This window comes from Chelonoidis abingdonii, chromosome 3, assembly GCF_003597395.2.
Source record: "Chelonoidis abingdonii isolate Lonesome George chromosome 3, CheloAbing_2.0, whole genome shotgun sequence".
Taxonomy (NCBI): domain Eukaryota; kingdom Metazoa; phylum Chordata; order Testudines; family Testudinidae; genus Chelonoidis; species Chelonoidis abingdonii.
In genome coordinates this window covers 64,819,803-64,944,139 of record NC_133771.1, presented here as the reverse complement: position 1 = coordinate 64,944,139, position 124,337 = coordinate 64,819,803, and the positions used below count along the sequence as shown (strand labels likewise).

Sequence of the window (124,337 nt, the reverse complement as noted above, 5' to 3'; positions counted from 1 at the left end):
ATGAGATAGGGAGACCCAGGGGTCTGGGTCTTGGGGGTCTTCCCAAAGGAAGTTGGGGAGTCCACAGAGGGGGTCCCCCAAGGAGTATTTGGGGAATCCAGGCTGATAAGAGCCTAATTCTTATCTGGTGGCAGCGAGAAAAAATCCAAGCTGGTAGTGAGCTTGGGGAAAGGTCCCAGTAAACACTCAGATTTTGTACGCTAAAGTCCAGATTTGAGACAGATGTTTACCACAGTTCCACATTCCAGAGACTGCTGGTTGTGATGTCCCCATACTTACGGGATGAGGTTACTTGTTTTCCTTTAAACTTTCCCATTTTTTCCTTATTTTTTAATAAATAGGTGTTTAATAAATTGTATTTGCATTGAATTATATGTAATGATCAGTGAATCAGGGAAGCATCCAGTGTGAAGAAAGTAGCCCAAAGTGGGGACACCGTAGCCTCTGTCTTAAGCGACCATGACAAGACTGGAGTCGAGCCCCCCAGGAATCCTGGGTCCAGCCTTGTCGGGGTTATAAGGACTCTGCTGCATAGGAGGGAAGAAGAGGAGTCCTTGAAGTCAGGCAGGCCTCTGGGTAAAGGGAACTGGAGTGAGGACTCAGATCTTTCCACTAGCCAAGTCCACTGGGATAATATATAAGCCAGGAAAGTTCCCAACAATAGCAGGACCATTTCCCCGCTTACACATATAACCCCTATGTACTTGCTACCTTCGCGTTGCCATCTCTGGTCTTGTGTTCTGTCTCTCTTTATCTAGGTTCTCCAGCCTTCGTTATCCCAAGACCCAATTTTCAAAGGTGTTGAGTATCCACAACTTCAGCTGAAGTCTTTGAGAGGTGCAAGTACTCAGCACCTTTGAAAAAGAAATCAGGCTTTTAGTCTTATTTTCCTCCTACCTTCTTCCCACAAGGAGCCCTAAGCATTCAGATCCTGATCTAGACGCTCCTCAAATTCCTTTGTGCTGACTGCTACAATGTCTTCTTTCAATTATCAAGGCAGCAAATGCTACAGAATCTGAAGGCTCAAAGCTCTTCGTGGATCAGCAAAAATGATCTTTGTTCTACCTAGAAATGAAGGAGACAAAAGCAGGGAAAATCAAAAGGGTTAGTGGCTAGGATGATTGGGAATCTTGGGACATAGTTGTAAAGCTTTCTTGTATAGGGTGAGGTTAAGAGAAACTCAGATATATGTACTCTATACCCCTTCACAGCCACAACTATTAATGCAGCAAAGAGTTCTGTGGCACCTTATAGACTAACAAACATATTGGAGCATGAGCTTTCATGGGAGAATACCCACTTCGTCGGACGCATCTGATGAAGTGGGCATTCACCCACGAAAGCTCATGCTCCAATACGTTTGTTAGTCTATAAGGTGCCACAGAACTCTTTTCCGCTTTTACAGATCCAAACTAACACGGTTACCCCTCTGATATTTGACAACTTTTAATGGGGATTCACAGAATAAGATAAACAAGTTGGATAACTAAATTTAAAAATACTCATAAAAACAACAGAAGAAGCCTAGTCACTTAGTTTAGCTGCACAAAGCTACAATATGTGAAACATAGAACTGAGGATAACAAAGGCTTGTGATCCACAGAGAAAGCAGCGTTGCAATATCACAGGAAACAGCGATTCAGAATTTGGTACAGAGACGAAAGAAAACTGCTAAAATATAAGCCTTTGTACAGACAGCATTCTTACAGTAACTAGTCTGTGTAGGAGGACAAAGAATGCCAAGCAGCACACACACACAAAAGTTTCAGAGGGACATGATCAATTCAAGGAGGGTATGTCTACACCAGGGGTCGGCAACCTTTCAGAAGTGGTGTGCCGAGTCTTCATTTATTCACTCTAATTTAAGGTTTTGCATACCAGTGATACATTTTAACGTTTTTAGTAGGTCTCTTTCTATAAGTCTAACATGTAACTAAACTATTGTTGTATGTAAAGTAAATAAGGTTTTTAAAATGTTTAAGAAGCTTCATTTAAAATTAAATTAAAATCAGAGCCCCCTGGACCAGTGGCCAGAACCCGGGCAGTGTAAGTGCCACTGAAAATCAACTCGCGGGCCACCTTCGGCACACGTGCCATAGGTTGCCTACCCCTGGTCTACACTGTCAGAGTTACAGTGCCGACAGGTACAGTGCCGCTCAGAGAGTGCTGAAGGGAAACCACTGTTGTGTGTTCACACTGTCATCTGCCTGCACAATAGCATGTTCACACTTGTGGCACTTGCAGTGGTACTGGAGCAGTACACTCTGAGCAGCTATCCCAGAGAGCATCTCTTCTGCTGCTAAGAGTTGTGGGAAGGAGGAGAGGGTCCTCGGGCATCCTGGGTCCTGTCCCAATGACCCATGATGCACTGCTTCACATCCCAGCAATCCCTGTGCTTCGGTCCGCATTTGGGACCATCTTTCAATGGTTTGCGTACTGCGTGCTCTGCAGGACTGGATCCCGCACTGTTGACCAATATGCTGTTCGCTCTCATTAATACATCATGAGTGGCAGTGGAGTTATTAAACTACAAAGGCAAGAGAAGTTTGACATTGATCTTGCCATGCATAGTAGCTATGACATGAGATTGCTTGCGGCATTCATGGAGGTGCTGACCACAGTGGAACACCGCTTTTGGGCTCGGGAAACAAGCACTGAGTGGAAAGATCATATCATCATGCACATCTAGGGTGACGAACAGTGGCTGCAGAACTTTTGCACAAGGAAAGCCACGTTCATGGAACTGTGTGATGAGCTCGCCTCAGCCCTGCGGCGCGAGGACACAAGACTGTGAGTCACCCTGCCGTTGAAGAAGCGTTTGATGATTACACTGTGGAAGCTGGCTACTCCAGACCACTAACCAGTTCAGAGTGGGAAAGTCAACTGTTGGACTTGTGTTGACGGAAGTGTGCAGGGCCAATAATCGCATCCTGCTCCAAAAGACCGTGGCTCTGGGCAATGTGGGTGACACTGTGGATGGCTTTACACAAATGGGCTTCCCTAACTGTGGAGGGGAGATAGATGGGACGCATATTCCAATTCTGGCACCAGACCACCTAGCCACCGAGTACGTTCATCAGAAAGGGTATTTCTCTATGGCTCTCCAGGCACTTGTTGATCACCATGGATGTTTCACGGACATTAACACAGGCTGGTCCGGAAAGGTGCATGACGCATGCATCTTTCGGAACACTAGCCTGTTTAGGAAGCTGCAAGCAGGGACTTTCTTCCCAGACCAGAAGAGCATCATAGAGGAAGTCAAAATGCCCACTGTGATCCTGGGAGACCCTGACGACCCCTTAATGCCATGGCTTATGAAGCCATACATGGGGCACCTTGACAGCATCAAGGAGTGGTTCAACAACAGGTTGAGGAAGTGCAGAATGACTGTTGATGATGCTTTTAGCCATTTAAAGGCCCGCTGGGGATGCCTATATGGGAGGCTAGACCTGGCTGATGACAATATTCCTGTACTTATAGTCGTGTGCTGTACATTCCATATTTGTGAAGAAAAAGAGAAAGCTTCACTCAGAGCTGGACCGCTAAGGCTCAGCGTCTGGAGGCTGAATTTGAACAGCCAGAGACCACGGCTATTAGAGGGGCGCAGCACAGGGCCATAAGGGTCAAGGATGCCTTGAGGCTGCAATTTGAAGTTGAAAGCTACTAATATTTGTTGTTCTGCTCGGTAGTGCAGTGCTTGTAATGCTAAGAGGTGATTGGTGCAGACCAGTGGTTCCCAATGTGGTGCCCATGGGCGCCATGGCGCCCGCCGGGCCATTTATGTGTGCCCGCCTAGTGCCCAGCAAGGGAGAGAAGCTGTAGCCCCACACCTGCCAGGGACAGAGAACTCCAGGGCTGCAGGCTGCGGACACCAGTGTTCTTGGTCCCTGGCAGGCATGGGACTGTGGCTTCTTTCTGGCTTCTCCAGGGCTGCAGACTGCGGCAGCTGGTGTTCTCTGTCCCTGGCAGGCTTGGGGCCGCCACTTAAGCTGGAGATAAGCCACAGCCCTGTGCCTGCTGGGGACAGAGAACTCTGGGGCTGCAGACTGTGGGCACCAGTTTTCTCTGTCCTCCCAGCTTCTCTCTGCACTGCCCAGAACTGGCACCAAAAAACAAAAAAACAAAAGAAAAACCCACTCTGACTCTGCAGAATGGACGGAATGCCACCCTGTAGCATGTGCTGCCCCAGGCATGTCCGTGTTCTACTGGTGCCTGGAGCCGGTCCTATATGTGAGTAATTGTTGGCTCCCACCAGACTCTTCTGAAAACATGAATGTGCTACTGGCCACAAAAAGGCTGGGGACCACTGGTGCAGACAATGCACTACAAAGGTTTAAGAAAATTGCCTGTTGCTTTGCAGGGCTCTGTTGGCTTTCAATTAATAAAATAAAGATTGCTTTCAAACCAAAATAATTCTTTTATTAAAAAACAACAACCGGAGGAGAGAGAGGGAAACAAAAAACATCAGCACTGTGGAGGATGGGGGAAGGGAAGGTCCCAGGAGGAGGTGGATTCCTGGTATGGTTAAAGATTTGTGTATGTCTAGGTATCATATCCAACCTTCTCCTTTGCAGTACAGTGCAGCGGGTACTGTACTTCAGCAGGGCAGAAGGGTTGCAGAAAGCAGGCTTGTGTCTGTATGTTGCACGTAGTATACACGCCTAGACTGAGCAGTGGAACAGGTTGTTGATTGACTCCCTCACTTCATGGGATTCTGCCTCAGAGCTCTCCAAGAAACTCTCGGAGATACTGGGCAATCCGCTGCTGCAGGTTCCTGAGTAGGCTAGTGTTCTGAAAGATGCGTGCATCAGATGGGTGCTGAGTGCAGTGAGTACTAGGAGACTGCAATGCTGGACTGTGACGGGGAAGTAGAATGCAGCAGGTACAGACTGGTGCCAGGAGGTTGTTAAGAGTGTGTTGGTGGTGTCTGGGGGTTGCATGGGAAAGAGTTTTGCAACAGCAGCTGCAGGGCAAGGCAGGTGTGAAGCTGCTTAGTTTGCAGTGCTAGTAGCGCCTGGAGCATGTCCACTTGGCGCTCCATAACGTTTCAGAGCCGCTCTGTGGCTTCATTCTGGTGTGCCACGTTCTCCTTTCAGTCCCTCTTCTCACTGTCCCGCCATTCCTTCAATTCTTGTTTTTCAGCCGTGCAATGCATCATGACATCACGCAGAGTCCACTTTAGTTCTTTGTGGCCAAATTCCGCACAGTCATTCAGCTGATGAGAACAAAGAGGGAGGCTGGGCTCCGAAGGTCATATCTGTGAAGCCAAAATGCAACATTTTACAGCAGTATTGTTTGCAAAACACAGACCACTGATTCAGTGACCTAAAACACATGCACTATTCACATACCTGTCACTAACTGGCTGACCCTAAGCAAGCACACGTGAGCCACAAGACCCCCAAAACAGTGAATAACCGCAGGGTCAGAGAAATGAGTGTTCCAAGACCGTACTGTACACTGGGCACGTGGCTCTTGGGAAGAGCCAGCACTGTGGGGCGGGGGGCCTTATAATCATTCCTGTCCCCACATTTTCCACTGGCTGTGTTCATTATGGAAGATTCTCGCTGCTGAGGATGCAGGGAATCAATGGAGAGTCTTCTCCAAGACTGCAGCTTCCGTCCTGGCCCTTATGCAGCTCGCCTGTGAGCAACAATGGTCCTCCCACCTCGCAACCCCCTGTGATGGCAGAGTGGTGCAGGAAAGTTATCCTTAATGGAGTAAGAAACAAAGCAGCTCAGCCAAAGAACCTGCAGCAGCAGATTGCCCAGTATCTCCATGAGAGTTACCCGGAGAGCTCTGAGGCAGAGTCCCATGAAGTGACGGAGTCAATCAACAACTTGTTCCTCTGCTCAGACTAGGCATGTGATACTACATGCATCATACAGACACAAGCCTGCTTTCTGCAAGCCTCCTGCCCCCAACAACTTGCTTCACAGATTCCCAAAATCAAAGTCACTTACCAGGGGCCTCCTCTCCTGTTTGCGCTTCACTAAGCTCCGACAGCTGTGACTGGCTAGCCTCCTTCGGTGTAGAGAAGAGCTCCTGGCTGCATGCATCTCTGACCTCCAAATCATCTCTGCCTCTGGGTCTCCCTCCCCCTCCTCATCCAAGATTTCCTCCGTCTGGCTCGGTCCACTCTCGACTGGCACATGAGCCAATGAAGTATCCACAGTGGCCTTCACAGTGGAGGTGGGGTCGCCACAGAGTATCACGTCCTATTCTTTGTAGAACCAGCAGCTCGTGGGCGCAGCACCAGAGCAGCGGTTTGCCTCCTGCACCTTGCGGTAGGCGTCCCGCAGCTCCTTCACTTTGACCGTGCACTGCAGTGTGTCCTGGTCATGGCCCCTTTCTGTCATGCATTCTGAAATCTATTCATAGGTATCATAACTCCCACAGCCGGGACTGGACAGCCTCCTCTCCCCAAATGCTGATGAGGACCAGCAACTCAGTATTGCTCCAAGTAGGGGATCGCCTGGTACATGGAGCAGGCAGGGTCACCTGGAAAGATGCATTGAGACCACTGCACGCCTTACCAAGCAAACAGGAAGGGGACTTTCAAAATTCCAAGTAATTTAAGTGGTGGGGCTCACGGTTGGTCACCTGAAGGCAGGAGAGTAGAGTTCAAACCGATGACCAGATAGGTGAGCACAGGCATTGTGAGACACCTCCCAGAGGCCAACTGCAGTGCGGTAATCGATCAGAGTGTCTACACTGGCACCGCGGCACTGTAACCCTGGTGCACAAAGCTGTACGCCTCTTGTCAGGATGTTTTTTTAACAACCCTGCAATTGTGCAGTTTCTGCGCACCAAGTGGCTTGGCAGTGTGTACACCTTGGGAGTTACAATGCAGAACGCTGCTTTACTGTGCAGAAACTTGCCAGTGTACACAAACCCGGAGTCATGTTTCCATCAGAAGGCACTGGACTTACAATGGTTAAAAGTAACCCCTTAAAATACTATACCACGGGGGGGGACCCACTTATTTTCCAGTTTTGTTTACTTTGAGTATTGCTTACTTTGACAGTTTAATTTTAAAAGGACCAAGTTTCTCCTAAACCTGTTTTCCCATACTGTTCAGTTTAGTTACCTTGATGGAACAAAGTTACAATATTTTCTAGAACTAGGGGCAGGGTCCTAATGATTGGCCACAGATTTTGCCTTGTGGCATAGAGACCAGGCCATGTTAAAAATATCACTGCCTCCAACATTGTCATAAGATGGGGCAATGTTGTAGCCACTAGCCCTCTTCCTTCTCAGAGAAGTTGCCGCTTGATAAACCATGAAGAAAATGCTGGCAAACATTCCAATATCAAGACAGATAATTAGAACCTTTCACCCCAGATAACCCTCCCACCAAGATCAGAACCCAAATGCTTCTTTGCACCACCATCATCTATCTATGTTGGCTTCTTCTACTCATATCCTTGAAAAATGAAATCACACAAAGCTGCGAAAGTTCTGTGGAAAGGGTCTCCAGTTTCCACAATCCACCACGCTGAATTAGCTGACAAAATGAATAGCCTATAAAAGGCTTTTACTGAAATTTAACGGGTCATGAGTTATTCAGTTTACCGTTTACTAAACAAACAAAAAAACCCACACAACTTGTTTGAGAGTTCTTGTGAATTTGACACCACTATTTTCAGTTTGATACAGAATTCAGACACAGAATGTCTCAAAATATACAGGACCCTATTCAAGTAAAAATATATATCCTCAAGTGGTTTTAACTAGTTAAGAAATCATGTCTTTCAAAAACCAAAATCATTTTTAGAATTGCAATTCAGTCTGTATTATGGTACAGTAACTCCTCATTAAACTTTGTCCCAATTAACACTGTTTTGTTGCTGATCTATTAGGGAACAAGTGCATTTAAAGTTGTGCAATGCTCCCTTATATCGTTTGGCAGCTGCCTGCTTTGTCCACTGCTTGCACGATTTTCTGAAAGAGCAGCCCACCTTGTCGGGATTAAAGCTGGGGGGGGGGCTACAGCCCCCAGTCCCCCATCAGCTCTCCTAAACTCCCTGTAAAGTATGTGGTTCTGCAGCTGTCCAGCAGCAGTTCAGGTGGCCCTCCCCCGCTGCCCCTGCTCTGCCTTGGAGCTTCTCCCAGGAGCTTCCTGCTTGCTGGGGGAGATGGGTGCTGATATCAGGATGTCCCCCTGCTCCTGCCCCCCCCCCCACACCCACTCTCCACAAAATGGAGGAGGGGACAGGGCTCAGGGACAGAAAAGAGGGAGCTTGCTGGAAGCTGTTGCTTCCTGTCTGAACTGGCTGATCTGTTTAAAAGGGCAATGTGCTTGAAGTGGGGCAGCGTACTTAAAGGGGCAATGCACGGCGCTCTCTCACTCATGCACGCACCCCCCAGCACTCTGGAAGGTCAGCATCTGTGCAGTCATGCATGCACTGTCAGGAGAAGGGAGTGGTGTGCTCCAGCTGGATAGCATGGGCTCATCATCATGTTCAGTTTTTGCAGGGAAGTGTTTGCAGCTACTGCCCTGCATCTATTGTGTTTCCTCCCTCAGTCCATGCTGCCTTGTAGCATGAGGCTACATTAACAGCAGCATATTAATCCCTGAGGGCTCAGCCGAGTGCTAGTTCATCATTTAGCAGCAAGGCAGTCCCTGGGAAATATTCCACTCTCTTACTCCACCCCTCAACCAAGCTTCACAATCATTCATTGTTGTGTACAATATTAAACTGTATGTTTAAAATTTATACTGTATATGTACATAATGTCTTTTGTCAGGCAAAAAAATTTTCCCTGGAACATAAACCCCACTATTTTTAATTCTTATGGAGAAATTGGATTTGCTTAACATCATTTCACATAAAGTTGCATTTTTCAGGAACATAACTACAATGTTAAGTGAGGAGTTACTGTACACACACTCTTTCATTCACCTCCCATCTCCTTTATATGGCCACTGCTACATCTTGTGTCAAATTACATTTGAGTGTTTCAGGACAAGGGCTGTTCTACTGTGCTCTTGTACAGTAATTAGCATAATGGCACCCTGATCCTGACTGACTGTCACAAGTACTACTGTAAAACAAAATAATAAAACAGCAACAACTGCACACTAAATAGAAAGTAAGGCAAGAGGAAGAAAGGAGAACTTTCGAAGGTCATGAGCAACATGCACACTGTCAACTTAAGAACATGAAGTAACAAGAACGGTGGGCACCCGTTTGTTAAATATTTGTTTTGTTTAAGATGTACCTATCCCAAGTTCTACATATAGTTAATTACTAATCAAGATTAAAAGATAAATTTTCACACAGTAACTTGCCAATTCAAATCAGCCCAACTCCCAAAATATAAAACACAAGGAAAACCTCCCACATCTGACTACTCAATAGCAACTCACCTTCATCCCAGATGGATGGGAAAATAAGGGTACGTCCAGATAACCCACCGGATCAGCGGGTAGCGATCAATCTATCAGGGATCGATATATCACGTCTCGTCTAGGCCTAAGTGGACCTTTCAAAATCTCAAAGGGATAAAATCCAGGCTTAACCAGGTGGTGAGAGTGGAAAGCAAGTTCCAGAGTTGAAAATCCTTCATAGAGAATACCCTGCCACCAGCCTCCATCCACTTAAATCCAAAGGGCTGTTAGTTGCAATTGGGAGGGGCCATCTTGCTGTGGCATTAGCAAAGTTAGACATCGTCTCAAAGAAAGAGCCGTTATGCCAAGGTTAAGCTCCCAACACCTGTAAAAGGCCAGCATCTATGATAACCTCTTACAGGCAAACTCCTCATAACTTGTCTTCAAGTGGCAGAGATATTTTCACAAACAGTGGGAGATGGATGTGAACAGTGAGTATCTGGCAGTGTTCTCTCTTATTTTTCCCACCCATGTGCAGAATGAATTTTGTTATGTGCCCCAATATGGAGGTGATGTGTGACACACTGCCTTCATATTTGTGCACATTACAAAATTCATGTGGTGGGGCCAAGGGGTTTGGAGTGTGGGAGGGGGCTCAGGGCCGGGGCAGAGGGTTGGGGCGCAGGGGTGTGGACTCCGGGATGTGGCTCAGGATGAGGGACTCAGGGCTGGGGTGCGGGCTCTGGGGTGGGGCCAGGAATGAGGGGCTAAGGTTTGGGGCAGAAGGCTGAGGTGCAGGTCCTGGGGTAGGTCAGGGATGAAGGGTTTGGGGTGCAAGAGGGTGCTCTGGGACTTTCCTCTTCCCAGCCCTGGTTAGTGAGCAGCCCAGCTCTAATGAGCCCCAGGAGCTTCTCGCTGTTGGGCAGGTGACTGCACCTCCCCCCCTAGCTCTCCTCCCCCAAAAGCCAGCAGCTTAATGGGTAACTCCCTGGTTGCACTGAATCACTTTCCCCTTTGCATGCCTGGCCAAGAAGGTATGTTAAAGCAAAGCAGGCAGCAGTCCACTCTACAGCCCGGCCAGCTCACAGCTGCCCTCGTGGCCACCCCAATGTGTGTTTCAACTCACAAGAAGCAATTAGCTCCCCCACCCAAATGCGCCCAACAGAGGCCAGGGAAGGCATGGGAACCCGCTGCCTTCTGCTCACTGGGACCAAGTACACCCAGAAAGACTAAGCTGCTTTCACCGGCTCTGCTGCCCACCAGCACAAGGGCGCATAATACCTCCAATCTCTGAGACCACCACTAGCCCCAGTCCCCTCCTGCAGCCTCTGGGCACAAGACCATCAGCCCCCTCCTGCAGCCCACAGGCAGATCAACAGTCCCAGACCTCTCCTGCAGCCTACGCGCACAAAAACACTGGCCCCACCCCCAGGCATGAGATCACCAGTCCCTGGGACGAGATCACCGGCCCCAGCCCCCTCCTGCAGCTTCTGGGCTGAGAGGACAGGCGCCTCTCCATGCCACAGCAGCCCCAGGGCTCAGACCACAGAATAGGCACTCCTCCCCCTTGGCAGGTCCAGACTTCTGCTGGGTTTGGGCCAGGGTAGGAGTGCCCCAGCTGTGTCAGGTCCGGACTGGGGTTCGGGCTAGGTGGGGACAGGGGAGGGGAGCACAACCCCCAGCCGTGGCAGGTCCCCAGGCAAGTTCCCTGAGCACCTGCGCAGTGCTAAATAGGCTGCTGCGTGGCCCTGAAGCCACGCAGCTTACAGGGAACTTGGGTATCTGGTACCTTTAAAATAACTAAACAGCTTAGGGCACGTGAAGTTCTTTAGCCCAGGAAGGCATCCTACCTTGGAGAAGGTGGGAAGAAAATGGGCATATTCTTCACAGTGATATTATAAGATGATGATATAATCATAATATATTTTATGCAAGATAAGTCATGTGAGATGTCATTGGAAAGGTTATGATTTGCTGAATACGATTATCCTATTTGTATGCATGTATAATTTTTGTACCTGAAGTTATGAATATTGACTATGTAGCTGTATTTCAAATGTAGTTACACCTGGGTAACGCCCGCTAGACAAGATGCTTTCAGTCTAGATAGCTGGTGGGGAAGGGCCATTAGGGAAAACAATAGGTCTTAGGAGAAGCTTATCTCCCTCCTGGGAAGGTTACAGACAACCTGTAAAAAATGACTGCTATGACTCTACAAAGACATGTGATGTGACCACATGTCTCTAGACTCCATTTTGGGATGTCAGTGTTTTTCCACAGATCCAGTTGGGAACCAAGCTTTGAAACAAAGGGTTCCCACTATACGCAAAAGCTATATAAGGCAGGGAGTGACATCATCTGGTGTTCTTTGCTTCCTGCCCAAGAAGGCTCCTGGAAACACTTGAGAAACAAAGACTGAACTGGGGAAGTGCTGGACCCAAGCTAAAGGGAATATTAGCCTGCGAGTGGAACATCTGGGGATTCCAAACTGTAAGCAAGTGCAGCTTACCCCTTAAGAATCTGCAGCCTGCTTGTATCATCTCTTTGGATACAAATAGCAGATTCTCACCATATCTATTTAGTATATTAAGTTTAGTTTGCATTTTTTGTTTATTTGCTAGGTAATCTGCTTTGATCTGTTTGCTATCCCTTATAATCAGTTAAAATCTAATTTTTGTAGTTAATAAACTTGTTTTTGCTTTATCTAAACCAGTCTGAGGGAATCAAAACACAGGGGTAAAAGGCTGTTGCATATTCCTTTCCACCTGGAGGGAGCAGGTGAATGTTATGAACTTATGCTGTAGAGTTCCCTGTGCAGGGCAAGATGGTATAATTTTGGGTTTATTCTCCAGAGGCAGTGCATGCCGGAGGAGCTAGTAGTTGCCCTAGCTGTAGCCTTCTCATGCAGGGGCTGGTCAGAGCACCTGCACAGAACTGCAGCTGGATGTGTATGTATGCTGGTGAAAGTGCAGGCTGGAGCCTGGAGGGCTTTGCAACTTGTCACAGTAGTACAGTGTATGAGGGAGCCCAGGCTGGTGGGTTAGGAGGGCTCAGTGGGACCTCAATTCCCATGACATCCCGGGGAAAACCCATCACAGCATGTAACTTAGTCTAACTGGGTAAAGGTCCTCTCATTGCGGTGTAAATCAGGGACATCAACTGATACCAATAAAACCTATAGTGTGAAAGACTTGTTTTGGTTTTTTGGTGGTGAATTATGAAAGGGCAATAGTAGATACCAGTTATAAGGAAGAGTGACACTGGCCTGTATTGCTTTTCCTTCAGGGACTACAGTGGGAGAATGTTTCAGCCCTATGATGCTAGATCACCTGCCTCAAGCCTAGCAGCCCCAAGCCAATAGGATTTCTGGTTGCCAGCATCTGAACTATCCTCTAGATCAGTGGTTCTGGGCCCAGGGGGGCATGAGCAGGTTTCAGGGCATCCATCAGGCAGGGCCAGCAGTAGACTCGCTGGGGCCCAGGGTAGAAAGCCAAAGCCTCACATCAGGCTGAAGCCCGGGGCCTTCAGCACTTCCACCTGCGGCAGAAGCTGAAGTCTCAGCAATGTAGCATTGCGGGGGGGCCCTGTGGCATGGGAAATTGCCCTGCTTGGTACCAATGCCAGACCTGGCTTTTATATGCACAAAAACAATTGTTGTGACACAAGTGAGCCCTGGAGTTTTTATAGCATGTTGCGGGGGAGGCTCAGAAAGAAAAAGGTTGAGAACCCCTGCTCTAGAGCAGCATTTCCCAACCTATTTACCATTCATTATAGGCCACATATGCAGCTCTCTATTAGGAATGCAAAATAGTCAACAGTTAACCAGTAAGCATTAGTCTTACCAGTTAACCAGCCTAACCATTAACCCCAGCCATGCTGGCCAGGGCAATGCCAGTCCCAGGCCAGCCAGCCAGCGAGGCCCTAGCCCCAGCGATTAACCAATATAATTTTAATAGTTAAAGAGGTGAATGGTTTAAAACATTATTTACATCCCTACTCTCTATGGGTTATGTGTGCCACATCCACACTATATATGCTACCTGTAAGGCTCTGAAGACATCACATGGGCTGCAGCTGTGGGCTGATTGTGGGCCACTTGTAATCCAAGTTGAGAACCACTGCTCTAGAGTCAGGGCAGGTCTATGCTACAAACTCGCATCAGCATAGCTGCCCTGATACAGCTGCTCTACTGTAGAGCTTTTGATGAAGACCTTCTAAGCCAACAGGAGAGAGCTCTCCTGTCAGCTTAACAACTCTACCTCTGTGAGAGACCATAGTTATGTCAGAGGGAGAAGCTCTCCTGTTAACATAGCGCTGTTTACACGGGGAGTTGGTGGGGGATGAGATGACAGTTGGTATAACTATATTGCTCATGGGTGTGGATTTTTCCACACCCCTGTGAGAGGTAGTGATACCAAAGTAAGTGTGAAGTATAGATCTGGCCTCAGGGGGACTAGCAGCCAGAGTGGAGAGTCAAATGAAAAGGAGTGAGCTACAAAGCTAAAGAAGGCCCATATTATCAAAACTGCAACACTAAATGCATCCAGTTTGACTGGTAAAGATCTCCCTATTCCATGACAACAGGAAACACGATGGAAGGAGAACACAGCAAAGGGCTTAGATTACAAACTCTTCTACACATGTGCTGAAGATGGCATATCAGAGTCAGGGTGGTAGTGAGAAAAGAGCTGAGGAGGAAGGTCTTCAAAATTATTAAAGTGACTCCAAGTGTCTGTCATGTTTGCAATATCACTATGTGCACCTCAACAAGGCTCTGATTAAAAGTTCCCATCAAGACTTGCAGGCACCAGCAGATAGAGCAAAATGAAGCATATTATACCACATTTATGTCAAAAACTGTATTTCTAGGCACAATATAACAGCATTACCCAGAACAGGACAGATACAGCCCTAAACAGTTTGGGCTCAGGATAGCCATAGGACTGTTTCATTTGTCATGAACTGCTGCTACAGTTGAGGTCCTTTTGTTCTACATTTGTACAGCATATAGCACAACGGTCTGTCCCTAGGAGTCCTATGCGCTACACAAGACAAATAATAAAGAGCAGGACTCCGATTTGTACAGTGGGATGGGAGGCCTGGATACAGGCCGGAGAGACTCAAGGACTAGCCCTACATCACAGACATCTTGTTGAATCAGAGACGCGGCCAGCTGCAGTCCTGATAAAACGGTTGTAGGTTACAAGTCACCTAGTCCGGGCTCTGCAGGAAGCGTCCGGTCTCTGTCCCCCAGGGGTGCTCATGCAGAGCCCAAGGAGAGGCCACTACCTCTCAAGCTGGTGACAGCGGGCAAGCTGAAGAGCAGCGCTACGGGTCTGGGGCGTTAAAGGTGCCGCTCGCCACGTTGGTTGACAAGGTGCTGCGCGGGTGGCTCGCAGCCAGCCCCCGCCAACGGGCAGGAAAGCCACGGCGGGGAACGGGCCTTACTCCGGATACCGGACCCCACAGACACTCGCGTCCCTCGGCAGTTACTGCCACCCCCCAGCCCGCCGGACCCCGCCCCCGCGGGCAGCAAGAGCCGTTGGGGGAGCTGCACTCACCGCCAGGCGGGCTGCTGCAAGGCCGCGGCGCCGAGGCAGGCGGTTATGAGCGGGGACCCTGAGGCCAAGGAAACTGCGCAGGCCGCCCTCTGTGTTTGAATATCGTCACCGCCCAGCAAGTCGGCCCCGGGTTGGCGGGTTCGGCTGCAGCGTGCAGCTAGAATGTAGTTCCGATTGGCCGAGAGGCTCTTTGAGCCGCTCCTTCGTCCCACCCCCTACTAGGGAGAAGAAGCCCCGGCGGAAAAGTTGGACCCGTTACCAATCAACCAGCCGGAGAGAACCACTATCCTTCCGCCAAGCCACACAGCGTCCCTCCGCTGTCTCGTCTCACTCCGCTTCAGCCAGGCTTGTGGCGCAGGCGCTGTCGCCTGCCCGCCTCAGGGCGGCCGCGCACCGATTCTGCCTAGTGAAGTGCTGCTTTCAGTCCGGCTAGCGCCTCCCTGCCCGCGGCGGGCTAAAGCACTTCGACGCTTGCGGGTAGGCAGCCTGATTCAGAGAAACAGCCACGTGACTCCTCCCCCCTCACCACCTGAAAGGTGAATTAACCAGATAGAATCATAGGCTGTCAGGGTTGGAAGGGCGCTTATGAGGTTATCTAGTCCAACCCCCTGCTCAAAGCAAGACCAATCCCCAGACAGATTTTTGCCCCAGATCCCTAAGTGGCCCCTTCAAGGATTGCACTCACAACCCTGGGTTTAGCAGGCCGACACTCAAACCACTAAAAGGGATATGCTGCAAGGTGGGTTACTTACCAGAAATAGCTCATCATGCCACTGTAAATGCCCTTGAGGCAATAACCATAATCATAGAATATCACCACGAGGTCGTCTAGTCCAACCCCCTGCTCAAAGCAGAACTAATTCCCAACTAAATTAGCCCAGCCAGGGCTTTGTCAAGCCTGACCTTAAAAACCTCTAAGGATGGAGATTCCCCCTCTCCCAGGTAAGACATTCTAGTGCTTTACCACCCTCCTAGTGAAAAAGGTTTTCCTAATATGCAACCTAAACCTCCCCCACTGCAACTTGAGACCATTACTCCTTTTTCTGTCATCAGGTACCACTGAGAACAGTCTAGATCAGGGGTCAGCAACCTTTTAGAAGTGGTGTGCCACGTCTTCATTTATTCACTCTAATTTAAGGTTCTACATGCCAGTCAGACATTTGAATGTTTTTAGAAGGTCTCTTTCTATAAGTCTATAATACATAACTAAACTATTGTTGTATGTAAAGTAAATAAGGTTTTTAAAATATTTAAGAAGCTTCATTTAAAATTAAATTAAAATGCAGAGCCCCCTGGACCAGTGGCCAGGACCCGGGTAGTGTGAGTGCCACTGCACAGCAGACGATGTGCCGCCACACGGCCATGGATTGGCCTACCCTGGTCAGATCCATCCTCTCTTGGAACCCCTTTCAGGTTGTTGAAAGCAAATGGAATATCCCCTCATTCTTCTCTTCTGCAGACTAACAAGCCAGTTCCCTCAGCTCTCCTCACTAAGTCATGTGCTACGGGCCAATCATTTTTGTTGCCTCCGCTGGATCTTTCCAATTTTTCTACATCCTTCTTGTAGAGCCCAAAACTGGACCAGTACTCCAGATGAGCGTCACAATGTCGAATAGAGGGGAGTGATCACATCCCTTGATCTGCTGGAGTGCCCCTACTTATACAGCCCAAATTAATTTAGCCTTTCTTGAAAAGTGTTGACTCATATCAGCTTCTCATCACTGTAACCTAGATCCTTTTCTGCAGAACTGCTTCTAGCCATTCGGTCCCTAGTTGTAAGTGAATGGGATTCTTCATCCTAAGTGCAGGACTCTGCACTTGTCCTTGTTGACCTCATCAGGTTTTTTGGCCAATCTTCTAATGTCTAGGTCTCTCTGTACTATCCCTACCCCCAGCCTATTTACCACCCTCCCAGTTAGTTCATCTACAGACTTGCTGAGAGTGCAGTCATGCCATCTTTCAGATCATTAGTGAAGATTTTGAACAAAACCGGCCCTCAGACCAACCCTTGGGGCACTCCGCTTAAACCGGTTACCAACTAGACATGGAGCCATTGATCACTACCCATTGAGACCAACGATCTTGCAGCTTTCTATCCACTTATAGTCCATTCGTCCAGCCCATATCTTTTAATTTGCTGGCAAGAATCTTGTGGAGACTGTATCAAAAGCTTTGCTAAAGTCCAGAGATAATCCACTGCTTTCCTCATCACAGACCCAGTTATCCCTCATAGAAGTCAATTATGTTATCAGGCATGACTTGCCCTTTGTGATCTCATGCTGACTGTTCCTGATCACTTTCTTCTCTAAGTGCTTCAGAATTGTAAAACAGCAGAGAATCCTGTGGCACCTTATGACTAACAGACATTTTGGAGATGAGCTTTCGTGGGTGAATACACTTCGTCACATGCATGTAGTGGAAATTCCAGGGCAGGTATATATATGCTAGCAAGCAAGCTAGAGATAACGAGGTTAGTTCAGTCAGGGAGGATGAGCCTGTTCTAGCAGTTGAGGTGTGAAAAGAGCGAGAAACTGTTCTGTAGCTGGCAAGCCATTCACAGTCTTTGTTCAATCCTGAGGGATGTGTGTCCAAATTTGCCAGATGAACTGGAAGCTTAGAGTTTCTTTTGAAGTCTGGTCCTGAAGTTTTTTTGCTGCAGGATGGCACCTTAAGGTCTGCCTATAGTGTGCCAGGGAAGTTGAAGTGCTCTCCTATAGGTTTTTGTATATTGCCACTCCTAATATCTGATTGTGTCCATTATCCTTTTCCGTAGAGACTGTCAGGTTGGCGATTACATAGCAGAAGGCATTGCTGTCATATGATGCGTATATAACCCACCCTGGAAATTTCCACTACATGCCGACGTGTACGAAGGAAGTTGTCATGCTCCAAAACGTCTGTTAGTCTATAAGGTGCCACAGGATTCTCTGCTGCTTTACAGATCCAGACTAACATGCTACCCCTCTGATACTTGCTTCAGAATGATTCCTAAGGACCTGCTCCATGATTTTCCAGGGACTGAGTAGAGTTGATTGGTCTGTAGTTCCCCTGATCCTCTCCTCCCTTTTTTAAAGATGGCACTACATTAGTCTTTTCCAGTAATCCAGAACCTCCGGGATTGCCATGAGTTTTCAAGATAATGGCCAATGGCTCTGCAATCACATCTGCTAACTTCTTTTAGCACCCTCGATGCCAGTGCATCCAGCCTCATGGACTTGTGCTTATCCAGCTTTCTAAATAGTCCCGAACACTTCTTTCTCCACAGAGGCTGTCCCTCCTCCCCATGCTGTGCTGCCAGGCAGCAGTCTGGAGCTGACCTTTTCATGAAGCAAAAAAAGCATTGAGTACATTAGCTTTTTCCACATCCTCTTCACCAGGTTGCCTCCCTCACTTAGTAAGGGCACACTCCTTGACTCTCTTCTTATGCTTAACAATACTAAGAACCCTATTGTTTACTTAACATCTCTTGCTAGCTGCAACTCCAAGTGTGATTGGCCTTCCTGATTTCACTCCTGTGCCTGGGTAATATTTTACAATCTTCCTGGTCATTTGTTCAATCTTCCATTCCTTGTAAGCTCTTTTTTGCATTTAAGATCAGCAAGGATTTCACTGTTAAGCCAAGCTGGTCATCTGCCATATTTACTATTCTTTCTACACATTGAGATGTTTTTTCCTGCAACCTCAATAAGATTCTTCAAAATACACCCAGCTCTCCTGGACTCCTTTGCTCTCATGTTATTCTCCCAGGCATCCTGCCCATCAGTTCCCTGAGGAGTCAAGTCTCTTTCTGAAGTCCAGGGTCTGTATTCTGCTGCTCTCCTTTCTTCCTTGTGTCAGGATCCTGAACTCGACCATCTCATGGTCACTGCCTCCCAGGTTCCCATCCACTTTTGCTTCCCCTACTAATCCTTCTCAGTTTGTGAGCAGCAGGTCTAGAAGAGCTCTGCCCCTAGTTGGTTCCTCCTGCACTTGCACCAGGAAATTGTCCCCTACAGTTTCCAAAAACTTCCTGGATTGTCTGTGCACCGCTGTATTGCTCTCCCAGCAGATATCAGAGTGATTAAAGTCTCTTGTGAGAACCAGGGCCTGCAATCTAGTAACTTCTGCTAGTTGCCAGAAGAAAGCCTCATCCACCTCATCCTCTGGTCTGGTGATCTATAGCAGACTCCCACCACAACATCACCCTTGTTGCTCACACTTCTAAACTTAATCCAGAGACTCTCAAGTTTTTCTGCAGTGTCAGACCAGAGCTCTGAGCCATCATACTGCTCTCTTACATACAATGCAACTCTCCCATCTTTTCTGTCCTGCCTGTCCTTCCTGAACAGTTTATATCCATCCATGACAGTACTCCAGTCATGTGAGTTATCCCACCAAGTCTCTGTTATTCCAGTCACATCATAGTTGCTTGACTGTGCCAGGACTTCCAGTTCTCCATGCTTGTTTCCCAGGCTTCTTGCATTTGTGTATAGGCACTTAAGATAACTTGCTGATTGTCCCACTTTCTCAGTCTGACACAGGAGTCCTCCCCTCTTGCACTCTTCTGCTCGTGCTTCCTCCCGGTATCCCATTTCCCCACTTACCTCAGGGCTTTGGTCTCCTTCCCCCAGTGAACCTAGTTTAAAGCCCTCCTCACTAGGTTAGCCAGCCTGCTTGCAAAGATGCTCTTCCGGCTCTTCATTAGGTGGAGCCCATCTCTGCCTAGCACTCCTCCTTCTTGGAACACCATCCCATGGTCGAAGAATCCAAAGCCTTCTCTCCAACACCACCTGCATAGCCATTCATTGACTTCCACAATTCAATGGTCTCTACCCAGGCCTTTTCCCTGCACAGGGAGGATGGACAAGAACACCACTTCCGCCTCAAACTCCTTTATCCTTCTTCCTGGAGTCACGTAGTCTGTAGTGATCTGCTCAAGTTCATTCTTGCAGTATCACTGGTGCCCACGTGGAGAAGCAGGAAGGGGTAGCGATCCAAGGGCTTTATGAGCCTCAGCAGTCTCTCCGTCACATCGTGAATCCTAGGTCCTGGAAAGCAGCAGACTTCTCAGTTTTCTCGGTCAGGGCGGCAGATAGATGACTCATTCTCCCTAAGGAGGGAATCCCCGACCACCACCATCCTAGCCAGGGCTTTGTCAATCCGAGCCTTAAAAACCTCTAAGGATGGAGATTCCACCACCTCCCTAGGTAATTCATTCCAATGTTTCACCACCCTACAAATGAAATAGTGTTTCCTAATATCCAACCTAGACCTCTCCCACTGCAACTTGGGACCATTGCTCCTTGTTCTGTCATCTGTCACCACTGAGAACAGCCTAGCTCCATCTTCTTTGGAACCCCCCTTCAGGTAGTTGAAGGCTGCTGTCAAAACCCCCCTCGCTCTTCTCTTCTGCAGATTACATAACCCCAGTTCCCTCGGCCTCTCCTAGTAAGTCATGTGCCCCAGCCCTCTAATCATTTTCGTTGTTTATTTTTAGTTGAGGGACGTGCAGTAGAGCTGATGTAATCAGACTTCATTAAAGCATTTGACCAAGTACCACATGGGAAAGTATTACAATAGTTAGAGAAGATGGGGATCAGTACGAGCATCACAAGGTAGAGAAGGAACTAGAAGAAGAGAAGGCAAATGGGTTGTGCTGAATGGTGAACTGTTGAACTGGAGGGTGGTTACTAGTGGAGTTCCTCAAAGATTGGTCTTAAAACCAATCTTACTCAATATTTATGTTAATGATCTTGGCACAAGAAGAAAGAGTGTGCTAATGAAAATTGCTGATGATACAAAGTTGAGAGGCATCATCAGTACAGAGGAGGATTGGATTATTAAATAGGAAGAGCTGAGTGAAGAAAGGAATCATGAAAATGGGATGAAATTCAATTGTATAAAATGCAAGGTCATGCACTTAGGGGCTAATAATAAGAATTTCTGCTATAATCTGGGAGGTTCATCTGTTCACTTGGATGTAACAGAGAAGGAAAGAGACCTGGGTGTGTGGGCTGACAGACTGACAGAGCACACCAGAATGCGTGGAGACAGATGATGTCAGAGTGCAGGAAAGCACAACAGGAACACGAGGAGAGGTGGATGGCCAAAGAGGATAGGTGGCATCAGCTTGCTGATAGAAGGCAAGAGTCGATGCTCTGACTGCTGGAGCATCAAACTGATATGTCCAGCGTATGGTTGAGCTGCAGGAAAGGCAGGAGCACAGACCGCCACTACAGCCCCTGTGAAACCAACGGCCCTCCTCCCCAAGTTCCATAGCCTCCTCACCCAGATGCCCAAGAACGCAGTGGGGGGGCCTCCGGCCACCCAGCCACTCCACCCCAGAGGATTGCCAAAGCAACAGAAGGCTGGACTTCAATAAGTTTTAAAGTTTTTAAGTTTAAGTTTTAAAGTGCGATGTGGCTTTGTCCTTCTCTCCTCCCCCACCCCACCCTGCACTACTACCCTTGATATCAGCAGATCTTTTATTGCATGGGCTACTTGGATCACAGCAGCCCTCACAGTAGATTTGCCAACTCCAAATTGATGCCCAACTGACCGGTAGCTGTCTGGCATTGCAAGCTTCCACAGGGCTATCACCACTCGCTTCTCAACTGTGAGGGCTGCTCTCATCTTGGCAGTCTAGCACTTCAAGGCAGGGGAAAGCAAGTCACAAAGTTCCATGAAAGTGCCCTTACGCATGCAAAAGTTTCGCAGCCACTGGGAATCGTCCCAGACCTGTAACAATATGCAGTCCCATCAATCTGTGCTTGTTTCCCAGGCCCAGAATCGGTGTTCCACAGCATGAACCTGCCCCATTAACACCATGATGTGCACATTGCCGGGGCCTGTACTTTGCGAGAAGTCTATGTCCATGTCTACGTCCTCATCAGTCTCACCAGCGCGCTGCCGACACCTCCTCGCCTGGTTTTGCTTTGGCAGGTTCTGGTTCTGGTTCTGCATATACTCCAGGATACTGCGTGTGGTGTTTACAGTGCTCATAATTGCTACGGTGATCTCAGTGGGCTCCATGATCCCAGTGCTATGGCGTCTGAGCTGAAAAAAGGCGCAAAACGATTGTCTGCTCTGACGGAGGGAGGGGCGACTGACGACATGGCTTACATGGAATTACAGTCCACAAAGGAGGTGGCTTTGCATCAAAGAGAAACAAAAACAACTATCACACACAGAATGGCCCCCTCAAAGATCGAACTCAAAACCCTGGGTTTAGCAGGCCATTGATTTCATGGAGGGCAGGAGGAAGCAAATGAATACAAAACAAATGAGGTCTATTTCTTGTTTTGATCCACTCCATCTATCTTTTATATCTTTAGGGTGGCAGCAGATGGTGCAGTTTGACTGCTACCCATTGTCAGCTCCTGAGTGTTTGGCAGAAGATGCTGCATTATGACTGCTAGCCATTGTCATCTCCTGGGTGCTCAGCAGGAGGAGTCTGCCCAGGCGCCCGTGATTGACCTCACCAAAGTTGGTTAAAAGAGCACCCAGGAATACGACGACGATGGCTACCAATCGTAACGCACCTTCTGCTGCCAAAAGGCAATGAGCTGCTGCTGTGTAGCAATGCAGTCCATGTCTGCAAGCACCCAGGAGACTTTCGGTGATGGTCAGCTGTGTGGGTTCCACGCTTGCCGTAGTATGGCATCTGCACAGGTAATCCAGGAAAAAAGGTGCGAAATGATTGTCTGCCGTCGCTTTCATGGAAGGAAGGAGGGAGGGGAGGGAGAGGGGGGCCTGACGACATTTGCCCAGAACCACCCACGACACTGTTTTTGCCCCACCAGGCATTGGGATCTCAACCCAGAATCCCAATGGGCAGCGGAGCCTGCAGGAACTGTGGGATAGCTACTCACAGCTACCCACAGTGCAACACTCCGGAAGTCGACGTTAGCTTCAGTACTGTGGATGCAGTCCGCCAACTTAATGCACTTAGAGCATTTTGCGTGGGGACATACACAATCGACTGTATAAAAACGATTTCTAAAGAACCAACTTCTATAAATTCGACCCAATTTCGTAGTTTAGATGTACCCTAAGTATTGGTAGCTGTGGCAACAGAATTGCCTGTAAAGTCCCCATAACAATATGCATGCTTTTATTAAGCTCTACATCAACTGGCCATGTGTGAGGTGAGTGACATCAGACAGGAGCACAATATTCTGCTGTTGAATAGCAGATGGCAAGGGCTGATGTTCTAAGTGTCCGGGTGCTTGCACCCAGGTTGAATAAGCCAATTTTCTGATCCAGTTGTTCCGAGTTCTGACTTTGGCTGCCATCTTCCTCAAGTGGTTGCAGTATATTAATGACCTATCCAATGTCACACCGAGGTGAACTGGGTTTGTCTTATGCTACGTGTTGGCCATTGAGAAAAACTTTTAACTCATGGCTACAATAGTCTGCCATCAGCTTCCTATCATCATTCAAGACCTTGTCAATTTCTGAGACGGACTGAGCATGGTAGCTGCAGTAGATGTCATCAGCATAGATAAACTTGTGTGAGAGTGTAGCTGGCAGGTCATTGATGTACACATTGAACAGTATCAGTGAAAGAACGGAGCCTTGAAGAAGGCCGTTGATCTGACACTTCCAAGAGCTGCATCAGTTGCCCATGTGTACTCTAAACCACCCGTTGTGGAGAAAGAGCTCTACTCCTTCGACCACCTAACGCGGAACAACTTGACAGAGTTTAAACAAAAGGTATTTGTGACAAACTGTGTTGTAAGTGGCGGTCAAATCCAAGAAGTCAGATCCCATCTTTAGATTTTGTTGGAAGGCCAGAACTTGATCATATATGGTGCATCCTCTCCTGAACCCTGCCTGCTCAACCTGCAAGACATCGTCCAAATCCAGAGCAATTCATTGGAGAATCAAATGCTCAAACACCTTGAAACACACCCACAGCTGAAGACGCTGGGCAGATGGTCCAGGACTCTGAGGGGAACCAAGCATTCTCTTCCTCTTCTATGTGCTTAATTGGCTGGTTCTTGCTCACATGTTCAAGATCTAACGCATCCCCATAAGTAGGGGTTGGGAAGGAATTTCCTCTCAGGTCAAATAGACAGTGACTTTGGAATTTTTTTATTTTTTTTTATTTTTTTGGCCTTCCTCTGCAGCATGAGGTAGAGGTCACATGACAAGATTATCTGGGCATATCTCATTTAATCAATTCTTTGCCATTGCAGGAGAGTCAGGCATTGGTGCACGTCAGTCCTTCCTATTCTCTGCCTGTGGTACATAATAGTTTAATTACCTGTGGGTTGCAATACTTTGATCTAATTTTGTTTGTTGGGTTTAGCTTGTGAGTGGTGGTGGCCTGTGATTTACAAGGAGGTCAAACTAGATGATCTGGTTGTATCTTCTGGTCTTAAACTCTCATGGGATGGGGACTGACCAGTCCTGTGGTTGGAAAGGGAAATTGTGCTTCACCAGGCTGCTAGAGTTATCTGAGCTCAGCAACAAACAAGCATCACCAACTCTCCAGATTATAGGGCGTCTCACAAAATTTGGTGTCTTTCTTAAAGCCTCAACTCCCAGACTTATGGAATTGGTGAGAATCTCATTTTACATTTAAAAAAATTATTTGAGTGCTGCATATTCACACTCATGGAATGTTCAGGCACAGCCAAGAGGGGGTGTGTGAATATGCAGAGGCCACACAAAGAACTCTGGTTGCAGTTGAATAACCGTCATCTTCTAACCAGGCTGAAAGTTAGCTCCTTATTCCCAGCTCCTTATTCACGGTTCCCAGTTTTTTATTTAAGCACCGTTTATAAAATGGTACATAAGTGGGTGTGACATATATCAGCATACTGCTCAGAAATAACACTTTGGGTTGGATGGTGACCTATCCCAGCTTCTTCAGAATAGCCTAATGGTTGCAGGGTTATGTCATCGGGGGTGACCCAATTAGTATTTTGTCAAGTGAAATTCCAGTTCCCAAGTTAATTAATTATTAAATAAGCAATATTTAATTACTAATATAACGTGTTCAAAAATTCAATCACTTAATAGGGTGAAATTACTGAAAATGTAATCTTTGGTGATTTTTAAAAAAATTTTGGTCTTTTGAATAAGGAACTCAGTGCAACAAATAAGGAAATGGGAATAAGGAACCAACTTCAGCCTTGTCATTTATTACTTTCAGGGATGCAGAGGAAAACAAACCCTTTAGGGTAAAAATTAATTATTTTGTTATGTTTTATGTATGTTGTATGAAAGTCTCACAAAATCAGGCTGCTGATCTTTAAAAACTGCACTTAAAGTCCTGAGTATGTTAGATAGCTTTCATGTCAGACATGAGGCTGACAGTGGAAACTGACCTCCTGCCTTTGATGGGATCTACACTAAAGACTTTTGGTGGCATAGATGTATGGGTCAGGGACGTGAAAGTGTATGATCCAAGACCGATGTACCTATACTAGCAGAAGCTCCTAGTGTAGATGCAGCTGTTCTGACAAAGCTGTGGTTTTACTAGTACAGCTTTTCATTTGTCAGGAATGGTTTTACTATGCTGGTATAAAGTCCAGCTTTGCCAGTATGATATACGGGTATACTTGTATAGTACTTCTACAGTAGACATGGCACCAGTTTGCTTGTAAGTGTAATTTAATAGGAGTTAAACTGCACACTAAATATTTCGGGTAATGCGTGTAGCTAATTAGTCATGGGCATTCTTCCATTTGCAGCTGGGAAGCAATTGGTTAGGTTGAGACAAAGGAAAACATTAAGCAAAGTAACAGGCTGCATGGACAAATCACCCATTTCTTCTGTCATTCAGCCATGTTTACAAAGAAACAGTTCAGCAGCTAGTTTACGTTTTCACACTTAGATCACATTTTCCAGTCAGTTACTGTGTTAGAAGATAGACATAGAATGATATATTTCCCTGTCTACTGCATGTCATTTCAGAAATTTGTTGATTGGGATGGCCTCCCCATTGAAGCCCCAAAACAAGAGTCAAAATAGAAAATTAGTCTGTCATACATAAAGAAAAAAGTCATTAGAATGGACTGGTTACCTGTCAACTCCATGTTTTTTAGGCTGCTTTATGACAGTAACTGACTACTTGGCACAGGAGGCAGTAGGAGGGGAATAGGAGTGGACTGCATGGTGGGAAGAAAGAGAGAAATAGGGCAATAGCAAGTGCTGGAATCTAAGTGAACAGTAATTGGAAGGGAGAGGATCAGCCATGGGAAGGCTGGAGCTGCTGTTCTATTTTGCTGCTCCCTCCAGTAAGTCACCCTCTATCAAATGATCATCCCTGTGCCAAACTATCCTTTGGAGGAGGAGACTCCAGCTGAGTGGAGAGACACCCAGGCAGGGCAGGTCTGCTGCCAACCAGGTTTGCCTGGTCCAGACGTACTGCTGGGCAGTGATTACACAGCAGGGAGGGAGCTACCAGGGACAGGACTCAGATGGGCTATGACCCCAGGCCCAGTCACTGAGGTGGAGCAGGTCCCACTCCTTTCCCCAGCAGCTGAATTCCAGGCTGAGCTGCAGAAGGATCCCTCCTTGGAGAAACTCAGGGACCTTGCTGGCCACAGCACTGCAACCCCCTTGGGGAAGGCTGCAGGGACAGAGTCCTGCGGGAGAAGGGATTCCTGTACCGGGAATGGGCTTCCCAAGGGGAAGTCTAACTGTGGGGAATTGAGAGGCAGCTGGTAGTGCTCCAGGAATACACAGGGTTCTTTCCATTTGAGCTGCTGTATAGGAGGAGAGTGAGGGGACCCCTGGACCTGGAAAGGGAGGATTGGGAGGAGAAGGGGGAAGAGCCCCTGATGGATCTCTTCTCTGCGTGGGAGCCAATCTCCCCATCAGGTGTTCCCCGTTCAGAGTCACTGGGAAAGCAGCCCAGAACCTCAAGAGAGAGGTCAAGGACATGCTGGGTTTAGATGTAATCCAGCCGTTCAACAGCCCATGGGCCTCACCCGTGGGGCTGGTCCCCAAGGGAGACAGGATGATCTGGATCTGTAGGGACTATCGGAAGCTTAAAGCCATCACCGCGTCCGATGCCTACCCCATGCCTAGGCCTGGGGAGATTCTAGACAAGCTGGGGGGAATGGAGAACATGGCCCTGGCGTACAATGACATGTGTGTCTTTAACCAGACCTGGGAGGAACACATCCCAGGTGAAGAGGGTGCTGGGCTGCCTCAAGGAGGCAGGACTGATGGTAAAAGCAGAGAAGTGCAAGGTGGAGATGATCAGAGGTTGGCCTATTCCCCAGACCAAGAAACAAGTCCAGGCCTTTATCAGGAAGGTGGAGGGCTACCAGAGGTTTGCACCCCACGTTAGCCCGCTAGCTACCGCCATCCCTGAGCTAGGTAGGAGGAGTAAGCCAGACGAGGTGGTCTGGACCGAGCAGTGCCAGAAGGCTCTCTGTGTACTTAAGAGGGCTCTAATCCAGAGCCCGGTAAATCTGGTAAACACAGACTTTGCCAAGCCTTTTGCCGTGTTCACCGACACCTCAGATGCAGGGCTGGGCACAGTGCTGACGCAAGCCGATGTGGAAAGGGGGAGACACCCCATCAGGTACCTGAGCAAGAAACTGCTGCCCCGGGAGCAGAACTATGCGGCCTTAGAGAAGAAATGCCTGACCATGGTGCAGGCCCTTAGAAAGCTGCAGCTGTATCATTCTGGGCGGCGTCACATGCAAGGGGCTAATGCTGAGCTGCTGGGGACAAAGACACCTGTTCAGAGGGTGGCCAAGGTCCAGATGGGAGCTCTTAACCAAGAGAGCCTGAATTGCAGCCCTTCAAACTGGAGAGCTGGGAAAAGATCCAATCTCTGTTTAAACCCCAGGGGTATTGGGGTGGAAAAAGGGTATGGGACGCATAAACCTTCCCACATGCAGCCTGCAAGCGCCATCAAGCACAACAGGCCCACAGGAGGGTGTGAAACTTGAAGGGCCTGGTGTAACTCCCACCAAGGAATGGGAGAGATGCTGGGGCATCCATGGGAACGTTGGTGGGTTCAAACTTCCCCAGGTCACTGGCTAAAGTGACCTTGCTCAGTTCGGTCTTGAACGGGGGAGAGATGTGACGAAGTGGGACTGGTTTTAATGTTTCCTTTGAATACTGTGTGGGTGCCTCAGTTATGGCCAACACTCTGTCTCCATGGCAACTAATAGCCCAGGCCCTTCCCCCCTGCAAGGGAATGCTAAAGGTGTGGGAGAACAAAGATCAGGTGATCTCCTGGCCTGGGAAAGAGATAAAGCCCAGAGAGGAGGGGATGGAGGGGGTTTTCAGTTTGGGAGCTGGCTGGGGATGAGAGGTGAGGGCAGACGTGGGGGTCTGCCTCACTGGGCCCCAGAATGGACTCAGCCGAGGGGTCTGGTTCTCTGTACCTACAAGCTCTGTTTTAGACCGTGTTCCTGTCATTGAATAAACCTCTGTTTTACTGGCTGGCTGAGAGTCACGTCTGACTGCAAAGTGGGGGTGCAGGACTCTGTGGCTTTCCCAGGACCCCGCTGTGGCGGGCTCGCTGTGGGCAGCGCACGGAGGGGCAGAAGATGCTGAATGCTCCAAGGAGAGACCCAGGAGGTGAAGACGTGTGAGCTTCTTGCCCTGAAGATAGTCTGCTCCAAGGAAGAGGAGGCTCCCCAAAGTCCTGACTGGTTTTGTGGGGAGCAGTTCCAGACCATCTGGGTCTATCACATATCCCTCCCCCTTGCTCAACACCAAGGAGCTGGACAGCTTGGGACGCCAGACAGTGTACACGTGATAAGCCATCGGCATTGCCATGGTGACTCCCTGCTCTGTGCTGCATGCGGAACTGGAAAGGTTGGAGGGATAAGAAACACCTGGTTACCCTTGTGTTCTTTTCCTCGTTCTGTTGCATCCGTTGAAGAGGGACATGGTTGGTCATGAGGACAGATCTGGGTCTCAGCAGGTAGTAATGCAGTGTTTCCATTGCCCATTTTATGGTGAGGCACTCTCTCTACCACTGTGTATTTTTGTTCCCTCAGAAGGAGTTTCCTGCTGAAGTAGAGAATTGGGTGTTCCTCTTCCCCAGTCATCTGCGACAGGACAGCTCCTAACCCCACCTCAGATGCATCTGTCTGAAGGATGAATTCCTTGGTGAAATCCGGGGCTATCAATATGGAGTTACTGCAGAGATCAGTCCGTAGGTCTGCGAATGCCCTCTCTGCTGTGTCGGACCATCTGACTGGATCCGGACCACAGGCCTTCACTAAATCCATTAGGGGACTTGCCTTTGTGGCAAAATGGGGGATGAAACGCCGATAATACCCTACCACCCCTAGGAATGCTCAGATTTGCTTCTTACTACTTGGTCGTGGCCAATTTTGGATGACCTCTAACTTATTCAGTTGAGGTTTTACCAGACTTTTTCCTACCATGTAGCCAAGATACTTGGCCTCCGTGAACCCCACAGCACACTTAACAGGGTTTTCCATAAGGCCAGCTCGCCTGAAGGTATCAAGGACTGCCCCCACCTTCTTCAAGTGGGTTTCCTAGTCTGGGGTATGAATCATCACGTCATCCAGATAGGCTGCAGCATAGCTGGCATGGGGGCGTAGTAACTTGTCCATGAGGTGCTGAAAGGTAGCTGGAGCCCCACGTAGTCCAAAAAGAAGGACCGTAAACTGGAAAAGACCCTCTGGTGTAGAGAATGCTGTCATCTCCTTTGCATCTTTGGCGAGAGGAATCTGCCAGTATCCCTTTGTCAAGTCTAGGGTCATTTAAATTAATGGAGATATCCTATCTCCTAGAACTGGAAGGGACCTTGAAAGGTCATCGAGTCCAGCCCCCTGCCTTCGCCACCAGGACCAAGTACTGATTTTTGCTCCAGATCCCTAAGTGACCCCCTCAAGCATTGAACTCACAAGAACTGGGCATTCCCCAGACGGTCCACTAATTCATCTATGTGGGGTATAGGGTAGCATCAAACTGGGATATCTCATGTTGTTGACAGAAGTCATTGCAGAACCTCGTGGTGCCATGAGGTTTGGGAAACAACACTACTGGGCTGGACCACTGACTGTGAGATTCTTCAATGATCCCCATCTCCAGCATTTTCCTGACTTCCACTTTTATTTCCTCCCTTTTGACTGCTGCACCCAGTAGGGCCTCATTGTTACTCTGGCCTCAGGGTTCGTGACGATGTGGTGATATGTCCCAGTTGTGTGATCTGACTTTGTTGAGAATATGTCTTGATATTGGGCGATCATTATTTTCTTCTCAGCTGTCGTTAGATCGGGAGACACCCTCACTTGTTCAGGGTTTTTGTTCCCTGGGTGCAGATCTTCCCAAATCACTGTGCACGTCTCTCGCAGGGCCGGCTTTAGGCCTATTCCACCAATTCCCCCGAATCGGGCCCCACGCCTAAGAGGGCCCTGCGCCCAGTGAGAATCCCTTCCCTGGCTAGAGGTGCCTTTTTAATTTTTACCTACCTGACAGCGCTTCAGGTCTTCAGTGGCATTTTGGCGGCGGGTCCTTTGCTTGCTCTGGGTCTTCAGTGGCACTTCAGCAGTGGGTCCTTCAATGCTGCCAAAGACCTGGAGCAAGTGAAGGACCCGTCGCCAAAGTGCCACCAAAGACTCAGAGCACCACCCGGTGAGTACAAGCCCCATGTGTTTTTAAGTCATCCCTACTGGGGCCCCGTCGAAACTGTTCGAATTGGGCCCCGCACTTCCTAAAGCTGTCCCTAGTCTCTCGGGTATGCCAGGGTTTCAGAAGGTTAACATGGTATCTGCTCTAGTTTTTGACATCCTGGTTGTCGCACCTTGTAATTTACTTCCCCTACAGATTCAACTGTTTCATAGGGCCCTTGCCACCGGGCCAACAGCTTACTTTTGGCTGTGAGTACCAGTACCATTACTCGGTCACCAGGCTGAAACTGACAAATCTTGGCTTGACGGTTGTAGTAGGTTTCCTGGGCCTCTTGGGCCTTCTCTAGGTGCTCCCTCACTATAGGAGTGACCCGGGCTATCTGGCCCCTTATCTGTAGCACATGCTTTATTATGTTCTTCCCCTCACTGCATTCTTCCTCCCAAATTTCCTTGGCTATGTCCAGGATGCCTCAGGAGTTGCACCCATATAACAGCTCAAAGGGGGAGAATCCAGTTGAGACCTGAGGTACCTCCCAGATAGCAAACATAAGGTAAGGTAGGAGGCTGTCCCAGTCCTTCCCATCCCAACTTACCACCTTCCTTATCATAGCCTTGAGGGTTCAGTTAACCTTTCTACCAATCCATCAGTCTGCAGATGATAGACTGACGTTCTCAGGGTATGTATATGGAACAGCGTACAGAGGTCTTTCATTAGCTTCGACATAAATGGGGCTCCTTGGTCTGTTAATATCTCCTTTGGTAGCCCCACTTGGGCAAAGATCTCCACCAGCTCTTTGGCTATTGTTTTGGAGGCCGTGTTCCGCAGGGGGACAGCTTCCTGGTAGTGAGTAGCATAGTCCAAAACAACAAGTATATATTGGTGGCCCTGAGCTGTCTTCTCCAGAGGCCCCACTAGGTCCATGGCTATTCGCTCGAAGGGGACCTCTATGATGGGAAGGGGTATTAAAGATGCCCTCAAGTGGAGATGGGGACTGTGCAGCTGACACTCTGGGCAAGATGCACAGTACCTCCGCACTTCTTCATGTACTCCGGGCCAGAAGAACCATCACAGGACCTGTGCCAGGGTATTCTCTACCCTCAAATACCCCCAAAAAGATGACTATGGGCAAGACTTAATACAGTGTTCTGGTGTTTTTGAGGTACTAAGATCTGCTGTACCTTCTGCCCCTGTACTGGTACAACCCGGTATAAGAGATTCTTCTTCATTATGAAGTAGGGTCCTGGCCCCTGGGTTCTCTCTTCCATGGGGACCCCATCTATTTTGGTCACCTCCTTCCTGATATTGTCATACCTTGGGTCTTCAGCCTGGTCCCGTCCAAAATTTCCTTTCCCGGAGCTAATCTGCCCAAGATCTAGGGACCCAGTTTCTGTTGCCTCTACTGGTTCAGAGGCATTAGGGTGGGGGTCAGACTCGTGTGCTTCTCCCTCCTGGGTGGCTCCCTTTTCAGCTGCTCGGGTCTGCCTACTTACTGTAATAAGAGGAGGCCCTGAGATATAAACCTTGGTATCAGAGGCCCCGTATGAGGCCTAAGGCCTGAACTAAAGTAATGGTCAAGACTTTGCTAACATAAAGCAAAGTTAAGCTGTGAGCTAGAGACAGGCCCTGCTCACAGAAGCTGGCAAGGAAAGGGCTGATGCTGCAGAAAAAGACATACCTAAAAGGTACCGGACACCAGATATCAAAACATTCGCATGCTTGTACACTCCACACAGATAACAAGGGACAATGACAGGGCCAAAAGGGTAATATGATGGATAGAGTTGTTTTGTTCGAACCAACATGTACAAGGTGAGAGGCAGCAACTTACTACATAGAGGGGTTGTACCTTGCTAAGTAGAAGGGATGCACCTCAATAAGTCAGGAGTGATGTGTAACTTGTTTGTACCAGTGTATAAGAATGAATCCCTGGGGCAGTGTCTTTGTCCAGCCTAGGGGGCAGTGGAAAGTCCCACCACTGACTGAGCTGAGTCCATTGCCAGGGAGCACATAAATACTGGCTAGCTGCACCTTAGCAGCACCTTGGACTTCGTTTGCCAGGGAGCAGGAGACTGTTTTTCTCTTTGATAATAAACCTGGCCAACGTGCCTTTGTACCTTACTAGAGTCTGTGGTCATTGGGGGTTCTCTTCGGGTCTGCTGTGTCAGCTATCTTCAAAGAGCTGGGACAGCACATAAAGGGAACACACGCACGCAGCCGAGTGATATTAACATTGAACAGAGCAGAGCACCACACCGGTAGCATCTGTCAACACCTATGAAAGCGACCCTCTGGCTTTGGGTCAGTATTTGGGTTCCCAAGGCCTTAGCTGCCCTTCTTTCCCTTTTCATCTTTCTACCCTGTCTGTGAGTGAAGAACAAATCTGGAGATATTTCAGAGAAGATTGGGGGTTGACAGTCTGCTGTGGATGCCTCACTAATTTCAGGGTTCCCCTCTTTCTCAAATGCCCCTACTGGGAGTAAGTCTCCAAACCCTGGGAAGTCTCTCCCTATTAGGATCGGGTATGGGAGTTTAGGGACTACACCTGCTGTTATCTCAGTAGTGTTCCCTTGGATCTTGATTTTTACTGGGATGGAGGGGTAGTAACTAACTGTCCCATGGACGCATGTTATCCCCGTACATTTAGCCTGCAGCAGCTGACTACACTTCACGAGCTTCCCTAAGATAAGCGTGATAGCACTTCCCGAATCAACCAGTGCTGTGGTCTCTGCCCCCTTTAGTTTCACTGGTCTGGTGTACATATGTGGGGTTAGCGAGACCCTCACAAGGTGGATTAGGGAGCATGGGTCTGCCCAGTTCCCTAGGTTACACTGCGTAGGCTCCTCAGCATTGGGACACTATGGAGCTATGCATCCCCACTCCCTGCAGGCATAAACATCTATATGGAACCCTAGGCATTTCCCGGTCTCTTGGTTTGGGCAGTCTAACATCACGATCCTCTTCTCCCTCAGTGCTACGACTCTTTGTGGCCTCTGGTGGGCCTTCATCCCTTCTCTTTTTCCACCTGGGCCCTCCTGGTGGCCCAGTCACCCGAGCTTTAGGGCTTAGTGCTACTAGTTTAACCCGGGGTGCCTCTTCCTTAACTGGTTGGGTCAGCTCCCTCGCTGTCCTTTGCTCCTCTACCAGGGCAACAACCTTATCATTGGTGGAGGGTTCGTTCTGGCTTACCCAGGTGCGACGGTCTGGAGGTAGTCCCCTCATGTATTGGTTGATGACCAGAACCTCTAGCATCTCTTCCAGATTCTGGGACTCCGTTCACAACCACTTTTGTGCGAGATGGATGAGGTCATATAATTGGGACCGCAGGGTTTCGTGTTCCTGGTACCTCCACTTTGATACCACTGGGCCCACAGTGCAGTAGTGACCCCAGATCTGGCCAGGATCTCTGCTTTCAGCCGGGGGTAGTCTGCTGCAGCCTCTTTGGATCATGGTAGGCATTCTGGGCCTCCCCACACAGGAATGGGGCAAGGATGTCAGACCACTGATCTTGAGGCCAGGCCTCCCGTAAGGCTGTCCTCTCAAAGGCCAGACGGGTATACCTCAACATCCTCCTCCTATGTCATTTTCTGCAGCCAATGGCTGGCCCGTATGGTCTGCATCCCATCATGGCCACGGTTCAGCTCTGTAAGGGTCTTTACCTGGTTTACCAGTTCCCGCAACATAGCTCGGTCTTGAGCAGCCTGGTCTATCAGCAGACGATTAGTCTATTGCTGCAGCCGTGCTGCCTCTTGTTTGGTGGCTGCCTGGACAAGGGTAGCCTCCTGCTGGGCCGCCATAGCTTGTATCAATACCTGTACTACGTCATCCATTGTGGTGGAAAAAAAAACCCTCTCCCCCTTTTTATTTTTTTAAATCACCCTCCTTCCGCCATGCTGTGCACATGAAATCCTACTCCTGACACCACCTGTGACAAAGTTCCTTCTCTACCTTGGTGGGTCCTGCGCTTATTGGTGGATTTGCTCACCTCACAGATTCACTCTATGGGTTGGGAAACAGCCCAGAGACCTTCCCCTCTGGTAGAAGCCACAATCCAGGTCAATTCCTCCTGTGTTTGATCAAGAGTTGGGAGGAACCCAGGCCCGCCCTCTACTCCAGGTTCCAGCCCAGGGCCCTGTGGACTGCAGTTGTCTAGAGTGCCTCCTGGAACAGCTGCACATCAGCTACAACGGCCTGGGCTACTTCCCCATGGCCTCCGCCCAACACCAGCTTTGTCCTCACCACTGGACCTTCCTTCTGATATCTGATAACACTGGTACTTCTCAGTCCTCCAGCACTATGCCTACTCACTCTCAGCTTCTTGCACGCCTCTTGCTCCCAGTTCCTTGCTCGCTCACACACACTTCCTCCCCTCTGGCTCCCTCTGGCCCGACTGAAGTGAGTTCTTTTATAGCATCAGAGGGGCCTTCATTAGAGTCAGGTGCTTAACAGCCTCACCTGACTCTTAGCAGGTTAATTGGATTCAGATGTTCTCATCAGCCTGGAGCAGCCCCTGCTCCGGTCACTCAGGGAACAGAAAACTGTTTATCCAGTGGCCAGTATATCTCCCTTCTACTACTCTGCTGTTCCCAGCTGGCCTGGGTCTATCACAGAGGCCATTAAGGAAATCATTTAGGAAGTGTGTGGACTGTGGTACCTTCAGGAGGAGGATACTCCTCCATTCAATCAGAGACGTAAATCAGTTTGGTGTAGATTAGCAGTTCAGTTCATGTCTTTCCAAACTGGGATGTGGCTGAGAGCTAGCTGGCTAAAATAATGCTTGTGGGCTGGAAGGAGCTAGAAACAAACAGTGGAAGTGTTATTGCCTCCTGGAGATTCCTCAATCATGTCAACAATTTATTATTTGGGTTCTCAGCTGTGGGTCATGTTGGATCCTCAGCTGCTGTTGGATGTCTAGGTAGCAACAAAACCAACATGGAATCTGCTAGCACCTTAAGACTAACAGATTTATTTGGGAATAAGCTTTCATGGGTAAAAAACCCACTTCTTCAGATGCATGGAGTGAAAATTACAGATGCAGGCATTATTATACTGACACAAAGAGAAGGGAGTTACCTCACAAGTGGAGAACCACTGTTGACAGGGCCAGTTCAATCAGGGTGGATGTAGTCCACTCCCAATAATTGGTGAGGAAGTGTCAATTCCAGGGGAGGCAAAAGCAACTCCCTGGCTGTTTTCTTCACTACTGTTGATAAGAGCACGTGCAGGACACACTGCAGTATCTCCTTCAGCATCTACTGAAGTACAGCTAGCATCAATATTTTTAGAGAGGCTTGTTAAATATTTTGCCACTATATTTACCTCCCCCACTACAATCAATTATTGTTTATTGTCCCATTACTATTTAGAGGCCTGGTCTATAGATTCTGGAGATAATTAGCAAGTTTATTCTGGGATATACCCAAATTTTAACTGATTCAGTTTAGATGAAAAGTATTCACTAGTAAAGATTTTTAAGTGCCTATAGAAGGGGTGGGCAAACTTTTTGGCCTGAGGGCCACACTGGGGTTGCAAAACTATACAGAAGGCAGTGTAGGGAAGGCTGAGCCTTCCCAGACAGCCTGCCCCCTCCCACTTCTTGCCCCCTGACTGCCCCCCTCAGAATCCCCGACTCATCCAATCCCCTCTGCTCCTTGTCCCTGGACTGCCCCCTCCCGGGACCCCACCTCAACGGCCCCCCCGGGATCCCACCCCCTATCCAACCCCCCCTGCTCCCTGTCCCCTGACTGCCCTGGCCCCTATCCACACCCCTGCCTCTGGCAGGCCTCCCAGGACTCCACACCTATCTAATCCCCCCTGTTCCTTGTCCCCTGACCCCTGCCAGAACCTCCGCCCATCCAACCTCCCCCTGCTGCCTGTCCCCTGACTGCCTCAACCCCTATCCACACTCCTGCCCCTAACTTCCCCCACGACCCCAACCCCTATCCAACTGTCCCCACCCCTCGGACCCTCTGCCCTTATCCATTCCCCCCTGCTCCCTTACCACACTGCCAAGAGCAGCAGGAGCTCACAGCCCAGTTGGAGCCAGCCTATCTAAAATTATTAATGCTAGCTGTACTTATTAAAATTTGAACTTTTCTGAGGCTAGAGTTAGCTAGCTGCTACACTCATACAACTTCACCCACTATTGTTGTGGGTCATGGCAGCTGCTACAAAAGGAGCTCCCTTGCTGTTGTTTTCTTCACTACTGTTGGTAAGAGTGCATGCAGGACACACTGCAATATCTCCTTCAGTATCTACTGGCTGCTGCAGCAGTACAAAAGGAGAGAAGGTGAGGCCAGTCTGCTGATGCTCTTGCCCAAAGTCTGAAGGACTGATATTAGTGCTCGAACTGTGGCCCTGCCTCCTGCGCCACCCCTTCCTCCCAGGCCAAACCCCCATGCTGCCCCTTCCCCCTGAGGCCCCGTTCCTGTGACACCCATTCCCCCTCCCCCAGGGCCCTGGCCCCACACTGCCTCTTCCCCCAATGCCCCATTCTCGCACCATCTCTTCCCCCAACCTACCCCATGATGCTGCCTGCTTCTCTCTTCCCCATCATTTGCCCTTATGGCTAATAAAAAGTGATGGGGTCATGGCCCTCTGACCCCCCTGCTTTGGCATCTCTACTATATACAAAACATGCATTCCCAGGGATTTTTTCTACAGAAGAGTTTGTTCTTTGTCTCCAGAGAAAACCTGAACAATTTTAAGATATCCCAAAAAAGTTTTCAGAGCCATTTCAAACTGTAATGGGAGGAACTGGAAAATCTGAGAAATGTGAAAATAAAAAACAAAGAAGTATGGTTTCTCAGAATCCTGTCCTCTGAAAGTGTCCAGGAAATCTAGATTTAGATAATCGAATTACGAGAAAAAAGTTAGAAGAACAGACTATGACATTACCCAGGGAACAATCTGGACTGGTAAACAGCTGTATCCCCTCACTTCTCCAGCGTCGGGAGCCTTTTACCCTGCTTCGCTGTGAGAGCAACCACTCCTGGTCTGCCCACACACAGCCTCCAGCATGTAAATTACTGCCAGCTATACTGTCTGAGTGCTATGGCCTGCTACTCTTGTATTACATTGCAGTGCAACACCAGCACGTTCCCAGTCCCAGATTTTCCCCCAGAAATGTGCATCTTGTACTGCCCAGCCCTCTCCTGGACAATACAAGCTCATATAAAGTTTGTCATTTTATTAATAGAAAATGACATGCAAAAATCCTGTTATCCCAAATGAAATTTCTCAAGCACTTCAATCCAAACACAGGTCTAAATAAAACAAGTTCATTAACTACAGAAAGATATATTTTAAGAGATTACAAGTAAGGAGGCATAAACATCAGAATTGGCTGCAATAAAAGTAAAATGTAACTAATAGCTAACTTAAGAAGTTAAAGCAAACTCAAAGCAAAGGATCTCTCTCACCACAAGTTATAGTCTTACTGACAGAACTCCTTTCAGACAGGAGCCCGCCTTTAATCCAAAGCTATTTCTTTGTTCCTCAGGTGTTGGGCTGCTGTGGGTAGAAATAAAAGGAGAGATATCTTGGGGCATCTGCTCCCCATTCTTATACCTTTTCCTCTTCTTTGAGGAATCATCTCCAGTTGGGGTTCTGTGGGGACCAGAACCTCCAGCTGTTTCTTTGCTAAGCTATACATTTCTTGCTTTCACCCTTTTTCCTGTCAAAGAATGGCCACTTAACCACTTGATAGGCCACTTGATTTAATTGACACATATTTTACTGGGACAATAATGATCAGCAAATCATGAGTTTTCAAATGATATCTTTCAAAACATATTTCGTACAAAATTTATCATAGTCTTGAAAATGGAGTGGACATAGGGATGCAGATTGTCACACTGATATTTAAATATTTTAGTGCCAGGATTTATTTCTTAACACACTTATTTCATATGCAACACTCCTCATCCTCAGCATGGTGCTTGGCACCAGGAAAAAAACAAACAAACAAAAAAACAGTAGATGAGCCAGATTTCCCAGTAGCCCTTTAAAAAGGGCCCAAAGCAGTAATCTAATAGGAAAAACAGTCTTGGCAGGTCTGTGTGAAGGTCTATGAGGATGAGGATAAGGTCTAAGAGTCACAACAAAGGATTGGTAGTCAGGAGCCCTGAGTTTTCTTCATGATTCCATAACTGATTTATGTGAATTAAGTCTCTGTCCTTCAGTTTCCCTAGACATAAAATGGGATAATAGCTACCTTTGTAATGATTTCAGCTCCTCCTATGGAATGCACTATAAGTACAAAGTATGATTATTACATATTTGTGATGGGGTGAAATGACTCCACATAGACTTTAGCAGAGATAAGATTAAATACTTCAAGAAGCCAACTACCAGTAAATACTTCATCTATCAGATAAACAGCACTCCCAAACAATGTATCAAGTAGGGTACCACAGGGACTGCTGTTAGGACCAGTCTTATATCATACCTTATTTAATGATCTGAAAGAGAAAGTAAACAATGCATTAATGAAGTTGATAAATGATGCTAAATTGGGAGGAATTTGCACACCAGTGAGGACAGAGAAATAAAAAGGACTTTGAAAGAAAAGAAAACAGAGCGGAAAACAAAATGATATTCTACACAGAAAAGTACAATTTAGAACATCTAGAAGTAAAATAATCTGATATACCAACATCCAATAAGAAGGAGAAATCAGTAATACTGCAGAATAGATCATTGTGATAGTGGAAAGTAAGTTAGACGTGTTTTATTGGCAATGAAAAAGGCCAGTGTAATTTTGGGCTGCAGTTAATAGAGAAGGGAGTAATATTCCTTCTCTATACAGCTTTGGACAGACTTCATCAGAATTTATTTGGTCCAATAAAAGATATTACCCCCTTGCCTGGTCTCTCCAATATATTCTGAAACCAACATGGCTACAAAAAAAGCTGCTCATACTATCAGGAATATCAGTCACTTCCTTTGGATAGCATATTATCAGAAATGTATTTACAAAATTGAGAGAATCCAGAGAAACCTTTACGAAAAATCAGGAAGTTGGAAAGACCAACTTATGAAAAAAATTAAATCAGTTAAATATGTGTAACTTGGCTGGGTGATAACAAAGTAGGCTGTTTTCACAACTTTAAAAGATTCAAAGGGTAACTATTATCAAGAAGGGAGAGGAAGTATTAAGATTGTAAAACAGAAGAAGCAGATTCTCAGATGTAGCATGTGAATCCAGAGTTCTTCTATTGAGTCATCCTGATGTTTGATGCTTGAACATGTGTGTGTGTTCATTCCCTTCCTGCTTATTGCTCCCTACTCCTGGCTCTTTCCTGGTTCCTGCTCCATGAACTCAGTGTTCCTATCTCTATGTGTACATAGAGTTGGGTGTGTGGAATTAGTCAGGACCTGCTGCTACATACCTGCTGTTTGGACTATTATTGTGTATCGTTCAGACTGTTACTGACTCAACTGGTTCCTAGAATCATCAAAGTGCAGGATTGGAAGGGACCTCAGTAGGTCATCTAGTCCAGTCCCTTGTAGTCAAAGCAGGACTACATAGTAACTAGATCATTACTGACAGGTGTTTGTCTAACATGTTCTTAAAAACCTCCAATGACAGAGATTCCACAACCTCCCTAGGCAATTAGTTCCAGAATTAACTACTGACAGGAAGTTTTTCCTAATGTCCAACCTAAACCTCCCTTGCTGCAATTTAAGCCCATGGCTTCTTGTCCTATCCTCAGAGATTGAGAACAATTTTTCACTCTCCTCCTTGTAACAACTTTTTATGTACTTGAAAACTGTTGTCCCCTCTGTCTTCTCTTTTCCAGACTAAGCAAATCCTATTTTTTTCAATCTTTCCTAATAGGTCATGTTTTCTAGACCTTTAATCATTTTTGTTGCTCTCCTCTGGACTTTCTCCAATTTGTGCACATCTTTCCTGAAGTAAGGCACTCTGAATATGAGGCCTTATCAACGTGGAGCAGAGTGGAAGAATTACTTCTCATGTCTTTCTTAGAACACTCCTGCTAATACATCCCAGAATGCTGTTCACTTTTGTGTGTGTGTGTGCGTGCGCAACACTTACACTGTTGACTTATATTCAGCTTGTGATCATATAACCCCCCCCCAGATCTCTTGCTGCTGTACTCCTTCTTAGGCAGTCATTTCCCATTTTGTATGTGTGCAACTGATTGTTCCTTCCTAAGTGGAGTACTTTATATTTGTCCCTATTGAATTTTATCCTATTTACTTCAGGCCATTTCTCCAGATCATTCTGAATTTTAATGCTATCCTCCAAGCACTTGAAACTCCTCCCATCTTGGTATTGTCCACAAACTTTGTAAGTATACTCTGTCATTATCTAAAACATTTATGAAGATACTGAACAGAACTGAACCCGAACTGATCCCTGTGGGACCCCACTTGGTAGTAATCTCCCTCCACCTTGAGAGTCCTTTTAGCACAACCCATTGTCTCCTCCTCCCCTTTAGCAGGTTCATACGCACCTTACAATTCTCGTACTAATCCCCATCATCTCCAAGTTATCTAGTTTCTCACATAGCGCCATATCAAATGCCTTTCTGAAGTCCAGATAGATCTACTGCATTTCCTCTTTCTTTCTTTCTCAAGACATCAAATTAGTCTAGCATGATCTGTCTTGGGATGAAATGCAATATGGATTTATCCATGTTACATATACTTCCATTTAAATAAGAAGATTGAAAGGTGACTTGATAAGAGTGTTTAGGTACCTTCAGAAGGAGAGATTATTGATTAGTAAAGGGCTCTTTACGTACCAGAGAAAGCATAACAAGAACCAATGGCTGGAAGCTGAAGCCAGAAAATTCAAGTCAGAAATAATAAAATAAAATAATAATAAATAATAATAATAATATATGATTCACCTTTGGAACAAACTATCAAGGGACGTAGTTTATCCTCCTTTTCTTGAGCCTTCAAATCAAAACTAGATGCCTTTCTGGAAGATAAGCTTTAGTCAAACATCACAGTAACCCACCTTATAATCCCGAGGCAAGTCCAATGCATCTTGGTTTGATAATAATGGACAAGAATTGGTTACATTTGCTGGGAGTCCCACATGCTTTCTTTAACTGATTCCAGAGAGCCAGGGCTTGCCAGCAAGTCATGTGTTCTCTGAGACCATTTCCTCCTTTTTAAAACAAAGATAATAATACCTACCTATCTCCTGAGGCTCTTGTATGTAAATTAATGTTTATGAAGTATATAATGCAATGGCAGATAACATTTCTCATCATAGACATGCTTGTGGCAAGTGGATGCTCCCTCTGAAGAACTTAAATCTTGAGACTAGCATGCAGATAAAGTGTTGAATGTATTCAGGGTCAGTCAGGTTCAGAACCTTAATTCATGGTTGATAAATAAAGGGTGTATAGATGTGCGGACTCACCTCTGTGACTCGGTGACTTCTGGGAATTAGCTCATTCCAGCTCTAGAGCACCCTCTGTAGGCTAGCGATCCACCTGTCCTCTGGCCCCGTGTCCCTCCCTGGAGCCAGTGCCCTGTTATCTGTGGCCAGTCATTGTCTAGCCCCCATGATCTGGGGCAGACTGCAGTATCAGCCTACTCATCACTGGAAAGATTGGGTTTGGACCTGCTGCCTTTGCCTATCCCTGGGCTGCCCTCTGCAACTCCCAGTACCCATTGGCCTTATGCTAGGCCGCACCCTGGGGCTTTCCAGGCTGGAGCTCCCCAACTCCTTTGCCTTTCCCCAGCTCTGCTCCACTCAGGTACCCTTTCTCTAGCTCCCTGCAACCAGGCCCATCTCTCTCTGTAAACAGAGAGAGACTAAGACTGCTTCAGCCCAGCAGTCCTTTTATAGGGCCAGCTGAGTCCATTTGGGGTGTGGCCACAGCTGCGACTGTTTCCCCACTCAGCCTGGGCTGTTCTTCCAGCCTGCTAGCCCTATCCCAGGACTGGTTCCAACCCTGTCAGGGCTGGAGCGGGTCACCACCCCACTACAGGGTGTAACTCTTCTGCCACAACTTTTCTCCCCCAATACGTCACAGGGTATGCCTAGCAATGACATTTACACCCATATTCAGGTAGTTACAGAAGCAGCCAGAGCAGGGGTGCTGGAATAATTTTTAAAGTGGGGGTGCTGAGAGCCATTGAACTGAACTGTAAACCCAGTATATAACGAAACTACTTTGAGCCAAAGATAGTATACACCTTGCACAATCAATACATCTTCACCTAACTACCTTGCCACAAGTGGCATCTGTTGGGAAATATTCCCTACATTGCAGCCAAATACTAGAATAGAAGCCAAGATACAATTCATCCTTAAACAGTTACACACTTACTAAGGTGGATGTACTACAGCTGTGGGGTAAGAGCCAGGAAAATTTTGCATTTGTTAGTTAGCAAGGTGCTATAGATGTGACCACACAGGTTTCTCTAGTTTCAACATAATGCTCTCAGTACACCAGGTAATTCACCATACATTTATGCAAATGCATCTTTCATTGCAAAAATGCGCTTACCACACCTGGGGGAAAAAGGTGGATGCTGTGGCAGATATTATAGCCAATACTTGGCTCTGTAAAGGTAAGAGAAATTTACATTGTGTTTGGGACTTGGGAGGAAGAGCTAGTAAGAGAATGCACACTTTTCTGAGGTTACCACAGTTCTTATGTCTGTAACACCAGTTGTCAAAAGAAGCTGCACTGAAACACAAATAAGGCTATGAACATGCACTTGCACCTATGAACACACATAAATACACTGTGGATAACACATTAAATAAAAAGCTCCTTCTTAGGATAAAACCTCCAGCAATTAGTTATGAATCAATATCAGGATGAGACTAGGGAGCACTCTGAAATGGAGGGTTCATCTTTTGGATCAACTCAGAACAAAGATCCTTATCACTTTTGATTGTTGAAAGGATACTATCTATCAGGTCAAATTTGGCACAAGAATTCCAGTTTGTTTTTTTTAAGCCACTACAAAAATCTAAGTCCCATAGCAATGTTTACCTGATATTTAAATTACAATAGATACATTTTAAAACAAACATTTATACACTCCACTGTGGTGACTGCACCCAAAGATTTCAGCACTCTTCTTGAATGAAGATAAGCAACTAGCTAGAAACAAAAGTTTACAAGTTTGTTTTCGTTGTCCATAATGACAGAAATGCAAAAGGTAAACCAACATGACAACGTGAAAAGACTTATTAAACTTTTAATAATTTGAGCTTTTATTTGTAAGCTTAGATTTTAAAAAGTGTTTACTAAAACAATATGTTCTTAAGATAGCATTCCTTTAAAAATTTCACAGTATTTTCCTTAAAAATAGAGATGTCTGCCTTCTGTCCTGGCCAAATTCCAACATAGATAATTACATTCTTCCTACTTTCTACGGCCTCAGCAGTTGCAGTTGAACCCAGTTTGGGATAGTGACCCCCTAGTGCTTAATTTGTGCCAGGGCTTGCCAGTGCACTTCTAGGCTTGGCAGGTGATAGCCCTGACACCTCTGGTCTTGCCACATCACTAATGAAAGTAAAATATTTTTTTGAGCCCAGGCACCTCTTTCTTTACAAATTAAGCACTGGTGACTCCATTGAGCTAGGCCCTATATAAATAGATGAAAAGTTTTAGCTATGAGAATTTACAATCTATGGAAAATTGTAGTTGCAATGGGCACGGAATCAAATCTGCGTCAACTGCTTAGAAGAAAGCTGTGCTCCCCAGCATATTACCAACTGTATTATTTCATGTTCAGTGCTAAACTGTTCGGGTACGTTTGCTGTGCACTAGAGAGAGACAGATTTCAATTTCTGCTCTTTAAATTCTGTTGGTCTTAGCCTTTACTCAAACAAAAGATGTATTTACTTCATTGGGAGTTAAGTCTGTGGGGTTTGAACTTTGAAAATGTAAACAAAAATATTACTGGATATAATGTAACTATCATATTGGATAAAGCCATAGCAAAAATGGTAGAAGTTTGAAACTTGAAGTAGCACTGAATTTGTTTCTGTATCTATGCTGGCCTACACCAGTGTAGTTTTCACTGAAATCAGTGTGAGCTGTAATCTGTTACACCAGGGCTGAATTTTTCCCATATTCCTCATTGAGAACTAGTATAATTTCTGATACAGCACCCAATTTGTTTGATTCAGGAAACTTTTCTGTTGTTTTACAGAAACATATGAAAGGAAAGATGTGGTCTAATGAACTGACTATAGGGTAGATTATAGACAGAAGATCTATTCCTGACTCTGCTAAAGATTCACTGTGTGATCCTGCAAAAGCTATTCAATCTCTTTGTGCATCAGTTACTCCATCTATACGATAGGGTTGTCAACTTTCTAATTGCACAAAATTGAACACCCTTGCCCCGTCCCTGCCATGCCCCCTCTCTGAGGCCCCACACCCTGTTGATTCCATTCCCCTCCCTCTGTTGCTCACTCTCTCCCTCCCTTCCTCCCTCATTTTTACTGGGTTGGGTCAGGGCTGGGATGTAGGAGGGGGAGAAGCATAGGTGCCAGCTTTCCCCGGTGCTGGTGCGTGCTCGCACTCTGCCCCGACTCCACTCTTTCCCAGCCCCTACTCCACCTCCATTCCAACCCCCTCCCGAAAGTCCCTGTCCCAACTCTGCCCCCTCCCTGCCCCTATTGGACCCCTTCCACAATCCCCACCCCGGCCCTGCTTTTTTCCCGAGTGCGCCGCATTCTCCCTCCTCCCTGCTTCCTCCCAGAAGCTGGGAGGGGAAAAAACTGGGCAAGCAGTGTGCTCAGGGGAGGAGGCAGAGGCAGAGTGGAGGTGGAGGTGAGATGGGGTGAGGGGTGGGGCGGGGAGCTGCCGGTGGGTGCTAAGCATCCACCTATTTTTCCCCATGGGTGCTCCAGGGCTGGAGCACCCATGGAGTCAGCGCCTATGGGGAGAAGGCTCTGGCTGGGTGAAGCCAGAAATGAGGGGCTTAGGGTGTGGGAGGAGGCTCCAGGCTGGAGGGGGGGCTGGGAGCCGAGGGGTTCGGAGTGTGAGAGGGGTTCCAGGCTGAGGCAGGGGGTTGGGGTGTAGGAGGGGGTATGGGCTCTGGGTTAGGGGTGCAGGTTCTGGGGTGGGCCAGAAACAAGGGGTTCTGGATGCAGGAGGGGCTCCAGGCCAGGGCAGAGGTGCAGGGGGTGCAGGCTCTGGGAGAGAGTTTGGGTGTGGGAAGGAGCTCAGGGCTGGGGTGCGGGAGAGGAGGCAGGGTGCAGGCTCCAGGAGGGAGTTTGGGTGTGGGAGGGGGCTCAGGGCTAGGGCAGAGGCATGGGAGGAGGTGTGGGCTCCGGGAGGGACCTCTAGGCTGGGGCAGGGGTTGGGCTGTGGGAGAGGGTGTGGACTCTGGACAGCGCTTTCTTCCGGGGGCTCCCTGGAAGCGGTGACATATTCCTCGGCTCCTAGGGTTAGGCATGACCAGGCGGCTTTGCATGGTGCACGCTGCCTCTGTGCACAGGCACTGCCCTTGTAACTCCCAGGCACCTGGCAACCCTAACAATGGAGCAAACCATGCTGTGCATAGTAAAGCACTTGACATATATAGACAAAACATTGTAATTAGTAATATTATTTTAACTGTTATAACTATTTGAATATTGCATGCTGAGCTCATACAGCAGAAAGTTCCCTTAAGCCAACTGAAGTTTATTTAAGAATAGAACAGATGCATTATTGCAGCTCCTATGCAGACCAGTTTGCACTTGTTTATTCAATGAGCATACAATCTCTGATGACATCACCAGTATAGTTAGTGAGATATACAAGTTAATAGTTGCAATACAAGTAGCTTACAAACTCTAGTGGTTAAGTCAGAAGACCTCAAACTGTGAAAATTGATTCCTTAAAAAGAAAAAAAAGAAAACATGGAAGTAATGTTTAAAAATTAAGTGCAAAAAACTAATGGTAATACAACATTCAAAGCACTGAAAAGTCACTAAATTTCAAAGGTTAAGGTCACTGTGGCAACATTAACTTGGCCTACTTTCACATACATATGTAGGATTTTCTATTCCTTTTGTTCCCCTCTGAAATACGAGCTTATTACTTGTTATTCATATACACTTAGAAATTTTACAAGATCCCCCCCAGATCCATTAATTTATATCTTTTTTACTCTTTCCTTACTTTCAAAGGTCTTGAACTGTAGAATCTCTCTGTAGCAGAGGAAGGCTCCAGTGTACTCTGTATCAGTCATTGAGCAGCTGGAGTAGTCAATAGCAAAGAAAACCTCAGGGCCCAGGATGCTTCCTTACAAGATCTTCTGTAGATTTTGTAAAGAGTTACTTAAATTACTTCCTTATGACTTTACTCAAGTCTCTCATCGCTACTACCAATAGAAAGCCAATGAAAAGTTTTCATCTTTCCATACAAACAAGATGTCAAATTCTGCAGAAATCTATGCTGTTAAATTTTTGTTATTTTTCTAATCACACACTACTGGTGGTCTGCAAATTATAAGATTTTTCATCCTACAGAGAGTTATCATATCAAACCAAAAGCAAGCTGAAGAATTTCTGGACTGAGACATCTTAGAATGGGGTGGGCAAACTTTTTGGGCCAAGGGCCATATCTGGGTGGGGAAATTGTATGCAGAGCCAGGGCGGGGGATTGGGGTGTGGGAGGAAGTGCAGGATGTGGGAGGGGTGCTGTGTGCAGGAAGGGGCTCAGGACAAGGTATTGGGCAGAGGAAGGGTGCGGGGTATATGAAGAGGTTCAGGGAAGTGGGTTGGGGTGCAGGAGGCTCAGGGCAGGAAGTTGGGGGCAGGGTGCAGGAGGGCTTCAGGCTCCAGGGTGGCAGCGGTGTGCACCAGAGCCAGAGCAGGCTCCCTGCCTACCTGCCCTGTCCCCAGCCCTGCACTGCTCTAGGAAGCACTGAGGCCCCTGGGACAGGGGAGCAGGTAGAGGGCTCCCTGTGTGCTGCCCTTGCTGCACATCCAGCTACCTTCCTCGAAGCTCCCATTGGCCTGTTCCCTGTTCCCGGCCAATGGGAGCTGCAGAGGCTATGCCTGGAGGCAAGAGCAACACATGGAGCCCTCTGCCCCTCCTGCCCGGGGACTGCGGGGGTGTGCTGCCGGCAGCTTCTAGAGAGTGGTGCGGGGCCTGCAGGGCCACAGGGGGGCAGTCCCATGGGCTGGATCCAAAGCCACAAGGGGCCAGATCCGGCCCACGGGCCGTAGTTTGCCCACTCTTGTCTTAAAAGGTCAGTAACAACTTTTTGTTTTGTTTTGTTTTGTTTTAAAGGGTTGAAAGGGATACTGTAAAGGGGTGGGCCTTTTATGGCCAGCAGTGGCACTGCAGGTACACCTTACTTAAATTTTCCTCTCAATGCAGCATTAATCAATTGTCTTGCAGAGCTCAACTCAATGAGAAACCAAAACTAACTAATCAGAATAAGTATATTTCCTTTTAACATAGCCCAGGGAAGGAGCATATGGAATAATAGTTCAAAGGCCCTTATCTCAGAACCCTGGTTCACAGCTCCCAAACTTAAAGTCCAAAATAAAGCCTCAAGCTAGTCTAGAACCTGAGGAAACACACAAACTACCCTGCACGACTTTTATTCTCCACCTTGTTGCCTCTTCCTCTTTATATAGCCCAATCCCAGGGCAGGGCCTCCTTGATTACACTCCAGGCTATCATTTTTTAAAGGATTAGTACACTATATCACAGAGATAAGTACATATGATTCAGGAAATATGCAAATGTGTGAAAGGAGTGGAGAGGAAACTTTTATTTTGCAAGGATTTCTTGCATCTTCCTCTGAAGCACCTTGGATCACCCAGTCACTGACTGAGCCCTGTAACTACCTAAACTTGCCCAGCAACTAAATTTTTTCAGTAGAAGTTCCTCTGTGCCTATCCTTCTGCGCACATGTACTGTAGCCCCATGCCTAAACCCCAGAGTAATGCATGAACCAGGGACATAAATGCGTGTTACTCCACCTAACTCACCTGTAGGGGCCAATCCACTACTGGCAGTAAGAGCTCACCTACCAGTTTGGGCCCTTGTGGCTGACCCAGGGGGCAAGGAAAGGGGTGGCCCTCCTTTATAACTTTTAGTTCAGTGGTTAGGGTACTCACCTGGGATGTGGCAGAACCTCAGTTTAACTCTTCCCCCACCTGAATGGGAGAAGGGATTTGAACTGGCTCTGTCACCTCCCAGTGGTCCATCTAGTTCAATATCCTTCCACTAAATGTTTCATTGTGATCGAAAGTTTGAGAAGTTTATCTCTGAGAATTTGTGGTGGATGCATGAGATCCCAGAGGACTGGAGAAGGGCAAATATAGTACCTATCAAGGTAAAGGGGAATAAGACAACCCAGGAAATTATAGACCAGTCAGCTTAACTTTGGTACTGGGAAAGATAATGGAGCATATATTCAAACAATCAATTTGCAAGCACCTAGAAGAACATAAAGTGATAAGTAAGAGTATCATGGGTTTGTCAAAAATCAATCTTGTTAAACCAACTTAATATCCTTCTCTGATAGGATGACAAGTCTTTTGGATTGGAGGGGGGGGAAGGAGTAGATGTGATCTTTCTCTACTTTAGTAAGGCTTTTGATACAGTCTCACATGGCCTTCTCATAAACATCTAGAAATATAGCCTAAATGAACATACTGTAAGGTGAGTGCACAACTGGATGGAAAAGTGTACTCAGAGAGTAGTTATCGATGGTTCACAGCAAGCTGCAAGGACATATCAAATTAGGTACTGCAAGGCTCAGTCCTGGGTCTAGTTCTATTCATTATTCTCATAAATGATTTGAATAATGGCATAGAGAGCATATTTATAAAATATGCAGACTATACCAAGCTGGGTGGGGTTAGAAGTGCTTTGGAGGACAGGATGATCTTGATAGACTGAAGAAATGGTCTGAAATAAATAGGATGAAATTCAGTAAGGACAAATGCAAAATACTTCACTTAGGAAGGCATAATCAATTGAACATACATAAAATGGGAAATTGCCTAGGAAAGAGTACTGTGGAAAAGGATCTGAGGGGTTATTTAGTTTATGATCCATTATAAGAGTCATCAGTGTAACACTGTTGCAAAAAAAGTGATCATCACTGAGGCATGTATTAGCAGGAGTGTTGTAAGTAAGACGTGGGAAGTAATTCTTCCACTGTACTCAGCACTCATACAGACTCCGCTGGTGTTCAGTGTCCGGTTCTGGGCACCTCGCTTTGGGAAGGCTGTGGACAAATAAGAGACAGTCTAGAGGAGAACAACAAAAACGTGAAAGGTCTTGAAAACATGACCTATGAGGAAGGACTGAACAATGAAAGGGGGTTGTTTGGTCTGGACGGGAGAGGGCTGGGAACAGTCAGCAGGTACATAAAGGTAGCTAAAAGGAGGCGAGGGATGGACAGCCACCCAGGGCAGGACAGCGGGCTGTCCGGAGGTGTTCAAGCACAAGTTAGACAAACACCTGCCAGACCCCGCGGGGCCAGGTGACCTAGGGGTCCCCAGCCAAGCGGGAGGAGGGACCGTGAGGTGGGGGAGGAGCTGGCAACTGCCGCGTTCGCCCTAACCGGACCCAACCCCGGCAACCGGCCCCCGCATCTACCATTGCCGGGCTAGCTCCGGTCGCAGCCAGAGGCTGAGCGCCCGGCCGTCTGCGCCTGCGCGGCCGGTGATGGAGCCGTGTCTGTGGGGTGCTGCCGCGAGACAGGGGGGAGGCTAGATCACGTCATTCGAGCCGAGCGCTGCGAACCTGCCTCCGCCGCCGGACTCGGAGCCCGGCGCCTGCTCCGCTGCGCCCGCCCGCGCGCCCTGCCCGCGGGTACAGGCAGGTCAGCGCGAGGCGGAGTCTGCGGCGAGAGACCCAGCAGCGGCACACACTTAAATTACGTGCCTGCGCCAGCAGCAGCAGCAGCTCCGGCACTGAGGCACCGCAGCGCACCCGCCGCAGACACCTCTGCTGCTGCTCGCTATGGGATCCGCCGCTGAGCAGCCGGGCAGGGCCACAGCCCTCGTGTCCAGCCTGCTGAACGACACCTTCGAGTTCTACCGCTGGAGCTGGAGCATCCGAGGTACCCGGCGCCGCTTGCACGCACCTGCCGTGCCCCAGCCGCCACTGCGCCGCAGCCAGTGCCGTGCCCCGACTCTGCTTCTCCGCAGCTGTGGCTTCAGCGTCCAGCCAGTGCCGTGCCCCAGCCACTGCTTCCCGCTACTCCGCCGGTCCCCAGCCTGTGCTGCCTCCTAGCCCCCGCCGGGCCCGAGCCACTGCTTCCCATCTAGCCTCCGTTTCCCACCCCATTCTCTGCCTTGCCCCAGCTCTCCGCTCATTGTTAGCTCTCCAGCCCCCATTACTGTACATCCCCCTGTGGATCTCTTTCCCTGCCCTGATGGAACCTGCCTATATCGAGCGCCTTCTGCTGTACAGTATTGTGTTCCCCTCCCCGTTCTCCTCATCTCCCCCAGCATTCCTGTCCGATTATCCCTCGCTCTCCACTTTGTCTTCCTTTGCCAACCCCTGCTGACCCCCTCATCCCCTGTTCCCACTATCTATGCTTTCTTCTTGGCCCCTGCCACTCTCCACCTGCCCCTGCCATGCCTACTATCTCCAGCCTTTCCACCGCTCTTTTCTTCCTCCAGTCCACTCTGGAGAGAGGCTGTCCCTCGCCGTCTTCCCCCTTTACTCACTGTCACTGTCATACAGCGGTCAAAATGGCTCCATTCCTCTAGGCACCTTCTCTCTGTGCAGAGCAGACAGGGACTCTCAGTCCATTAATAGTGCATTGAACAGTTCTGGTTTTAGCCAGTCAGTGGGGATGAGGGAAAGAGCAAGGTGCCCTCCATCCTTGCAGGTGAATTATGAAATATTAGTCTCTTCTACCTCAGCTTTCTCTTTTAGGGTCCCTGTTCGGTTATAAATACTGAGAGCTTATTGGTGCATGAGCTTTTGTTCACCCTCTAACCCTATATTTCCTAGGTGTTACTGAATTATATGTTATGGTTCAAGATAGTGGGAGTTTCTTATTGGAACATGAGACTTTCCACCCCTTAGTTCATCTTCATGACTATATTCAATGTTGTGCTATAGCCTGTATTCAGTAACAATCATATTATTGGTACTCTGGGATTTTATTGCTAAGTGAACTTTTACTTCACTTCCCACTCTCTCTAATTTGCTTTATTGGTAATATGTTGATATAGCCTAGAATTTGATAGTAGTGATAAACAAGGCCTATATATACCATGACATGATATACCTAAATTCACCAGTTAGCATGTGATTTCTCTGGCAGACTGGAAATTATGCCACAGCAGCAGCATTTAAATTTTACAAATCAGGGTTGGGTTTTTTTGTGTTTTTTTTTTGCGAAATAGGGAACCAATTCGTATAATTAATACACAAGCTTTTCTATTTATTTTTAAACTAAAATCACTGCCTTCCATTGTATAGCGTTCCCACATCTTCCTGGTGCTGCTTTTGTGTGTGTGTGTGTATGATAACTCATAGCTATGATGTAGAACTTGTGAAGGGGAAAGCTGGAGGTTTTGGAACTCGGGCAAGGTAGGAAGCAGTTTGCTGTTTTGGGATAGGCCTGTTAAGTGGATGTTTCTGCTAAAATGATAAGCCGTGGAATAGTTAACAGTAATTGATGTTCAAGTGGTCATCTTTAGGTTGCAGAGTTATCCCAATGATATGACATAGGATAGGTTCACACTTGTCAGAGTTGCTTTTCCAGGCAGGCTTCAGGCTCAGGATGACAATAATGCATCTGTTTATTCTTAGTTTGTGGTGGGTTTTTTTGATTGTCTATAACAGGCAACGGATTCCACAGCTGTGCAATGACAATGTATGGAGCCTTGGTTACAGATCCTGGGAATTCACTACTTCATGAGCTGCCTTTCCCCCTCCTGCTCTGCAGCCCCCCACCTACAGCCATCTGTAAGATAATAAATTAAGCTTATGTTGTAGATACAGAGAGCATATTTCATGATCTGCCTTTCTACCCTAGTTTCTGGTTTTACCTTGACATATTTTAAATATTAAATTAATCCAATGCACTCATCTCTGCTATGGATCAAATGGAAAAGCTGCAGCAGAAATGCATTGCAATGAGCCAGTGTGTGCTACACTGAATCTATTTGCATATACCCATGTAAACATGAAAGATACTCTCTTCTCCCTGATCAGTGTTGTAATCAGACTGAAAGAAAATAGTGGTAAGGATCTCCTTACAGCCTTTTAGGGAGAAGAATTTTTGTAGTTTTCCTGCCTACTGAATGTGTGTTTTTACTGGCTACTGTGGTACAGTACGATAACTGTAGTGATCAAAAGACAGAGATAGAAGAAAGAAAATCTGAGAAAAGGGTGATTACAAAAAACAGCAGCAAAAGAGATGGCTGTCTTCTATTAAAACTGCATATTAGAGAAAACTTTCTGACACTGTGCAGTTTCTTTGTGCCATAGGCACTAATAGATGCCCTTTTGATATTTCTAAAAGTATGCTGAGCTTTTTTCTAATTATATCTTCAATAATTTTTCATTATTCAGTTAATTGCTGGTACTGAAATAGTATTCTAATGTAGGATTTGAAAAAATTTAAATGTCAGTTACATTGGAGAGGGGGAGGCTGTGTTTCTTGGAGGCTCCCTGCGAGGACAGTCATGGAAGGGACCTAAGCCATACCATAGCTATTGTATGGTTTCTTATTTATATAGTGGTAATATGTGTTTCTGCACAATCAAATGCAGTAATATAAAAAAATTGCCTCATGTTATTACATAGTCTGTGTGTGATGTTTCAGTTCATGACAACTGTAGTGTCATCACATAGAAATGCTATGTCATCAGATAAGACATGACAATGCCCCAAATTCAGTTTATGGATGTGTGGCAGTCTTGCTAAGTTCACTGCTATTCTGTATATGCTTTTACTTGGGGAAGAAGGACATGGAGCATCTGGATGCCCCTCTTGCTAAACTAATCCATTTTAAAATTATGAATTTACCACCATCATGTCCTGAAGAACCATAGCAGCGATATTGTTCAACAACCAACACAGAAGAAATTATGTCATGCAATCACATTTCACAGCACAGAGTATGGGCAAACATCACTACGTGGTATAATTTCATCAACTAGTGATATCTTGGATTACTATTACTGAATAAAACCATATTTAAACTTCACTACAGGAACATTATAGACTCATAGACTTTAAGGTCGGAAGGGACCATTATGATCATCTAGTCTGACCTCCTGCACAGTGCAGGCCACAGAATCTCACCCACCCACTCCTGTAACAAACCCTAACCTATGTCTGAGTTATTGAAGTCCTCAAATTGTGGTTTGAAGAAGACCTCAAGCTGCAGAGAATCCTCCAGCAAGTGACCTGTGCCCCATGCTGCAGAGGAAAGCAAAAAACCTCCAGAGCGTCTGCCAATCTGTCCTGGAAGAAAATTCCTTCCCGACTCCAAATATGGTGATCAGTTAAACCCTAAGAATGTGGGAAAGACTCACCAGCCAGCACCCAGGAAAGAATTCTCTGTAGTAACTCGGATCCCATCCCATCTAACATCCCGTCACAGACCACTGGGCATACTTACTAAAAAAAAAATTTATAATTATAAATGATTATTATAATTATAATATGAATATATACTTATAAATAATTATTATAATTGATTCCCATTACAACCTGTTTATTCCAGCCTTCCCACATTACCTTTTGTTTTCCCCATCATTTGTAATCATGCATCCCACCCTCTTACCTCTCCTCATATAATAGAACCTCAGAGTTACAAATTTACCAGTCAACCACATACCCCATTTGGAACTGGATGTATGCAATCAGGCAGCAGACACAAAAATAAATAGTATAGTACTGTGTTAACTACTTAAAAAAGCAGCATTTTTCTTCTGCATAGTGAAGTTTCAAAGCTGTATTAAGTCAATGTGCATTTGTAAACTTTTGAAAAGCCATAATGTTTTGCTCAACTTCAGAGTTACAGGCATTTCAGGGTTATAAACAACCTCCATTCCCGAAGTGTTCGTAACTGAGGTTCTGCTGTAATGCACAACCAGACCTTCCTGCCACTTTGCAATGTGGCCAGCCTTCTTTCTTTTTGCTGCCCCAAAAATCCAGGAATATCTTGGCTCACTTCTCAACTTTGGCATAGACTTCCTGTGCTACCGTAGCTCCTCCCTGTCATAAGATCACCAGGAAGAGAAAAATATTGTTTTTTTGTTTTTTTTTTAAATCAGTTTAATCTGTCCTGGGATTATTGTGATAATCTCCGTTGTACTTTTGTCATGGTGTCACTATAGGGCAAGGTTGTTGTTTGTTTGTCCTTCATATTCAAAAATGACCAGGACATTACTGATTGGTTTGGTTTCTGTGAACAAGTGAGTGGCTGATCAGGCCAGTTTGAGCTTTGAACTTTCTGTGACACACTGAACGAGAGATGCCACTATGAGTTACTTGATTAAGAGCAGACATGCTGCTGTTGTGATATTTATACTGCTGGCACTTCTGCTATGCCTCAGTAGTTCTCCTCTGCTCATAGACAGTAGCTCTGGTATGGATGAGACTTCGCCAAGTAGAACGATCACATGTGAGATCTTCCCAAAACTCTGGGTCATTGTTGAAATGCTGGAAGGATAACTTGAAGGAGTCTTTGAACCATTTCTTCTGGCCTCCCTGAGAGCGTGTTCCCTCCTTTACCTCCACCATAAAAGATCTTTGGCAGTCACTCATCTAACATTTTGGTGACATGGCCTGCGCATTTCACCTGTGATTTCATCACAGTATGGATGGTTGGAATACTTGCCTATATGACAACCTCAGTATCTGGAAATTTGTCTTGCCATCTTATCCTTATCAGTTTCCTCAGACAGCCCAAATGAAAGTGATTCAGTTTCATAACATGGCATCTGTATACTGTCCATTTTTGCATGCATACATCAAAGTGCATACAAACACAATGGCTTTGTAGACCTTCAGAATTGTTTGACTAATGCCTCTGCACTCCCACACATTTGCTTGTAAGCTGCCAAAGGCCATACTTGCTTTGACAAATCTGGCATTGGTTTCATCATCAATGAGAACTGCATGTGAGTTTACTGCCAAAATAGGTGAACTTATCCAGTGCCTGGAGCGCTTGGCCATTCACTGTGATAATAGGCTCTATGCAAGGCTTCCCTGGTGCAGACTGGTATATCACTTGTATCTTCTTGATGTTGATTGTGAAGCCAAAATTGTCACAAGATGAAGAGAAATATCCACACTCCACCCCATGTCAGACTAAGATTTGTCATTCAGGGAACAGTCTCATCAGCAAACAGAAAATCGTGAATAGTCACTTCCTGTATCTTCGTCTTTGCCTGTAGTCTCCTCAGATTGAAAAATTTGCCATCAGTCTGGTATCTGATGCCAATCCCAATATCACAGTCATGAAAGGCATCTGAAGCATGGCAGAAGAGGCTTGGGCCAACACACAGCCCTGCTTTACTGCATTGGGAATGGTTCAGATGACTCGCCGTCATACATAACACGAGCGAGTATGCAATCATGGAATTGTTTAACCATTACAATGAATTTCTCCAGGCAGCGTTAAGGTCATGGATGCACTAAATGTACATTCCATTCTTTAATGTGTTTGGATTTCTTGTAAGTTTAACCTTAACGCTGAATTTCTGTATTTAAAAGGCTTGGTTTTGAGATAAAGTTACAGGGATAGTGCAACTTTAATACCCTGTAATGTAGCTTTTTGGTCTTGGAATACTTTTTTACTCTTTCTTGTCTCTTTAGGCCCCAGTCCTGCAGATATTTAAGCACGTGTAACTACTCACGTGAGTAGTCTTATTGGAGTATATGGGAGTATTTCCATGAGAAGCACATGTATAACTTTAAACTCTGATCTTAAACATTAAACTAGATGGATTGATTTAAATCAGGAAGCCTTGATTTAAATCAACTTTAGTTTGTATTTTGCATTTGTATTTCTTACTTTCTCTTAAAAAAATTGATTCTCATTAGTTTGTATAATTTGGTACTACTTTTTGTAGGGAAGACACTCTACATTTATAGCTTAATTATTCAGAGATTCTTAAATTTACCTCTAACATAAAAATGTAAGTGACAATTATTTACTAGATATTTTTACTCATTGTGACGCTCACCAAGGGTACCCAGAGTTTGGAGACACCTAAGCCCTACCTGCCCTCAGCATAAGGAAGTCTCTTCTGCGCCTGCTGTGGATCATCTCCCTGAAACTCACTAGTCTCTGCAAACACAAGCACCATCTTGCAGGCCTGCCTTTCTGTACAAGTAGTGATAGGCACATACCAACCTCAAGTCCATGCAGCATTCCTTGTAGAATCCACCCCCTTATCCATTAGACACTAACAGAATTACCAGACCTGTTGTTCCCAAAGGAACAGTATATACCAGATTGTAAGAGTCAACTCAGGATCACCACTTTGCTTAATACCACAGCACTTAGAATGTTTATCGTGATAATACTATTACTTGAATCTTCTTTAAAATGTAAGAATATTGGAAACAAATTCTTTCTAGAGACAAATTTAACTAACAAGTTAAGCTTCTTTAAACAGGAGGATACCTCACCGAAAGTTCTCTCCAGCATTTTCAACCAAGCCTGGCTTAGACCCCTCTTTTATGAAGCAAACTTGCTGTCCATTTACTTTCTAGGTGAAGGATGACTAGTTGTCTTCTTTGTCCCCCCAAAATATAGTAGACTAAACCTCTGATGTGCAACTCAAGATATGGTCAGTTCTCCCTGCCTTGCTGTTTGCTTCTTCCTGTTACTTTTCTGTCTTTGAAGAAGTTTTTTTTTTTTAATATAACTCTTTAGAGATGGGGAGACCTGCTGTGAACTATAATACTTAATTTACATGTGAACTGCACAACAGGTAAACTGTTTGTGTCTGACACATCTGTTTTTCACCTTTGCTGGTGACCAGTCCCTAAGAACATAGGAACTGGCCATACTGGGCCAGACCACTGGTCCATCTAGCACACTATCCAGTCTTCTGGCAGTGGTCAGTGCCAGATGCTTGAAAGAAAATGAACAGACCAGGGAAATTACAAATGATTCATCCTGTCATCCAGACCCAGCTTTTCACAGTTGGAGGTTTAGAGACACCCAAGCATGGGGTTGCATCCCTGATCATCTTAGCTAATAGCCATTAGTAGACCTATCCTTCATGAATTTATTTAATTTTTTTAAAATCCAGTTACACTTTTGGCCTTCACAACATGCCTTGGCAACAAGTGCCACAGGTTGACTGTGCAGTGTGTGAAGTAATTCTTTGTTTTCATTTTAAACCTACTGGGTGGCCTCTGGTTCTTGTGTTATGTGAAGAGGTAAATAACACTTCTGTATTCACTTTCTCCCCAAAATTCATGATTTTGTAGCTCTCTATCATATCCTCCCCATTAGCCATCTCTTTTCCAAGCTGAAAAGTCCCAGTCTTTTTAATCTCTCCTCCTATGGAAGCTGTTTCATAGCCCCAGTCATTTTTGTTGCCCTTCTCTGTACCTCTTCCATTTCTAATATATTTATTGAGATGAGGCAACCAGATCTGCATACAGTATTCAAGGTGTGGGCGTTCCATCGATTTATATAATGGCATTATATTGTCTGTGTTTATCTAGTCCTTTCCTAACAGTTACTAACATTGTTAGCTCTTTTGGCTGCCACTGCACATTGAACAGATGTTTTCAGAGAACTATCCACTATGAGCCTCTAGATCTTTCTTGAGTGGTAATTGTATGTATAGTTGGGATTTTGTTTTCTGGTACGTGTTACTTTGCACTTAACATTGGATTTGCTCTGCCATTTTGTTGTCCACTCACCCAGGTTTGTCTATTTTTTGCCATTTTGTTTGCCCAGTCACCCTAGACACAGACATAGAACGTAATTTTTAGTGTATATACATAATTCCTTACACAGTATCTGTATGTGCATTTTGCAATAATACTGATGATCAGCATAGACACCAGCTTTGATCTGGGACCTCACATGATGTCCTTTGAACTAGAATATACATACCAGACCCAGGCAAACCTTATAATCCCTGCATGCCTCCTTGCCAGTTGGCATTAATTGGTTCTTGGGTCACACTTATAATGCGGGTCTAACAGCATGTGGATGAAAGTAGGAATTAAAGAAACGCAAAACCAGCATTTTAAAATTGTGTTATTAGTTAAATCTACTTTAAATATGCTGGATACATAAGGCAATAGATGTAAAAAGTTTTAAATTGAACAAAACACTGTTTTATTGAAAAAATGTTCTCTGTAGTTAGTGAATTGAACTGATTGTTTGTCACCACATCCTTCAAGATTTTTAGAATTAGCATCTCTCATCCTCACACCTCATTTTGATTCACAGAGTAGAAGAGGAAAACAAGCTTTCCTACTTTTCAACTCCCAATTAGGTTCTCAGTTTTGAATGAGTTAGTCACTGAACTGAATCAGTTGAATAAACAGAAAAGAAGAAAATAGTCTGACTGCACCCACAGCAGAGGCCACTGTTGTCAAAAGCTGGTTTAGCACTTCCAGCTCTGGTTCCAGATGGTAAGCCAGCGATTTCCACCAGCTCATTTTAAAGAATGTCAAGCAAACTCATACTTAAGGCCAGAAGGGACCATTGTGATAGTATGGTCTGACCTCCTGCACATTGTCAGTCACAGAACTGTATTCACCCACTCCTGTAATAGACTCATAACCTCTATCGAGTTACTGAAGTCCTCAAGCCGTGATTTAAAGACTTCAAGTTACAGAGAATCCACTATTACTCTAGTTTAAACCTGCAAGTGACCTGTGCTGCTTGAATATTGATTTGATCTGAACTATTATATTGTACTAAGTTTATACCTTAAAATAAGTGGTCATAATTTCAAATTTAGCTTTATATGATCTTGTTAAAAAAATTAAACCTGTTGAATTCATATTTAAAAAATCCAGTTTAAATGAAAAAAAATCAGAATTTAAAAAAAAATTTGTTTCTTCCTCCCCCACCTCTTGCCTTCCCCGTTTTAAACTCTCCAGGGCAGGGACTACATCTTGCATGCGCGCGCACACACACACACACACACACACACACACACACACACACACACACACACACACACACACACACACACACACACGAGACCCTATCCCTCCTATTTATAATCTTAGTTGTCTTTTTTTTTCCCATTCTGTCTATAGCTTATTCTCCCCTTACTATTTTAATTATCTATTCTCCTCTCCCACACGATCTCTTTCCTCAACCCTATATCTCTGTGTACGGGACATTTGGGGCTTTTGGGAGCTCAAGAGGTGACAGAGGCAGTTTGGACAATCAGGCTATGTAATTGTACCCGTTACAACAGTAGCTAGATGATTGTACTGAAATGATCATCATCAGCAACATAATCAGTCTGATCAAGAATTGTTTTAGAATATCTGCAACCACACAGGAAGACAACATTGCATCATACTTTGTTTTAAAAGGAAATTAACATGAAAAGCTGTTACCATAAAGCTAATGCAGTTTAAAATCCCAGGAAGTTAAACTGGCAAAATTAAGTTCCAACAGCAATATTAACTTAAGTTGAATTGTGCATATGAAAGTATTGTCTATTCCTGTAAATTTTTTGTTGAGTGTCTGGTTTAGTACACTCATATCATTAAAATATACAACAAAATAGGTTCACAAACATTTTCATAGCATGGGCCTTGTCTTTTGTGGATCACTTCCCTCCCCACTTCTGCTTACATATGTCAGTGCGAAAAAGCAATTCCTTGCATGCAAAACTAGTAGCAGAAAAGAATTAATGTATTAACTTTTTTTTTTTTTTTGAAGCAACAAAACACAAGCATCACCACGTGACCCATGAGTGCTACATGGAGCACTGGTGGTACATGAACCAGTTTGAAAACTGACAAAATATACAGCAAGTGTAATGTGCCTTGTTTGTTAATGCTGCTGGATCTTTAACTTGCGTGTTGACTTCTTGTGATTGTTCGATCATAATGTTGTATTAATATAGCTTTCTGCATTTAACTTGCTTGTTTTTAAAGAAAAAATTCTTTGTTTAATAAGCATTTAAATGGCCCCAAATAGGTTTTAAAGTTCAAGTCTCTGAAGTGAATGGGATGTAAACCTTTACTATTGCTGTATGATTAGAGAGTATTTTTAGTGGGACTAGGTTAGAAGAACAACAGTGTCCCTGTTGATATGGCTGCATCTTTGCAAATGTGAGAGGTAAAAAATGGACTTTCAGAATGTTGTAGGATGTAATAAGTAAGCTGAGACCATGAAATTCTAAGGTCCACATTTTTCTTTCATGCCCGTACTACTGTCACTGATGTTAAAACCATACGAGTTCTATTTTAAACATTTTTCAATATGTTCTTCACCGAGGGCATTTCTACATGTACACATACTGCATGGCACTCTGGGGTGTAAATCTGCAGTGGTCCAGTATGCTAAGTGTCTGTGCAGAATCTACTACTGCATGCTGAAAGTATCCTAGTGTGCTTTGGCATACAGCTGATTCAAACTAGTATGTCGAAGTGCACTAAGGAGCTTTTAGTGTGCATAAGCAGAGCCCACATGGACAGTTACTGAATGGCATGCGGAAGCACTTTAGATTTGCACCCCAGCATACCACATGGTAAGAGTATATGGTATACCTGCCTTGAACCATTTGCATTGTCCCAACAGCATCTTTCCCATATTTAGCAAAGTGAGTAGGAATAAATGTGTGATGGTGTCAAAGAAAAAACAGCCTAATTTTAAATGTAAGGTTTTCACTGATGCTCACTGTATGCACCCAGAAATGATTTGGTTTGGGATTTTTTTTTTAAGTTAGAAGTAATTGTTTAATCAATGTTCACCCCACCCCATTGATGAGCAAAGTCACTAGTTCTCAGCAAGGACACTGCTGACTTTAAAACATTGGCAGTTCTGTAGCATTAAAAAAAAAAACACAAAAGCCTGTGGTTAGTGGGTTTTGGTTTTTTTGTTTTATGGTGGAAATGCCATTTCTCCACTGAGCTGTTTCCTTTCTCCATTGTGACCTTAAGTAGAGCTGTTGGCTCAGCAGAGGAACTAATGGTAGATGTCATACATGGCTGCAGGCCCTCACAACAGTGTTGACTATCTGTGGCACCTACAAACTGTAACTACCTCCAGCCCCCAAATCCTTCTGTGCCCATAACATCATTGTAACAATTTTTTTGAAAAGTCTCTGCTAGGATTACCATGTGATTAATCTAGCCTAATGTCACTTCATTGTGCTAGTGCATGTCAAGGAAGCATTTCAGCACTATACCTACAGTCTTCTGGTGCTTGTAAGTATGTGAAAAATATTCATTTAGATGGATGAGAACAGAGTTACATTAATAAGGATTATAAAAGTTTAAAAGATGTAAACCCCCCTGCTTCTGGGTATAAGTTGGTCTTTAGCCAAGGGGGCTAGGAAGACCTGCCCATGAGGAAGTATCTTTTAATAGCTTCCCATTTCAGGATTTCCAAATATAAACTAAACTAGATGACCTTGTGGTCTGATCTGGTACTGCAGTTTATTCCATAAGTGTGGAATGCATGCATTTATGCTGGTGCCAACTAATGCTCATATAACTCACTGTCATTCTACTCAGATTTGGTTTGCTAATCTCAACCAAGGAATGAGTTAAAGTGATACTGCAAATTAAAGATGGTGATATTTCCATTCTAAAAGTTCTCATTTTAGTTGCTTACACTTCTCAAAAAAAATTGTTTTGTTTGTCTGAAGCTTCTCATTCCTGGTTTCAGGAAAGTTTCCCACTAGCCTTTCCTTCCACAATGTTTCACAAAAATAGACTGTATGGTTTTAGAATTATGTTGGCACTGGGTTAGTCGCAGGTATTTTGAATCAGTTAAGAAACCTTTAGGATGAGTGTTTTGATTTGTGTATGCCTGCTCATAGCTAATAAACTAAACTTTGTTTTAAAGCTTCAGATGTGGCATGTAGGAATGCCAATCTTAGTAAACTTTGCCCTGTTTAAAGAAATTTGGTTTGGCAATAACAAAGTTGGCAATAACAAAGTTGAGAATGTATGAAAGCCATGTACTGCGTAGGCTTGATATGTTTCCTGCACTGAAGAATGCACTATTTGCATGTGAACGTGCAGTCACTCACCAATGATTATAGTCAATGTTATGGGGACTGGGGGAAACGGGGAAGGATGCAAGTCAGGAGGTGGTTTGAACAAGGTGATCTTTTAGACTTAATCTTCTTGACCTCACAGCAAGTTTATGTATCCTGTGAGCTTGGCTCCTTTATTCAGTGTGCAATGGTTTCACCCTTTTCTTGAAGCAACTGCTCTCTTTAATTGTAACCTATACCCTTTGTAAGATGATGTGATGCAGCAATATAAGGTATTCTTGGGATAAGTATAAAATGGGAGTCACAAGCTGAAGTATTTCTAGGATATTTTAACAGGTTACAAATATTGCTATGATATTACATCAGGGATGGGCTTCTTTAGTATTTTAATGGGGATCTGTGTAATACACATACATGTAATTTTTTAATAGATGCATGGGGTTTCTTTTATAGTCATGTGATTTATATAGTCCTATTTTAAGTTTACATGTTGCTTTATTATTGGTATAGAGTGTGAAATTAATAGCAAGGCTTTATTCCAAAAGTCTTACATTCAAAAGACAAACTCCTTTTAATATGTTTAGGAACTGTACAGTAAAGACCTCTCCCAGCCTCTCACCCCATTTGTTCTCTAACTCAAGATTGCTACTGAGAAACAGCAAGGTCATATTTAGTTTTCTAGGTAGCTCTACTGGTTTTGAGTCCAAAGTTGCTCCATCCCATTTCTTACTGGAAAGGAGTCCTTAGACGTATCTGTGCAGTCTTCTAGAAAGAACAAGTTTAAAATGTATACATTTACTAGTTATATTTCAAGTATGATTGAAATTGCGGGTTTTATTCTACAAACCTTTCTTGGTGGCTTATACCTTTTTTAAGACAAACAATCTTTGGCTTCAGGTATCACAGGGGTAGCCATGTTAGTCTGGATCTGTAAAAGCAGCCAAGAGTCCTGTGGCACCTTATAGACTAACAGACGTATTGGAGCATCAGCTTTCGTGAGTGAATACCCACTTCGTCAGATGCATGGCGTCATGCATCTGACGAAGTGGGTATTCACTCACGAAAGCTGATGCTCCAATACATCTGTTAGTCTATAAGGTGCCACAGGACTCTTGGCTGCTTTTAATTTTTGGCTTGACATTTTTAATACTGCTTGTATCCAGCTCGAAGAAGGAGGTTTTTTTTTATTCGAATTATGGAGAGGGGGGAAAATTAAACTAAATCTGTCTGCCTGTTTTTAAAAATGGGAAGTAATTGACAAAGGTCAGTTGCTTGGCTCCCATACTCACTTTTGGGCTACTGTCCACATAATTCAGCAGAGCACCTACCATGACTGTCACAACAACGGTTTATGTAGAATCCTCTTACTATAGGCCTATGCTGTTTTCCCTATTAGCATAGTTGAAATGCTGCTGAGTGAAGATAAGGCCCAATCAAACAGCCAGAAAGGCTGGTTAAGGTTGGAGTTGGTTCGGGGAAAGGCCATGAGATTGATTAAAGGACTGAAAAACATGCCTTATAGCAAAAGACACAAGGAGTTCAATCTGTTTATTTTATCAAAGAAGATTGAGTGACTTGATCACAATCTGTAAGTACCTACATAGGGAACAGAAATTTGATAAGAGGTCTCTTCAGTCTAACAGACAAGATATAACAAGATCCAGTGCTGGAATTTGAAGCTAGACAAATTAATAAGATTCACATTTGTAACAGTAACCACCGTTGGAACACTTGATGAAGAGTTGTGGTGGATTGCCATCACTGGACATTGTTAGATCAAGACTGGGTGTTTTTCTAAAAAACATGCTCCGTTTCAGGCATTAATAGTCCTGTTGTCTGTTATGTACCTCCAGCTCAGTGATAAATCTATGCCTTAATTCTCCATCTGTAAGAGTCATGGAATGCTAATAAATTAATTAATGCTTCTGAGTCACACATAGTACAGTGGTAGCAGAAGAGGAGCATCAATTCCTAAGAAGACAGTCATGTTAAAATCCTTTAAAAAAAAAAAATTGTGCATGTTACCAATATCTCATGTTATTAGAAGTGAAATAATTTTATTTACTTTTTGCATTTTTCTTGGCTTGAATTAGTCAGTTTTACTTCTGTTTATAGAAATTTGCTAGTCTGGTTCAGTAGCATCTTTTCATACAACAGCAAAATACTGCAATGTTTGGATTGCAAATGCCATAGGGAAAAGTTTATTTTTGAAAATTGTTTCTGCTGAAATTTTGGAAGCCTGACATTTCTATTGGTCTTGGCTTTTGCAAAAAGTTAGTTTTTTGTCAGATTCAAGCTTTGGAACAAACTAGACGCAATAGCATCACTTGAAGTGCTGTCTGTGGCACAACTGGCTGAAGTGTCAGAAGAGAAATTTAGCAGAGACCTGGGTAGGAGAAGGATTGCTTTTTTCTCCTGTTTGGTGGTGTTTAAGGAAACTGAGCTAGGAGTTCAGTTCTCACCTTTAAACTCAAATTGGACAGACTGGTTAGTCATTTGCCAAAGGGTTTAAGGGCATATTTGCAGCTCCTCTGGAAAACATTTCTCTTGTCCGTTCTGAGGTTTCCCTTATCTTGAACTACTGAGCAACAGGATTCACTCACCTCTAGAGCACTTCTTCCTGGCTGCTCAAGACCTGGTATCCCCTTCCATTCTTTGCTCTCAGTGTTCCCTCTCATTGGGACTCAGCACGCTCCCTCTTCATGACTTGATCTGTCAGCTGGGTCACTGTGTGTTTTCCCTTCTGGGGCAGGATGGCTGCATATCAAAGTCTCTCCAGATGAACTGTCTGGCTTCCTTTCCAAGCCATCCTCTAATTCAAGACTAGGGCACTTCCCCTGCCCACCACTGAGGAAACCCAAGCCCAGCCAGTAATCCAGGTTCCAGTACAGGGACCCTCTGTTAAGCAACCACAGTCTGCTTACTCCCTGTGCTCATTCCTTATTTTGTCCATCTAGCACTGGTCCTCCAGGATACTACTGGAGCACCCTGTGGCTGCTTCACTCCTCTCAAGTGCTTGCCAGGGTATAGATTCCAAACATACTTCCCTGCTCGCAGGGAATGATTGCAGACTACTTCCCCTGTAGTCCCCTTCTATTCTGAGCCGTCTGGCTTTGTACGAGCCCCCGGGGTGGCTCCAGGCCCCAGCACGCCAAGCGCATGCTTGGGGCGGCAAGCCGCAGGGGGGGGGGCACTCTGCCGGCACCGCGAGGATGGCAGGCAGGCTGCCCTTGGCAGCTTGCCTGCAGAGGGGCCGCTGGTCCCGCGGCTTCGGCGGACCTCCCACAGGCTTGCCTGCGGAGGGGCCGCTGGTCCCGCGGACCTTCCGCAGGCAAGCCGCAAAGGGCAGCCTGCCTGCTGTGCTTGGGGCGGCAGAATGCCTGGAGCTGTCCCTGACGAGGCCATCCTACACCTGCTCAGCTGAGCTTCATCTTCTATTAGGGCTTGCCTAGCCGGCCTAATTCTCCCCTAGGTGCAGCCTGCTAAGTTAATTGGCCCCTTCATAGCTACCATAACCCCTCCAGGTAAGGATTCTTTTGACATCCTGGCAGACTCTTGACAAGCTAAAAAAATGTGATAGAATGTATTTTCAATAAATGTATTTGACATGTTTATTATGTGTGCGAATTCTTCACTTTACAAGCTTAGGACCCAGTGTTCCAGGCACTTATTAGAGAGTGTCATGCTTTGTACCATGAGTGATTCCCTTCAGGTCAAGTAGATTATGTGCAGTAGTAAATACTGTACTTGTTAGTAAATGTTTGCAGGACTGTTATTTAGTAAACATTTGGGCTGTTATTTCTGAAGCATAGTGTTTCTTTTAGCAGTTTTAATTCTTAAAAACTCCATCAGAAGGAAGCTAATTTAAAGCCTTTATAAACATTTTGTTGTAGTTTAATATGTGTGAGCTCATTAATCCTGACTTGCTTTCTTACATTGGTACTCTTTTGTTTTGTAAAGTCCTTGCTTAATGATAGCAATAAGAGGGCTGACTGAAGGTATCTGAAAAGTCAAATAAAATAATACAGTTCCTCAGGAAGTGAACAACTGGTTAGTAAAATCTGGGATACTATCATTTTCAATGGAATTATTAAAATATCAGTTTAAATTTTGTCAAAATACCCCGAATGAGCTAAAAAACCTTGCTCATGAAGCATGCGTTTAGAAATGTAATTGTTTAAAGACATCTGCAGAAGTGATGGTAGTTGGACAGATGGATATTCTGGATTGGCACGGTAAGTGTCTTTGCGCTGAGAATAGTAGCCATAGCTATTAATACTTTGAAAGGCTCCCCAGATAAATTAGTGAGTAGCAACCTTCTAGCTAAGGAATGAATATGCTCTTAATCTAAAAACCTAGACTATTGTGTGTTGATATTACATGAAATATAAATGCAAGGATATTTTAAACTTGCATTCTATATTTTTAAATGTATGGTGCTTTCCAAAGCTAATATAGAAATTGGATGGAAAAGACACCTTAGACCATGCAGTCATCTTCCTGCCAATGCAGGATTTTCCCCTACAATATATATTGAAAGGTACAGTGTTCTTCTGCCTCTTTCCAGAGTTTATACTTACTGGTTAAAATAATTTTGGAAAGATTAATGTTTGAGTCTGTATAATAACTTCCAGATAATTATAAAGAAAATAGCCCTTAGATTTGACAGAAGCATATTTCACACTAAAAAAATTGAACAATGTATACTATGATTTGGTTGAGCTTCTTTCTGTTTTAGCTTTCGCTCACCACATTATTGATTCCTCCCTCCCCCCATTAAAAACTTTGGAAGACAGGTTAATTTTGTGTCCTTAGCATCCGTGAGTTCTTTGTTTTCTTAGCATGTAGGTGTTTTATTTAAGTCCCTTTATTGAGATTCTTCCCTCAGTGCATGTGTGTAACTTCCACTAATGCTAAAGCGACATGTGTCTCATAAGGAGAATTAAATACCACAAAGATAGGTACTTTAAAAATAAAGATTAAAATATATATTCTTTATCTCTTGCTTCAGATTTATAATGTGGGATTATAAGAACTTTCATCCCTGTCCACCCACCGACAATTACTATAAAACTTACTCCATATGAAGGTCTGAATTTTGTATATTTCTCATGTGGTAAAAACATTAACATTTATGACTGCTAGACTCCCTGGTTTGTTTGTTTTTATTTTCTGAGTTCATTCTTTTGGCTAAGTGCAAATTAAAACTTTTACCTTTTTGGAATATACATTTTATTTTTCTTACGAAAAGAGATGTAGTTGTGTTGTTGGCTATGCTGTAACAAGTCATTTTACTTGTGATCAAATTAGAATCTGCGTTTTAGGATTTGGAAGATAAATGCATTAATCCACTGAAACATTCAGTCACTCTCTGTCAATTCTAATCAGATAAAGGCATTGGTCATTTTGAAATGAAGCATTTGGAGGGGTCCGCTTTCTTGCTTTTATATTTAATTTTCATGGGAAGATTCATTTCTCAACTTTTTGCATGTGAATTTGCTGGATTTAATAAGTCAGTAAGTCACTTTAAAACCATAGTTTTTTGTGCCCAGCAGATGTCATTTATGGTCATCACACTGTCTAATGAATAAGGTGCATAATAGTACTGATTTTGCTGATGTAAGGATGTTTCTGACTTTTTTTTGCCTTTTAACAAATATGTTCGAATTCATTATAAGTATGATATATTATCTGACTGTGTGTGAATTAATTTTTTTTAAAAGAAACTCAGGGAAACATCAGAGTGACAGCAGACTATGTTCTTTTGTATACCTCAGTCAAGCAACCTTAAATCAGTAAACTGTAGTGAAGTTGTTTTATTGAAGGTACTTATTATGTATTGCCTGATTTGACCATAATTGTGTGAGTTAATTTAAGCTATTATAAATGGGTTTTGCATGGACATGCAAAGTAACTTATAAAAGAAATGTTGAGACATGATACACACCTCCAAAGGACTACTATATTTCTTGATATATTGGATACTTTCTAGGAGTTCTACTGTAAATATATCTATGCATTTAGTATTGAGTCTCATAAATAAATATAAGAAAGCATGGTGTAGTAGGTGTGATAGAAGTTACCAACAACTAACTCATCAGTGGTAGTATGTCAACAGTAGAAATGATTATTCAAAGCATATCTCAAATTGCTTTCAGTGTAGGGGAAATGAGTAGGATCTTGTCACCCCTCGTGCAGGCACATTACACCTAAAACACAGTAGAACTGATAAGTTCTGGAACTACAGTTGCTGGGGTTGCTGCTGTGCCCTCTGACTTGAAGTGTTTCCATTTTATATATAGGATTTACGGTTTGGCTAAATGGCTTCTAGCACCCTCACTATAAAAATTGTTCCAGCACCCCTGTTAGAACAGTCCCAGGAGGGTGGGGGGGAGAGAAGCCACAGAAAGGCCACCCAGGCAGACTTGGAACCTCAGTGCACAATGAAGAGTGATACTACATTGTGCTCTCTTTGAAAATCTTTTGGATGGACGGGGGAACAGCTATTAACTGTGTATCTGAACTATGCAGATCCATTGTTCAAGCTGCAAGCATGGTTACAGTTCAGGATTTGTAACAGCAACTGTGTAGCTGCTGTGTGATTTGCTCTGTACATTGTGGGGAGGGTTGTTACCCCACTGAGATGTTTCCTCAGGTATTGTGTAAGTGGTGAAGATTTTACCATAAGTAGAACATATCCATCTCTCTCTCTCTCTCTCTCTTTTTTTTTCTTTTTTTTTTTGGTACGAGATGTTGTATAACTTGTAGCATTATACTTTGTGATTTGATGGCCTATTAAAGGCATAGCTTTGCACCTTTACACAAAAGAGAACGTAATTACACTAAGAAACCTATTTTTCTTGTCACTTGGAGACTTCAGCTTTACTAGCCTTTTTTGCATTTTATCAAGTTTTAATCCTATTTTTGAATTTCAGAGTCCTGTGTAAAATCTTCAGCCATAATCCTGAAACAGATCTGCATGGGGAGGCACCAGTAGCAGTGTGCAGCCCTAATAAAGTCATGAGGGCTCATCACTGGGTAGCGGTGTCTGTCCATCAAGATCCAGTTGCCAGATCCAGGTCTTCTTTGGCTTTGTCTATTCCAGGGGAGGGGGAACTTCAAAACCCTTCTAGAAACTATCTAATTCTTTTAAGTGTAATGGAGTTGAGTGCAGTTAGTATTTGTGGAAGGAGGGTGGTGGTGATATGTCACCCATATTTTTTCTTATGGAAGGAAATGAAAATATAGGAGATGATTTTATATCTGGCTATTTTTGTCACGGGTAGAGCACCTAGTTCAATAAACTATTGGACTAGTAACTAAAAATTTACCTGTCTCTCTTTACTTTTGTCGTCTTTCTTAAAGTTTGTTTAGGATTATGATTTCTGATAATAAGGGGCACATTCTCTGCTCCAAGGAGTTCACAATCTAATAGGATCCTCTTTTTATTCCATTCTATTCATGCATGACAAAGCATTTCTGGATTACAGTGAGATAGCTTGCTCCAGAGAAGGAAGAGAAATTATGCTATGGAATTCCACTTGTACAGAAGATCTTGAATCATTTTAATATATTCTGTTCAAAGGAAATAATAGAAAGAACCCAAACCCTAATCCACCAGACATACCCTAAACACAGGCTACATAAAAAGCCCCCAGAATGGTTTAAAAAAAAATTTCAGGTAGAAGACCAGCAGCAGGGGAAGAGGGAGGCTACCTAGTTTATTGCACTGAGTGCAACATGTATGATTACCTGCCTCATGGGCACGTGCCATATGTGTGCGTATGGTGCTAGCAACTCACAGCCCTCGGAGATAGAGTATGAGCTCTCAAGGCCAGAGTGGATGAACTGGAGGTACACAGAGGAGACTTCTGGGGACATAGCATTGTTAAGGAGGATGAAAGTGTCAAGGCAGGAGAGCATCAACCTGAAGCAGAGGGAAATGGTCCCATAGTTGGGACCCACCTTCCAGATGATGTTATGATATTCTCTCACACTGAGGATGCCCTTCCATGGGTGGAGGCCCAGTTTCTAGGAAGAGATCGGTAATAGTAGTGGGGGATTCTTTTATTAGAAATAAAGTTACCTGAGGGGTTTTGATGACCGGGAGAACCTCATGGCAAAGGCTGCGGATCTCATGAGACATCTAGATAGCCTTCTACTAGGACTGGGGAGGAGCCAGTGGTCGTGGTACCTGTTGGTATGACCACTGACAAAGGGAAAGGTGACAAAGTAAAGGCTGCTAGGTAAGAGATTATGGTCCAGGACCTCCCTAGTAGCATTCTCTGAAATGCTTTAGATTCCACTCACAGGGCCAGTAAGGTGGGCAGAACTGCATGGTGTAAATGCATGGATGAGACAATGATGTAAGGTAGAGGAACTTAGGTTTATTAGTAACTGGGGAACCTTCTGGGGAAGGAATAGCTTATACTGGAGGGATGGGCTCCACCTTAACCAGAATGGAACCAGACTACTAGTACATAAAAGTTTAAAAAGTTGTGGAGGATTTCTTTAAACTAAGGGATGGGGGAAAGCTAACAGGTATGGAGGAACACATGGTTGGATCAGAGACATCCCTAGGGAGGATTTATTAAAAGAGATACTTTATATCCTAGTGTAGAAGATAGGAAAGAAATTGGTAAAGTGCGGGTAGGATGTAGTGAGGAACAGTCAAACATAAGAGTCTCATTTAAACGTAAAACATGAAGGGAAGCAACTAAATACCAACAAAATGTACAAATGCAAATACTAGAAGTCTAAATGCTAAAATGGGTGAAATAGAATACTTGGCATTAAATGAGGCTATTGACATAATAGGCATCACAGAACCTTGGTGGAATGAGCAAAATCAATGGGACATGGTTATGCCAAGATACAAAATATATAGGAATGACAGTGTGTGTTGTGCTGCTGGGGGAGTGGCACTATATGTTTAAAAAAAAAAAAAGCAAAAAGCATAGTCAAATAATGTGAAAATCTTAAATGAATGAAACTGCACCATGGAATCTCTATAGATAGAAATTACATGCTTGAATAATAAGAGAATAGCAGTAGGAATATACTACTGATCACCTGACCGGGATGATGTTGGTGATTATGAAATGCTATGAGAGGTTAGGCTACAAACCAGAAAAAGCAATAATAGTGGGTGATTTCAACTATCCTTTTGTAGATTAGGTAAATGTTATCTCAGAGTGTGATGCACAGGTAAAATTTCTAGACTCCATAAATGACTGCTTCTTGGAACAGCTAGTCCTGGAATCCATAAAGGAAGAGGCAGTTTTTGATTTAATCCTAAATGAAACAGGATTTGGTCCAAGAGGTGATATAGCTGAACTGCTCTGTAATAGTGACCATAATGTATTTAAATTTAACATCCTTGTAGAGGGAAAATAAATTAAAAAAAAACCCATAATAATATTTAACTTTGAAAAGCGGAAGTACACAAGAATGAGGATGCTAGTTAGGCAGAAATTAAAAAGAGCAGTCAAGGGTAAAGAAGCATGGAGACTACTTAAAAATAATAGAACCTCCATAATAAAGGTTCAGACTAAACTTATACACCAATCAGAAGAGAATAGGTGGACCAAAAGAATGCCACCATGGCTAAACAACAGGATAGTGGAGGCCATTAGAGGCAAAAAGGCATCCTTTAAAATTTTGAAGTCAAATCCTAATAGGATGGAGCACAAACTCTGGCAAATAAAATGTACAACTATAAGGCAGGCCAACAAAGAATTTGAGAAGCAACATGATAAATACACATAAGCTAAGAATAATTTTTTTAAGTACATTAGAAGCAGGAAGGCTGCCTACCAAGCAGTGGAGCCACTAGATGACACAGGTGTTAAAGAAGCACTCAAGGAAGACAAGGCCACTGCAAAGAAGCTAAATTAATTATTTGCACTGGTCTTGACTTCAGAGGATGTGGTGAAGATACCCACATCAGAGCTATTCTTTTTGGGTGACACATCTGAAGTACTGTCACAAATTAATGTGTCAATAAAAGAGGTTTGAGAACAAATTTATAATTTAAACAGTAAGAAGTCATCAGGTATTTGGTTCTGAAGGAACTCTGATATGAAATGGTAGAACAACTAACTGTAGTATGTAACCTATTGTTGAAACAAGGTGACTGGAAGGTAGCTAATGTAATGCCAATTTTTAAAAAAGTGCTCCAGAGGCAATTGGTCTGGAGCAGCAAACCGCAGCGAGTGGGAGCCGCGATCAGCCGAAGCTGCGGAAGCGGCAGGTAAACAAACCGACCCGGCCTGCCAGGGTGCTTACCCTGGCGGGCCACGTGTCAAAGGTTGCAGATCTCTGAATTAAACCAATAGATATATAGGGATAGCCTGAATTCTACCCCACAAGAAGCTGAACACTGCCGAGTACTGCCAAAGAGGAAGAACCTGACCTGTCCCAGATGGTAACAATATAATGCCCAATTTACAACTGGGAGAATTAGCTCATCAAAGCAGATTGATTTGTTTTACTTCTTCCCTGCCTGGAAAGAGGATGATAATGGGAACTCTTACCAGAGTCTGGTCACCTTTTAGAGTTAGAGTTGTGGGTTATGCCCTTCCTAGCGCCTGCATTGTCCATCTCCACTCTGGTTTCTTTGCACATATGGTATTTGATTCAGAGGTTTTCTGTGCCAGACATTTTCTCCTGTCATTTCCATTGGGTTGTAGTTCCCATTGATGTAGAAGAAGGAGTTGCTTAATATGTTGGCAGTTGCTGGGACTCAAATGGTCTCCCTCTGCTCCTATTTCAATACTGGCGTATTAGATATTAAGTGTCTTTTGAACCACTGGCTGGAGATGAAAGGCAGATTCACTGATGCAATCTTGGCCCTTTGTGCTGCTCAGGCAGAGCAAAGAAGCTGCAAAGCAACTGGATCTCTTTTGGTTTCTGTGTTTGGCAGCCCTCCGTGTATGAGATGAGAAGGTGATGTGGCCAGAGCATGCTACTTCTTGGCTACTCCCAGCTCTCAGATGGCTCATAACTGACTCCAGAATCTAGAAGCCATAATTGGTTTCATTGCAGACGCCCTCTTATCTTTGCTTGCAGAAGCTGAGCACAGACTCTGCGCCAATTATTTCATTCTGTTGGGAAGCTGAGGTTCTGTTCTTTCTGGTAGGATAAGTGTTGCACTTGTTTATCTCAGTTTGCTAGAGAGAAAGCAGTTGCTAAATTGAATGGTAATAGAAGTGTGGGTGGGATGGTAAAATGGTAATCATCACAATGTGATTTCTGGGAAAATATTTGGCATCTTGCTAGGGCTGGAAACAAATGCTGCAGTGCTGAGTATCCCAGACTTTGAGTACTGTAAAGTCATGGTTCTCAGTCATGGTCACAGGTTGGATCATATTTTAATAGAGATACTGTCCAAAGAACTATGTTAACTACAGTCTTGCCCTTCATGTTTTCTCCCATTCTCACCTGGTCTGTTCCACTATATCTCTCTGGCTCAGTTGCCAACTTTCTTGTGGTAAATAAACACTCCAACTTTCACAATAAGCCAAAAATCAAGCTAATCCTATTTAAAACAAGGCCAAAACAAGCTAATCCCTGAGAACCCCAACACTCTATGTGACTAGATTCCCACGGCTTTCAGTCTGGGACTGTGTTGGGCCCGCTGTGCGCCGCTGACTCTCTCCCCCCTCCCTTGCCCCTGTTTGCCCCCGCTTGCCCCCGCTTGCCGGGAGCCACTCAAAAAAAAAAAAAGCTACAAGCCAAACACTAGCCAACAAGCCAGTTAAGCCAAAAACAAGCCCAATTTCTGCTCCCACCCCGCTTCCCTCAGGTTGGCATGTCTGCTCTCTGGTTCACAGTAAATATTTCTCTGCCACCTGGTCCACTTCTCTTTTGCCTATACATGCTTCCCTGATGCTTGGGTCTTCTCTCTCCTGCACAAGTTGCCTAGCTACCTGGTTCCCTTATCCCACTGGCTCCTCTTATTCTAACAGCACCATTCCTGCTAGTGCAGAGATGGTAAAACTAAGGCCTGCATGCAACATCCGGCCCATGGGACCATCCTGCCCGGCCCTTGAGCTCCCAGCTGGGGAGGCTAGCCCCCATCCCCTCCCCTGCTGTCACCCTTCCCCTGCAGCCTCAGCTTACCGTGCTGCCAACGCTCTGGGTTGCGGGGCTGCGAGCTCTTACCGGGCAGCGTAGGGGTGGGGTGGGGCTGCCAGACATGCTGCTCTGAGCGGCATGGTAAGGGGGTGGGGAGTGGGGGTGTTGGATAAGGGCAGGGGGTTCCAGGGAGCAGTCTAGGGGACAGGGAACAGGGGGTGGTTGGATGGAGCCGAGGCTCGGGGGTGGGCTGTCAGGGGATGGGAAACATGAGGGGTTGGATAGGTGGAGTCATGGGGGGGGGCTGTAAGGGGATTGAGGTGTCGATAAGGGGCGGGGCAGTCAGGGAACAGAGAGTAGGAGGGGTTGGATAGGAGGTGGGGTTCCAGGAGGGTGGTTAGGGGTGGGGGGTCCCGGGAGGGGGCAGTCAGGAGACAAGGAGCGGGGGGGGTTGAATGGTGGGGGGTTCTGAGGGGGGCAGTCAGGGGATGGGAAGTGGGAGGGGGTGGACAGGGGGAGGGAGAGGGGGACAAGGCTGTTTTGGGATGCACAGCATTCCCTACCCAGCCCTCCATACAGTTTTGGAACCCCGATGTGGCCAAAAAGTTTGCCCACCCCTGTGCTAGTGACTCCAGTTTTTGAGGCTGTCTCTTCCCTTTTCTCTTCCTATTAAATAGCAACAGCCCTCTATTGGATGTAGTTAGCCTGGTTTCTCTTCTTTAATCCTATCTAGCCTCCAAGCTCTTCATTGCAAAGAAGAGCTTGGACATTTGTAAAAGTGGCTGGAAGCAGGAAGGAAGTGCCAACACCAGCACCATGTGATTTGTTCTTTCTGCAGGCTACAGTCATGGAAATTCTGCTATATAGAACTTGTTAGAAGTCCAGATGGGTTTGATATATCTGACCCTAAAATGTGGTTCTAATTTGTAAAAATGGAAACGTTGTGTTTTATATTTTTCTCATTGATTCTGTATCAGAATTGCACAATTTACAAATAAAAAGATGGGGTTTCTGTCAGCCCTGCAGCTTAATCTGGGATCATGTATTAGTTCAAGGTTATGTAACATGACCAGTAATAAAGATTCTGCATGCCAAATTTTACCCTTAGTTACATATATGTACAACCATATTTCTTTCAGTGAGGTTGCACAAGTGTATCCAAGGGCAAAATTTTAAAACAATGATATTCCACAAGTGGCCCTGTAATTGAAATTCAGTTAACAATACCACTGATAGTTCATGAGCCAGAAAATAATCCTGTTCACTCTCCTACAGCTATGCTTATGGTAATGAAAAAGTTACTCTTTGTATGTAAAGTAACTAGATACAATTCTAAGTACAGATAAAAAGCAGATCTCCTGGTTAAACAGGTGCCATTTTTTACAGGGTTATTTTTCAAAGTGGAGCCATGCTTTAATTACTGTATCTCAAAGATGTCACGAGGTCCTCAGACTAGCAATGCTTTTTTGACACCAAACCAGGACTTAGTATAGCAAATTCTGGGCCTTTAAGTATAACTTCAGGTCTCTGGAGTGGTGCTGGAGTGACTCACTGAGTCTATAAATAAAGGTACTTTCACTAAGCCAGCCCTTTAAACTGTTTTATTTAGCAGTTTTCCAATCTCTTATCATTACCTCTTGATCTGAGACCTGTCATTTAAATCAGCTTCTATACCAGATGACTGGACAATAGCTAATGTGACTCCAATTTTTAAAAAGGGCTCCAGAGGTAATCCCAGCAATTACAGGCCAGTAAGCCTGACTTCAGTACTGGGCAAACTGGTAGAAAGTATAGTAAAGAACAAAATTGTCAGACACATAGATGAACATAATTTGTTGGGGAAGAGTCAACATGGTTTTTGTAAAGGGAAATCATGCCTCAGCAATCTACTGGAATTCTTTGAGTGGGTCAACAAGCATATGGACAAGGGGAAATCTAGTGGATATAATATACTTAGATTTACAGAAAGCCTTTGACACACTCCCTCGCCAAAGTTCCTTAAGCAAAGTAAGCTATCATGAGATAAGAGGGAACGTCCTCTCATGGATCGGTAACTGATTAAAAGATAGGAAACAAAAAGTAGGAATAAATGGTCAGATTTCAGAATGGAAAGAGGTAAATAGGAGTGTCCTCCTGGGGTCTGTACTGGGACCAGTCCTATTTAACAGATTCATAAATGATCTGGAAATGAGGTAAATAGTGAGGTGGCAAAATTTGCAGATAATACAAAACTACTCAAGATAGTTAAGTCCCAGGCACACTGCGAAGAGCTACAAAAGGATCTCACAAAACTGGGTGACTGGGCAAGAAAATGGCAGATGAAATTCAATGTTGATAAATGCAAAGTAATGCACGCTGGAAAACATCATCTCAATTATACATACAAAATGATGGGGTCTAAATTAACTGTTACCACTCAAGAAAGAGCTCTTGGAGTCATTGTGGATAGTTCTCTGAAAACATCCACTCAGTGTGCAGTGGCAGTCAAAAAAGCTAACAGAATGTTGGGAGTCATTAAGAAAGGGATAGATAATAAGACAGAAAATATCATATTGCCTATATATAAATCCATGGCATGCCAACATCTTTAATACTGCATGCAGATTTGGTCGCCCTATCCCAAAAAAGATATTTTGGAATTGGAAAAGGTTCAGAAAAGGGCAACAAAAAAGGTATGGAACAGCTTCCATATGGAAAAATTAATAAGACTGACACTTTTCTGAGGAAAGATTAATAAGACTGAGACTTTTCAGCTGTGGGGGGGCATGTGATAGAGGTCTATAAAATCATGACTGGAATGGAGAAAGTAAATAAGGAAGTGTTATTTACTCCTCATAACCCGAGAACTAGGGGGTCACCAAATAAAATTAATAGATAGTGGGTTTGAAACAAACAAAAGGAAGTATTTTTTCACACAACACACAGTCAACCCGTGGAACTCCTTGCCAGAGGATGTTGTGAAGGCCAAGACTATAACAAGGTTCAAAAAAAGAACTAGATAAGTTCATGAAGAACAGGTCCATCAATTGCTATTAGCCTGTTTGGGCAGGGATGGTGTCCCTAGCGTCTGTTTGCCAGAAGCTGGGAATGGGTGATATGATGAATCTCTTGATGATTTCCTGTTCTGTTCATTCCCTCTTGGGCACCTGACATTGGCCGTTGATCCAATATGGCTGTTCTTATGTTCTTAACTTTAAGAAATGTGATGCCTAAACTTACAATGAATATATTTTATTTAAACTTAATGAAAAAACATGTAGTTTGTTATTTCAGTTAATTTGTTATGTTTTATTTCCCTCAGACAAACGTGTTGATGACTGGTTCTTGATGCAATCTCCATTTCCAACACTGACTATAAGCACTCTTTACCTCCTCGCTGTCTGGCTGGGTCCCAAGTGGATGAGGAGAAGAGAACCCTTTCAATTGCGCTTCTTGCTGATTAGCTACAACTTTGGAATGGTTCTACTTAACTTCTATATTTTCAAAGAGGTTGGTCTTGTATTTTTATGCTTTTGAATTGTGGTAGAATTCAGAACTTTGACAGTGTTAGATAAATTGTATAATTTTTATATTCTCTGGATAATTTTACTGCCTGTTTTGGAAGCTGAATACATTGATGATTGGATTTTTAGAGCTCTCCTGGTAATGGTGTTGTTGAAATTGGTACTGTATGTATCATGAGTTTGTGAATCAGCGTACTGTAAAAGCATATATGTAGGAGTCATGTAGAATAGCTTGACTTATTAATACTTTGTTTAACACTGATGGTAAAAATCCTTTTTGAGTGGAAGGTATGTCTGTCCCTGCATCAATTTCTTCGCACAATTACCCAGTTCTGGAACATATCAACGGAAGTCAGTGGAGTTATTCTAGACTTATACCAGTATCACTAAAATCAGAATTTGGCACCCTGTCTTTATTTTTTTCTGCAAGGTCTCAGACAAGCTCTTATGTTAGAAACTGAAGGATAGCTACATTATATTAGCTTGTATTTTCAGTGTATGTCTGCAAAATATTAATGAGGTAATGGAAATTCATACTTTTCTTAATCTTTAGAATGAGAACAAAAGAGGTAAATCATATTTTCTTTTAGTTAAGGGCAGCAAGACAAAATCTTACAATAGTATTCCTACTCAGTTCATGGAGTCGTCTATTGAAAAACACGAGATTTCACGAACATAGATTTATGATAGCCAAGTTACTTGGTCTTGCTGCCTGCTACACTTCGCCTTTCTTAGGCCTTGTCTACCTGGGTAAATTGACCAGCATGGCTAAAACAGTATGTTATTCCTCAATAGCTATTCTGGAATAGCTCCCATGTGGGCACTTTATTCCAGAATAGAGTATTCCTAAGGGGAGTTATTAAGGAATAGCTATCACAGAATATTTTATTCCGCTACAGTTATGATTCTGAATTTCCTTGTGTGGGCAAGGCCTTAATGGGATCATGTTCCTGAGCTTGAATTATCTTGCATACAACTTTATAAGGTGAGAAAAGTTCACCTGAATGCTCTGATAACTAGAACATCCCTTACTGCTTTTTAGTGCAATTCACATCAGTTCAGCAAACCTTTTGCTTATTTAAAATGTGTGACTATCTTCATTCACTTGCTGAAAATCTTTCTTCAGATTAACTCCTTGATAGAAGAATTTAGATTTTGCTAGCACAAGATCTGTTGCCAGGAGCCTGGAATTAAACAAGCGAACTGTGCAGTTGAAACTAACAGCTTTTAGGAACAGGACTCTTAAAAATCTATTTTTATGTGTTCGCCATTGAATCTGTTCTCAAATTGTTCCTGACAGTTCTTTATTTCCTATAGACCTAGGGCTTCTTTTACAGCATTGTTGGGCTATGTGGAAGCTGTTTGTGTCAAGATATATTTCAGTAGATTGAATTTTAACCATGACTCCTCAGTGAAATTCCTCTCCCTATTAAGTTATTCAGAACATACTGGAATACATTCCTCTCCTGTTTACACCACCCACTAAAGGCAATAGAATTACAGAGAGTATATGTTATAGCAGAATTTGACTCAGTGTGTGTCTCATCTAATTGCAAAGAGTAAGCAGTGCAGTGTCAGCACTACATTTGATTTCTTCAGCTAAAAGTGGGAAAGGTGAAGGCAACTACAAGGTCCTCTCTGAAGACTTGGACTATAGATAGTGTATGCTGGAGAGGGGGAAAGAGAGATGATTGATCTAAAAATCATACATTCTGTAGTTGATGTCACCCTACATTACTTTTTCAGGTAGATGGCCATCTTCAGCACAAAGTTTAGAAATGTTAGTGCTAATTAAAAACTTAGTGTCAGTTTATTCATGGTCACAAGCACTGCTTATCTTGTGAACTTTGCATTGAAGAACACTGGTGCAGAAGCTGCAAATCAAAATCCTCAAGACTCTTCTCCATTCTTTTAATGAATAGCGAGACCAATTTCAGGATATTTTCAATGTGTTACTCTGCTCCTGTGGTAGAATCTTTAAAGTTACCAGAGTGCTATTGGAGATCCCCCACTGCATCAAGTTCAGCTTCAAAAACAAAACAAAACAAAAAAAAAATGGTTCCACTACCTACTGCTATCATTGAAACATCTCTGGTGTGTTTATCTAATGTTAAGCTATCACTCCTAACTAGTACAAGCTCAGAAAGCAATAAAGTAACACTAGAGGATGAAGTAAAATGTAGCAGTTTAACCTCGGTTTTAATTGTTGGTATAATGAAGAGTCTGATAGCCTTGAAAGATGAAAAAATGAGCTATATTTCTCCATGTTTGCAACACTTTTTTGTTAAAAGTTTGTGTCTGAGCCTTTACATTTTGTTTTCTTATTGCCTGACATGGGTAAGCAGAGTGACATTCTGCTCAAATAAGTTTCTGGGGATCTCATACTAGTTCATACTGATCTGTTAGTTTTAAAACCAGGTCACTCCTAGCATGGCAGATGCAGTTGCACAGCAATAGGTATACTCAGGTGACTACTCAAGATTTGTCTACTACTGGGAATTTCAAATAGTCCCAGAAAGACTGGATTCACATAGGAAATGAATCAGATTTGTGTATTCTCAACATATCAAATTCTGATATATATTAGCTGTTGATACTCTGAGTTCTTTTATTTTGCAAGAAATAAATTGGGATACTGTGTGTAGTAAGCTTTTAACTTTGTTACTCTCGTTTAAGATCATTATCCCAAGTATTCAGTATGTGCTAAGCAGGAGTAAATGAAAGGTTTGTGGTATCAAAATGCGTGTTTTATTGATCTTATAGACTGATCAGAGAAGAGCATTTGAAATAAACATTTGCACCTTGAGTTTTCAGAGCTGCATGGTTTATAGCCATGCAAGTTAGATTTACTGATTCAAGGACATTTTAACCTACATTAGTAACATGATGCAAGATTCCCACCGTTGGGAATTATCACAAAGTTCACAGGTAAGCATTTCATAGCAAATGACAGAATTTGGCCTGAAATGCCCTTTAGAGTTGAAACAAATCAAATTACCTAGTAAACTCAAGAGACATTAGGTACCATTTAAACTTCAAAATGTTGTCCAGGTATCCTTCCTTATGGCTAAATCCGTCAACAGCCTTAGATACCTTTTGACTATGACACTTACAGATTGTTAAGGCCAGAAAGGACCATTTAGATCATCTTGTCTCACTTGTATAACACAAGCTATGGAATTTTACCCATTTACCCCTATTTTGACAATATGTGAATTCATAGGTGGAATCAGGCCAGTAAGTGGGCTGGCCTTATAATGAGTTGTAAGAGGACTCAGGGGACTGTGCTGATTTAATTGTTCTCTCTCCCTTTTAACTCTTTTGTGAAAGGTCGTTTTTGTCATCTCTCTCTTTCAGCATGTATATACTGCAACTAGTGAAGCTGGATGCCTTGGGCTGCAGATTTATCAGTATCTGAATGACATGCAACTTTACATCATCTCTTTATTAGCTACTCTGTTCTTTTCCTCCTCTTCCAGTATCTGACAGAGATGGGGACACAGAGCAGTAAATTCATTGAAGATTGATCTGAATAAGATAGAAGTGACTGCTCTGTAGAGGGTGGAATAGGGGCTTCATTCTCTTCTGGAGGTCATCTATATAACCACTCTTTACCATTATGGCTGACAGTCTAGAAGTCGGACCTGATTCATTGCTGTCTTTGGATTTGGACATGGCAGGGGAAGGCAGCATGACACACCTTTAAAGTTGACCAAGAGGCTGTGGCCTCTCCCTTCTGATGAGAACTCGTCACAGTGATTGAAACCTTTATCTCCTTCAGGCTAAATTACTGCAAAGTGCGTTATTTGGGATGACCCTTCCAGAGCACTTGGAAGCTTCTGCTGGTACAGAATGCAGCAGTTAGCCTCAAAGTGGGGTGTATATGAACACATAATACTGCTGCTTTTTACTGGTTTTGTATTTGCTTCTATGTACAGTTCCAAGTGTTGGTTACAGTATTATTGCCCTGAATGATGTAGGTTCCAGCTATCTGAGAGATCATTTTCTCTCTCTATATCCCATCATAAAGTTACTCTTCTTGTTGGTTTCATTAAGGGATTCTGTGTCTCAAAAACTTGCTCACTCTGGTGGCAGGATCCGTGTATGAATGGCTATAGGTCACAGTGGAAGTTGTCATAATTTAGTCTGTTCTCTAAATATCTTGCAGACTATTCAGTTTATTTTTTTCTGAGTATTTTATGTTTAATTTAGGGGACCACTTGTTTTGACATCACGAGATATGAAAAAGTACACTGTTAAAACTATATATTGACCACTTTTAAAAATAGCATCTTTGTATTGTAAATAAAAATTATTTAAAATACTGCTTTTGGAGTAAATTTATAACAACACTAAAATCACTAATAAATAATAAAATTATCATTGTATGGACTCTTTCCCCTCATATATAATTTTAATATTTTCAGCTATTTTTGGCATCCAGAGCTCGAGGATACAGCTATATCTGCCAGACTGTGGATTATTCAGATAATATTTATGAAGTCAGGGTGAGTACCCTTTTTATGTACTGTTATTCTGCACAGACAAGGGTGTTATTTTAAGCTTTAATTCAGCAAGTCTGAAAACCACATGTTTAGAATCAAAAGGTATTGATCAATCTTCCCTCTCTCCATCCCATGTCTTCAGCAGTACTCTATCTCCTACCATGGTTAGCTTCATGTCATCTTTTGCTCACTTCTGAAAGACAGACTAATACCATATAATAACATATATTGCATAAATTTATATGAATATGCAGTTTCAAGATATACATTCTAAATAAAGTCAGGAAATGCAAATATTAAAATTCTCATACCATTGTGGATTTGCTCACATACTTCTACTTTTGTATGGCTTAAAAATAGCAGTGTTAGATGTGCAAGTAATCCAACTGATTGTTTCAGGTGCCAGAGTAGACTTCAGAGATACCACTGGGATATGATTGGTACATTGATTGACAAGAAGTTCCATAGTTTGAAGTCTATTTTCACAGTCACAGATAGGCTTGTGTCTCAGTGCCCATTTATAGAGAAAGTACACCTCTACCCCGATATAACATGACCCTGATATAACACGAATTCGGATATAATGCGGTAAAGCAGCGCTCTGGTGGATCAAAGCAAGTTCGATATAATGCGGTGTCACCTATAACGCGGTAAGATTTTTTGGCTCTGGATGACAGCGTTATATCGGGGTAGAGGTATAGGTGCATCTGCCATCTGATGTGTGGATATGATTCAGAGTGAATCATATTTTCTGTGGGAGTGAAAAGCCACAGGGTTCTTTGAGTCCTTGCTGAGGCATTTATTCGTTGACATCTTTCCACCTTGCTTACCCGTAGTCTTTGGAGGAAAACCCAAATCTTTTAGCTCTTGAGCTGTAACCCACAAAAAGGTTTTCTGGATTTGAGTTGGAATGTCAATATATTATTTAGGTCAGGGGTCGGCAACCTTTCAGAAGTGGTGTGCCAAGTCTTCATTTATTCACTCTAATTTAAGGTTTTGCGTGCCGGTAATACATTTTAACATTTTAGAAGGTCTCTTTCTGTAAGTCTATATTATATAACTAAGCTATTGTATGTAAAGTAAACAAGGTTTTCAAAATGTTTAAGTGTCATTTAAAATTAAATCAAAATGCTGATCTTATGCTGCCAGCCTGCTCAGCTCGCTGCCAGCCTGGGGTTGTGTTCACTTAAGCCGGCAGCGGGCTGAGCAGAGCCTGCGGCCGGGACCCTGGGACCCCAGACCTGGGGAGGGGGTTGTTCAGGGCAGAGGGCGGGGTTCAAGGGTCAGGGCAGAGGGCTGGGTGTGTGAGGGGTGCAGGGCAGAAGACTGGGTGTGGGGGTTTCAAGGGTCAGGGCAGAGGGCTGGGGGTGTGTGGGGAAGCAGGGCAGAGGGCTGGGTGTGTTGGGGGGTTCAGGGAAGAGGGATGGAACTGTGGGGATGCAGGGCAGAAGGCTGGATGTGTGTTGAGGTGGGGGGGTTCAAGGCAAAGGGATGGGAGGTGCAGGGCAGAAGGCTGGGTGAGTGGGGTGGGTTCAAGGGTCAGGCAGAGGCCTGTGGGGTATGGGAGGTGAAGGGCAGAATGCTGAGTGTGTGTAGGGGTCAGGGCAGAAGGCTGGTGTAGGGGGGTGCAGGGCAGAATGCTGAGTGTGTAGGGGGGTTAAGGGCAGAGGGCTGAGAGGCATGGGGGGTGCAGGGTAGAAGGCTGGGTGTGTGTGGGGTCACGGCAGAGGGCTGGGGTGCTCTGCTCATAGGGGTGCTCCCAGCCCCCTGCCCTGAGCGGCTCATGGCAGGGGGCTGGAAGGGATATGCCCTGTTCCATCCCCTTCCCCTAGGCTTTGTCCCTACCTCTCTCTGCGTCCTGTATGGAGCTGTGTACATGCTGCCGCTCTTCTCCCCCTCCCTCTCGCAGGGGCTATCAACTGATTGGCTCAGGGACGGAGAGGGGGCAGGGCAGGAAAGCACCACGCTGCGGGAAGAAGTTGGGGCGAGGGAAGTTTGGCTGCCACAGAACCAAGCTTCTGCCTCCTGCCTCCACAGGGGAGAGCGGTGGGCGGTGGGGCTGAGTTAGGCTGGGGGCTGGGACAGCAGCAGGCAGCTGTGTGCTGCTCAAAATCGATGCCATGTTTGGTCTTCATTTAGGTCTTCATTGTATTGGAAGATTCTTGTTTCCTTAAATAAGATTGTACTCCTGAAGAATTCTCATGTTTCAATGACTTTGATGTGGGTAGATATGCACTACTACAGGACGCCATGGTTGTGTCATTGACTTCACTGTGCCTGTAATAATCTACACGATGGTGTTAAATTGAGAATGGACAAGTGATATGTAGGAGTGGTGCATCCAGATTGGTTAGCAGTATCCTCTGTAGAGGAGACAAGGAGCGGTGAAGAGGAGCATAAAGTTTTTGCATCAGCACTCCAGGTCATTCCTGCTAGTTTCTGGATGAGATTTGCACACATTTTTATTTTGTCATGAATATTTTTCAGATACTGTTGGCATGTGAAGCTTCAGTCTAATGTCACACCAAGATACTTCAGGGTGAGAATGTTTCCTATCTGCTGGCTGCAGAAATCTGCATGGAGTTCCAGCTTATCTTTTGATTGTTTGGAAAAATGCTGACACAATAGTCTTAGACGGGTTTGGTTTTAGCCTCCAGTATAAAAAATGTTCTTCCATGATTTTAAGGTGACACACTGAACATCCCATATTTTCAAAAGTACTTAAATGATTCAGTGGGACTTAAGTGCTTCTGAAGGGTTTGGCCACTGAACATGAAAACTTACTTTGAACAGTCTAATCCAAAATATTGTTTATATAGTGCTGTAAATGTATATAATGTTTAATTAGTAGAATATACTAATAGAATCAGTAGAATATACCAGGAACCAAATCCCTGCCCTGAACTGTTGTCTAGCTATGGGTGAAACTCAAAAAGTCCACAACCTGTTTAAACATCCATAACAACACGGAAGTGCCAGCAGATCGAGGGACATGATCGTTCCCCTCTATTCAACATCTGGAGGACTGTGTCCAGTTTTGGGCCCCACACTACAAGAAGGATGTGGAAAAATTGGAAAAAGTCCAGCGAAGGGCAACAAAAATTATTAGGGCTCCAGAGCATATGACTTACGAGGAGAGGCTGAGGGAACTGGGATTGTTTACGTCTTCAGAAGAGAAGAATGAGGGGGGATTTGATAGCTGCTTTCAACTAGTTGAAAGGGGGTTCCAAAGATGATGTATCTAGACTGTTCTCAGTGGTACCTGATGACAGAACAAGGAGTAATGGTCTCAAGTTGCAGTGGGGGAGGTTTAAGTTGGATAGTAGGAAAAACTTTTTCACTAGGAGGGTGGTGAAACACTGGAATGGGTTACCTAGGGAGGTGGTGGAATCTCCTTCCTTAGAGGTTTTTAAGGTCAGGATTGACAAAGCCCTGGCTGGGATGATTTAGTTGGGAATTGGTCCTGCTTTGAGCAGGGGGTTGGACTAGATGACCTCCTGAGGTCCCTTCCAACCCTGATATTCTATGAAGAAAAGAATCACAATTGTTGTCATCATCACCCCCACCTTTTATCAGTTGAATGGCCAATATTGCAAAGCGTGAGCAGGAATAGTGACTCTGTGTACAGGATTTATAGTCCATGTCGTCAGAAATCCTTCAGCTTCACCTTCATCATTACTATGTTCTTTGCCTCATGCAGAGCACTGCTGCAGAGCTCAGTTCTGTGAAGGACTGGATGTCCTATTACTTTTGCATGACCTCTCAATGGCTCACCTCTTGCACAATGTAATCAAAATAATTCTGTTGCATTTTGGGCCTTCTGAAACCCCTCTGAGGAAGAGAGGTCACCTGCCATAATACATCAAAAACACAATACAGCTAATTAAAAAAAGTGGCATATGCCACAGACATTACTTATGCCCAGTGTGAGCAAGATAACTTTGCTAAGGAACCTTAACTTTTTCAAATTTCGTAAGTTCTTGATAAACTTTCAGAAAAGAAGCTTAAATGAATTCAAAGATTCTAAACCATAATGCCTAGGTTTCCTGTTGATGTAGCTGAAATATGGTGGGAAAAATACAAATTGAATTATAGCTATTATTTTACTAAAATAGCAGTAATTGGTTGGTAATACCAAACCAATCTTTTATAGACTTTGTCCAATATCAAAAGTTGATTTTCATAATAAAATATCTGATCATTCTGCTAAGTATATTCCAAATTTATGACGACTTAATGATATGCTACTTACATTTAGATATAATTATTTTTTTAAAACTTTGTGTCCGATAAAGACATAACACCATTAAATCTGCACAGTTTCATAGGTACATTTCCTCCTCCTATAATACAAGACATTCCAAGTGTTACCTAAATAGAGAGCTCAAATTTAATTTCCAGACAGAATTTCCGTAGATCCTACATCTGTAGTAAGGACTTAATCTCATGAATCCTTTCTTTGACCAGATAGAAATCTTTAATTTAAAACAAAATATTTCCTGATACTCACTTTTCTTTAATTAAATTAGTAAAAATAACTGTAGGGGTAACCAAATCAGTTCTGGTTGCTCTTTCACTTGAAAGTTTACCATGTGTAAACTTTTTATCATATCTTAAATTGGTGGCATATGTTCTAATAGATATAGATAAAAAAACACTAATTTTAGATTTGAATCAAGACTGCTAATTTAATAGCCCAAAGATCTCTCTGAAGAAGAGTGTCTGTATTGGAATATATATTCTCAGTGGTGATAGAATAACCAGTTGATAAAGTTGTCAGGCGTATAGGAAAATTAATGGCTTGATCCTTCACTATTCAAATCAATGGGAGTTCTTCCATTGATTGGAATGGCAGCAGGATCAAACCCTAAATGCAGTTGTGGAGCTTGTACTAGTAACCAGCAACTTCAACCCTCTAGGTGGTGCAGAGGTTCAGCAGCTACAACTCCAGCCTATCAGGTGGCATAGTAGACTAGACAGAAATCTCAGCATAAATCCTCTAGAAGTTAACCACTTTTTCTAACCAAATTTGAATCTGTTGATTTTGAAAGGGACTGCTACCAAGTTGAATTTTGATGTTTAGACCCTCAAACCTGCAGATATATATGGCCATCAAAATTCACCAGACATGTTTGATATACCAATGATTTGTGCATAATCTTATCATTGCTTCTATTAAGAAGAGAAAGGAGAAGACATAAATCATGGTTTCAACACCTATTGCACCCTAATATTCGACTTTTTATAGCTTTAAGCCATCTGTATGTCATAATATTAGAAATAAGTTAATCAAACACAGAAGTTATTTTCCCATAAAAAGTGAAATCATTTTCTCAATTTCTTCCATGCTTAGTATTTGTTGTATAGTATGTAATGCTTTGTAGCTTGACCAGAATTCAGACAGCCGTTCTAGCAATGGTATTTTTTTTACAAACAGAGCAACAGTAGTTAGCCGAGGTGGTGGTTTATGACACTCTTATTGGTTACAGCTGAAGATATAAACTGGTAGTAATGGAACTGGTAGTAAGTCTCAACAGATCAAACCCAGTTTCCTACAGTCTTTTCTTGATTCTTGACAAATAACACAGAGAAGATTGGCATGAAGTCAGTGAACAAGGATTGCATAGAATAAGGGAGGCAACAGCCATTCGAAAGAAACTACACAGTGTCATATACGGTCAGGCCATTGGCAGAACTGAGTTCATCATTCATTGAGAACAGGCAGCCTCAGTTGTGCGGCACAGAAATTGCTATGCCCAATACACTGACAAAGGCAAAATCCAGAGGTTACAGAACACAAGAGTATCTGCAACTGATTTATCACATGGCAAGCTGTAGTTTTCCCAATAAAAACAGTCAGTGTCCATAATACAAGACAGTCCAGTTTTGTGAAACCTATGAACTGGAGATGCTGCATGTTTTGACAAGACATGCACCATAAACAGAAACTCATCTCTTTAACTACATTCAAGATGAGTAAACAGATAATGAGGCAGGTGTATTTCACCCACAAAATGAGTGTTCATTTAGCTGGAGTAAATGACCTCATAGCTGCTGAATCTAACTTGTTACATCCTGTTAATGAGGTTGATGATGAAGAAGAATGAGGGCACCAAAATTACTGTTGCAGCAATGCATTGGCTTGAAAGTGAGCTTCAGCATGCAGCCATCTGAGGTACAGCATTATTACTGCAATCTTGTTAAGAGAACTGGCACTGCAATTCCACACTGCTACATAAGTCATAGATCATCATTTTAAGGACAAACTCCAAGCTCATATTGGAGACTTATTTCAGTTTCCTTCATTGTCTGATTGGTCTCCTGCTGAGAAACAAACACTCTTAATTCCAACCAAGTATAAATACATATTCAGCTCATTAATGATTCTTGCCAAGATGATAAGAAAGCTCTCCTCATTTGCAATCCCCCAGGAGACATATTTCTGTCACTGGGTATATGTTGCATTTGAAATTCTAGGATATACTTTGTCACTTCCTGGCCACAAAAGTTTCACGGTCAGTGAGGATGATGTCTGCTTGCATTCCAGATAGCCTGCACATGTTACTCCAGTGCTCTGAGAAACAAGAATCAGTGAAATGCAAGGTGCTTAGTGTAGCTCAATATTTTGTGTATGGTGTGAGTATTGGCAGGAAATGGACACTAAAGCATATTGGTCTTGGGTGAACCCTCGATCAGGCAACAAGGTCAAAACAACTTGTTCAGCTTTTCCATAAGACAAGCCACTGCAAAGGTGGGTACAGCTCTAGCAGAGAAAATCCTACAAAGTATGGAAGCTGAGAATGATTATGATATTCCTTCCAGCTTGTTCTCAGGATGTTTTTTTCTCTATGCAGCCACCAATACTGACATAAATTTTGCGTTTTCTGGATGTCAGAAACAAAATCCATGCAGCCCAAGTTACTGCTTGGCAAAGAGGACTTGCCCCATATCTGATGCTGAATCATTTAAAGCCATCAAATAACAGCACACTTTAATGTTGCTGATGCCATTGTAAGAAATGGTAAAGCTAAACCAGTATTCATGGACCGTGTTTGCAAAGAATGATACTCTGAATCTGAAGAAAACTGCAAAGCTGCGATGCAGGCAAGAGCTTCTGATTTGGCTTTTATTGTTAAACATCAAAATGAGACCCCAAGATGTGGATTTCAGCCAGTTGCACATGACAACTAGCACTGAACACTGGCCAATCATTCACGTGCCTGCCCAAGAGCTAGACATCCTCAGTGCTGTTGTACAGAGATGCAAATGTGTGTCAGTGCTTGGCCAGTAGTATGTGGTTCAGAACATTGATGAAGCTCTGTACCATCAACTGATGGAACTAAAAAGGACACACCAGGCTGCAGAGAATGGCTTATTCTATGATTAGGTGGCCTCCATATCTCACTTAACTTTCAAAGACGTATAGGCCAGCACATACAGGCTTGAGGGCTAGCAGATGACTGTATTGAAAGTGGAGTTCTTGGACCAAATCATCAGAACAAGCTGTGATGTCAAATAACACGCCAGGATGACGCGGGACTACAAGCAATGTTTCAAGCATTGTGTTGCCTACTTCTTCCACAACTCTTGGACTTTATAGTAGCACATGATCAAGAGCTTAAAGAGGATATTGTCAAAGCTGATCAGTCACATTCTTATGGTGAGTTCATGTCACTTCATCTTTGTAATTCACAAAAATTTTGAAATCCCAACTCCATATTGGTGACCAGTTGAGGTGAAGGTAGTAGGAACTTCAGGTTTTGGTGGTGATACGTGGAAATGGTGGCCCTACTGCTCATGCTTAACCATGCCCAGAGAGAAGGAAATTGGGAGCTGCATCTCTTCACCTTCAAATGTGTAATGTCATTCTTCATGAGAGATGACCACACAATCTATGCAAGTTGGGGTACCATCTGCACTGTAGAAATACATCCACTACCACCTGAAGTGCTCAAGGAGTTCCAGCAAGGGAACTTTATTGTCTAGAAATCATGTCAGAAGTTCAACCGAATGGACGTTGATCAGACCCATAAGTGGCTTAATGGCATAAGAAAGAAAGGAGGTGGAATTATAGGGATCACCAAGATTTGGTCAGCCCCCAGCAGATGAGCCTGTCTTACAAGCTGAGAGCCCATATTGCAACAGACACCAAAGCCAAGTTCTACATTGGCTTGGATGACCAGTTTAGTGCAATGAGTCAAGAAAGGCAAGAAAGCAACATGACAATGAAGATGAGGATGCACTCTGACTAATACTTCAAAGGCTCAAAGTTTTCTCTTGAGAGGAACCACCCGCTTCATTGCAAAATGTTTCAACAAGAAATCTGGCTACTGAAGCCATGCAAAGCACACTGTTGAATGCAAAGATCCTAAGACAAGTACATTAGGACAGCTTTGTGGAGAAAGTTTATAACATAAGAGGGGATGCCTGGACATGTACAAATTCATGTGTCACTGACAAAAAATAATGCTCCAACTTTTTTCTGCACTATATGAGGTGAGAAAAGAAGTAAAAGGAAAGGCTTTAACCATGAAGGCAGACAGACGTATTTTTCAGTGACCAAACACAGGCTGTGAAGCCAGCAGGACTGTGAATTTGCAATAAAATTTGAAACATGAGTTAATGCCTGTCCTTTTGATATTGGCAGTCTAAGAACAGGCACAAAAGCACTACTGGGCAATGTAATGACAGCTAATGTCCACTGTCCATCAACAGTTACTCTGAGCCCATTGATGGGTTTACAATCAAGAGGTTTACTGTTCTTTAGGAGCAGCTCCTGTTTCAGATCTGACAAACTCGCTACACCAAATAAACCACTTTCATGGTATTAATCCATGTCGGGTAAGGTCTCTAATGAAAGCTTGTAGCTTATGAATATTCATAAACACTGTGAGATGTGTGTATGGGTAATAGCTAAGGAATAATGCAATAATATTGAAAATTAGGTCTTATGGTTTTGGAGTAAAATTGAGTCACATGGGAACAGTATGTCTCAGTGCCAGCCGTGGCTATCTGATTATGCAGTATATTGCTTAATTGTCCACCTTTTCCCCAAGCAGCAAAAGTTATTGGAAAATTATCAAAGGTTTCCCTCAAAACCACTTGCAAGGAAAATATGACTCACTGTGAATAAAAGTAAGACTAATTCAGTAGATCATAGGGTGGAGAAACACACTCTGGAACCATTCATTGAGGAGGTACCTGGATGCATGGGCATATTTCATGAAAAATTGGATCCTAACTCATTGGGGTTGCAAGCCCTGCAAAAGACTCAACTGTGTGGTGAGAATCTACTGTATAAGATAGGAAAAGTAACTGTTAATAAGTGTAGGCCCTATTTTGCATTTTATGATATTGTTTTGTATGTCACCATTTGTTTCCATCACTCACACTTGTTTCTGTTTGAATCTCTGTTCTTTCTGAAATAAAATTCTTTTTGTTTCATTATAATTGAACTCAAGGGTTGTGTGTGTTACAGGAGCAGTGGTCTTAGGTAAAACTGGTGAACTGGGGTACACTGTTTCTTTGGGAAAAAGGATGTGGGATTTGATCAGGATCAGGATCTGGATTTGAAGGATTGGGGGCTGGGATATATCTATTGTCAACCTGCAGGAAGCAGAGTTGGTATAGTCCAGAGGAGGGTGCTTGAGTGGCTAATGGGCTGGTTGTGTTAGCCATAGAAAAGCCATCTAGCGCCAAAACATTGGAGACTTTGCAGACACATTTGTAAAAACAGTAATTAAGAGTGGAGAAGACTTCCACAGTATAGACGTTGGTTTGGCAAGTACTACCAGGATTCTGTTAAGGGTGGTACACAATAAAAATGCTCAAGAGGTACAAGACCCATGCAAGGAGTAGCGGAAGGCATATATGTGCCTCTTCCAAGTAACCAGAGGAATTTCACTGTGTTTTCAGAAAATATTTTTATCTGAGCAGCTAATGACACAAGAATCACCTGATAAAATTATGGCTGGTGGCTTTCAGGATAAGGCTGAAGCAGAGGGCTCAACAGCAACAGTTCACACCAATTGACTGGTGCTCATGAGGAAGAATGAGACACAAGAAAGATTTTACACCATGTCCACAGTGATGCTGATGCCAACAATGTGGTGATTGCAGTCAGGGACACTGATGTGCTTATTCTTTTGCTGGCATACTATAACAAAATGGCAGATAAACAATTTGGATGAAAGCTGGCACATCAAAGGAACCAAAATATTTTCCTGTTCATGCCATTTGTGAGAAACTACAGAATGGACCCACTGTTCTGGAAACTCTGCTCCCATTTCATGTACTGACTAATTATGATGTTACCTCTTTTTTTTTATCTCTGGACACAATAAGATGACTGCATGGAAAGTGTTTCAGCAACACCGTCAGCTTCTAACACACCTTGGACAGGGTGTCGTGCACTCATAGAAAGTCAAAAGTGCAAAAGAGTTGATTTATCAGAGGAAAGACTGGTCAGTGGTCCACAGTACTGATAAAACACGTGCCATTTTGTTCACACATTTGCACTTATCGGAAGCTATACCCCAACAAATGGTGCTCTTTTCTTCCACATACAGAGAGCTTATTACCAGGCACTAGTTTGGCACTAGACAGGCCCACTACCAAAATCTAATTCTTCCTCTTCCAAATACAGTAGGTTGAAAACAGGAGAATAGAGGTCTGGTGCCACGGCTCAGGACATTGCCATCAGTACCAGCGACTGCCTGGAGGCAATATTCTGTGGCTTCACCAAAGGGTGCAGAAGTCAACGTTGCAAGAACAGGACAGCACAACTTGTTTGCACAGAAGCATGCCAACGTAGAAAACTGGAATAAGGTTGTATCAATGTACCTGACCGTGTTTACGGACAGTATTATGAAATAAGTAAATGTCATAAGTGACCCAATAAGATGTTGATTCAATCTGCCACTGAATACCAAAGTTTATGGAAATAGTACATTGATACGTGTGCTTAACTTGTATGTATTAAAATGTTTACTTAATATTTAGTCAAGAAAATATATTCAGTTGTTTTAAAAACAGGTGTTTTCGGAGTACGTGATGTATTTCTGATAACTGAATCAACTTGCACACTTTTGTGTCAAAATGCAAATGCTCAGGTTAAGAACCATGTAAAAATTCTCTTTCGTGGTTTTATAACATACTAAAATATTTCTAGTACCTCTTGCAAATAAGAAACTGAAATTCAGTAGCTTTATAAAAAGATTGTGCATATTTGATTACTTTTCTTACATCCTACAGCTCATTATGATTGAACTGAAGGATGTTAATCCCAAACAAAAAAGAAATAAAGACTTTTCAGCGATTTCTGTTTTTTGTTTCTTTGTTATCTTTGTAGAGGCCTTTATACACAACATACAGCTTGGTAACAACCATATTTGGATTCAGCACACCCTAATTATCTTTAAAAGACTTGTTACCAACTTTTAACAAAACCTACTTCTTACAGTTAACTTTTTTGAAAATCCCACTAATCTAGAGTATGCAGAGAACCAGTGCTGGGATTTGAGAATTTTACCCAGAGAGAACATTTTCAGCAGCCTTATGGGACCTCTTCAAAATCCTGCACATTCCTCCAAGATATGTATATGAACTTCTATGCCCTCACTGCCTTTCCTGAAAATCTGAAAAAATCTTTTCTATTTTGTGTTACGCTACGGATTTGAGAAACATTCAGCTAACACCTTACATTGGAACTTTTTTCAAAGAAGGGAAACTACACGTGAGCAGTGTTCCCCTGTTGATGCCTGTCCTGGTAGTGTCTTCTATTTCAATATGCATTTTCTGCTCACATTTTCTCTTGTTGTCTTGTAAATATATTACTAAACTTGTCTAAATCTGAAACATTTTGTTCTTTCTGTTGCTTTTGCCTTTCCAACTAGTATTTTTACTAGTTTTGAAAACAAGGTGAAATGATTAAGTATATGCACAATTTAATGCAAATGTTTGATGTAGCAGGATTTACAGTAAAAAATAAAAATAAAATATGAAGCAGAAGGATCAGGGGATAGGTGGTCATGTAGAAGGGGAAAAATAAGTACAAAACCAAATGTGAACATTATGAACATTTTAAGGAAGAGTTGACCACGTCTTTGTGAATCTGTACTGCTTGAGTCTTGTACAGTATACAACAACTTTACATTGCCTTCAGCTGAGAGCAGTTTTCTCTCACGAAGAATAGTCTTTGAGTAATTCAGAGGGGTTTTTGGATCTGGCTAAGATATATGGGTTGGCAAATAATAAATAATGTTTTAACCTTTTTTTCTGAAAGTGATAGCAACAAAAAGTGCAATTAGGAAGCATGGTACAATAGCTGGGCTATAGTGTTTGGCACTGTTAGAAAATTTAAGTACATGAGACTCCGCAGGATAATTATCCCCTCTCCCCAACACAATGGAGGTTTTTTTGTAACCTCTTGTAAGTATGAAGTGAATTTAATTTAGACTGCAAAACTATTCATCTTTCATACAGAGGCAAAAAGAGATGAAAGAAGAATCAACTTTTTGCCACATCAGGAGTGTGTCCTGCTTTGCAATTAAATTTAAAGATAAAGACCTGAAATTTTGAAAGGTGCTTCAGAGAGAGAGCGATAACTACAGAAATCCCATTAAAGTTCAACTCCCTTAGGCTCTTTACAGCATTGTCTTTTCAAAAGTTATGCATTTCCTCTTTAATTCTCATCAGCTGAACAAATTCCTCAAATAAATTAAAATTAAGCATCTGTTTTGCTGGATTCCAACCTCCAATTCTCATTTGATCAACAGAGACTGGTTTTGTTCTTTCTTTGGGCACATAGTCAGGCTCCTCTAGTCTATTGGGGTTTACAGGGAGCTATGGGTTGAGGAATTTGGGGTCATTGGTTGTGGGGGTAATAAATAGTTTGCAATTTTGAAATGTGCTACTTTTGATGCTAGGTGGCCTATAGTGTGAAGTGATCTAGGATAGTTATCTTTTGAATAAAAGGTATTTCTCTTTTTTGGCATTTCTAATAAGTATACAAGTGCCTAGAACTTGAATAGGTATTTTTAATATAAAAAAATAAAATAATGTAAGTAACTGCAGATTACAAATAAATTTTGGATTACAAGATTCTAAACTCTTATAAAACTCCATAAGAAGGAAATATGAGTTAAAAAAACCAACAACCTCTCCTTCACAGTATATACAGTATATTTATGATCTCATAAAAGATACTCCTGCAAGTCCTCTGTAATCAGTAATTAGAGTTCTTCTGAAGGGAAAGCAGGGAAAAGCGGGATTCCGCTTTAGAACCCTGTGGTGTATTGGGGGTTTTTTGTTTGTTTTTTAATTTCTGCCCTCATACTAAATAAATATCCTTTCAAATGGACTGATAAACATAGTATGTGATACAAAACTATTCAGGCATGAAAGATGTGTGCGTGCGCTTGTTTGGCAGCAAGTATATTAAAATTAGAATGAAATAGGACAAAATTAGCATGGTAGCTATGCAAGGATGACATGCAAATTCATGAAGCATTGCATACTTTCAGATTAAACTAGATGATCTAATGGTCTTTTCTGGCCTTTAAACTCTATGAAAATAGTTAGGCCCTGTCTATGCTGGGCATTTTCACTTGCATAGCTACTCTGGTATAGCTATGCAAATCTCAGTATAGCTGTACTACACCAGTGTAAAACACGCCTTGTACTAGTGCAGTTTACCCTGGTTTGGATCTGGTGAAAAAACCTACTACTGACAAGGCCTTAGGTTCAAATTGTTCATGTGAACATGAAGTCATCTTTAGAAAAGCTTGCAGTGTGCAGAGGTCATGGAGTTGGATCTGTTGCTGACCCCTTAATCTTAGGCAGTAGTGTAATCTTTCTGGGCCATCTGGTGTCCTAACAGGCTTAGATTTGATTCATATGAAAGCTCCCAGGAAAGAAATTTTATAATAAGAATAACATTTTTGGTTTAAAGAATATTTAGTACTGTATAATGTACATTTTTAACTAATTATTTTTATTAATTGAATTATTTCATTGTTACTCTTTCTGTTGAACTTGATATTAAGAAGCAACTTTATCAAAAATACAACTATCAGTTAGGTCCTATATTTTTGGTGCTTTACAAAGCAAGTTTAATGGTGCCTGTCTGTTCTTGATATATTACTTAATTGAACAGAGCATGGACATGCACGCTTTCCTAGCCCCATCTCCAAATGGCTGCTTAACCTTGGACAAGCAACTTAACATTTCTTTGTTTCATTTTTTCATCTATAAAAATAGTCCTTGGGAGTATTGGGATAATTAAAGAATTTACAGCACTTGAAACCTGTCAACTTCTTTGTAAGTGATAAGTAGTAGCAAACCTGAATTATTTATAGCTGTTGAGCAGAGCATGCAACTGATACTTTCTACTTATGTAGCACCCTTTAGGTGGGGATTTTGAGTTTCTGTTTAAAAAAAGAAAACTGGATAGGCATAGTCCCACTGAGAAATGGGGAACTGGAGGCAAACACCACCCTGGATCTTTCAAATTCTTCATGCCTTACAGGAAGGGAATGTCTTTTAAATAGATTCAGTTTTGTTCAATTGAATTCACCTAACAGGATGTGAATAATCTGCAGGACAGGTAGAATTCTAAGGCTCCTGGACTATAAATATTGAGTGACCTGTCAAGGTCTTATGGCAAGCCTACAGTGTGCTGGGCATAGGAACCAGGTTGTCTGACTACCAGACTTCACTTTTACTTCCACACTATGCGATCCACATTAATCTTCAAACACTGTTTCTTTAAGAGCAGTTACTGTACTACAGTGTCATCAATGGGTATGAGGCCAAGCCTTGCTGTGGGAGTTAAATATATGACTGCCTGGCCCAGAGGCAGAAGTGCTACTTATTGAGCATTATGTATCTTAAAATTTTTTTTGACTTGTCCATATATTTGGGAACTCCCAGCTCTGGTGGTCTTCTTTGTTTACTTCTTTCTTCTACTCTCCCTCTCCCTCTCATGACAGAAATTACCCAGTTTTGTCTCTGTTCATATAACTAATGAGTCTGCCTCACCTTCCTAGCGTCTGCATTAGTTTCAAAATATATGCGGAGATGATGAAGCAGGCATTCAGCAGTTAATATACAAAGCGTGCAGATTGGCAACAATAAACTGAGTTGTTACCCTTCTGGGAGCTCACTGATTCTGCAGTGCAGAACTGTAGTTTCTGCTCCTCTGATGCTTTCTCTTCCAACCTTTACCTAACCTGATATGCTTACCTCACTATCCAGGATGTGACTTGATGGATCCAGAGGCAATTGAGACATCCCCTTGCTCCTGCTCAGGTTGGGGAGGGAGACATCACCAAGCAGAAACAGCTAGGGCAGTGCTACATATCCTCCTTCTTCCTCCTTCTCCTTTCTACTCCGTTTATGTATTTGAGGGTGAGTGTGCAGCTCCTCTCTCTCTTTACTTCCACCCCCATGCGGGGGGCTGTCCTACATGGCTTCCATGTAATGGAGCCAAATACACCTACCACCACTGGACAGTGGAGCCATCCTGCCAGGGAGGTGGAGGAAAGGGTCGCTTCTGCTTGCTTTTTACTGCAGGGAGCTCTTGCTTTCTGCTGGCCTACTGCCATTTTAACTCTGTTCCAGGCCTGCCAGGGCCATTTTAATGGACAGGGTCCCCAAAAGACATGGGAGACCTTTAATTATGTGCTTACGTATTTCGTCTTCCATTTTTTATTTATGTGGCCCTAACACACATATGTATCCTGTGTTCATTACTGTAAGAGCAGGAATTTCTGTTCACGATTTTACATATTTATTTAATAGCACTGGCAGACCCGTCCCTTGAAAATGGTTTGAGCATTTTTGATATGTGGCCTGACAGGTATTCATCTAAAAGCAATGTACTTCAACTACAATTTTAATATGTCAATTAATGAAGGTACCACTATGTAGGGTGACCAGATGTCCCATTTTTAAGAACATAAGAATGGCCATAGTGGGTCAGACCAAAGGTCCATCCGGCCCAGTATCTTGTTTACCGACAATGGCCAATGTCAGGTGCCCCAGAGGGAGTGAACCTAACAGATAATGATCAAGTGATCGCTCTCCTGCCATCCATCACCACCCTCTGACAAACAGAGGCTAGGGACACCATTCCTTACTCATCTTGGCTAATAGCCATTAATGGACTTAACCTCCATGAATTTATCCAGTTCTCTTTTCAACGCTGTTATAGTCCGAGCCTTCACAACCTCCTCAGGCAAGGAATTCTACTAGTTGACTGTGTACTGTGATCTGGCACACCAATTTAATTCAGAAGGGCAATATCGAAGAGATGTTCTTCAGCATGTGGTGACAGTTAACAAGTTTTTAAGTGCTCGTGGGTTTGGCTTCCATGTCCAGGATGATGTATTAGAATCCGAAAGCATTAGAAATTATTTTGGGATTTTGGAACTAATATCACAATTTGAGTCATTTCTGTCTGACCACCTAGCTATATTTGGACAGAAGGGGAAAATTAAGCCCTCCTATATGTCGTCAGCTGTCTCTGACATTCATTGAATTGATGGGAATGATAATTAAAAATACTATAGCAGCAGAATTACAGCAAGCCAAATATTTTTCTGTAATTGTTGATACAACTCCTGATGTAGTGCATGTAGACCAGCTCACATTCATCTTCTGATTTCTCAATTCAGAGGGGCATATAACTGAAATTCATTGAGTTTCAGCTACCTGAGAACCACACGTGCAAATGGCCAAAGCTGTGGTGGCTATGATAAAAAAATAAGTTTTAGATGTGTCTGTCTGCTGTATGATAATACTACGTTCAGTCGGAGTCAACAGTGTTAACAATTGCTCAGATGCAGTCATTTGGGGGGGGAGGGGTGACTCTATTCTTTCTGCTCTGCCTCAACATATTGATGGAAATCCATTTCCACAACATAAATACTGATACTAACTAGAGATTGTTGACTCAAAAGTCTTTCAGATACTCAGTGGTGAAATTGTGCTGATTCTACCAAGCCATTGTATCAAAACTATAGCAGTATTCAACAAGCCTTGGAAGGTCTTTCAAAAAATATAAATCAATCTCCTGACACTTTATGCAACTTATCTTCAGATGAAAATGGAACAATTGGAGACAGCTGTCATGGCACTCTTTTGGACACTGTGCTTCAGCAGTTCAAACTGACCAGCACTCAGCTACAGAAGATGGACATAGATCTAAGCTGTTAATGTACTGTCCTCCCTGGAAACATCTGTTGAGATATTATGTGACCAGTTTGAGGATTTTGAATTCAGTGCAAAGAAAATGCATATGCTACTTCTGAATACAGTATATTCTACTTATTAGCAATCCCTTGGTTGCCAGAAAAAAATTGCCATTATCTGGCAGTCGCTAATAAGCGAAAGGCAGGTTTGCAAGGCTGCAGCTAGGGAAGGAATTGCTGGGATGTGCCTTCCCTGGCTTCAGCCCTGCAAACCTTCCTGTGGCAGATGCTCCACATGTCCCAGTGCTTCCTTCCTTGGCTGCAACCTCATAAACCTGCCAGCAGGTGTAGCGTTTCTTCCAAAAACAATATTGTTAATAAGTGGCATGCCATTACCAATATCCAGATCCTATTAATATTAAATTCATTGGGTTGGGATTGGTTCCTGGCAAAATTTTGCTATTAACTGGAAGTTGTTAATATCCGGATCACTAGTAAGTGGAATCTGTTGTACTATCAACATGAGTTTATTGTCCCTGTAAAAGAGAACCAATTGAGGGTGAGTCTGAAGAGGCAGTAGAGCCAGTACTTGAATGAAGCCATCAGTTTTGCACTGAAACATTTTTTGTTAGAACTGACAAACTTGCAGCTTGTCTATGTCACGGACTGGATGCTTTCAATGTGCTATATGAGTACTTTGAAGTCCTGTTTAAACTGGGTTCAGTGTACGTCAATGAAGTTCTCAGATATACAGCAGTTTATCCTCAAGACTTGTACCAAAACTTTCTTGACAAACTCTTTCAGTGTCAGTTCTCTGCACAAAATGAAACAAGTTACCATATGCACTGCATCAGCTGCTACTGCACAGTTGTCTGATGTCTATATTTTCTAATGTTGACACTGGCCTATGAATTTTTCTCAACCTATCCATGACTAAATGTGAAGGAGAGCAGTCATTTTCAAAGATGGATAGTATAAAAAAAGAACCAAGATCCACAGTGCAGCAAAATAGTTTGAATACTTTTGAGTGAACAGTGTTGGTCCAAGAAATGAACTTTGCCAACCTAATCACTGATTTTAGTTTGCTTAAATCTCAGAAAAAAAAACAGCTGCAAACAAAGGTATGAATTGTTTTGTATAGCTTTTACATTGAGAGAAATGCCTATAGCAATGGTATTTCTTTTTTTCACCTATCAGACACACCATTCACTATGTTACGTTATTAATTATAGTGTGTTTGTTACTGTATTTCAGTTATTTGTGTTTACAATGCATTGCTTTACCTCTGTGGCTATTTTTTTGCTGTTATGTCTTTATCAAAACAAAAATTACTATCTTAGAAATTAGTCTTCAAAGCTTGAAAAATAAGCCTGATTATAATTTGGGTTGTTTATTGAACACAGTGTCAGTATGAAATACTACATTTTTATGAAATATCAGAGAATTAGAATAGTGTGTATCAGGTCTCTAGAGATAGTTGTTTTGATATCAATGCCTATTTTTGCTTTTTTGTAAATTGTTTTGGAAAAGAATTGGTAAGACAAAATCTGTGCAAAGTTGGGTAGTAATTCTACATGATCTTGCTCTAGTGAATATTGTTAGATCTGAATTCCACTATATTTGGCTGCAGCAGTAGTCTGTACATGAAACCAAATTGCTCTATTTCTGCTTCCTCTGTAGTGAACTAGTTATCTGTTTTCTCTGTCAGTCCTTGCATGGAATTGCTAAAGTGTTTAGTATTTAAACTGACATGCGATACTGAGCAGGCAGTACTTCTGAGGAAACCTATTCACTGTAAATATTATTGCTACCTAAACCTAATTCTTAATATCGGCTATGGTGCATGTTTTATTCTCTTATTCTGTTAATTCCTTAAATAACAACATGTTTTTCATCATATCAGGAAAGTTCAAAGTTTTGGGGATTTTTTGATTGTTTTTTCAGGGGGTAACTTAGAATATGTGCCCAAGGCCATGAGAGTTCTTAATCCAGCCCTGAGCCCTGATCTTACTCACCTTTATCTAATGAGCTAGATCTTCTACGATGCCAGAGCTAGAGCAGGGATTGGCAACATTTGGCACACAGCCCATCGGGAAATCCACTAGCAGGCTGGGATGGTTTATTTACCTGCAGCGTCCACAAGTTTGGCCAATTGCAGCTCCCAGCACATCCCTCGGCCTGTGCCGCTTCCCGGAGCCCCCATTGGCCTGGAACGGCGAACCGTGGCCAGTGGAAGCTGCGATCAGCTGAACCTGCAGACGCTGCAGGTAAACAAACCGTCCCAGCCCGCCAACGGATTCCCTGATGGGCCATGTGCCAAAGGTTGCCAATCCCTGGGCTAGGGTAATTGTCAAACTTTGTTGGGTGACTGGAAAGAATTTTTCCCATATGGCAAAATTAGCAAACTGCTATGCAGGGTTTTTCACCTTCCATTCAGCATATCTGAGGTCTGGATTTGGACGAGGTAAATTACATCATCACAACTTTAGCGGGCTCCATTGTCCATTGTGGTTGGTGGGTTAAAAAATCGTCAAATGTGAATCCCCTTTAACCCAGTGGGCTGCATGGGCATGAGCTCAGAGCAATTTGTTGCATGATGATGGGGTGTGTCTTGTTCAGTGTATTGCTCCCCTTTTCTCCGTTCTTCTATCTTCTTCACAGAGGAAGGGAGCAGGATAGACTCTGACTTCCAGAGCAGGCCTGAGCATGTAAAGAGGGTATTGCCCTCACTTGTGCCTGTCGAGTTTGTACAACCAGGCACCATTGGTACTCAGTTGAAATCCACACTGGAACAGCCCAGTTAAGTAGTACTGGGGAATGGTGTCCATTGGTGTAAAGTTGTGGCCTCTGCATTTAACCATATCGTGGTGTATGTGCCTCCTTGTTTCTGTGTCCATGTCAAATTGTGGTCTGTTTGCATACAGGACTCTCAGTAGCAATCTCTATAGAAGAGTCTAAGGTAAAAAAGAAGTACATGAGAGATAGTAAACTGCTTTCTCTTTAGAGATGGCTGAATTGTACAATATGGTAGCCTTTATAAAATAGTATATTGAACCTATGTTCAGAAGTTACAAAAAACTACATCCTTGGTTGGAGTAAAATCCAAAGAAGTCTAATGCCCTGATGTTGCCAGATGTTTAATAGTTAAATCATAACTGACTTCTCCTAACCTATGATTCCACTCCTGCTGTACGTAACCCAGAATTCAGGGCATTTTTGCAGAAATGGAATAGAAACTGCCAAAATTCTAGTCATATCTTCCATTTCTTCCTCACAGCACATTGATGTAGTTAACTTTAATTTCATTCAATTATTTCTTTAAGAATCATTAGGATCTTTGTTCCTATATTGCAGATAGCTGGTGCTTTATGGTGGTACTTTGTCTCAAAAGGAATTGAGTACTTGGACACAATATTTTTCATCCTGAGGAAGAAATTTAATCAAATCAGTTTCCTTCATGTCTATCACCATTTCACTATGTTCACCTTGTGGTGGATTGGTATCAAGTGGGTTCCAGGAGGACAAGGTGAGTGAACTGTCTTTTTTTCTCTTCAGGCAATATAGACATAAGAATGAGAATCAGCCTATTTGGAATTAATAAAGAAACCTGTATTTCATGGAGTTAACTGAATACTATATAATAAGTCTATTCAAACAGCATCGGATCATAGCAGTTACATAGTGTAACTTCCTTCTGTGTGAAATAAGGGGGAGGAAGAGAGAACCAAGCTGCAGTTTTATGAATTGCAAAACACTTTACTCACAAGTATCAAATGCAAGACTGAGATTCCATTTTTACAAATTCCCTCTTTAAAAAAATTGTCACCTTGCTATGTGGAGCAGGCAGATAAATTTGTCTCTCTCACCAGAAGTTGGTCCAATAAAAGATAAAACCTCACCCACCTTGTCTCTCTAATATCCTGGGACCGACACAGCTACAACAACCCTACCTAATCTAACATTTTGCAGCTCCAGAGAACTAGGAATCAGAACTATGGGCCAGTTTCTTTGCTGTTACTCCAGTCTAAATCCATTGAAGTTAATGGAGCTATTCTGAATTTTTACTAGAGTAGAAGTTGGCCCTATATCTGAGTTTGGAGTTTGTTTTGTTTTATAACAAATCAAGTATCAAATTCTGAGTTATTCATTTGAAGGTTAGCAATAAACCCTTGTCAACCAGTTGTCGAAGCTTTATAATTATGCAAATCTATAATTAACGTTCTTTTCATTTCTGTTCCTATAAATTTCACATCAAGGAAATCTTACTTCCATTGTTTTCCCCACACCCTTCTTTTCCTGCATTGTTCCCCTGTGTCATGGCTTGCTTTGCCTTGTCTCTCTCAAATTCTACTGAGGCAGAAGTTGGAAGAAAATGTCCCATTCTGTTTGTAAAGGGCTGTAAAAATAACTAATAAAAATAATTTGCAATTATAATCCATGTAATCCAGACTAAAATTAATCCTTTGTTAAAATATTCATATACTGTATTAAAATGTATATTGTGGATTTTTTTACACACTCATGCACTATATTTACATTTGAATATAAAATGTGAGGTTATATAAATATTTCGGCCCATGAGGTTAAATCCCCAGTCCAGCCTTAGGGTGAGAGGAATCCTGGGTTCACTGCATTTTCAGTCATTGCTGTTCACTGTACTCATTACATGAGGTTTGTAGCCATTGAATATGTGCAGTTTGTAGTCCCAACTACCATTTTCCAGTGAACTCCTTACCTTTTAGCCCCTTATAGTTTGATCTTGTAAGTTGCTGAGTGCCCTCAACTCCCATAAACCTAGAGGCCATTTCAAAGCTCAGCTCAACTCTGTGGTCCAGTTTTTCAGTCTATACAATTCCTGGTTCCAAGAGAAGAAATGCAGCAGGTCTGTGTTGTGGCCCTTCTGCAGCAACAGAGGCTTGGCATGGGGTCAGGATTTCACCCAATATAAACTAGGATACGTGTCAAGTTGTTACAGATTTTTTTGTGTATATCTGTTCCACTGTGTTCTAGCAGAAGACATATTGCCTACATACCAGCGGGTCTAAATTTTCTATCAGAGTGCCAATTCACAATAATTCATAACGACAACGAATAGTCATGGAAAGAGTGAGAATGATTCTATAGCCTGGTGGTTAGGCCACTCCCCTATGATGTAGGAGACCCAAGTGCAAGTCCCTGCTCCCGCTAACTGTTCATTTCTCCAAAGTAGTACACCTTTAACAGGAGAGATTGAGTAAGACTCATGCCATTATATCAGGACACTCTCTTGAGAGATGGGAGAACTAAGTTCTAATTCTTTCTGCTTATTAGCCAGACAGGAATTGAAGTAGGATCTCCTACATTCTGAGGGAGCAGCCTAACCACTAGGCTACAAGGGAGGTTAACTGCTTTGTCTCCACCCCACTTGCTCTTCCTCAAGACCTGCAAGAGGTCATTCACCAGTACCAGCAACTGCAAAGGTGACACTGAAGAAGTGGCAGGCATGGATATGCACAGCAAACAGGGAGCGGGCTCAAGCATGTTATTTAATGTTGCTTTGGGACCCACCCAAAAGACTTTTCCAAGCATCAGCAGGGGGGCAGTAAAAATGTTATAAGTGTGTGAGAAAGTGTTTCAAAAGTAAAAACTCTTTTACATGCTATATTTTGAATGAATCAATTTTTGAAAATTCAAGTTGACAAGTGTCTCTTTAAGGTTGAGGATTTTCAAATGAAACTACAGGGAAATCCTACAGTCCATGTTGCCAAAAAAAAAGTATTACTCTCTTGTAAGGGGTATCCTACCCTGCAGAGGAAATTACCATGAGTTCTGGCAAGAAAAGACACCCTCTCCTGCATGACAGTAATCCTTTAGGCAATGTTAGCTGTGTAGCAATGTGTGATTTGCTGTTTGGAATCCTAGGCCATCACTACTTTTGCAAATGTATAGTATCTATTAAAACATGCATGTATTTATTAATGTAGTGCAAGCATTAATTTTTTTAAAAGATTGAAGTATATTTACTATCTAAATAATACTTTTCATAGAATCACAGAACTGGAAGAGACCTTGAGAGGTCATCTAGGCTAGTCCCCTGTAATCAACGCAGGACTAAGTATTATCTAGACCATCCCTGACAGATGTTTGTCCAACTTGCTCTTAAAAATCCCCAATGGTGGAGATTCACAACCTCCCTAGGCAATTTATTCCAATGCTTAATGACTCTGACAGTTAGGAAGTTTTTCCTAATGTCCAACCTAAACTGCCCTTGCTGCAATTTAAGCCCATTACTTCTTGTCCTATCCTCAGAGGTTATGAACAATTTTTCTCCCTCCTCCTTGTAACAATCTTTTATGTACTTGAAAACTGTTATCATGTCCCCTCTCAGTCTTCTCTTCTCCAGACTAAATAAACCCAATTTTTTCAGTCTTCCCTCATAGGTCATGTTTTCTAGACCTTTAATCGTTTTTGTTGGCTCTTCTCTGGACTTTCTCCAATTTGTCCACATCTTTCCTGAAATGTGGCACCCAAAACTGGACACAATACTCCAGTTGAGGCCTAATCAGCATGGAGTAGAGCAGAAGAATTACTTCTCGTGTCTTATTTACAATAGTCCTGCTAATACATCCCAGAATGATGTTTGCTTTTTTTGCAACAGCGTTACACTGTTAACTCATATTTAGCTTGTGATCCACTGTGACACCCAGATCCCTTTCCGCAGTACTCCTTCCTAGGCAGTCATTTCCCATTTTGTATGTGTGCAACTGATTGTTCTTTCCTAAGTGGAGTACTTTGTATTTGTCCTTTATTGAATTTCATCCTGTTTAGTTCAGACCATTTCTCCAGTTTGTCCAGATCATTTTGAATTTTAATCCTATCCTCCAAAGCACTTGCAACCCCTCTCAGCTTGGTATCGTCTGCAAACTTTGTAAGTGTACTCTCTATGCCAGTATTTAAATCATTGATGAAGATACTGAACAGAATCAGACCCAGAACTGATCCCTGCAGAACCCCACTCATTATGCCCTTCCAGCATGACTGTGAACCACTGACAACTACTCTCTGGGAACAGTTTTCCAACTAGTTTTGCCACTACCTTATAGTAGCTCCATCTAGGTTGTATTTGTTTATGAGAAGGTCATGCGAGACAGTATCAAAAGCCTGACTAAAGTCAAGATATTCCACATCTACCGCTCCCCCCCATCCACAAGGCTTGTTACCCTGTCAAAGAAAGCTATTAGGTCGGTTTGACACGACTTATTCTTGACAAATCCATGTTGACTGTTATTTATCACCTTATTATCATCTAAATTTTTGCAAATTGATTGCTTAATTATTTGCTCTGTTATCTTTCTGGGTACAGAAGTTAAGTTGACTGGTCTGTAATTCCCCGGGTTGTCCTTATTTCTCTCTTTATAGATGGGGACTATATTTGCCCCTTTCCAGTCTTCTGGAATCTCTCCAGTCTTCCATGACTTTTCAAAGATAATTGCTAATGGCTCAGATGTCTCCTCAGTCAGCTCCTTGAGTATTCTAGGATGCATTTTATCAGGCCCTGGTGATTTGAAGACATCTAACTCGTCTAAGTAATGTTTGACTTGCTCTCTCGCTATTTTAGACTCTGATCCTACCTCATTTTCACTGGCATTCATTATGTTAGATGTCCAATCGCCACCAACCTTCTTGGTGAAAACCGAAACGAAGTTATTAAGCACTCTGCCATTTCCACATTTTCTGTTGTTGTCTTTCCTCCCTCATTGAGTAACGAGCCTGCTCTGTTCTTGGTCTTCCTCTTGCTTCTAATATATTTGTAGAATGTTTTCTTTTCTTTTTCTTTTATGTCCCTAGTTAGTTTGATCTCGTTTTGTGCTTTGGCTTTTCAAATTTTGTCCCTACATACTCATTATTTGTTTATATTCATTCTTTGTAATTTGACTGAGTTTCCACTTTTTGTAAAACTCTTTTTTGAGTTTTAGATCTTCTAGTTAAGCCAGGGTGGTTTCTTGCCATACTTCTGATCTTTCCTATGGAGTAGGATAGTTTGCTCTTGTGCCCTTAATAGTGTCTTCAATTGTTTTTCCCCTTAGATTTGCTTCCCATGGGATTTTACCTGTCAACTCCCTGAGTTTGCTAAAGTCTGCCTTCTTGAAATCCATTGTCTTTATTGTGCCGTTCTCCCTTCTACCATTCCTTAGAATCATGAACTCTACCATTTCATGATCACTTTCAAATTCTCAACTAGTTCCTCCCTATTTGTCAAAATCAAATTGAGAACAGCCTCTCCTGCTGTTGCATCCTATCAAACAGTGCTTTCTACTGAAAAGTTTTCAGGCCAAGATTTTCAAGAGCGAGTGTCTAAAGTTTGACATTCAAGTTCATATTTTAAGGGCTTGTCTACACATGTTCCTAATGAACTCCATATTTGCGGTGCTACTTCTGGTTAGGTTAACCCACAAGAACAAAGCACTCTTATTCTGAAATAAGAGTGTCCACACATGGAGTTACTTGGGAAAAACACCATCGATACTTAACTCCTTAGACACCTGTGTAAGTGGTTCTGGTTTTCAGGAGACTATAATTCATTGATGTTAATGGATGTTGCTGGGTGCTCAGTTGTTTTGAAAATCATTCTATGTATTTGGGTGCCTAATTTTAGGCATCCATAGATGGCAGTATTAGCCTAAATGTAAAAAATTATTAAATGTTAAGGGCAATCCTGAAATATCAGTACTATTATTTTAACATTCTTTTTTTTTTTAACAATAGATTGTTAAAAGTGGTGTATTGCATGTTGCAAACACCCATATAACTTTGCTCATGTGAGTAATCCTATTGAAGTCAGTGGGACTACTCACATGACCAAATTACTTAATTTTGATACATGTTTATAGGCTCAAGCCTACATAGTCAAACCTGTCTAACGGACAAAAGATGTGGATTTCATCTTAAGTTCTGTTTTTATGCATCTTACTATTTAGTGCTGACAATACATACAAGATTGTAAGTACAAAATGTGCCAATTTTATTTTTACTGTGCAATACAAAAAAAAATAAAGAACTTTTTGGTTTTCATGTTTAAAAATAACACTATATGGATTTTTTTTATATCTGGACAGCTTTTTTTGGAGCCCAAATGAATTCTTTTATTCATGTTGTTATGTACATGTACTATGGATTAGCTGCCTGTGGCCCTAAATTGCAGAAATATCTGTGGTGGAAACGATACTTAACCATATTACAATTGGTAAGTAAAATCTCTCTCTAAATTTGGTGTGTGTGTGTGTGTGTGTGTGTGTGTGTGTGTGTGTGTGTGTGTGTGTGTGTGTGTGTGTGTGTGTGTGTGTGTGTGTGTGTGTGTGTCAAATGAAACATGTACCAGCCAAGCACAAGGCTGGATGGCTGTCATTTATTCACAGATCAAGTCAGAAGCTGATGTATTTTTAGAAGTGCAATGGACTTTTGAAATAATTACACATAAAATTGCTCTTTGATTATTCTTTAAAACAGTCAAAATATGCAATTAGCCAATAATAGTACTTAAATTGTTGTTTTGCTTTTGCAAAATAATCGAATCTATATCAGTTTGGTTATAGCAGCATGACAGAAATAATGAACACCTGATTACCAAAAGGCAGTTATACTGTGAAACTATTCTACACCCTTAACATAATCATTTATTTCAAAGGAAAAGACAATCACTGTAAAGTTTGATATTTAATATTATTATTTACACAGCAGCACCTGCTAGTGCAGATGGTAGTTAAGGGTCTGATGATCTTTCCATTAGTTCTTTTTACATTTTTAAATGAATGTTAATGTTAGTGAAACAGGATTGGAGATTGAAGCATGTGTTTCAAACCTCAGAGCAGGTGCAACACACAAAGTGATGACCATTTCCTAATGGTGCCCTATTGAGCTATTTCAGCTCTGAATTACCAGGGATCTCCTCTAAGGGGAGAAAGCCTCCGGGTCTATTCATTTCCTAGGTTCTCAGACTGTCAGCAAGAATGTCCTTTGGTTCCAGCTGTGAATTATGGGTTTTGTGTTGTGTGAACAAAAATCCATAATGTGCTAGACTGAGTCCGCTTACTCTTTCCACATAAACTACCAAACAGCAGCCAAGAGGTAATTACTTGCAATCACTGTTGGACTGTGGCATATAATGCGGTAAGAGATAAGCAGTCACTCCCGTTTTCATTTTTTAATGTCACAGATCAAAGATTTTTCTTAGATAATTTCTTCTTTGCCCAAACTTTGTCTTTTCCCTTGTACGTGATGATAGCACGTATTGTATTAAATTATGATCTACATGCTGTGTTTTATATAATAAATCTTTAAAAATATATAGACTGAAAGTTATATATTGTACTCTACTTTTTACAGTAAGTACCCGTGCACCAATCCATGTTCATATTTATTTTAATCATGGGGCCTCAGAACAGAATGGTAATTCTGTATTCCTTATCAGCTTCAAAATGTAGGTTTGAGTTAACTGGCAGATGTAAAATTTTAAAGGCTTTTTCCTGTTGATTTTATAGGCCTTATCTATGCACAAACTTGCACCAAAATAAGTGAATCAGTTTTAATACACACCTTTTGTTAATTCAGTGCAAGTCTATGTGTGGACACTCTTAATTCCGTCAGAATAGGATATTTGTGTTCTGAAAGATGTGTCCGCAAGCAGACTTGCTTTGAATTAACAGACAATGTAAATTAAGACTCATTTAATTAGTTATTTTGGAGTGAGGTTTAGAGCAGCCCTTAGCCAGGCCTTTACAATAGTTGTCTCTGTCTGGTAAATTAAAATAGTGGTTGGAGCTGAGGGAAAGGAAGAGCTTTTTAAAATAATTGTATTAAATTTAAAAAGAATTATTTGTAAGCATTGAAGGCTTGACCTTCCTCAGCAGTAGAGGGAGAGAATAACGGGGAGTGGAGCCATCTTTGGCAACAGGGTTTGGAGGGTATCAGAAGTTGAGGTGCCCATGTTTATAATCAGCATATGCATACATTGTTTTGTGACCAGAGTACTGGTTCCTAGAGTACTGAGACTTGTATAGCTGCTGTGCAGCTTTCCATGATCTCTGACAGATACTGTAAAAGAACAGCTGTCTAATCTCTAGGAATTCCTTATAAAACTTAAAATGCCGTGAATGTAAATGTTTTACTACGGTTTGTATTTGTTAGTGTAGAGAAATATTGCACTTATATATTAATTATGTAAACCAGGAATTGTGTTTCACAACAGACAGTTTTTTCTTTATAATTAATATGTTATTATACTTTCAATAAAAGTTGGTATAGTCAAACCGAACGTGGCATCAAATGGTTTATTATGCAATATTTTCTATTTTTCAGATTCAGTTCCATGTGACTCTTGGCCACACAGCCATGTCTATTTATATCGACTGTCCCTTCCCTAAATGGATGCACTGGGGTTTAATGATCTATGCTGTCACCTTTATTTTCTTGTTTGGTAACTTCTACTATCGGACATATAAAATACCCAAGGAACCCATTAAGAATGGCAAAATAGTGAATGGTGCTGTTGCAAACGGTGTAAGCAAACTAGAAAACAATCTAGTGGTGGAAAATGGAACAAAGCAGAAAAAGAGAAAAGCAAAAGGAGAGTAACTTATCCAAGCCTTAACCATTGCTGGCAGTGGGGAACCTCCAGTTTGGTTTAAAAAGAAAAAGATAAAAAAAAGAAACGTAATGTACCAATTAACCCTTAGGTTACTGAAGAGCTAGAACACAGATATTTTCATTGTTTATGAAGATTGTTTTAACAAAAATATTTCAAGTTAAATTTCCATTATAATTATGTAATTATCAAGCATTTGATGATCTGTGTGTAAACTTTTAGACCGCGGGTGCTGATGAATGTGAGAAAGAATTGCAGTAAATAACATGTTTTAGCAGTCCAAAGGTTAATATTACCAGTGATCCAGTGGTTTGTTGAAGCCCACATTTCTGTGTGGAAAAAGGCAGCTTTTGAATATTTCTGTTTCTGCCAGAAATTTATTAAATTCCAAATTATGATGATGTATGCTTTTATCTGAAAATACAAGCTCTCATTATTAATTAGAGAGATCTCAAGACACAGTTATGTTCACAGTTATGAACAGAGTTTGTTGACCTATCAGATTCTCTTTGTTTTGATTTAGTGTCTGCTACAATTTTTCTTCTATTGTGGAAATATACCTACTTCTTAATCTGCTGAAAAGAACATTTAACATTAAATAACTTTAATTTCTGAAATATGGAGTCTTCTAATATAAATGTCAGTTAATGCTAATTGGAGAAAGAAATTGCTTTCCTGAAAAAATACATTTTCACCTGTTTTGTAGAATTATCATCTGTCTCTTTCAGTGCAAGCTTGGAATGGTATTTTGAATGTGGTTAAATGGGGAGAAAACTTTAAAAAATATATTTATATGAAACAAAGTACATCTCATAGCCTAAAATAATCCATCTGATGTAAGGTTATTCTGCCTTGTCCCCCACCTGCATTAAACCCATGGTGCTAACTCTTATAACACTCAAAATGATCGTATGGTGTTATGGTGAGGGGGAACATACTGTAGAACTTAATCCTTCTTTTGCAAATGCTACGTGCATTCGATGCCAGTCATGTTTAAATAGAAAACAGGCACACTTCATCAGGAGAGAGAATCTGCAGTTAAAGTATGTCTTTACAGCAAATACATTGTGAGTATATTCTGGAAATATCTACCCATATGTTGGTCTTGCATCTTAGTATTTTGATGATTGTAGACTACATATCTGGTATTGTTTGCAGGCCACCGCCTAATGCAAATGATAGAGGTAGATTGGCTGGCATTCCAAGTTCTGGGGTTGCTCTGCCTATCATTCCTTAGTCAAAACAGTTATAAGAAGACAGTCTTTTTATATAGCACTTCACAAAGATTAATCTTTCCTTCTGTGAGGAAAGCATGGCAGTATTTCTTATTCCTTTTCTGTTTAGATGGATACTGAGGCATGGAGAATTGTCACTTGTTCCAGCTCACAATGAATATGATGCTGAACTGGGACTAGAACGTAGGTCTCTTAACTCCTAGTTCTCTGTTTAGACTCCAAGAGCTGTCCTGCTGGTTCCCAGATACATTTCTGACATTTGTGGTTAAAAACAGGTGTATCGCTAGTCAGCTCTCTTACACTGGGGAAATGGTACAGTTTTTAAAGTAAAGAATTTATAAAAAGTTCTATCTGTAGAAGTTAAAATATCCAACACAATTTAAAATTTTCAACTGTTATCCATCCACCATATAATAAAGAATAGGCAAACAAAACCAACAGCTTTTCTGTTACTATGTTTCTATCCTTCCCCATTGTAGGGGACCGCAGAAGACTGTGTTACGGCCTAGCTAGGGTGTTTACGCTTTCTCGGCGAGAGGTTATTGTAAGACACAGCCGCCACTATAAAGGTTATTGTAGGTTACAGCATGCTAGCATAACCTGCTAGTAAGAACCGCTTTGTACGGCCTAAGGCCAGGAGTCTGTGGAAAGTCTCTGGCCTTAAGCCAAGGGGCGGGCAGACCCGTAGAAAGCCCCTATTTGCTTATGTATGAACTGTTTTTGCCCCCTATATATATAGCTGCATGGCTTCGATCCCGCCTTTGGACTCCATACCAGGCCAAACTTCGGTGCACTGGGTTCCCCGCCTCCGTGACAGCAACACCCGGAGTCCCCGTTGCGGGTGTGTCACTTTACCTTCATTAAAGCCAAATAACTCACAGTGTGTGTGGGCCTCGTCCTTGCAGAGCACTCTGGGTAGGCCTGTAGCCTCCCAAGAACCTAACACCCATTTTACCGAAACCTCTCTCTGTATCCAAATACCAAGATAGAAATGCAAGGAAGAGAACTTGAGGACATAGCCTGTAGTACTGGAAATGGGTTAAATTGGAAGTCAATTCTTCAGTAGTAAGCCCTCTTCCTGCCCCCAAGCAGAATACATGACAGGGTACTGGATGGCTAGAGCATAGAAGCTTTATTGCACTGGAACTGCATTAATTATCCTATTAGCTTAGTCTTGATGCTTTCCAAAAAAACTCTGGATTTGTACAAATGTATATTTCTGTGTAACAATAGTCATAAAGCATGTGGGAGAGGAAAAGGGTCAAAGTCTTTCTCAAACAAATCTGCATGTATTCTCCCTACTTCTAGTAAACTAGCATTTTGGCTTGGATGTTTTTATTTCCTTTCTTTTTAAGCCAAATTAAATAAAGTGATGCAACATGTAACATCTTCTGGCTCCTAAAGAGCCTCTTGAGAAATGTTCTGGTACTGGTTCTGCCACATCTTTGAAATAAAAATTTCATCTTGCATGTTGACCAGTATTTGGGAGCCAAATTCCCATTTACTGTATGCATCAAAAATGCACTTAGGAAAACAGCTGAAGCCTATGGCAGGAAGTTAGGCAAATCTTGCATTGGAATTTTGGGTCTAGGACATTGGAATTCTGGGTCAGCTGATGCTTGTAAAAGGAGAGCTTGCTAGAGGTAAAACTACATTCTGGGTGAATCCAGGTGCAGGCACAGCTCTCGTGTCACTTGGGCTCACAGGCAAAGCCAGTTATAGAGATGTTTCCTGGCACACTCCTATATAGAGAGTTTACCAACACTGTCACTGAGGTAGCATTGAGCTCGCAGCATCCATCCTCTGCTACAAGGTTTTCCTTGATCCAGTTCTTGTCTATTGATGTCCGTATAATTCAGTCCGGCTTTGAGCCTGAGTATGATGTCTCTTACTGGTGAAGTGTTCTGAAGTTTGATGAATGGCATAGCACATCTGTGAGTGGAATACTTGTACTTTCTTTCTATTCCTTCCTGTGTCTGAGAAGCCAGAGCTGCAGAACACAGCTAAAGTTGACAGCTTGCAGTTCATCCTCTTTCCTCAGGTTTGAGGCAGTTATGCACATGTATGCACTGCTAAAAACTCACTGTCTTGCCCATTCTGTGCCTTGCCTGATTGTCCATGGCACCTCAGAATTTGGCTCCAGATGTAGACAAAGTAGAGTGCATGTGAAAATACGTGTACATATACACAAAATTAAAACTACAGTGCTAAAAATGTGTATAATGAATTATTTTTTTTGCTATGCACTTTTTATATAATCATGACTCTATTTAACCATTTGGCACCTAGGACTTTTCCATTGAAAGGGATGTCTTTCCTAAGAAATTTTGAAACCTTTGGACCAATCAGCTGTCACACCACTTGTACTTGATCACTCACATATCTCCTCAACCCAATTTCCCACAGGGAAAATTCATCTCTTGATAACTTAATTTTTTTTAAAGCAAACTAGGATTTATATATGTTCTTAACAGGTACTCCCAATTTGAGAAGTAACTGATGAGTTTTAAATAGGACATTTGGATGCTTCTAGGGATTAACCACCAAAACCAAGCTGCTTTCATTGATTATAGCTGTGATGCCAGGCATTTAAAACATGAATGGCATTTGTTGATCATTTTAGGCATAGGCTGCTGGGAACCTCACAGTGCCACTTGTTCAAATGTAAAACGGCAGATCGAGGGATGTGCTCATTCCCCTCTATTTGACATTCATGAGGCCTCATCTGGAATACTGTGTCCAGTTTTGGGCCCCACGCTACAAGAAGGATGTGGAAAAATTGGAAAGAGTCCACGGAGGGCAACAAAAATGTATTAGGGGGCTGGAACACATGACTTATGGAGAGGCTGAGGGAACTGGGATTGTTTAGTCTGCAAAAGAGAAGAATGAAGGGGAATTGATAGCTGCTTTCAACTACCTGAGAAGGGGGTTCCAAAAGAGGATGGATTTGACTGTTTCTCAGTTCTGTGTACCAGATGACAGCACAGAAGTTGGTTTCAAGTTGCAGTGGGGAGGTTTAGTTGGATATTAAGAAAACTTTTTCACTAGAAGCGGTGATGAAGCACTGAAATGGGTTACCTAAGGAGGTGGTGGAATCTCCTTCCTTAGAGGTTTTTAAGGTCAGGCTTGACAAAGCCCTGGCTGGGATGATTTAGTTAGGAATTGGTCCTGCTTTGAGCAGGGGGTTGAACTAGATGACCTCCGGAGGTCCCTTCCAACCCTGATATTCTATGAAAATAAATATTGATTTCTCAAATGCACAGTAATTGGGGGATCATTGTCATCCGTACCAACAGACATCACATGTCATGAATGCTCTGATAGCTGACCAATGACTCCATTCAATGGTAGAGAGCATTTTAAGAAAACTACACAGTTAATGGGATAAGGGAAAAGTGTCTTCCTCAGAATATGCTTCTAGTACATCTGGCAGCCATGTGCTCAAAGTTGGGAATAGATATGGGTTTACAGGTCCCTATTCTGTAAAGATTTATGAACATGCTTAGCTTTATGCACCTTTACCAACTGCAGTGGGATTGCTCATGGTGTGTAAAGTTAAACCAGGCATTGCTTTGGTGCAATATCGAGGCCATAACTTGTAAATAAAAGCTTGTAATTTGCCATGTTGCAATTTGAATGGAAGGGAGATTTATTACTGGGTGTCTTGAATCAGTTGCAAGCACAGGCAATGAAAGTGTAGAAGGGGTGAAAAGTAGCAAGTCATCTGTGCTTCTAGTCACCCAGCAATGTGGTGCCAGAATTAATCAAATTTTCTGCTAGTATAAGCTCTTGAAACTCCACTAAAGTCAATGGAGTTGTGCCCATTTACATCAGCAGAGAATTTGGTCCAATTACTTCTATTTCCAAAGAATGAAAAAATACTTGTTTTCTGTGTGTTTATTTGCCAATAATGCATGTAAATAGAGATAATGGGTGGTTAGGGAGGCTTCTTGTGCATAGGATGCTTTGCTTTTGTAAACATTAAAATAAAATTTATTTTTCATGCTGTTCAGGAATTCACTGGTTATGATTTTCATATAGATAGGTTTTTTTCCTCTCAGTGTCCCACTGGCTTTGTGAAACTTGTCAACTCTAATTGCATCATTTGTTCTAATGTAACTTGTCACACAGCACAGTACTTCACAGGGAACATTTTTCAGGCACATTCTTCCACTTTATGATTTGGGGGATTTTCTAAACTAAGCTTGGGGCTGAGCAGATTAATCTGGAGGCTTTGGAGTTCTAGTCAGGGAACTGAAAACTTAGTGAAGAATTTGGCTTCAGCTTAGATTCTGTGCACTCCATAGATGTCTTAGAGGTTGTACAGTGTGCCATATGTGGTCTTAAATGTCAGCTTAGGCCAGCAGAAGCTTGAACTGTCTGCTAGGCAGGGTTAGCATTTGATGCTTTTCCAGCTTGTTGTAACAGCAATAGTATTGTGCCTTGGTTACATGAGCAGAAGAGAGTGAGTAATTCAAATAAGTAAAGGAAGCCAGTGAAATGACTGAGTATAATGATCATGTTGATGGAAGCCCTCTGAATCCAGCCTCTCCTCTCCTATTGTACGCTGGAGAAAGTGTTGAGTAGAGAAACCTTGCACCATATGAGGGCCGTAGACACTCCTTTCTTTGCAGTATTAATACTAAGAAAAAAGAAATTAAAAAGTAAAGCTAAGTGATTTAATAATTACATCATAATGCTTTGTAAATACACAGCACCTTTCATCTGAGACTCTCAAAGTGCTTTACAGACATTGGGCCTGGTTTCCCATGGCCTTGTCCTTTGCATAGTCATTTACATCTTTACAATCCCATCATTGGTAGGAATGGAAAACCGTGACTTAATAGTGCTTTATACCTACTTTGCTCCGTCATTGCTCAGGTGCAAATGACTACACACAAGATGTAAAGCAGGCTTAATAGGGGTATGTCTACACTGCATCCGGGAGCGAGCCACCCAGCTTAGGTCCATAGACTTGTGTTAGCACAGACTCGTGCTAGTGCTCACAGTGCATTAAAAATAGGTGGACAGATGTTGCTTTGATATAGCAACTCAGGCTGGCACATGTGCTCTCAAGCAACCTCTGTCTACCTATTTTTAGTGCACTATTGTGAGCCCCATCAGCACAAGTTTGTGGACGCAGGCCAGGAGGCTTGCTCCCAAATGCAATGTAGGCATACCTCAAGGGTATGTCTGTGTTGCTTAGTAAACCTGGGCTTAAACTGAGGTTTAAGCCCAACCCTCTCACCAGCCACACAGTCTTCTGACTCATGCCAGAAACCTCTCATGGCTCAGGTTTGAGGATTACCTAGGATTATGGGTCCAAACCCATTCAGTTTGCAGTGTGGAGGTAGCTGAAGCGTAGGTCACCAGGCTTCTGTCCAGAGTCTGCCAATGCTATCCCCCAAACCCTTAGGCCTGTGTATCCCGGTCCTTCCATCCCCAATTTCTCACTTGATTCCCAGGAACCAGAAGCACCTGCCTGATTCCAATGCAGCTGCTCAGCTTTTAATCCTTCATTGCCACCCAGAATACTTAACTGGAAACACACTTAACCCTATGGTATTTCAGCTATGGCCTGCACTAACAAGAAGTCCTACATCAAACACACTGCTAGTTGGAGGAACACAGCCAAATTCTGGTGAAAATGTGGTGTGAAGAGAGAAGAGCTTCAACTTCTGCAAAAGCACCAAAAACAACCATGTATACAAAAGTATCTAGGCAAGGCTGGCAGCATTGGGGATCCTCTGGACTGCCTATCAATGCCAGGAGTGAGTAAAGCAGCTGAAGACCGAGTACTGAGAAGCCAGAGATGACCATTGCACCTGAGGAAACTCCCTGTCTACCTGCCTCTTCTGTGAGGAATTTGGTGGTTGGAACTGCAGCAAGCACAGAGCCAGCAGTGTTGCATGACAATCCACTGAGGAGCGGTGACACACTTATAACCCCTCAGTCTCAGGCAGATCAAAGGGGAGCCTGCAGCCTTAGGATCCAGCAGCTGAAGTAACCCTGGACATGCTTGTCAAGGGTCAGGCTATGCTGCCAGAGCATCTACAGCACATCCTGGGTCCATATTCAGAAGACCTGTTTGCAGGTGGCCTGGGGGAAAGCAGCCTGCAGCTGAAGCAGCAGCAGCAGCAGCAAGAAGAAGTGGCACTGAAGCCGGAGCCTGGTATATATTGTCTGCCATATATTTTGTGATAAATAATGGGAGGGATTTCTGGGTTTTGTGAAATTGAAATATTAGTACAAGCTCTGGGTTGGAGTGTGCTTCCATTGAGGGCAGAAGCCACACAATTTCCCTGGTGACCCTGGCCGCCTCCCAGATACCACATGGGATTCAAAATGGATACTGGGAAATGGGAGGGTGGGTTAAGCAGTTAGCATGAAATTTTACTAGTTGCACACTTATTGTTAGAAACATGGGTTTGAGTTATTAGACTTATGCATCTTACTTTCCCTTTCTTGCAAGTACAACACAGCTTAGAATTTGGCCATGCTGGACCATTCTAGCATAGCTGAAGTGTCCCAGATTGCCTGTATTCCCAGCCCACATGGCATCAGAGTAAGTATTTAGTATTATGGGTATGAATAGTATTTAGTCCACAGTGCCTGTATTATGAGTCCTCATGGCAGTTGAGGATATATTTAGTCCGAGGCTGCTAGTTGAGTCTGTACAAGTAATTCAGGGTACTTTTAAGAAGATGTCCCCATCCAAAATCAGCATCTTATTTTGCCACTACTTTCCCCCCATTTCTGGGCAGTCATGCATGCAGACTTCTCATAGAATGCGAACTCCAGATGGTTACATTCTGGGCTAGGGAATACTTTTAGGGCTGCCTCTGTAGTTTATGAGCCCTATTCAGTCGTAGATCGGTTACCTGATGCCAAAACATCTCCAACATTTCATAGGTTGATGGCTCTCCACTGCTGGCCTGGAATTAAAGTTCTTGCTTCCATTGAGGCACTGTCAAGACCACGATGTCCTCCAGAGCTTGTCCTGCCTGGAAGGATTATGAAACCGTAGCTAGTAACAGAGTCCTTCATAGGATTCCACGTCACCCCTGCCCACCAAAAAAGTGGGATTTATAAATGCTTTTAATTAAGTTTTGGTATGTGCATCTTACCAAGATGTGTGTGTTGGCTTGAACCATGACATTCAGGAACTTCTATGCTGGGCAATGAATTTTATGTGAATAAAGTAAAACCAAAAGATAAAACATATAATCTTTTGACCTTAAAGTGACGTAGCCCCAGGAAAACTGTAGAAACCTCGTTTATTTTCATAGACAATAATGCACTCTTTCATTTTTCTTGGCAAGCCCTTCCACCTCTGCTGGGCCAAGGGAAGGAACTAGCAGTCTGAGGGAGCAGACTGACACCAGCATAGAAGGAGAGAGAGTCACAGATTAAATGAGGCTGGACATTTTGGGCAAAGCCGATGAGCAACTTTCTTATCCAAGAATGAAGGAAGAAAGAAGGCAAGAAAGCCAGTGAGACTGCCCAGCCAAAGGAGAGATTGGCAGCCCAGTTCATGGAGTGAGATTGGAGGTTGAGGGAAGAAGACAGTGCAGCAACAGGAGCTGTTTGAGAAGTTGCTTATTCCCATGGCAACCAGGCTGCAGTCTTCGGCACCGGCTTCATGCTCTGAGTCTCCTCCATGCTACCATGTCCTGCAGGCTATGCAGCCTTTTGACAGCCTTTTAGGATTGGCTGGTCCATGACAAAGGCAATGAACATAACATTGAACAGTCATATGTATCCTGTATATTCCTCCATTTCTATTCAACCAGAGCCCATGCATGTGAAACATGCTAGAAGGGCCACACAGAAACACTGAAACTAATATAGTGGCAATGTATATGGTTTGGCTGATTCCCCCCTTTTTCATTTGATTTCTTACTATGCTCTGTTTTTTATTTATTGTCTTTTACATCTTGATGGCAACTAACCTGGCTCAAAGATTTTTAAAATGTAACTTATTTACATGCATGTTTAAAATAAACATTTGTAATCAAGGATACGAGTCATTTTTATTAAAATTGATACAAAGAAACCTCGTCATAGTAATCCATAAGCTTCAATTGAGATAAATCAGTTTTATAAAATACAAAACAAAATTCCGAGAACCTCATTACAGTAATCCATAAGCCGTTTATTGTACATTAACACTCTCTTTATAAAACACATAACAAAATTCATAAAAATTCTAACATAGTTGTCTGTAAAAATTCTACATGGCAGTCAGAAATTATATTATGTCACTCCCTTTCATCCATGTCACCCTGAATGTGAATACACAAAGTACCTCTGGTTTTGTGTGTGTGTGTGTGTCTGTGTGTCCTGCCCCAGTAATGACAGGTGTACTTTCTGATCGCATATACCATTGCAGCAATCCAGCAGTGTCTTGAGTCCACTCCTGGTAAATTGGTTTAGCTTTGCAGACATTGTGCAGTGCACAGCAGGACACAATAATGTGATCGGTATTGACAAGATAGGCATCCAAACAGTTCTGGAGACACCACCATCTGGATTTCAGTCAACCAAATGCACATTCCACCACCCTCTGACTGCTAGTGAGCATGTAATTGAACCTTCTTTTGTCAGGGCCTCTGAAATCAGGGTACAGTTTCATAAGCTGCAGCAGAACAGGCTATGCAGGATCCCCTAGAATAACAGTGGGGACAATGGCTCCATTTATATCAATGCCATTTTGGAGGGAATAATGTCCCAACTTGTCCATGAAGGTAAAGTCCTGATCTCTTGGGAACCTTGGCATCATGACAGGCTACAGACTAGCACGGCTGCTACTCTGAAACAACTTGCCAATACATCCCACATTGGTGTCCAGGAACTTGCCTCTGTGGTTGACCTAGGCATGCATAATGATGGAGTGGTACCCTTTGTGGTTTATGTACTCCATGCACTCCTTGTGGAGGACAAACACTGAGCTCATGAGTCCCATCAGTAGACCCAGAGCAGTCTGGGAAGCCCATTCTCTCAAAGCTGGCAGTTATTTCAGGAGCATTGTTTATGCCCACCACCTTTGGGTAAACCACAGTCCTGATTGCCTCACAAACCTCCACTACCATAACTCCCACAGTTGACTTGCCAACACTAAATTGGTTAGTCACAGATCTGTAGCTAGATGGCCAAAGCAACCCATTTCTGGACTGGCATGGCCTCTCTTGTGTATGTCCTGATGCTGAAGGGTCAGAACAAGTTGATCACATAGCTCCAGGAACTCCTGCTTCTTCATGCAAGAGTTCTGGAACCACTGCTGATAATCCCCGGGTCCACATGATGATGCGATCCAACCTGTCTGTCCTTGTGGTGGTACTCCAGAAGCACTGGTCTGCATAAGGGACATCTGCAGTTATGTCAGCAAGCATGATCAGCGTCAGCTGGGTCATGGATGCCATTTCTCTACCCCCCTCTTAGAGGTGCCTTTGATAGGACAAATACTGCCTCCAAAATCTCCATCAGTGTCTCACAGAGGCTCGGCTTGCATGCTGAAATAGCAATGATAGGGCAAGTTGGAGCAGTTCTCCCATTGGTGCTAGATCCAGCTTACAGGTTCTGGTTGCAGGGAGAGTGCAGACTCAAAAATGGCTCCACTGAATGTGGTGGTGGGATAAGAGCACTTCTGGTAAATGCCAGGCAATTCTCCCACAGCGCACCATGAACCAAGCCCCAGAATGGCTACAGGTAGCAAGGGCACTAAGAATCCTGGGATATGACCTATGACAGATCCAAACCAGTAAGGTACAGGAGTCTGGTAGAGGGCAAATATACAGGTCACTGGATGAGTTTTCTGTTCCCTGAGTGACCAGAGCAGGGACTGCACTAGAGTAATCAGGAACCTGCTAGAACCAATTAAGGCAGACAGGCTGATTATAACACCTTCAGCCAATCAAGGCAGGCTAATCAGGGCACCTGGGTTTAAAAAGGAGCTCACTCCGGTCAGGTGGGGGGGGAGCCAGAGGAGAGGAAGTGCATGTGAGGAGCTGGGAGGAAGAGGCACAAGGAGCTGAGAGGGAGAGGGTGTGCTGCTGGAGGACTAAGGAGTACAAGCATTATCAGACACCAGGAGGAAGGTCCTGTGGTGAGGATAAAGAAGGTATTTAGAGTAGGCCATGGGGAAGTAGCCCAGGGAGTTGTAACTGTCATGCAGCTGTCATAGGAGGCACTATATACAGCTGCAATCCACAGGGCCCTGGGCTGGAACCCGGAGTTGAGGGTGGGTCCGAGTTCCCCCCAAACCTCCCAGCTCCTGATCAGACACAGCAGAAGTTGACCCAGATTGTGGGGAAGATCACTGAGGTGAGCAAATCTGCCAGATAAGCGCAGGACCCACCAAGGTAGAGGAGGAACTTTATCACAGACCTCAGAAACCACATCGTCTATTCGTGTCTGCAGAATGCAGTACGGACACAACAAAACAGATGTGAGACTCATGTTTATAATGCAGTGTGAGTGGTCAAGCATGAGCTTGCTAAGATCAGGTCTGCATGCATGTGTCCCACAGACCCAATTTACTATGAAATGTAGACATACCCTTAACGATAAAGATACCAAAATAGGATTTTTAATTAACAGTTATGACCAAATTCTGCTTTGACTCACACTTTTTGCAACTCCACTGAAATCAGAGGGCTGATATAGGGGTGTATGTCAGGGCAGAACTTGGCCCTCAGCTAGGTATGAAAATGCATACTACAGTTAATTAGACAATTAAACATTCTGAGATGTGGATTTTTTTCTCTAATATATGGCACAATACTTACTCCCTCTATATATATACCAAGAACCAAGAGCTGGTATTTGTGACCAAGTTAAGTGTTCTGGAATTAAATGATTTGATAGAAAACAAAGAATCTACTGTATTTTATGTATTTATTTTATGATGTCACCTACATCTTTAGCTATCAGGTTGTTTTTTTGTTGTTTTGCTTGTTTCTGATTAACTACTTATCCGTTTCCTCTATTAAGATCAAAGAGGGTTAAACACAAAGGTTGAATTGGATCAATATATTCTGTGGTTTGAGATGCAGTCTTGAATGCCATTACTCAGATAAAGCATTTAGTTAAAGGTCAGTTCTGCAAACTAAATTCTTTATATGGACTAGTGCCTTTGAGTGTCGTCGTGGTTCACCTCGTGGTGAGGTGATCCCGGCAATTACAGACCGGTAAGTCAAACGTCAGTACCGGGCAAATTAGTTGAAACAATAGTAAAGAATAAAATTGTCAGATGCATAGAATATAAATTGTTGGGCAAAAGTCAACATGATTTCTGTAAAGGGAAATTGTGTCTTACTAATCTGTTAGAGTTCTTTGAAGGGGGTCATCAGGAATGATGTGGAGAAAGTAGGTAAGGAAAAACTATTTACTTATTCCCATAATACAAGAACTAGGCGCCGCCAAATGAAATTAATGGGCAGCAGGTTTAAAACAAGTAAAAGGAAGTAGTTCTTCACACAGCGCACAGTCAACTTGTGGAACTCCTTGCCTGAGGAGGTTGTGAAGGCTAGGACTATAACAGCGTTTAACAGAGAACTGGATAAATTCATGGAGGTTAAGTCCATTAATGGCTATTAGCCAGGATGGGTAAGGAATG

The 124,337-nt window shown here is 43.1% G+C and overlaps 1 protein-coding gene and 1 non-coding gene across 2 annotated transcripts; both read left to right on the top strand.

The window, feature by feature from the left end:
- The first annotated feature begins 50,252 nt into the window (after positions 1 to 50,252).
- Positions 50,253 to 112,569, top strand: ELOVL4 (ELOVL fatty acid elongase 4). Its single transcript, XM_032774989.2, has 6 exons — positions 50,253 to 50,499; positions 77,967 to 78,154; positions 82,596 to 82,676; positions 103,220 to 103,391; positions 108,961 to 109,088; positions 111,200 to 112,569. Exons 1-6 carry the CDS (start codon positions 50,400 to 50,402, stop codon positions 111,473 to 111,475), a joined length of 945 nt encoding a protein of 314 aa, XP_032630880.1. The 5' UTR covers positions 50,253 to 50,399; the 3' UTR covers positions 111,476 to 112,569.
- LOC116821639 (U6 spliceosomal RNA) lies at positions 96,092 to 96,194 on the top strand. The gene has a single exon (XR_004372972.1). It is a non-coding gene; the product is annotated as a U6 spliceosomal RNA (small nuclear RNA).
- Positions 112,570 to 124,337: the final 11,768 nt, after the last annotated feature.

Coding starts and splice junctions, on each gene's coding strand:
- ELOVL4 (XM_032774989.2), top strand. CDS start 50,400: ATGGGATCCGCCGCTGAGCAGCCGGGCAGGGCCACAGCCCTCGTGTCC. Junction 103,392..108,960: donor GTGGGTTCCAGGAGGACAAG/GTGAGTGAACTG, acceptor ATATCTGGACAG/CTTTTTTTGGAGCCCAAATG. Junction 109,089..111,199: donor ACTTAACCATATTACAATTG/GTAAGTAAAATC, acceptor TCTATTTTTCAG/ATTCAGTTCCATGTGACTCT.